We start from the raw sequence: 112013 nt of genomic DNA, 5'->3' as shown, positions 1-112013 counted from the left end.
ATCACTCTGCAAGTATCTGATCCACACTGTCCTCTGCTGTCTGAGCCTCCATCATCACCTCTTTCTCACTTGTGAGGTATAAGTCACCAGTTGAAAACCCAACTCTCTTTCTTAACAGACCCACCAGGAGTATCTGAGTCAGTGCATGGTCTACATGAGCATGCCCTCAGGCCGAGTGAGTTCCTTCTTTCAGGAGGATGATGTTACACGGCTGCCCCTCTGTGGTAAGATGAAAAGCAATCAATGATTTCCCCCTTGCAGCAGCTACCAATGGCTCGATGTATGTAACTAAAGGGGTAAAAGAAGCATCTTTCTCTGTTAGAGCTATTAGTTTTTCCCAGGAGTTACTGAAACTGTGTGAAACAGCAAGACGTCATTGTGAAAGGTAGCCCCAAGCATTAATCGGGTGCAGTTAAACGGACAGCTTTGCAAAACAATCAGGGTATGCTTCAGCCAAGCGAGACAATGGGGTGTGTTAATTTGCCCCATCAGACAAGATCCCTCACAAAACCTTTCTCGGCTACACACTCATGGAGCCACCAGCCCTCTAGAAGATCGGAATTTTTATCTGTTCATTAACAGTGGAATTTTTCTGTACTAATGACTGATGAGACTCTCAAAAGCAACAGGAAGGTTTAGCAAAGGTGTGGAATCCTTTGTTACACTAGGACCAAACTGGGCACAAAGCCCTCCTTGACTATAAATGTGTGCCCTGCTAGAGAGTCTTTCAGAGCTTCTCCACGGGTTGGTTCACAGCCAATGTCTGGTGACTGACAAGTCCCTTCACAAGGCCTGACTACCTGAAGGTGATGGGGATCTGGTTCGGAGGAGATGGGGCGTGCAACAAAAATTGGCGGGAGTGGATTGGGAAGGTGAAGCAGAGACTGGGACTGTGGGAACAGCGCTCCCTCTCAATAACCGGGAAGAACTTGGTCATCAGGTGTGAGGCGCACTCAGCGCTGCTATACTTGGTGCAGGTGTGGCCTGTTCCCCACTCTGGCTCAAAAATCACCCATGCCATTGTAGTATGAAAGGCCAGGGTTCAGATGACAGTGACAACACTACTGACCCCCATGTTCAGATGATAGCATTGCCTATCAGGTCGGAAGCTATACCGCTGTCAATCAGGGGTCTGGCTCCGCCCCATTAGGTAAACACCTTTGTCTTACTGGACCACTTGGATTGGCCTGTTTAAAACACCTTTGTCCTTGCTGGACTACCCAGCCCCCCAGCAGCATAAAAGTGCTGTATGTTTGGTTTTTCTCTCTCTTTTTCTGTGTCCGAGTATGTTGAGGTGAGCTGTGCACTACTTCAGGGCAGTTAGTTAAGGACTCCCCAGACCAAAGAGCCAATGTTTGTCCAGAATCAGGGTGTCCAAACATTGTATAGTTTATTCCTTGATCATTTGTACCCAGTTATTGTGTGTGTGTGTGTGTGTGTGTGTGTGTGTGTGTGTGTGTGTGTGTGTGTGTGTGTGTGTGAGAACCTCACCCTCTGTCGCGATTTCCCTTCACATTCATGATCTCATGCTTGAGAGTGTGTGAGTGTGCATCTGTTCCCATTCATTCTGTCCCGCGTTTGTCTTTGTTAATAAACCATTTTTAAATTACAAAGACTGTGTGTCCAGACCTTTATCTTTAAGATACCAAAAGAACCTTTCTCACAACAGCCACCTTCTGGTTCATCTGGGGATCCAAGATGGAGTGGGTCCGACGGGTCGCCATGCACAGGTCCCTGGGCAATGGGGGCAAAAGTGTCCCCAATGTCACCCTCATCCTGATGACGACCTTCATGTGTGGCTTCATCAGGCTGTGTGTGGAACCAAAGTACGTGAGCACCAAGTGTCACTACGCGCCGAGTTTCTACCTGTCCCCAGTGTTGCGAAGGATGGGCCCCGATGCCGCGCAACGCCCCAGTCAGCTGGACGTTGCTGCACTACCTGTCCTTCGTGGAAAAGTTCTTCCAGACCAACAACTTTGACCACAAGTCCATCAAGCAGTGGTCAGCACGGAACATCCTGCAGACACTGCAGGAGAAGGACTCGATGGGTACTGTGGCGTGGTTCCCGGAGCAGACTGTCCAGACCATCCGGCAGAATGCCTCATTGCCAGAACTCACCAACAAGCACCAAGACCTCACTTGGCTGGCGGTGAGAGGGGCTCCCCCAGTCAGATCCTTCCTGCGTGGTCGGAACCTCACTCCCAGCGCGTGCTGCCCCTGGGAGGACTGCACAGGGGACAAGACGGTTGCCCACCTCTTTGCAGGCTGTGGGTTTGCGAGGAGGGTGTGGCGAAAGATGCAAGGGTCCTTGTCACTATTCATCCCCAGCAGCTGCGTAACAGAGGATTCTCTGATCTACGGGCTGTTCCCGGGGACACACACAGAGACGGACATCAACTGCTGCTGGAAGGTCATCAACTCGGTGAAAGATGCCCTTTGGGCTGCCCGAAACTTGTTGGTCTCCCAGCACTGCGAGATGTCCGTAGGGGAAGTGCTGCCGACTGGCACATTCCAGGCTGCAGGAGTACGTGCTGAGGGACGCACTGAAGCTGGGTGCAGCCAATGCAAGGGCTCTGTGGGGAAGGACTACAGTTTAGGGTTCTTCTGCCACTGGAGAGGGAGGGGTGGGGTCAGGCGAGGAAGCCCCTTAAATATTGTAAACATGGGATTGGGGTAGCACCCCAGGGAGCCACACGAGTGGCATCGGTGCTGTGTTTTTTATATAAAAATGTAACACTAATGATGGATCCATACACGAATGTAAAGGTTTGCACTGTTTATTGTTGTATATAGTTTGTTTTTTATGATGAATAAAGTTTATTTTGGGATAATAAAAAAAGCCTTGCTGAAGTACCCTGGGGCTCCCTTTCGGCAATAGACTGAGTGGAAGAGAACACAACATTGCTAAGTACTGGATGCCAATAAGTATCACTGAGAACTGCATGCAAACATGAGCTTAATTTTACCAGGGAAGTGTTAAGTGAGAGAGTTTGGGTTTTGGTCTTGTTTCTTGTTTGGGTTAGATTAGATTTGTGGTTAGAGCTGAAGTTTCCTTTGCGTTTAGTTCTTTTTAGTTGTGTCAAATAAAGTTACTCAAACTTTTTGTGAAATTGTGGTGTCTTTCATTACCGATTCTGTCCTTCGAAAGGAACCCAAAAGAACCTGAGTCCTGTTTTAATACACCCTCCTTTTGGACAGACAAGAGGCCCTGTGGGGTATTAAAGGGTCAAAAGTTAAACTTGCAACATTTACTTAAATAGTAGAACTGAAATTTAGTCATGACCATAATTGCTCAGTCTAACTGTTCAGGAAACCTGAATTTATGTAAGTCTGTGTTAAAGTGGCTTTGAAATAAGTGGTACTAAAGGTGTTGTGTCTGCCCACTGCTGGCAGACTCTTGTTGCCAATAGAGAAGTTAAAATTCTGTCCCGTGTTTTTGATTCAAAAATCTCAGTCAATGATACATTTCCTCACTTTCTCTCACTTTGAATAGATGAATTTAACCACTACTCACTGATTTCTGTTTTGCAGCCAACTAGATATCCTTCAAACTCCAACCAATACAGCACAGTCCGAGCAAGTACTTGGCCTGCCACTCTCTCTTCCCTCTGTCCTGATGTGACCTGGTCAATGTTTCCTAACACTCCTTTGAAATGTCTTGGGACATTAGTAAGATGTATGAATGGGCTGTCCTTTAGTAGTGGATCATGAGGAACTGTCACATTGATGACAATTTGCATTAAACTTGATCCGACTGCAGAATTCACAACTTATTTTCTTGATAATAGCTTTGGACTTCCAAGAGTCTGAAATTTATATCCAATAGATGGTATTAGTATACTGGTTTAGTGTTGGGATGGTAGAATGGTTGGGTAGTGGTATGGCATTTTGCTGTGATCATGCTGTGATGATACATGGATATGATTATACAGTCATTGCTATACTGAGTGCTTTATATTTGGCATGTTAACCATCATCCTGCCAAGAAGTTTCTTGATCAGCCTAGAATGATAATGCTTGAAAAAACATTGTTTGAGAATGCAGGATAAAATTCTGGAACATAGCACATCCCATTCACATGATAACTATTGAGAAGAACATTTTAAGACATGAAATAGTGTTGCAGAACATGGTACAACATTCAAAAATATGATTCGATCATCCAAAGATGGATACAGCATTCAGAACCGCAGTACAACTTTCTGAAGGATAACACAACATTCTAGGGGATAACACAATATTATAGAGGATACCACAACATTTTACACTACAGTATTACATTTAAGAGCATGGCGCAACATTTTGGAGATTGGTGTGGTGTTCTAGTACCTGATGCAACGTTTTAGAAAATGTAACAAAATGTAACAATATTCTAGGGCAGAGTAGAGCATGGAAGATTATACTGCAATGTCCTAGAGTATGGTGTAATATTCGAGAGAATGGTGTGGCCTTCTAGAGTACAACGTGGTACATCATTCTGAGGATAGCAGGTCATCCTAGGTCATAATATGGCATTTAAGAACATGGTACAACATTCTAAAGGATGGGATAACATTCTAATAATGGCATGATATCCTAGAGTGGGATACAGATTTCTAGAGCAGAATACATCATTCTAGAGGATGCAATATTCCAGAGGTTTATGTAACATTCTAGACTGCAGTGCAGCACTCTAGAGAATAGTATGACATTTTAGAGTAAAGCATGGTATTGTCGAGCATTGGACAGTATTCTAGAGCTAGGTGCAACATTCTGGGGCATGGTGCAAGATTTAAGAGTAGTACGAAATTCTAGTGCAGGTACTGAATTCTGGAGCACACTCCAACATTCTAGAGTATGACACGACATTCTAACATATGGGAAATTGTAAGAGCAGTAAAACATCATTGGATCCGTCATGCCTGATGCTTTTCGGAGATTACTCTATCTACCCCCATTGTTACTGTATCCCTCATCTTCACCAATTTGTCTTGTTATCAGATCCATCAACCACATCTCTTCTACTATGTACTTAATTCATTTGTATATTCTCTCTTTAAGAAGCAGAACTGGATCATGCTTGTCCCATACTGTGCCTACTGATTACCTCCCCACTCCCATCATCATCCCTGTGGGTACACAGTCTTTTTGTGGCTCCATATAGTTGGATCAAGCTCCAAGCCTCCCTATCACAGCCATCCCATGAGCAGAGGCCTGAGGTCCCAGACCCAGATTGTGTTGCTGCCCGTCTGGCTCTGTTTCCTAATGTATTTGATAGTCAATTTAAAGACATATAATAATTCAAGACATTAAAAAGTATTCAAAACAGCTTTAAAACATTATTCAAATGAATTTAATGAAAATAAAATAATTAATAACATTATATAAGTTAAAACAAGATGCACAAAATAACTATCCTTTTCCAGATGATGACACCATTCAGAATGGGGTAATACTAGATATGCCAGATGGTGTAGCTTCCTACACAGCTCAGGGTCTTTGTGTTTATCCCTGGGTACAGGGATGAAGCCAGCAAAAGGGCAGGAGGTCAGATGTGTTAACAATGCAGTTGCATGGAAGTCAGGAATGACCTATGGGGAACACCTTGCTGGCAGTTCCCTTCCAAATGTTTCCGCCCACTCTCACATTTCAATACCCTTTCCTGGTACTACCCGTCCATAACTTATTTAACCTTTGGGAGATGATATTCACTCTCCTTCATTCTGACCACCATGTTTTTCATTCATTTCACTTGGGATTTGAACCCTTCACTGGAGGGAAACATTTGCTGGATTGGTCTTCATAATCTTGAAAAACTTAGTTTCAATTACTTAATGTTCCTTCATTCCTGACTTTCTTAATCTGAACTCATAATTCATTCTAAAACTATCATGTCTGCACCATTGTAAAACAAAGTTGCTTGGATGTGAAGTCCAGGTGAAGCATTTGATAATTGTCATAAGTTAAATGTTAAGAGAACTCAAGTGGGCTGTCTCACACTGTTCCTCTGACAAATCTGATGCCAATTTGATTTCAAATGCATCTGAGAGTGAACAACTTTACTGCCACTTGCACTATTTGGCAAATTGGCTTGCACAATAGTGCATGAATCACATACATGCACTGGAAATATACTACCAGCATGTCTCCTATACCATCAGGGCCCAAACACCCTTGACCATTGCTACATGACCATCAAAGATGCCTATCGAGCCCCCCGCCCACACTTAGGTAAATCAGACCACCAGGTTATTCTCCTTCTCCCTGCATACAATCAGAAGCTGAAATGTGAGGATCATTACAGAAAGTTGTACAGTGCTGGTCAGAAGAAATAGATGAGCTTCTACACAACTGCTTTGAGTCAGTAGACTGGTCCATGTTCAAAGTCAGCAGCCAGCTTAGATGAGTATGTCACGGACTTTATCAGCAGTGTGTTGAGGACTGTGCACTGAAGAGGACAATGTGGTTGTTCCCAACCGGAAACCATGGATGAACCAGGAGATCCACTCTCTACTTAAGTCAGGGACTGTGGCATTCAACTCAGGTGACCCTGACCTACATGAGAAATCAAGATACGACCTCCATTAAAGCTATCAGGGATGCCAAGAGACAATATCAGTCCAAAATCGAGTCCCAGACCAGCTGTTAGTTGTGGCAGGGCTTACATGCTATAATGGGCTACTAAACGAAGTCAGGCAGAATCACCGATAACAGCGCATCCCTTCCTACTGAGCTTAACAAATTCTATGCACATTTTGAACAGAAGGGGATTGGAATGTCACCACCCACCCCAACAGCCTCCGATGCACCTGAACTCACAGTCACTTTTGCAGACGTAAGATTAGTCTTCCGGAGAGTGAACCCGTAGAAAGCATCTGGCCTGGACGATGTCCGTAGCTGTGTTTGTAGATCCTGCACATATCAGCTGGTGAGAGCATTTGCAGATATTTTTAACCTGCTTCAATCTGAGGTTTCCACCTGCTATTATCCTGATACCTAAGAAAACCAAGGTAACGTGCCTTAATGACTACCATCCGGTGGCTCTGACATCATGAAGTGCTTTGAGAGGTTGGTCATGGCATGTATTAACTCCAGCCTCCCAGACAACCTTGACCCACTGCAATTCGAAACACATGTATGGCAGATGCCATCTCCCTGGCTCTTCACTCATCTCTGGACCATCTGAACAGTAAAGGCACCTACGTTAGACTATTGTTTATTGATTACAGCTCAGCCTTCAATACATTAATTCCAAGCAAACTCATTTACAAACTCTGAGACCTGGGACTCAACACCTCCCTTTGCATCTGGATCCTTGATTTCCTGACCAACAAACCACAATAATGATTGACAGCAACACCTCTGCTATGATTATCCTCAACACTGGTGCCCCACAAGGCTGCGTCCTCAGCCCCCTCCTCTATTCCCTATATACTCACGACTGCGTGGCCAGATTCTGCTCTAATTCCATCTATACGTTTGCAGATGATATCACCACAGTGGGCCATATCTCAAATAAGAGATACAGGAAGGAGATATTGAGCTTAGTGACATGGTGTCATGACAACAATTTTTCCCTCAATGTCAACAAAACAAAAGAGCTGGTCATTGACTTCAGGAAGGGAGGGGGGAGGGGGAGCAGTGCACATGCTTCTGTTTATATCAATGGTGCTGAGGTCGAGAGGATTGAGAGCTTCAAGTTCCTGGGAGTGAACATCACTTATAGCCTGTTCTGGTCCAACCACATTGACGCCATGGCCAAGAAAGCTCACCAGCGCCTCTACTTCCTCAAGAGACTAAAGAAATTTGGCATGTCCCCTTTGATCCTCACCAATTTTTATTGATGCACCATAGGAAGCATCCTATCCGGATGCATCATGGCTTGGTATGGCAACTGCTCTGCCTGTGACAGCAAGAAACTACAGAGAGTTTTGGACACAGCTCAGCACATCATGGAAACCAACCTCCCCTCCACGGACTCTGTCTACACTTCTCACTGCCTCAGTAAAGCAGCCAATATAATTAAAGACCCCACCCGCCCGAGATATTCTCTCTTCTCCCCCCTCCCATCAGGCAGAAGATACAAAAGCCTGAAACCACGTACCACTAGGTTCAAGGACAGCATCTATCTCACTGTTATAAGACCATTGAACTGTTCCTTGGTACGATAAGATGGACTCTTGACTTCACAATCTACCTTGTTATGGCCTTGCACCTTATTGTTTACCTGCACTGCACTTTCTCTGTACTGTAACACTATTATTGTTTTACCTTGTACCACCTTAATACACTGTTATAATGAATTGATCTGCATGAACGGTATGCAAGACAAGTTTTTCACTTTACCTCAGTACATATGACAATAATAAACCAACTTACCAAGCGTACAGACTTGGTTGTTCGTAACATAATTCTTTATGCAATAGTGATTGACACCAGCTCTGCTAAATAAGACCCTGTGTATTCCAGCTATCACTACTTGTCAATCGGTCATGTGAAAGGTGCTGTGGATGATGTTGATATGTAGCTTAGAGTATTGTTGTGAAAGTTAGGTGGGTATATGAATGTTAGGGATTGTTTTTAGGCCAGTAAACGGGCTGCATTCCATGGAGCAGTGTGGCAGGCTGGTAGTGCAGCTATTGAGAGCTGGGTTAATGGTGCCATTGACCTTGACTACACGTGTTAGGTCATTAAACTTCTTTTGTCTCACTGCATCCAGAACATTGATGCTGTAATTATGATGTTCACTTTAAATACAACTTCCTACCACTGCTACTTGATCATCTACTGTATATTGGAGGGCTTCATGGATCCCTGCAGATGATGGATGTTGCTCCTCACTTTCACCTTGTGCACTAAAATCCAGACCCATGTAAAAACATTACAGAGTGCCTGCTTCACCCATGCTCCCTCATGATGTTCAGCCATAAGAAATGCATACCTCTCCTATAAGAGCTATGATATAACCTCAAATGGCACTAGGTAGCATCAACTAATATTAGATATCATGAAATTGGTTCTTATGAATATGCAGTAAGGCAATAAATGACATCTTTGAGCTGGCTGGACAACATAATGGTGATAACGAGGTGGGAATATAAATTTTCTATGCATTGTACAGGTTAATCACATATCATAACCAAGCTTATGTTTTCGGACACTTTAGATCTCTAAACGTTTAAGATTTTTTCCACAACTATTTTCTTTATTGATATTAGGTAAGAAGTTGATACAAGTATAGAAAGATTATTCAATCCCATGCACAGTACTTATTTCCCCAGTTTATTAAGCAGTTTGGTTTAAAATAAAATGGATAGGTTTTTACAGAGTACCTTAAACAATCGACCTCAGCCTGGGATGGAAGACCACGAACGTTTGGAAGAAGAATCCTTTGGCAATACCTTTCCTTCTTCAGCTGTTTATGTTTGTCAGAGGGTGAGTCTTTATCTTGGATTATAGTGACTGAAACACTGATAGTAGTAGGTCAGCAATTGGACAAATTTGTATTTGCCAGGCATCAGAACCTGAGCGGATTACTGTTTGTGATAAGGAGACAATGTAAGACCAGCAAATCCTACCCAAGGTTACAACCCCATATTATAAAGCTTCTTTTAATAATCTTTTAAATGAACCATAGTCTGCAAAAATATTGCAGAGCTTTGATGATCCATCAACTAACTGGAGTAAGGGTAAATAGAGGCCCTTTCCCATTTACTTGTGATCTTCATTATTGACGTAATAATATCCAAATGCTGAGCTTTTGTGTGACAAATATCCCCATCTATGTTTTTTTTAAATTGAAGTTACTTTAATTGCATCTCAGCTGCCAGTAATACTGCTTTACTAGAGCAATTCTCCACATCCATTCCAGGTGTGCAATGCTAGGGGAGCTCGTTAAAAGTTTGTCAAAACCCCAATGCAACATTATTGATTAACATCAGAGGTTTATTGCTGGGGAGAAGTCAAAGCAATAGCTCAGACACATTAAAGTAGAAATTCCACATTAAACATCATAACTACTCCTGACACAATTCCAGTGGGTGAACATAAATGGGTTGAGTAAAGGTGTGACCAGCAATCTGCTAACAACTTGTTTTGTTCTGAATTTCAACCTTTCCCTATGCTGGATGGTGTGGCATATTTTTGCGGACCTTTCAGGCAACTGTCCAATCTTCACAGCCTTAGATGATTCCACTAGATCTTGTCAATGCATCAGAATTTTGTTCATCAGAATTTTATTCATCTTGCACTTACCCCTGACTGACTGTATGCACTTGATATTGGGACCCCTCTGTACCATTCTAGACGACCACTAACCAGTGTGACAATGGATAACCTTGGTCATTAAACATCTGGGTGTTCAGGTTCATAAGTAAGGTGGCTCCAGCAATCCCCCCATCTCTGTGATATGCTAGGATAGCAAGGCTTGAATGTTGATAGAATACAAGTCCTTTTTGTTCAAAAATGGAATGCTTTTTATATTGTTGCTTTTTCCAACAGGGAAAGTAGTACTGTCTCCTGCACGATCAAACAAGGCATTTGTTACCTCTATGGTTTACCAAAGAATTCATAGCTTCATGGATTTAGGAGAAAATTTTTTTTTAAAAAAAAGCTAATTCAATGATACTCCCAGCAATACACAGATCACTGCCACTGGAATTTAAGAGCAAGTGGGGTTGGATAGTGGTGGGAGAAGGAGTCAGACTTTGATTTCTGTTGATAGAATAAAACAGTCAGTATCAGATCAACTGCTATTGTATATCTCACCTAATTTTCCAATTTTGGCAAGAACGCTTGGCAAGGCATAATAGACAGCTAATCTGATATCATTTTAAAATACCATCAAAAGTTAAAGTGGTCTCCTGGAACTCTTGAATGGAATATCTTATCTTTTCTGGCTTCACCAAGCATAGTGATAAGGTAAAGAGAAGCATCTTATCAGTAAATCAGTTCAGCTAATGTTGAAAAGTCGAGTTCCTGAGTGTACATTCTGTAATTTCTAACACTAGAAATAGAAAAGCTTATAAATGTGGGAGAGCATTTTGGAGACAGTGACCATAATGCCTTTACCTTTACCATAGCCTTGGAGAGGGATAGGAGCAGACAATATGGGAAAGTATTTAATTGGGGGAGGGAGAATTATGATGCTATTAGGCAGGAGCTTGGGAGAGTAAATTGGGAACAGATGTTCTTGGGGAAGTGCACAGCACAAATGTGGAGATAGTTTAGGGAGTACTTGCTTGGGCTTCTGGATAGGTTGTCCCACTGAGGCAGGGTAAGGATGGTAGAGTGAAGGAACCATGGTTAACAAGAGACATAGAATATCTTGTCAAGAGGAAGAAAGAAGCTTACCTAAGGTTTAGATCAAACAGTGCTCTGGAGAGTTGCAAGATAGCCAGGAGGGAGCTTAAGACTGAACTTAGGAGAGCTAGAAGGGGGGCATGAAAAGGCCTTGAAAAGTAGGTGTAAGGAAAACCCCAAAACATGCTACATGTTATGTGAAGAATAGGATGATGACTACAGTGAGGGTAGGACAGATCAGGGATAGAAGAGGAAACATGTGCCTGGAGTTGGAAGAGGTAGGGGAGGTCCTTAATGAATACTTTGCTTCAGTATTCACCAGTGAGAGAGGCCTTGACGTTTGTGAGGATAGCGTACCAAAGGCTAATATGCTAGGGCATGTCGACGTGAGGAAAGAGGATGTACTGGAACTTCCGAAAAACATTAGAATAGATCGGTCACTGGGGCTGGACGGGATATATCCAAGGTTATTACGAGAAGTGAGGAAAGAGCAATTGATTGGAGTGTGGCAAATGTTGTTCCTTTGTTTAAGAAAGGGAGTAGGGATAACCCTGGGAATTACAGACCAGAGAGTCTACTTCAGTGGTGGACAAATTACTGGAGAAGATTCTTAGAGACAGGATTTATGTGCATTTGGAGAAGCATCGGCTGATTAGGGACAGTCAGCATGGCTTTGTGAGGGGCAGGTCGTGCCTCACGAGCCTGATTGAGTTCTTTGAGGATGTGACAGAAGCACATTGATGAAGGTAGAGCAGTGGATGTGGTTTACATGGATTTTAGTAAGTTGTTTGATAAGGTTCCTCATGGAAGGCTCATTCAGAAAGTCAGGAGGAATGGGATCCAGGGAAACTTGGCTGTATGGATTCAGAATTGGCTCACTCATAGAAGACAGAGGGTGGTGGTAGATGGAGCACATTCTGCCTGGAGGTTGGTGAGCAGTGGTGTTCTGCAGGGACCTGTTCTGGGACACCTGCTCTTTGTGATTTTTATAAATGATTTGGATGAGGATATGGAAGGGTGGGTTAGTAAGTTTGCTGATGACACAAAGGTTGGTGGTGTTGAGGATAGTGTAGAATGTTGCTGTCGATTACAACAGGATATTGATAGGCTGCAGAGCTGGGCTGAGAAGTGGCAGATGGTGTTCGACCTGAAAAAGTGTGGAAGAACGATTATGAAGACAATACAAGGTTAATGGCAGGACACTTAGCAGTGTGGAGGAACAGAGGGATCTTGGGGTCCACTTCCATAGATCCCTCAAGGTTGCCGTGCAGATCGATACACTAAGAAAGTGTATGGTATGTTGGTCTTCATTAGCCGGGGTATTGAGTTCAAGAGCTGTGAGGTAATGTCGCAGCTCTACAGACCTCTGGTTAGACCACACTTGGAGGATTGTGTTCAGTTCTGGTCGCCTCATTATAGGAAGGATGTGGAAGCTTTAGAGAGGGTACACAGGAGATTTACCAGGATGCTGCCTGGATTGGAGGGTATGTCTTATGAGGATAGATTGAGAGAGCTAGGGCTTTTCTCTCTGGAGAGAAGGAGGATGAGAGGTGACTTGATAGAGGTGTACAAGATGATAAGAGGCATAGATCGAGTGGACATTCTGAGACTTTTTCCCAAGGTGAAAATGGCTAATATGAGGGGGCATAATTTTAAGGTGATTGGAGGAAGGTATAAGGGGCATGTCAGAGATAAGTTGTTTATACTGAGAGTGGTGGGTGCGTGGAACACACTGCTGGCAGAAGTTATGGGGGCAGATACATTAGGGACATTTAGGAGACTCTTGGATAACCACATGAATGATGGAAAAAAGGGGGGCTATGTGGGAGGAAAGGGTTAAATAGATATTAGAGCAGGATAAAATGTCAGCATAACATCGTGGGCCAAAGGGCCTGTACTGTGCTGTAATGATCTATAAATTCTATAAATGTTTAATTCAAGAAAATAATTTTCAATATACTACAAATCAAAGACAGATTACCTGTTCTGGAGAATAGATTTGTTGTGCTGGAGACACTCCTAGCCTAGTTCCTCTCTAAATACAATGGCTATCTCAGTCATTTTATACTAAACTCTTGTAAGTGTGGTTAATGGTTATTTGCACTCAAGGATGCCCTGTGGCTATCCCTGTATTCTTCTATTTTGAATTAGCTGCAATATAAACAGTGCTTCATTCAATAAAGCATTCCTGTCTACATCCAAGTATTTGTTATAAACAAAAGCTTGGATTTATATTGTACCCTGCAGACACTGATACACTCTTGAAGTGTAAGAAATGCAGCAGACAACTTGTACAAATCAAGTTCCTCTAAACAGCAAGGAAATAATAACCTGTTAAAATGTTTTAGGAATAAATATTGGTCAGGACACCATGAAGAGTGCTGTTATTATTCAAGTGGTGCCTTGGGACATTTCATGTTCACCTTGGAGGGCATACAGGATCTCAGTTTAACTAACACCTCTTAAATGAAGCATTATAACTGTCCTGGCCAGCAGATACCTGATACTAAAATTATACCAAGGCAAAAAGAATTGAACTTGGAAAAGAGATTGGTATCCCCTGAATATAGATAACTTAGGAGTGATCTAATTATTCAAAATGATGAATGGCTTCTGAAATAAAAACCAAAAATGTTGGAAACCCTTAGCAGGTCAGGCAGCATCTGTGGAAAGATAAAAAGAGCTAATGTTTCAGGTCAAACGCCCTTCACAGAACTGGGAAAGAGAGAAAGTGAGTTAGTTTTAAAATGCAGAGGGGATGTGGAGGGATGAATAGGATGTGGGGAATATCTCTGATAGACTGGGATATGACTGTTATGTTGATGAAGCCACCTAGTTGATAGATTAGTGAGGGAGATTAGAGAGAGAGAAAACAAACAAAGGGACACTGAAAAACTCTGAAGTGCAGTTCAGAACCTTTGGTAATGTTCAGCAGTTAAGGCAGATTCAATAGAGAGAGAAAAACTAAACAAATATTACAGATGGATGACCTACAACTGACCTGATTGGTTCTAATACAAACAGAGAAAGCTAGTTACCTGAAATTGTTGAATTCATTATTAATCTGGAAGAATGCTACTTGTTCCAATGAACGATGAGATGACTAAAGTCCTGTTCCTCAAGCTTATGTTGTTCTTCTTTGGTACCATGCAGGAAACCACAGACAGATAGGTCTGCACAGGGTCCCCTTGCACAGATGCAGCCTGACCTGCTGAGTGTTTCCAGCATCTTCTGTTTTCAGTTCAAATTTCCAGGACCTGCAGTTTTTTTGATTTTCATTTACTGATGAAGGGTTTCAGCTACTATCAAGCAATGGACACCTCAACCTCAAAGGCCTCCAATGGCAGGCATCTTAAGTTTACATGAGAACATAAAAAGTAAGTGCAGGAGTAGACCACATTGCCCCTTAAGCTTGCCCCACTGCTCAATGAATTGAATCAAACTACCTGTGTCAATTCCAAAGGGAATTGCTGGCACTTAGCTACTCCCAGATAAGGATGTCCAAGTGGGGACCTGCCTGTAAGCGTGATGAGTTGAGAGGCAGATCTGTTCCTTTCCTCCATTGCTGGTCTTCATGAGGAGTCCACCTCTGCAAGCCAATTTGTGGTGTAGGATGTAGAGGGAGAATCCCCACTACACTGAGGAATCTACCTTTGCAACCCGATGCAACCTGATGCCAGCCAGAATGTGGTGTGGGAGTGGAGTCCCAAAGCTTCTGGACAAGGTTTCCAACCTTAAGATTAGAAGGAAGAAAATATTATTTTCTTATTATTTATTTATGTTTAATGAATTTTATTTTTTAGTAAATTTTATTTTTCAGTTGTGGATAGCAATCTTTTAAATGTTTTTAAATGTCTTTGGATATCAGAGATTTTTCAAAACTTTAATGTATGCCTCCCAGTTTTGACTGAAAGCGAGGGTCTGCCCCTGGCCTTGCCTGTTGCACACCTGCTAAAGACTAGTCTCATAACCCAACTCCTGGAGAGTCAGTTTGTTCAGCTCTGCACATGAGCAGAGGCAAGAGTAGGCCAGCAGAGACAGGCACAGTGATGCTGCAGGTAGTGCAATTGTCTCACACTTCCTGTGACCCCAGTATCATTTTAACCTTGCTCTGTGGAGTTCGCATGTTCTCCTATGAATTTCCCCCGAGTGCTCCGGTTTCTTCCCACATACCAATGACACAGGGGTTGGTACGTTAATTGGCAACTGCAAACTACAGCTAGTGTAGGTGTATTTTACAGAAGGTGGCCAGTGGGAGAATTGAGGGTGTGAGCGGCATGTGTGAGAGAGAGCATGGAAGGGCCTAGTTGAAGCGATGATCACTGTAGTTTCTAATAATCTCAGCAGGAGGAAGGGAAAGAACAAAAACACAAAATAAAAGAAAGGCTCAGAAGGTGCCACCAGTAAACTTCAGGCAATTTCAGCTCTCACTCTACCTATCCCTGATTTAGTGGGTGAGAAATGGACTTTGTATTGTTGAAATGGGAGTTTAGTTAAAAATGTGGCTATTTAATTGATGGAATAGGATTTATTGCAAGGCAAAATGAAACTCACAGCATCTCAGTCAAGTGAAATGCAAATTCTTTCTTCCTTAGTCACCTGAGCTTAGCATTTCTGATATTGTCTCTGCTGGTCCATTAAGAAGCTTACAACATTGTCTGCTGTGGACTGTGGCCTATGAAGAGAATACCAAGGTGGACAGAGGAAAGGATACAAGGAATTGCACAAAGCCTTCTTGAAGAAACATAATGTCCCCACTGACTCCTCTGAATCCTTGACCCACCGCTGCTCAAAATGTAAAAGGAGCATTCAGGATGGTATTGAGAACCTCAAGTCCACGCATGGGGAGCACACAGAAGCTTTGCTTAAGTGGTGGAAGAAGACACCACCACACGAACTACTCACCCACCAGCCCTGTCAGGTTCCTACTGTCTCTCCTGTGGAAGAGTTTGCAGTTTCAATATTAGCTTCATCAGTATTTCTCAAGAACCCACAGAATGGAGTGAAAGCAAATCATCCTCGATCCCAAGGGACTGTTTAGAAAGAAGAAATGTCTGTAATTTGTTCCTCAGGGAGATCATATCTAGTACATTGCCTCTTGAACTTGCAAATCACTGTCAATGAATGGGTGATTTCTGAGCATTCTAGCTCCAAAAAATTTGAAAACTAATGAACTGTCACCAGATGTGGAGTTTGAGGTGAAACAGACTTCACCAGACTTTAGCCAAGTAGTTGTCAAACTATCAGCAGAAGTTGCTGCCAAAGTAGCTTAGATGTTACCAGTATTGTGAACAGACACATGAGTGCAACAAAAGAAATGCCCTGCATATAATGTGGATGAAAAACAATTTTTATGAACAGAGCACAATGAGGACATTAAAAGTCCATGGAGTGGCTGAGATGGGACAGAGACAGAGTCTGATTCAGAGCACCATTTGATCACACTGGACAGGATGAGGTCAGTCTGTGATAGGAAGTTAATAGTCTTTTCACATCAAGAGGTCAGTGCAAGGGCAACCATTGGCATTTTAACATATTCAGGAGCAACATACAATGTCCGACTGAAGCAACCAGTCAATCTTGAAGTGGTGCAATTGAAACCAATGAGTCATGCGCTGTTGACGTACAGAAAGACTGTGAATGCTGCTGGGAAGTGGTCTCTGAAGGTGGTAAGTCCAAAGAAAAGTAAGATATAATGCGGATTTCATCATAGTACAGTAGAAAAATATACACCCATGCTTGTAAGTAGTATAGTCCTATTAATAAGACTGCACATAGCAGAATCATGAAGGTTGTTTCTAGAGATGCACAACTCATTGAGGTCTTTCACAGAAAAAAAGTACAAGGCAAATAACATCTAGCTTTAGTTGAGGGGAGGAACCTGGATCATCATTTCAGATTTTAGGGTCAGGACCCTAGAAATTCCTTCTCACAATGCTGAAACAGAAAAAGCGTCACTCACTTGAAAACAGACTAACTGGAGTAACATCTCTGGGCTTCTTGAAACCTGATAGGAAATTCGGTCTGACTTTCTGGCAGGATTTTCATTTGTGTTGCAAATGTTTCTCTGGGAATCTCACATTAGAAGACTGGGATCTTCACAGGGCTTTTAAAATAGTGTTCAAGTCTCTCTCTCTCTCTCTCTCTCTCTCTCTCTCACACACACACACACACACACACACACACACACACACACACACACACACACACACACACACACACACACACACAAACATACACAGTTTTAACTTGAAACAGAAAGGGAAATTCTAGGCTGGATGTTGGGTTTGCAGGAATTCATTGCCTAAACTACAAAGATAAATCTCATTAGTGTATTCATAGGTGAGGGTGTGATGGAGGGATTTGCATGTAATCCCTTTCGTACATCTTCAGGCTCAAAATGTTTTTTGCATTCCTCCAATAAGGAACCCTTTATAGTCCGGTGAGATGTTTCAGAATACAGTAATTTTCAGCACTGTAACTGAATAATAACTCTGGGCTTATTCCTGTTTAGGGGAGTTGGCTCTGAAGAGATTGCTTCTTATGTTTTCTAAATTACGACAGTATCCTGCTCAGGAACAATCTTGCAGATAAATATTAGCCCAAGTCTAATAAGAAATCCTAAAACCATCCGCTGTTTTTTAAACAGTAACCCTTGTTGCTGACCAGTTACTGGCCAGAAATTTGTGTCTACAAGCTGAATAATGCCTATAAGCATCTCAAAATATTCCTTTTCATTGATAACCAGTGGGTCAACTGCATTTGCAAACTGGAAACAACAAGGTTGCCTCTGCTCATGGGTACAGTGCAGGCCCATGCACTCCTCAGTCTCCCTTTCTCCTTCTTCCCTGTTCCCATTCTTTTCTGAATAAGGCTCCAATCCTCACATTCTATTTCTCCCTCTGATGGTTCCATAAGAAAGATCTGAATTTCTAAATCTTTCTTCATTGTATTAGTTATCCCAAACTATGAAGCACAATTATTGCCGTAATTTAGAAAATGTAAGAAGCAATTTCTTCATAGCGAGCTCCTGTAAACTGCATTGTGATAATGTTCATGTAATCTGGCATTGTGATGTTGATTTTAGGATAAATATCTGCAAAATAATTTCACTTGGGAGGCCAAGATTAAAGCAATAACCAAAATAGAGTGATACACGTGTCGCTCTATATTTTCACTTGGTGTCAAAACAGCATGTGGATACTCTAATGTTGTTTGTAAACGTCCATATAGAGAAAGAACTTTAATAACTTCTCAATTTTTGCCTGTGCAACAATATGGTGAAACTCATGTTGCTGGTATCAGTGCTGTGTTCCCCACTGATGTTGCGCAAATGCTCACAGTTCTCAACATTGAGTACAGCAGGTGCAATTTTTGAATCTTTTAAGCTAACATACCATAATGCAAATACCCCTCCTTCAGCCACTGTGGAATGTTACTATGGAATAAATGGATTCTGTATTGATGGAAATTGGGGAGTGTTGTGACTTTGAATGAGCCACACAGAGACCAGAGCTGTAGATGTAACACGTCTTTATTCAGCACAAGTAGACATGCAAGAGAAATGGTGAAGGAATCTCCTGGGAGAAACTATACTCTTCAAGAACAACAATAACAGTAGCTGATTGAATGCAGTTACAATTGCATCATTTAATTCAATATTTCGAGAGTAGGCAAATGGTTCCATAGAATTACATATTGAGAGCATATCTTAACTGACAAGACCATCAAGTACCTTTGTTGAGACAATCAATATTCACATCAATATTCTAAAAGGTTCTGAGGACAAAAACCCCAGACATCCCAAATTAGCGTTGAGAGGGCTGACTGGATACACAAACACCCTAAATATTGATTGACAGAATAAATCTGCCTATCAACATGTTTGATGGGGGAAGTAGTGAAATAACCAGTCTGGAACCTTCTGTGATATCAGTCACAATGGTTCAAAATATCTTAAGTGAGGATGTCTGATTTGATGTAGACTAATTAATCTAGCTCAACTGTCTGTTTGTATATGAGAAAATCTCATGGTCATGTTAGTTTCATATTATAACTCTTAGGTGGACTCCCACTGTGAGACAGTAGCCTGTTCTTTTCACAGATAGTGTTGTCCTCGCATAGAGTTATAGACTTATACAGCACGCAAACAGGCCCTTCAGCTCAACTCATCCATGCCAACCAAGGTGTCTTCCTGCACTAGTCCCATTTGCCTGTGTTTGGCCCATATCCCTCCAAACCTTTCCTATTCATGTAGTTGTCCAAATGTCTTTAAAGTGTTGTAATTGTACCCACCTCTACCACTTCCTCTGGCAGCTCATTCCATATACCCACCACCTTTTGAGTGAAAAACTTGCCTCTCAGGTCCCCTTTAAATCTTTCCCCTCTCACCTCAAGCCTCAAACCTGTGCCCTCTAGTTTTAGACTTCCCCACCCTGGGAAGAAGACTGTGATCATTCACCTTATCTATGCCCCGATGATTTTATAAACTTCTATAATGTTACCCCTCAGCCACCTTCACTCCTGGGAAAACAGTCCCAGCCTATCCAGTCTCTCATAACTTAAGCCCTCCAGTCCAGGCAACATTCTTGTGAATCTTTTCTGCATATTCTCCAGCTTAATTGCATCCTTCCTATCCATGGTCAGCCCTAGTTTGAAGACTATGTTTAACTTATGTTTTTCTGGGCAGGCATGGTAGTATAGCGGTTAGCGTAACGCTTTACAGTGCCAGCAACCCGGGTTCAATTCCCGCCGCTGTCTGTAAGGAGTTTGTACATTCTCCCTGTGGCTGTGTGAGTTTCCTCTGGGTGCTCCGGTTTCCTCCCACATTCCAAAGACGTTTGGGTTAGGAAGTTGTGGGCATGCTATGTTGGCGCTAGAAGAATGGTGACACTTGTGGGCTGCCCCCAGAACACTCTATGCAAAAGCTGCATTTCACTGTGTGCTTTGATGTACATGTGACTAATAAAGATATCTTGTGAATGCTGCATATGTGCCTGTGGTGCTGCTGTAAGTTTTTCATTGCACCTGTGCATAAATTAACTTGTGCATCTGACAATAAACTCGACTTTGAGATATGAGTTCTTGCTTGTATTACTGACTGCTACCCCTATAATTCCTGATTAAAGTTGTCTAACAATCCATAACAGGAAGGAGAATGTTCCCAAACAGTGCGAAAGACCTTGGTAAACAACAGAATCTGTAGGAGGCATGCTCTTTGTTCATGGGGACCACCCAGGACTACAGCCATGTGCTTTTGTTAGGAATTTGGTAGGGAGACCTCTGTTTTTGAGTCCCTGCAAATTTGGAGAAGCCGGCAATACAGAAAAAAGGGCATTCCTGGAAATATTCAGCAAGTCAGACCGCATCTATACGAAGAGAAACAGAGTCAACATTTCAGGTTTCTGAAACGTTCAGATCTCTGACCTGAAACATTGCCTCTGTTTCTCTTCCAACAGATGAAGCCTGTCTGCTGAGTATTTCCAGCATTTTCTTTTTTTTTTGTTTTGGGCTTCCAGCATGTGCAGGTTTTTTGATTTTCAGAAGGGCATTTCTACTCCAGTTGAGGCATGAAAGAAAGAAAAATAGATGAAGCCTTATCTCCTTGAATATGGAATTTGATTGCTCTCCCAAATGCATCAGTGAAATGAGGCAGAGATCAGCAGCAGACCAGAATCAGCCTGAGTCTGATAGTGCCCATGATCCTGATCTCCAAGGGGAAACCAGCCAAGGTGCACATGTGAGGTTGTAGGTCAGAGATCTCAGTGAAGACTAAGAGTGAACTTTGAGTGTTGGCCCTATAATTAGCATGGTTTCATGGGAAACAGGGTCACTAAACCCTGGTTGTTTAGTAAGATTGTCTGTCTTCAGATCAGAGAGGGTGGCAAATCTCATTACAGATGAAGTTTGTGGATGGCATTACTATTGATGTCACTATGGGGTGGGGAAGGGAAAAAGGTTTATGGTGGAGGAGAAAGAACTAAAATCTTATCTAAAAAGGGGATGAGTTACCCAGGCACCCAGAAATATATGTAAAATTCCTTTTCTCCAAGTTATCCCAATTTTCAACAATGTAACACATGTTTTTATTTTTGGACTTGTGAGAACAAATTTCTAGCCAAGTATCTCTGACATGGTGACATCCTAAATTTTGTCTTGTCAAATATTTATGCTCTCAGGTCTCTGGAATATGAGTTACTTCAATCTTCTGATAGAGATGTAACTGAATCAAGGAAATTATACTCCGGTCCTATTCCCCAACTCTCATCCACTATTGCACCCTCTCTCTCCTGACATGAGCCACAATCCTTAAAATCTCTTCCAACACATCACTTCCTGCTACATCTTTCTCCTCCCCTTCCTTCAGTCTTCCCTAATCCCTCCAATGAGATACAGTAGCATTGTGGATAATTTCCTGGACTAGTATTTAGAGAGCAGGATTATTGATCCTATGATATGTTTGAATCTACCATGGAAGCTGGGCAATTTGAATTTAATAATTAAATAAATCTGGAATAAAAGACCAATATCTGTAACAGTGATAATGAAAGAAACATTTTGTCAAAGAAAAAAAGATTCATTAATAACTTTCAAGAGAGGAAATCTGGCACCCTTACATGGTATGGACGCTATATGATAGCAGATCACCAAATGTGGGGTTGATTGCCTAGTAAGCCCATAGGTTTGGGAGGCAATTAGAAATGGACAATAAATGTGCCCCTTAACAGTGGCATTCACATTCGTTAATAACAAAAATAAAACTGTAGCTATGTATCCCTGGTACTACTTTAGTAAATCCATTCTACACCCAAATAACTCCTTTAAAGTGTGGTGTCCAGAATAGGCAGTTTCAAGGTAGAATGCTTTAAGGTAGATTTGGAGAGTTAGTTTGAGGAGGATGTACTAATAAAGCCATGGAGGTCTAGTGAGCAACAGCACTTGTTATATTCAGGAAACTACAAGCCATTCCTGGTAAGAAATGAGTTCTGTTTTCACAGATGCCCATAAGTCGATTTTGTCCATAAGTCAGAAAATACACAAAAATCACTCGATATGGTAACCATACCTCCACAGTATTATAATGAATAGCATCAAAAGCACATGACTGATAAGGAAGAACAATTACTAAAAGGGAAACAAGTTCGAACGTTTGTAGGAACAAATGTAGGTACAGATATCAGATTTTGAATTTAATATTATGGGAGCTCATTCATATGTAGGAGGTGAGCATAACGTCGGGCATTTCTAACCTAGGGGCGTCCTGTATTGGACAGAATAGCAGAAAAGTTCCTTTGGCTTTAGAGTCTTGGCTTCAGACCTTATACTGATGGCATTTAAAATAAGCAAGATTAAAAAATGCTGGAAAATATACACTAACCAATGACCTCTGATGAGGATGAACAGGCTCAATCTTCAAATGCTGATTTTTTTTAGGAACACTAACACTTTGTACAGTAGCTTATTGTTATGAGGCAACACTGAAGTCAGCTACTGAACAGCCTACTATTCAAACAACATTCAGACATTGGGAATCTCTCCAATGAGCACTCAAATTATTACTTCTAAGGCTTAGTACCAAGAGGCTCATTTCTCTGGCTTTAAATGTTTTTCCTCTGTAAATATATTTAAATATGCATATTTTCTGGCTCATTGCTAGATTATTTTTTATTGTTGGCTGCATGAAGGCTATGTAGTATTTGAATTATCTGGATGAAAATGTAGCTCACAGTGCCATAGAGTGTGATAGAGAGGGTATCAAGGGATATAGGGATAAGGCCGGAAATTGGGGTTAGAATAGTGTGTTTTTCTGTGCCCCCCCCCCAATTTCTCTTTTTTTTTCTTTTTTCCCTTTTCCTTGGAGCAGACTCGATGGGCCGAATGGCCTACTTCTGCTCCCTTGTCTTGTGATCTTGTGATAATCTCTGTGGTAACCTTGGCCTGTTTAGTAAGCTGCCATTAAATTTGATCCTGAACTTGAAATGCTGTAGCAGTCACTTTACAATGTTCCAAGTGCAGGTTTATATTCAGTCAGTTGATGATTGTGATGGTATCTTATTCTTCTAGGAGACAACTGTCCAGTGAGCTTTGTTCTTCCAATGATCTGGGCAAGGAGGATTAGGTCAATATCAAGGAGTCAAGACTACCACCTGGGAAGCAAGCACTTTTCTTGCAAGATCTAATGTTGCTTGTCAAGACCCATGGGGCGGAAAATCCCTGTCAAGATCTTTTGCAGATTTATAGATGCCACATTAAGGAACATAGATCATTATCCACTTCATAAATAACAACTTGGACTTTAAGAAATCTTACAAAGTGGAAAGACAGAGCAGGAACTAGAATTCTCTGGAAGAGAGAGTTGAAATAAGCAGGTACCAGCATTCTGTGGAAGAGGGAGTTAACTGGCAGAAACCAGTATTTAATTAGAAAGAAAGTGATAATCAGAAGGAACCATCACTCAGTGGGCGTGAGAATGAGCATCAGCAACAAACAACATCTGCTTGGGTTTGACAGGCTAGGTGAAAGGAGGATGTTTCCCTTGACTGGAAAGTGTAAGACCAGAGGGCACAGTTTGTAAATAACAGATAGGCTATTTAGGACTGGAAAGGGGAGGAATTTCTTTACTTAGAGGGTGGTGAACCTTTGGAATTCTCTTTCCAAGATTGCTGTGTAAGCTCGGTCAATTATGTTCATTCAAAACAGAATTTGATAGATTTCTGGGCATTAAGGAAATTGAGAAATATGGGAATAGTACTGGAAAATGGAAGAGAGGTAGAAGATCAACCACGATCCTGATGAATGGCAGCACAGGCTAGAAGAACCACATGACCTTTTCCTACTCTTGTTTCTCATGTCCTTATGTTCTGAAGCTGCACCGACAGAAATCACTGTCCTGCAGCGGAGGGAGCATGGGGAATATCATCAGGGACCATTACTCAAAGGGACAGTAGCAGCAGACCTGCATAAACCAGCATTTAATAGCAGAAAACAAGAGCAGCACAGTAGGAATTAGAACTAGAATGCCAACAGCACCAGCCAGGACCTAGCCTAAGCAGATTCACCATGCGCAACACCAGTATTCAGAGGGCCAAGCGTGAAAGCACTGGCAGGGACTAGCATTCAGCAGTGAACAACATGGGAACCATAAGCAGGAAAGATTGCATAGCAGAATAAAGAATGAGAAGCCCCAATTTTAAAATTCTCATACTTGTTTTTAAATCCTTCCATGGATTTGCTCCTTCCCTTCTGTCTAACCTGCCATATGACTCTCCAAAATATCCTGTAAATCCCCAAGTTTAATTGCCCCACCATTGGTGACCGTAGCTTCACCTGCTGAAGCCCTAGGCTTCAGAAATTCTCTTTTGATCTCCACTCCACTCTCATTCTCTTTCCTACTTAAATATTACTTTAACCAAGCTTTTGGTTGCCTCGCTAATAGCAGTGATGTGGCTCTGTATTAAACTGTGTTTGACAATGTTCTTGTGAACTGAGTTGGAGTGTTTTAGTATATTAGAGGTGCTATAATAAATGCAAGTTATCGTCATTGTGTTGTGTAACCTTAAGCATGTGCATGGTGTTTGCACTGTATCCATGTATAGGTCCTCCCTGGGTTACAAACACCCGGCTTATGGACGGCCTGTACACACGAACGAGCATGTGGGAGACCGTCGGGATGGATGGGGATGTACCTGCCAGTTGCTGCAGGGCTGTAGACATCTTCTGCCAGGTGAGAATGAGGCATTTGTGCATGTATTCTCTCCCCACTAACCCCCCCACCTTCCCCTCACCCCTTGGGCCGCAACAATTGGGGGCTGGATCAAGCCGAGTAGAGCTGGGAGCGCTGAGCAGACTCACTTGCTCATTCACTGAGTCAGTGAATATTTGGAATGACCTCTCAGAGGGATAATCAATAATGATAACATCAGTTATCTGTGAGTAAAGCAACTGTAGGATATTGATAGTAAACTGTAAGATCTGCTTTGAAATCTGAGTTTGTGCAACTAAAATCTGAATGTTCTTCCAGTCTATCATATTCCTGTGTTCCAACCCCTTGATTAGAATAGAAAACAGAGGAATCTGAATTGAACACAGTAACTTGAACTGGACAGTGGAATTTGATTTGATCATATCTGACGAGTGTCTGACGACATTGCAAGTTTCGAGTCAATATGATTAACAAATGAAAAATGGAGCTAGTTAGTCTGCAAGAAACAGAAAATGACACAAACATAATTTTCAGAATTTTATTCTAATTGGTACATTTTCTTAAAGAAACATGTCCCAGGTAGGCTGAGCAGTGTCTGAATCACACTTCCTACCCACATGACGCAGTTGGTACATTTTGATGGAGCATTTGGTCCAGAGCTTATGACTTTCACCCACTGACACCTTCAGTTAACAGCTAAACATGTATGGTTAGTGAAGAAAATGCCTGCTCCAAAAAGTAGTATGTGAGTGTAATCATAAAAGGGAACCAACCGTTAAGGCATCAGTCAACATACCTGAAATGTGACTTTCTTTAGATTTATAAATTTACGAATATGAAAGAGAAAATAAAGTTGCCAGACTTCAGAGGGAAAAGAAAGAATTACTGTTTTCATTCCTAGTTAGCAAATGGCAATAATGGTTTGTTTGCAATATAGCATAATGAAAAAACTACAAGCCTTGGCTCATGATTTTACAGCATATTTAAATCAATATTTTGGATGCTTCCTTTGTGAACTAGTTAGCCTAATTGGTGATTATAGCTGAAAATACGACTGCAAGTAGTCATTACAGGCTTGAAGTTGGTGGGCATGAGTTTTCACTTTGCATTCTGTGGGATTTAAAGTTTTTTTGCCTCTATGATGGGGCTTCACTGGCATTAGGAGGACTGGGCTCAAATGAATCAAGTGCTGAACTAGAACTGGAACCAGAATCATAGCTGTTCCTGGAGCCAGAACCAGAACCTGAGCCATCATCTGCAGGAGGTGTTGGGTTTTCATCATCGAAATAGGGATTGTAGTAATTAGAAGCATCTTCAAAAATGGCTGGGAATATACCCCTGGAAATTAGTGGGTAACAGGAATCAGGATAAAGGAGAAAGCCGCTGAACGTGCTGTCAGTATCCTGATCTGCGTACATGCCATTGAAACTAGAATCCTTCACTTGTAACCATATCTTGTCCCCTGCAACAAGATGTATTATCACAGTTTGGGAAGCCTGATCCTGGGTAGCTCTGTTAGCTGTTTTGATAATTAATTTACGATTTTTAAATAGTCCCAATTTAACAGGATTTGTCAGTATTGACAAATGATAACTAAATAGATATGTTCCATTAACTGGGGCTATGTAAACTCCAACTGCAGGATTGAAATGCCCCTGGTTGTTGTAGAAGATTATGGTAAATGGTATTGGGAAAAATGGATTTGGTAACCCATCTTCAGCACTTCGCCCAGCAGAGAAAGCTGATTGGATGGTAGGAACACATGGCCCAGGAGGTCCCTCTTCACCCTCTTTTCCCTGATCACCTTTGACTCCTTTTTCACCAGTCTTTCCCTGCTCACCCATTGGCCCTCGATCTCCTTTGGCTCCTCTAGGTCCAATTGGTCCAGTATTGCCACGTTCACCTTTTTCTCCATCCGCACAGTCACAAATACCTGGATCCCCTCGGCTACCTTTCACTCCTTCATCACCTTTGTCTCCTTTCAGTCCAGTGCTTCCTGGTTCACCTTTGAGGCCGGGTTCCCCAGCCATTCCAAGTTCACCCATATCTCCCTTTGGACCACGGAAACCTGTATCTCCTTTCTGTCCTTTTTCTCCTTTTGCGCTACGGCAGTCAGCTGGACACTGACCAGGCACACCTGCATTTCCCTTAAGACCTGGGAGTCCATTAGCACCGGGGTTACCCCTTAGACCTAAAATCAAAAATTGAAAAGATAAATAATAAAAGATATTCACAGATATTCAGAAAGTGACTTTGTTTAATTTTATAAATTCTCTAAAGACAAGTAAATTATCTTGTTAAAGGGTTGCTTAATTGTCAATAGGCTGTATTCAAAAAATTTCCAACCGACTATAACCCTCAAACTTAAATTCTAAGAGAACAGGAAAAAGATATTGGATGACTGGGGTCATGAACAAGTATAAGAAATTGACCACTAAATTGAAAAGCAAAAAATATGCAGATAGTGTAAATCTGAGATAAAAACAAAAGGTGCTAGAAATACTTAACAGACCAAGAAGCATCTGTGGAGAGAGAAACAGAGTTAACATTTAAGGTCAATGACTGTTCATCAGAAATTGAACCATCCACTGAGAAAGAAGGAACCATGGGATAGAGAAAAAATATTGCAGTACTATACTCATAAAACTCATGATATAAGTGCAGCTCTTCATTGCCAACTGGCATTTAGTCCTCTCTACCTTTGTGCCATGTACATGTATGAGTAATTTCTGAAAGGATCCACTTGATATCCTTTTGTGCAATATCAACAAAGCCCTGAAGGAACAGTGGAGTCATTTACACCGAGCTCCCAAAGTTTATACCCAAGTGACAGAAGGACTCCATTTTATCAAATATTTCTCTGTTAGTTATTCCATGTCAAGACTTACATTTCCATACACTGACCACTCATTTGCACAAATTACTGTCAATAACAGATTTAACCTGCTCCAGACATCCTTCTCACTCGATATGTTTGCACTTTCCCCTAGCCCAGATAAAACGTAGAGCTAATGTGCTCTTTTACTAGTGGGTCAATATTTTATTTGAGGACAGGTTGGTTAAACAGTCACGTTTAACTTCCTCTTGAAGGTGCTGACATCTCCTGAGTTCCACTTGGGTTGACATCCATATGTAAGATTAGACATTTCAGTGACATACCTCTGCGGCCTTGAAAGCCCCGACGTCCTCGAATCCCCTTGAGTCCCATCATGCCCCTTGGTCCTCGAGCTCCTTTCTGCCCTGCAATTAAAAACAAGCAAATCAACATAAAATAGCACATACCAAAATTTCAGAGGCTCAAATTCAGTTTCTGATGGCTTTTGCCCGAAAAATGTTGAAATGCAAAGGAATATGTGAGCTTTGTGAACAGAATTATGGGTAAGTGGATCAAATCTGGAAGACCGTGTACAGTTCCAATCTCCCTACCTAAGGAAGAATATACTTGCAATAGAAGGAATGCAGCAAAGGTTCACCGGATTGATTCCTGAGATGACAGGTTTGTTGTATGAGAAGAGATTAAGCAAACTGAACCTATATTCAATTGAGTTTCTAAGAATGAGAAGTAATTTAATTGAAGATGCAAACTGTCTGTGTTGTTTGACAGGAAAGATGCAGTGTGGATGTTCCCTTTGGCTGGGGTGTCTTGAAACAGAGATCAGAGCCTCAAAGTCATGGACTGGTCACTCATGGAAAGGTGAGAAGAGGAACGCGAAGGAGGCTCAGTCATTATATTCAAGGCAGAGATTGATACTTATATATTAAGGGGATCATGGAACATTGGTTAGTGTAAAGATAAAAGATCAGCTATGATCTTATTGAATGGTGGAGCCAGTATGAGTAACCAGAAGTCCTCTGTCCTGCTTCTATTTTTTTATGTTCTTATGCCTCAATGTGGCTTTCCCAAGGTCAATACAAGTTATTAAAGGGAACTACTCATCCTAGTAACATTAATGAATTCAAATGATCAATTTGTAAGGAATCATAAATTCTCCTTTTTGTTAATATGGATTGGAAATTTATGGTATTTATGCCAGTTACATTTGGAATTAATGAGGAAACCAGTTACATTTGGAATTAATGAGGAAACAGAAAGGTGAAATACGTGACTTTCATACAATGTATTATAGATGGAATGTTTACTTCTTACTCAGGTTTGTAAATGAAAAACATAGAGCTGAAGTTATTCTTTGGTGTAAAATAAATGGGAGATAATAAATTAGCAGATTTTTTTCATACACTTTTTGATTTTTCCTTGAATCGCAATTTGTTAAAAGAGCTGTAATCTTCTATTAGCCAATTTGGACAACAGCTGATGAACCAATTTCACCCTCGGGGAGGATATCTTGGTAGACACCACCAATGAGGCTGTATGAGTAGAACTTAGAAATAAGAAAGGGGTGATCATTTCACTGGGTTATAATACAGGACACCACCCCCCCCCCTCCACCCCCCAACAGTCAGCTGAAGATAGAGAAGCAGATATGCAGACAAATCACAGAGAGTTGTAAGAGCAATAGGGTTATAGTTGTGACAGATTTTAACTTCCCCAGTTTTGACTTAGAATCCTTTAGAGTATGAGGTGCTTAGATAGGGAAGGATTTGTAAAATGCATCCAGGAGAGTTATTTCAAGCCAATATGTAGATAGTCATATGAGAGAATGTGCTCTACTGGAGTTAATCTTGGGATATGAAGCTAGGCAAGTGGTGGAAGGATCAGTGGGTGAGCATTTTGGGAACAGCGATCATACTTCTGTAAGGGATGAGTATGGTCAACAAGTTGGGGCCCTAAATTGGGGGAAGGCTGATTTCAATAATATAAGGCAGGACCTGGTGAAAGTAGATTGGGAACAGCTGCTTTCAGGTACATAGAACATAGCACAATGCAGAACAGGAAAAGGCCCTCGTACCCATGATGTTTATGCCGAACATAATGCCAATTTAAACTAATTCCATCTGCCTGCACATGGTCTATATCCCCTGCCTGTTCATGTGCCTGTCTAAATGCCTCTTAAACATTGCTGTCATAATAAATCAATACAAAATATGTGAGAGTCTTTTATAAGCGAAACAGTGAAAGTTCAGGGCCAGCGTGTTCCCATGACGGTGAAAAGTTAGGATAGCAAGATTAGAGAACTCTGGATGACAAGGGATACTGAGGAGTTGATGACAAAAAAAGGAAGCACATGACCAGTAGAGGCAACTGAAAATGGCAGAGTTCTATGAGGAATATAAGAAGTGTAGAAATGTACTTAAAAGGGAAATTAGGAGGGCAAAGAAGAGCCATGGAATATCATTGGCAGACAAGATTAAGTTGAATTCCAAGGTATTCTTTGGTTTATTAAGGGGAAGAGAGTAACCAGGGGAAGAGAGTAACCAGGGAAAGAGTAGGCCCCCTTACAGACCACAGGGGCAACCTGTGTGTGGAACCAGGGAATGCGGGTAATGTTCTAAATGAATACTTCTCATCTCTATTCACCAAAGAGAAGGACATGGTAGAAGGAGGGCTCAGAGTGAGGGACAGTGATGTTCTAGATCATGTCAACAATAGGAATGAGGAGGTACTAGATGTCTTGGGATGCATAAAGGTGGACAAATCCCCAGGGCCCAATGAGATGTATCCCAGTCTTCTATGGGAGGCAAGGGAGGAGATTACTGGGGCATAAACTGATGTTTTTGCATCTTCATTAGCCAAGGGCAAAGTCCTGAATCATTGAAGAATAGCAAATATTGTTCCTTTATTGAAAAAGTACAGCAGGGATAAGCCAGATAACTACAGGCTGGTGAGTTTTACATGTGTGGTAGGGATACCATTGGAAAAAAATTCTAAGGGACTGGATTTATCTTCATTTGAAAAGGCAGGGATTGATTAGGGATAGTCAGCATAGCTTTGTTCGTGGGAAATCCTATCCCACAAATTTGATTCAATGTCTTGAGGAGGTAAATAAGCACTTTCATGAGGAGAGTGTGGTAGGTGTTGTTTACATGGACTTTAGTAACATCTTTGACTAGATTCCACATGGCAGGCTGGTTCAGAAAGGTAAAGTCCTTGGGATCCAGGGCAGACTAACAAATTGGATCCAAAATTGGCTTGGTAATAGGAGGCAGAGGATGGTAATGGTTGCTTTTCTGATTGTAAGTATATGACCAGTGGTGTACCACAGGGATCAGTGCTGGGACCCTTGATGTTTGTGATATACGTACATCAATGACTTGAATATGAATGTATGAAGTATATTAAATAAGTTTACAGATGATACAAAAATTGGTGGTGTTGTAGATAGTGGGGAAGGTTGTTTAAGGCCACAGCATGATATAGATCTGCTGGAAGGTTGAGCAGAGCAAACGGCAAATAGAATTTAACCCTGACAAATATGAGGCAATGCATTTCAGGAAGGCAGGCAAAGGTAGAACATTCACAGTAAATAGTAGGGCCATAGGGAGTGTTTATGAACAGAGGGAACTTGGGTACAAGTCCATAGATCTCTAAAAGGGCAGCACAGGTTAAGGAGTTGAAGAAGGTGGCTGGTGAGATGCTTGCCTCCATTGGCTGTGACATAGAATATAAGAGCTGGGATATCATGTAACAACTTTACTTAAAATTAGTTGGACCACACTGCAGTACTGCGTGCAGTTCTGATTGCCACGTTGTAGGAAGGATGTTGTTGTGCTAGAGAGGAGATTCACCAGGATGTTGCCTAGGTGGGAGCATTAAGGTTATAAGGAGAGGCTCGATTTGATTTCCCTGGAGCAGAGGAGACTGAGGGGTCACCTGGTAGAGACAGATAAGATTATGAGGGGGATAGATAGGGTAGATAGTAAAAAATCATTTTCCCATGGTGGGGGAGTCAAAGACAAGAAGGCATAGGTTTAAGGTGAGAGGTAGGAGACTTAGAGGCTTAGAAAATTTTTTCACACAGAGGGTGGTAGAGTGTGGAATGCACTGCCTGAAGGGATGGTCAAGAAATGGTCGAGTTTAATTCTGTCCTATGGAAACAAAAAGCTGGAAGTGGAAATGCACTAATTGCAGAACTCTAATTGAAATCAATTAATCCAAGGTATCTCCTATAGACCAGGAGAACATTTATCTCCAAGGTCATTGTGGGACATATTGACTATTGGTTGGACGTTGTTCATTTCAGTCAGTAAGGCCGATTCTTTAGACATATATTTCAAGAAGGTGAGGCAATACTGTATCAGATAGAATATAGTTCTAATGGCAAAATTGAAATAAAAGTGACAAGGTTAAAAATAATAAATGATGAATATTAATTACTGCTATGTTTATTAACTAACTAGTTCTTTAAAATTATATCTTAAGTAACTTAAAATACACATGTGGGAGAAATTTGCCTCTGGTCATTAGCCATATATGAATGTGAAAATAATGGAACTGAATGTGCAGAAATAACTATATCCAGTACATTTGTGCATGTTGAGTACTGCTGACCAAAGTGAATTCCATCCAACACAATTTAGCAATTTTGTTATAACAATTGCTCATCATGCATATGCTTACTTCAAAGCAAAAATAATAAACACAAACCTTTTATCCCTCTAAAGCCCCTTGGACCTAAGGGTCCTCGTAATCCTTTGATTCCTTTCATGCCAGTTGAGCCTGGTTTTCCTGCCACAAAAATATCAGTATACTTAGTATAATAAAATATAACACTGTAAAAACTCAAAACATGAAACCATACAAATGTAAGCGCTCAGGTTTCTAATATTACATTCTATTCCAAACCGCTAAAGCCTAGCATGTTAATTATGAAAAAATTTGAAAAAAAACTATTTTCTATGTGAAATAGCACATTAATGCTGAGCAAGTTATGAAGTATTTGCACCCATTTCCTGCTGATGCTCCACCCATCAGGAAATTGGACCAGATGATGAATCACTTTAACATTGACACATTTTCACCCATCATATTTCCTACTTTGTCATTAACCAACAGAAATTGGATCAAAAATTTGCTCCTTAAAACCCTCATAATTCTCAACATCATGCATAAAGTAGTGAATCCTGTGAATTAAGGGACCTGGTTGGGCCTTTATATTGATATATTTTTAAATTTTTATATTTTATAAATCTCCACTGAGACATTCTACTGAATAAAAGATTTCACTTTCAGCAGCCCTAAATAAAGAACAAAATATCTGTGCATTGATATGCTCAGTGCACAGCTGCCTCAATGTTGTGAAGGCTTGGAGACAATTAAGGTACAGGGTGCCATCAGGCTCAGTGCTGCAAAGGAGCTCAATTGTGGAACTCAGCCCAAACAGAAGGCTCCATAATTTGGGTGTCTACCATCACTGTGCTATTAAATCTCCCCTCTTCTGCATCCCAATACTATCTCCACTCCACTATGTTTCTGCCTTCCTCTTTTATCCCCCCATTCCCTTGGCAGCCTGTGTGTCTGCCACAACGAGGTTACTTTAACATCGCTGATGTACTTCCCAGCAGCTCCCACAGCAGCTTCCATTTTCAGATCTGTAAATCAGCTTCTAACAATTCTTAAAGGACTGGCCCACAATAAATATTTATTAAAGCCAGGAAGCCTCAATTTCACAATTTTTGGTGATTCCCTAATGTGGCGTTAGGTCAAAATATAGTACCTATTTAAATCATGGAAAATGGGTGCAACCTAATCCCCAGGAATAAATCCTACCCTACCAGCATCAGCACAATGTCACCATTTTTCACCCCTGCCCAAATGTCCAAATAAAATCAAAACAGTCTAGGGCTGTAAAATCTGTCACTATACCTCCTGTTGTTTAGGTGCTTAAGATACCAAATTGGTTCCAATTATGGTGACTGATTTGTGTGTATATTTGTGGCACTACTGGCACCTGCCATCATCTTGAGTATAAATGTATATACTAATGACTGCTGAAACCATAGAAAGTAGGCAGTTCATGCACTGCTGATTTGATGCCAATGTGGTCAACTGGAGTTCAACATTCCACCTAATGACCCATCCTAATTTCACACCACTCAACACAACAGCAGAGTACTCTTAACCAGCGATAATTAAAGGGGTAATAACTTGCATATGAAATCATGGAATCATACCACACAGAAACAGGCCTTTTGGTTCACCATGTCTGTGCCAACCATCAAGCACCCATTTTCAGCTATCAACAGGTATAGTGCTTTGGATACTGTTGGGAGATGGCCTCTCAGGGCGAAGCAACAGCAGCAGCTAGATCAATGATACCACGACTGGCTCTGTGGTACAGCAGGACAGGTCAAATTCTAGGCAAGCGGTAGCGATAGGGGGCTCTATAGTCGGGGGCACTGACAGGCATTTCTGTGACCATGATCGAGACTATAGGATGGTGTGTTGCCTCTCCGGTACCAGGGTGAAGGACATCTCTGAGTGGGTACAGGACATTCTGACAAAAAACAAGCAGACAGTGGTCGTGGTCCATATTGGTACTAAGGACATAGGCAGGAAGGGAGATGAGGTCCTGCATTGAGAATTTAGGGAGTTAGGTAGAAAGTCAAAAGCAGAACCTCCAGCAACATAATCTCAGCATTACTCCTTGTGCCATGTGCTAGTGAGTCCAGAAGTAGGAAGATAGTACAGTTGAATGCTTAGCTAAAGAGCTGGTGTTGGAGGGAGAGCTTCAGATACCTGGATCATTGGGTTCTTTTCCAGGGCAGGTGGGACCTATAAAAGGACTGGTTGCACCTAAATTGGAGGGACACTAATACACTACTCAGGAGGGTTTACACTAGTGTGGCAGGGCATGGGAACCAGAGCAGTAAGTCAGCAGTGGAGTGATTAAGGAGAAGGTGGAGATTAAGTCAATTAAGTCTAATAGAAAAAACAGGCAGGGCCAGGGTAATGAACACAGCAGGAATGATGATCAGAACTATTTATTTTAATGCAAGGAGTATAACGGGCAAGGCAAATTAGCTTAGAGCCTGGATTAGTACATGAAACTACAAGATTGTAGTCATTACAGAAACTTGAGAGAAGGGCAGGACAGGCAGCACAGCATTGCAGGGTATAGATGTTTCAGATATAACATGATAGAGATACAAAAGGGATGGGGGAGTTGCATTATCGATTAGGGAGAATGTCACAGCTATACTAAGGGAGAGCATTTTGGGAACAGTAATCATAATTCTATGAGTTTTAAGATAGTTATGGATAAGGATAAGACTGGTCCTCAGGTGAAAGTACTAAACTGAGGGAAGGCTAATTACAACAGTATTAAGCAGGAACTGGGCAAAGCAGATGGGAGCAGCTGTTTGAAGGGAAATCCACATGTGACATGTGGGAGTCTTTTAAAGGCCAGTTGATTAGAGTTCAGGATCAACATGATCCTGTGAGGATGAAAGGTAAAGATGGCAAAGGAGGAATGGAAGAAGGCTACTGTGAACAATCCATCCAACTACTATACCAATAAACACAAACCCAATGACCTATTCATCAGTAATACCATGATGCTTTTCTCTTTGTTGCTGATCAGCACTGTGTCTATTTGGTTTTAATGCAAAAATAAAAGCCAAATAAAAATTTCACATCCAATTTATAAACCTAAACATGCAAAGTAGCATAACTAATCATCCTTGAACATTCCTTGTTCTCCATATGACTTTGCCCTGTCCTACGGTACCTTCTTTGCTATCTAAGTGACAATAGCAAGGCTTGTGGAATTGTCTTTAAGCAACTTAAGAGCCAAGAAAGCACAGATTCAGACTGCACCTTCTCAATGGCAGAAGTTTGGCTGGCTTGTTGACTGGTAACAGCAAAGGGTGTAGAATGAATGATAGCAGTACAATTAGGAAAGGTGTCATCCTGAGACCGGGCAGCAGGTTCATGTTCCACTAAACCACAGGTACACTTCCCACGTACTGCCACACCAATCCTACTTATCAGAGGACAGATGTTGTCCTGCAAGCCTCTTTGAAGACTGCTACATATAGTCATGATGGTGGCAAACTGAACTTGCACATAAACTTCCTAAGTTTTCACAAAATCAGCCTAAACTTATATGACAATTAGATGAGTTTTCACCACAGTATCCAGACATTGATACAGAGGAAGCTGAGACATCAGCCATCACATGCTATGCTGTGGTTGGTTCCACAAGCGTGATGCTGGAATTAACCATTCTTACCATGCTAGAAAGTTGGGTTCCAGGCAATACCCTGCTCTCCTCAATATTCCAAAGAGCTTATGAGATAAGAGTTAAATTGGATGGTGGGTGGAGTGGCAGGTAGGAGGAACCAGGTAAAAGGATATCACCATCTACTATCACTAGCCACAGATTCAGTAATGGCTCCAAAATAATGGCAAACACTTTCTCCTCCATGGTCTAAGATGATGAATCCATGTCTTTTCCCGCCAGTTAGTAGATCCTGCCGGCAATTATATCCCTCTTCATTATTGAAGAAGTTGCTTAGGGATAGAATTTATTCACATCTGGAAAAGCATGGACTTATTAGGGACAGTCAGCAGGGTTTTTTGTGGGGAAGGTCATGTCTTACAAATTTGATTGGGTTTTTTGAGGAGGTGATGGGGATGATTGGTGAGAGTGGGCCAGAAGTGGCCATGCCACAAATCTAACATCCACATCTCAAAAGCTGTGCACACTGCCAAGCTATTCAGCCATGATGGACACATCATTCAAACTTGCAGTGCATTTAGAAATCCACTTCCTGGAAAAGGTAGGGCCATAGATGTTCTCTGCATGGACTTCAATGGGGTTCTTTGTGGTTGGCTGATCCAGAAGATTGAAGCATATGGGATCCATGGAGACTTGGTAGATTGGATTCAAAACTGCTCAGCAATAGAAGACAGAGGGTAGTAGTGGAGGGTTGTTATTCTCAGTGGAGATCTGTGACCAGTGATATTCCACAGGGACCAGTGTAGTAAGTTTGAAAACTACATGAAAATTGGCAGGGTTGTGGATAGTGAGGAAGGTTGTCAAAGGATGCGGCAGGATATAGAGCAGTTGTAAATTTAGGTGGAGAAATGGCAGGTGAAATTTAATCTGGACAAGTGTGAGGTTTTGCACTTTGGGAGCATGTATGTAAGAGGAAAGTATACAGAGCCCTTAGGAGTATTGATGTACAAGGAGATTTTTGGGTGTGAGTCCATGGCTCCCTGAAAGTAGCAATGTAAGTAGACAGGGCAGTAAAGAAGACACATGGCATAAAGAAGACGTTGGACAAACTAGGATTCAGAGCATCAGAGCATCTGGAGTATCAGAGACTGAAGGATGACCTCATAAAAGTATATAATATTATGAGAGGCATAGATAGGATAAATAGGCAGTCTTTTTCCCAGGGTGAAAATGTCAGTACTAGAGGGTATAAATTTAAGTGAGAGGGGGAAAGTTTAAAGGAGATATGTGAGGCATTTTATGTAATAGAGTGGTAGTGCCTGGAAGTGGTGGAAGCAGATACAAAATCAATGTTTAAGAGGCATTTAGACAAACACATGAAAAGGCAGGGAATAGAGGGATATGGACCACGTGCAAGCAGATGGGATTAGTTTAAACGGGTATCATAGTTGGCATAGTTATTGTGAGACAAAGGGCCCTGCTCCTGTGCTTTACTGTTCTTTGCTGTATGTTCCCTCGCAGCATGACATGTTGACAGCTCCAAACAGGGAGGCAGGGAAACTTTACCTCCACTAACTATGTCTCTTCAGAGACAAAAATCCTCACCTCTACTAAACAAATCTTTTTGTGGATAGAAATCCTCCTAGCCTACTCCTTCCAATACTAACTAAATCTGGTTGCTCTGTGTTTTCTTTTTTTTATATGAAATGGTTTATTTTGCTAAACGCTTGAGTTGTATTTCCTCACAGAAACAAACAGCTTTTACTCCTTGTTTACGATTAGCATGAAGAATGGGTAAGAGGGGGCCCAGAAGGAACAAACCTTTCAGAAATGGTGGGGTCAGCAAAACTGTTTGGGAGCCACTCTTGCAGATTATGAGTGTAGAAACATAGCCGGTATATCAGTGCGACTCTTCAGAAAGAATTAAGGAAAGGTGGAAAATTCTGTAAATTGGCATGGGTTGTAACTTCAACATATTCCTAATTGTGGATATACAATTTGACATGGATCTAACTTTATCCCATTGACAGAAGTACAAAATCAATTTCTGGAGGGAGGTAACAGACTTTTCTTATGCCTAGCCCCATTATGTCAAATAAGTACCAAGAGGTAACACCTGTTGGTAGATCATCCCTAATTTATCCAGTAAGATTTAAACCATCTGATGGTAGGCATAGATCTTGCAATAGGATGAAAGTGGGTCTTGAAATGTACATGGCAACTGGCAGTTGATCCCAGAACCAATTGCCTGTTCTGATTTGCCATTTCAGCCCCACAATATTTTCTAAAATATTTCTGATGTATTTACTGCATGTTAGCTTCCCGCCTATTCTGATTTATAACTGATCATCACCTCTGTTCAATTGCTATATGTGTGGGTGCCCATCCGCACCACAAAAATTCTAATAAATGTCCTGGAATATGTGGCAGTCAACAGTTCACAAAATGCATTCCATTGAGTTTCACAAGATAATTTCCGCAATTAATCCATTGAATTTCTACCTCGGGATGCATACATAAAGAGGATACAATACCATGTACATGTATATGTTTTTAATCATAATCTGTCCCTAATGCTTCTCCAAAGTTTCCTTTCTTGACCCTCATTGTACCTAAACTGTGTTTATATACCTTACACATTTTGCCTTTTTGTTTTATTGCTGTATTTACCCCAAAACCCATTGCTGAATTTCATTGCAACCTCTTCCAGCCCCACAACCCTAAGAAATCTGGATTTCTCATCCAATTCTGGCTTCCTTCACATCCCTGATGTTTTTATTGACAGTACTGGTGGGCTGCCTTCATCTAACTAGGCCCTAAGTTCCCAAACTTCTCTATTGCTCCCTTATCCTTTAACACACAAAGCATAATCTACTGCTCAGGATAAGCTTGTCCTAACACTGTATTCAACCTATGTTAGACCACACTTGGAGTACTATGTAATGTTCTGGTTGTCACATTATGTAAAGGATATAGAGGCAACAGAGAAGGTGCAAGAAAGATCTGCAAGATTAAATCTATCATGGATGTCTTTCTCTTGAAATGTGAACATCAAAAGGTGATCAAACAGAGGTTTTTAAAATAACAAAATAAATGATTTATGATCTCAAAATAATTCTGGGGGTGAATTTCAGTAGTGGTCTCCCATTCATCTATTTGTAATTTTAAGAAAAGTTTCATGGAAGCTGAAAAATTACTTAAATAAAAAGTTCATCCCTTCATTACCATGTTTTATATCTCCATTTTTTCTTAAATTTATACTGTTGACATGACAAGTTCAGTTTTACAGAAACATAATCATTTATTTGGGACTGGCTTAGGTTTACATTTACTTTCTTCTTTACAGGGTTTTATGGCTGGTTCCATCTCATCTGAACAGTGTAATTTTAAAGGGACTAGTTCAGTTTTATATGCTCATAAAGTGGCTGTTTGAATGATGTCTTTGATATAACAGAACAAATAAGTTGCAGATTTATTAAGAATTTTCAAATTCTACCTGGTGGTCCGAAGTTTCCTCTATCTCCCTTAGGACCTTGATCCCCTTTTGGTCCTTGACAGTGCATGCAGACACAGTAAGATGGGACCATATCTGTGTTGAAAGGATAGTCTTGGTTTGGAAGGGGACACATGTTGTACTCAACAAGTGGATCAGGAAGTCCACGGCTTGACGGTTGCCCAGTTTCATTTTGAGAGGTGCCTTCCGTGATTGTGAGCAGAGCCAAAACCGCAATTACATTCAGCATTCTTACTCTGACTCCAAAACCTGTGGATGGGGAATATTCAGAATGAAAATTACTTATACGCCAAGTGAAGTAGCCCCAAGAAAAAATTACAATGCAAATAGAACAGGTTAAATTTCTATTAAAGTATGACTACAAGTTTAGCCAGGATCATTGTAGTGCTTCTCAAGTGATATATTTTCTCCAATTGCAATTGGGGAAATCCAAAATGTCTCTGCTATTTCCTATACATCAGCCTCCATACATCCTTTCATAAATTATCTACATGCTGTTTAATGGCAAAATGTAAATTCATTCTCAAACATGCCACTAAACCAATGCATGATTTTGCTTTGCTGTCTGAAGAAAGTATGCAACTAATTTTTTTGGAGGAAACTACAACTGAAGACCAGCTCCTACTAACAGCAACTGACAATAAATGACTGACAATAAAAGGTGTTCTCTGACTGAGGAAAGTGGACCAGATCATCCAGAAAAATCTCTATTTTCCATAAAGAATCATGAGATAATTCATATCTTTTTAGGCAAGAGTATACCTCTCCATCTGATTTACTGCACCCCTGATGATGCAGCACTTCTCAATGTCATATTTAAGAGTCTATCCAGATTATGTTCTAGAGTAGGATGTGAATACATAAGCTTTTGATCCAGAAATAAGAAAACTACCTATAGAGACAAAGCGGGGTCATAAAATTAAGTTGGTAAAAGTCTACCCAGTTACATTCCATCTCTGCAAATTGCAAAGGCAACAAAATGAGATTTAATTTAATTACTAATTTTTGTTTAGTTTATCCCATAGTAATAGCTCTTCATTGTTCACAACTATCAGAGGATGGATCACCATTTTGATAATATGTTAGCGAATACATTTTCCATGCTGCTAAAAGAAGTGAGGTATTAAGTGAATCTTCTAATAAGTGAATTTTTGAACTTCTTTCAGGTTTCTTGAATTCCTTCGCTTTGATTTTGTTATATGCCAGCAGCAAGAGAGTAGAATAGCTGCTCAGGTTCTGGTCGTACTAGTTAATTTTATATTTTTTTAAATCCTCTCCTCCCCAAGGCACTATTGACACTTCCACAGACATCAATCAGCTGCTGGTGCCTCATCTGAGTGTTCAGTGTTGATGTGAAAATCTAAATAGTGAAGATCAACAACCTATTCAGTAATAAGAATCACAGCCAATGCCATCTCAGTCCAGTTCGTCATCGAAGCACAGTTGGTCACATTTCATTCAACCTAGTAAATTTCTGTTCATCAGGAGCGACTACAGTTGTTTTTATCAAGCAAATGATCTTTATTCTTCATTTGAAAGGATAATTAGTTTCTAAAACTAACAGATGTTAAAGTTACTCTTAGTGTTTTCAGTCCCAATGGTGATGTGACTTCTTTAAATAGTCCTATTTTATAATTAGCTCTTTACAAGAAATAAGGTTTGTCAAAGTTTACTAAATATTGGCCTTCAGTAATATTCACTAAAATTCAATTTTTTTGGTAACTTCATATTTGTGGCTGAGAATAATAATGTGGCACAATACTATACTTCTACATTTTCCCTGTTGATTTCCAGGACTATCCAATTAAAAAACACCAATCTATGATCATTCTGAGGAATTCATATCAGCAATTCATATGACCTTTAACAATAGTGCATCAGAAATTCATAAGATATTGTCAAAATATCATGAAGGATGGATTTGAAAATCAAATTAGTATTAAACGTAACAAAAAAACAGAAGAAGATCATTCTGTCCCTTGAGCCAGCTCCACCATTCAATAATCTCTTGCATTCACCCAAGATCTCTTGATTCACTTAAACACTATAAACCAATTGACCTCTGCCTTGAACATACTCAGTGACTCCACCTCCATGGTCCTATTAAGCAAAAAATTCCAAAGACTCACTATCTCTGGTTGAAGAAATCTCATCTGAACCATTCCATGGCCTGTCTATATCACACTGAAAGCTCTCTGCATCCTTTTCACTCCAGCACAAACCTTCAGTTTATCAGCAAACTTGGATATATTACACTTGGTCCCCTCATCCAATTTACTTTGAGGATGCTTGTGATACCTCACATCACAGGGAATCATTCTCAAAACTTGATTCATGCAGGAGAATGTCTCAAAGATTAAGCTTTTGAAACAAGGAAGAATGGTTATTGATTTCAAATAACGTATAGATCATGGAGTTGAAATTATATAAAGCAAAATTTCAATATGAATTCTTTACATTTCACATCAATTATAACTTCATTGTCTTACATTGACATCCATAACACAACAACAACAGCACAAAGAAAGCAACACAACATTTAAACTCAGCTTTCCCCAGTGAGTAAAACAGGTTCTTAATCTGAGGTTTTCTCACCTGTTGAGGTGCAGATCCCCTGAATTCAAACTTTCTGTTGGATCTGAGATAACGGTTTGTTTGGTGCTTGGTTTTATAGACCCTTTTTCCCAGGTGAACATCACAAGTTAGCCATTGTTCCCAGGTGCATTATTCAGCATGGCCTAGATATAACAATGAGGTAGAATTAGGGTACTTTTTAGATCTTTACTTGAGGAAGTAAGATGATGCTTTATAATCATATCCATTGGGTTCATATTTCCTCCATTACTCCAAATTCTTTTGCCTGAGCTAGAGAATAGATTGCTACAAATATCTGATATGATCATTTGTTCTGCTAGGTTAATACATTTGGAGTTAGATTACAGGTTATTAAGCTTTGCATAGACCATTTTCTGGCTATAGCCTTGGAAAATACAATTTCCCACAGGGGACGCGGTCACCCATTTTCACTGATTGAGGCAAAAAGAAACATAGTACAGGAACTGTAGTAATATTTATAGGTAAGTAAACATAAAATGTGGTTACATTTAATTTCCTCCATTGCACTGAAGTGTGGATATGCTTTAATATGAACAGAATGAAAGGATGGTGACTTCAGCAATTAGAGGAATTTATCATGTGCTCTGCGTGTGTGTGTGCGTGTGTGTGTGTGTACACGTATGTGTGTGCGTATGTGCGTGTGAGAAAGACAGAGAGAGTTGGTTGGTGGGTGGTGTTTGTGGGAAAGTCAATTGACGTTGGAGGCAACTTCACGAAAACGGTGGTACATACCATGGTAAAACAGGCAGTATTATTAATCATTTATCATGGGTGACATATTAAAAGTAAAAGTAAAACCCCAAGTATTAAGGCAATTGGCCTTTATTTGATCTCACTCCATATCTATTACACTTGTTAAATATGCTTTGCATATATATCATACAATTGAACAGTCAGGAGTGTCTGTTAGTTTAGTGAGCTACATGAGGTTAAAATAGTCTGCTTGGGTTGTTAGCTTTTCTCATCTAAGCCTAGAATAGTTTACCTTGCTGTTGGTTTGACTTGCATGGGTTAAAATTGTTTGATCCAAGAATGAATATGTAAGTTATTTATTGACTAACATTATCAACCACATGATTGTTCTTCTGCACTTACCTTAAACTATCACAGCTCCTTCTTCATTAAAGTTGATTCCAATAAGCTCTACTTCCTCTTCCAAGTAAGATACCTTTTTTCTCCTAACAACTTCTTATAAAGTCTGTGAAAGACTTAAAGTTCTGCATCCATATCTGGTAAGGCTCTACCTACCACAACCTTACACCCTCAAACAGGATATGAGGAAAAGCTTCACCTTGTTCAGCGCCCTCTCTCACCTCTGAGAAACTGTATGATCTATCAATTCCCAGTTCACATTCCCTCAATATGGGTTTGGACAGCCTTTGTCTGCTTCTACCTCTGGCAGAGGACAAACATAAAAGAATCCCACATAGAAGAGACTGAGCACACACAATGCAGCAGGGTGACCTAATAGGATAAACACATCAAGTACAGCACAGTTAAAGAAAGAAACAACTTTCATTCATGTAGCCATTTCAAAGCATTTCACAGTCAATTCATTACTTTTGAGGTGCAGTCACTGTTGCAATGTAGAAAACAAAGAAATCAATTTGCTGAAACAGCAACAAAATGATAATCAGTCTTTTTGGTGGTGATGGTTAAAGGATGAATATGGTTCAGGCCACCAGGAAAGTTTTCCTGCTCTTCTTCTGATACCATTAAGAGAAACCTGAACATCCAAACAAAATTGCAGATAGGGACTCACTTTAACTTCTTATATAACGATGCAACTTCTGATGAGGTTCCACTGAAGTCTCGGGCTTAATTGTGTGCTCATTAGTCTGGAATAACACAACCTCACAACACCGAAGCAGTTTTCATTGCTCTCAGTGTCGTCAGACATTTCTTAATGCCATGTGGAGTGAGCCAATCATCAACCTTGCAAATAAACTACTGAGGAGTTAAGAATAACATACATAATGGCACTGTGTATAGTTCTATTATATTAATCAGAACCAATTTATATCAAGTTTAATGTAAACAAATTTTAATGCATGGCATCTACAGCAATTGTTTGACAGATATTCCTCAAGTTATTTTGTCATTATTACTTGTTGTAAATAGCGTGAATAGCACAAGTAGGGTTAAAATATGTTTCTGAAGTAAGAGAGAATTAAGGTGAGACTGGACTGCAAAATACCTCTAAGAATCAAAATGAAAGAAGTTAAGTCTTCTAATCATGAAACAAAACAAGATAGCTTACAAATTAAATTTTACAAGTGCTATTCTGCAGCTTGCTACCTCTGGGCCAATACAATACTAAGCCTCCTAAAACATGACCCAACTTCATATTTATGAAGCTCCAGAGTGGGCAAAATCATGATTGCCACCGGACCCAAGAAAAATAAATTGTACCTTACCATTTCTGGTCCTCTTCAGACGTACTGCTGGGTAAGACTCAGTGAAACCTGCAGGGACATGAGGTTTATTTTGCTATTTTGCATTCTCCATTCAGGAAGTCATTGATTCTTGCTTGGCAAGAGGATCCATATCAAACAGATAGCTCAAGTAAATAGCCATTTCAATTACCATTTGAGGTTCATCCAATTAATCGTTTCAGATACCTTTTGATAACTTAACCAAGTGAGCTAAACACTGACAACTCAAATACTGAGCTGTTGGATAATAGTTGGATGCAGTAAATCTGATGCGGTGAGGCAGGGTGTTGGAGATGGTGGGGCTGGGGGGGGGTGGTGGTGGGGTGTAAGGGTGTGAGGGCTACTGAGGCCAACTGAAGTGATCTCAAAGAAAGAAGATTCTCCATTTATATTGCACGTCTTATGTTCTCAGGATATTTCAAACAAGGAAAGTAAAATCATGGAAATAGTGTAATTTCTATGATGGGAAACTATGTTTTCACGAAACTTAACAACTTTTCCTAAGTCTTCAGGATATTCCCCAAGTGCCAATGCATTACTTTTGAAGAGTAGTTACTAACCACCCATTAATTGTGATTCGAACCTCTACCATCTCTTTCCTGACTACCTTGATGTCTTGAAACTATTCCATCTGGTGCCAGACTCATTTTATTTGTGTACTTCTAATGTTTTTTCTGAATTCATCCCATTTACACAACCATCTCATCATGAATCTCTGTTGATTCATTTGTAAAAATGATACAATATACTAATTTCTTTCTCATAATTAGATCTACCTTTGAATTTCCCTCTTCATCAACTGATTATTTCAGGCAGTCTGTAATGTTGGAGTCTATGAGCCCAAATTACATTAATCAATTAAACAAGAATACTTGTCATTTTAACTAGGTCATTAATGTTTCAAATATTGCAGGAGATTCTCTTAATCTCAGGAAGATTTTACGTATTGATGTCCCATAGTCTCTAGAGAGAACAAGCCAACTTTAACATCCTTAATATATGCTTCACTCAAACTCTACTAGAAGTATGTATAATGTACTGGACTGAAACATATTCAACATCCCTGACCTTAAACTGGTTAAATGTTCAATTAGAGACCCACATCTTATTCAAATCCTAAAAAAGACATCATGCTTTGTATTCCTAAAAGGGCCTGTGATTAGAAACAGTGTCTTTGAAACATGGCCCAAAATTTGCAGTCAGCAGCCCCCCTTGTTGACCCAGGAGAAAAAAATCCCACTCACCTTGCATTTCTTTAGTGAGAATCTACTGAGAAAAGCCAGCTCCAGTAGCTGTAGCGAGGCACTGCATCATGACAGGACCTCCTGTGACAGATGCTGTCACAAATGGGGAGGATGGGGGTCTAGTATATACCTCAACACAAACAGACTTTGAAACCTATACTTTAACTGCCAACGCTGTCAGAAATATTCAAAAACTTAAAGTTATTTGTAAAAACTATTAAACATAAAAAAAAACACTCACATTTTTAAAACAAATACAACAGATGAAAAAAATCTTAGTAGCCATTCGCTTCCAGTGAAATGGACAAAAAGAGTCTCAACCTGGCATAGGTTGTCTGAGTGGGTTCCCAAACTTGTGGCAGAAACTCATTGCAGCTTCACACTCCTAATCTGGGCTTCATGAATTGTACTTGTGAAAAATATCACAAACAGTCAATGCAATTCTTAGACCTTAGCATTCTCATGGAAATTCCGAATTTGCTGTCAATTTCCATTAAATGCTCAGTATTTGCTTTGAGTATAGAACTATGAACTGCTCTGTCACCTGGAGGAGAAAGAGGATGTGTTTTACAAATATACAAGTAAAAAAATGTCTGCCAACTATATCTTCTTTAAAGGTCCTGATTGTATATTGTAAATTGAATACTTTGGCAGAGAGCCTGTAAACAGTGAGCTCAATTGTACTGTCATTAATAAACCCTCATGGTGTGAATCAAAGCATTAGAACATGTAAGAATACAAAAATAAATCTAGTAATATATTTTCAGTCCATAAATGGTGACTTAAGTTTCTGAAGAGATTGATGAACCCATTTCAGATTTTTTTTAATGTTCATCTCCACATTTGGATAAGTACATGGATTGGAGTGGCTTAGAGGGATATGGGCCACATACAGACAAATGGGACTAGCTAGGTGGGCACCATGGTTGGCATGGACGAGTTGGGCCAAAGGGCCTGTTTCTATGCTGTGTTACTCTATGTCTCTATCACCTGGAGACATTGCTTAACACTGAGATTTTAAACAGTATTTACTATTTTACCCTCAACAACTTCTCTTTCAATACCTCCCACTTTCTGCAGATCAAATGGGTAGCCATGGGCATCTGCTATCTCTTCTGTCTTCTTGCTGAATCAACTAAACTTTACTATCACAGCACTGGACTAAGATGTCTGAGCATTTAAGTTAATTGTTTACTGTCATTCTTTGGTCACCCCTCATTTTTCTCTGTCCAAACCCCACCACCACTAGCCACTGATCACCAGGCCAGTCCCCAATCACCTGTTCACCTGAATTTTAGCTCCCGGAATGCTGCCTCCAGTTTATTCTGCCATAAGAATACTGCAGGTCCTGATATGTTTCCCTGCCTTCCCCCAGTAGAAACTGCCAATTCCTATCCTGATCTCTCCCCAAACCATACAACACAATGTCACAGCTACTATCCCTGACAGTGTATTCCAGACCCTAAACATACGTAAAAGATCCTCCTCATGTCATTTTTGCTTCTTTTGCTAATTACCTATGTCCTGTGGTTCTTGACCTACAAAAAATGGGAACAGTTTCTTGTTTTCTATTCCCTTCCTTCAACCTCCTCTATTCCAAAGAGAACAACCCCAGTTTCTGCATATTATCCTAGAGTGTGGCACCCAGAACTGGACACAATATGCCAGTCAGATAAGAACAAGAAATAGGAATAGCAGTAAGGTATCGAGCCTGCTCCATCATTCATCAAGATCATGGCTAATCTTCTACCTCAGCACCACTTTTCAGCACTATCTCCATATCCTTTTAATATCAAAACATGTATTCATCTCAGTTGTGTTCACTCAGACATACAAATATGACATTTGGTCCTCTCAGCCAAATTGTTGATGCAGATTGTGAATAGCTGGGGCCCAAGCACTGATCCCTGCAGTATCCCACTAATCACAGCTGGACAACCTGAGAATGATCTATTTATTCATACTCTTTACTTTCTTTCTGATAACCAGTTCCATGTACATTAATCTTGTTGACCAACCTCCTGTGTGGGACCTTGTCAAAAGACTTCCAAAAATCCAAATACACCACACCCGTAGCTTCTCCCTTATCAATTCTACTAATCACATCCTCAAGGAACTCTGGCAGATTAGTCAAACATGATTTTCCTTTCATAAATTCTTGTGGTTCTCCTCAATCCTATTATTCTTCTCAAAGTGTTTTTTAAAATTAATTTTATCTTCATTATAGGTTCCAGAATTTTCACTACCACTAGCATCAAGCAATAGTTCCATATTTCCTTTCTCCCTTCTTACCTAAATAGTGAAGTTGCATTAGCTACTGTCCAATTCACAGGAACAATTCCTGAATTTATAGAACTTTGGAAGATGACAACCAGAATATTCACTATTTCCAAAAGCACCTCTTTCAAAGCTTTTGATGTAGATCATCGTGTCCTTTGGATTCATCAGTTTTCAAGCTCACCAACTTCTCTGCACTATCTTTTGACTAATACTTTGTTTCACCATTCTTGCTGAACCCTTGGTTCACTAATATATTTGGCATATTTTGTGTATCTTCTTCTGTGAAGAGAGTTGCACACTAAGTGTTTAGTTCCTCAACCACTTCCTTATTCTTCATTACAAATTATCCTTCTCTTGAATTTCGGGGGCTAGATTTGCTCTTTCTAGTCTTTTCCTTTCTTGGGCACTCATATTTGCCCTCACTCGTCTTTTCCAGTTCTGACCAAATCTGTGTCTTATGAAAGTTCAATGTAATTTCCTTTCTCTTAGAGTACTAGAATAATGAAGCCTGGAATTCTTTTTTTAATGACTTTCTCGATTAGCCTTGCCACTTTTGACAAAGTATGCACATATACCACAGATCACTCTGTTCTTGTACCTCTTCTAGAACTGTGCCCTCTAGTTTATATTGGCTCTTCTCATTCTTAGTACCAAAATGTAGCACTTGTCATTTCTTAGCAATGAATTTATTGTTTGTTTTACAAAGAATGACATTTGATCTAGAAAATTAGACTGTTATGTCCTAGATTTCTTAAAAGAAACCAATAGACCTTACTGCTTCTTTGTCTCCAGTTTTTGTATATTTCTCTAATAATGTAATATGAATGATAGAAGTGGGATGGCAACATGCTTAAAAACAGCTTCTGGGACCTAGGAGTGATGGGAGTAATTATAAACATTTTTTTCTGATTTTTCATGTTACTTTTCATACACATGGAAAAAGTCAAAACGACTACTGTCTCATGGTAGTGCCCAATGTATATTTGTCCCAAATGTAGATCTCGACCTCGAACACAAATTAGTTTTATTTACAGTATTGATATTCTTAAATATCAAATAATAAAGGGAGCAATATTAAGACATGTAGATAAATCGCAGAAAGGCATAAGAGTAATATGGTCACAGTTGTGGTGTCCAATAAGGATTGGTGCTGAGACCCTTGATGTTTGTGATACACATTAACAATATGGATATCAATGGATGAGGTATGATAAGTAAGTTTGCAGATGATATGAAAGTTGGTGATGTTGTCGATGTCAGGGAAGGTCATTTAGACCAGCTGAAAAGTTGGGGAAAGCAGGTGCAAATAGAATTTAATCCAGACAAATGAAAGGTGATGCATTTTGGGAAGGCAAACATGAGTTGGATGTACACATGATAGGGCTCTAGAGGGTGTTGATGAACAGAAGGACCTTGGAGTACAAGTCCATAGATCTTTGAAAGTGGCAGCACCAAATGGACAAGGTGATAAAGAAGGCATATGGGATGCTTGCCTTCATTGGCCATGGCATAGAATATAAGAGTTGGGACATCATATTACAGCTTTATAAAACATTGGTTAGGCTACACATGGAGTATTGTGTGCAGTTCTGTTTACCATACTACAGGAAAGATGTGATTGCTCTGGAGAGAGTGCAGAGAAAATTCACCAGGATGTTGCCTGGATTGGTGCATTACAATTATAAGGAGGGACTGGAGCAAAGGAGGCTGACAGGTGACTTGAGAGAGGTATAAAAAATTATGAAATGGATAAATGGGGCAAATAGTAAAAATCTTTCTCCCATGGTGGGAGTGTCTAAGAAGAGAGGGCATAGGTTGAAGTTGAGAGGAGGAGGTTTAGAGGTGATCTGAAAGGGAGTTTGTTCACACAGAGAGTGGTTGGAATCTGCAATGTGCTGCCTTAAAGAGGGTGGAGGCAGATACTCACTACACTTACAAAGCACCTCGACAAGCATTTGAATCACCAAAGCACAGAAGCTTACTATGGGTAAAAGGGATTAGCATAGATAGGTACAATAGGCAGCATGGACATGGTGGGCTGAATGGCCTGTTTCTGTGTTGTATGACTCTAAGCTCAGTTTTACCGACTGTCTGAGTTTCACAAACATTTCTTCAATCATTAAAATGACTCCTACAACGTACACACATACTCTTGATAGAAAGCGTGTGATGTGCCATAATTGTAAATGGGTTAGAGTGCATGGATGGAATGATCACTTACAGGGAAATCATGACAGCATCCTGCTTGCAATACTGATTTGATGCCAGCATTACCATTCTGGACCTAGTCATATTCTTATTTCTGGTACTTTCTGTGTGGAGTTTGCATGTTCTCCCTGAGACCGCATGGGTTTCTTCCAGGTGCTCTGGTTTCCTCCTACATCCTAAAAATGTTCAGATTGGTGGTTAATTATCCACTGTAAATTGTTTCTCGTGTATAGATAAATGGCAGAATCTGTGTTGGGTGAGGGAGGGGCAACTGATGGGAATGTGGGGAGATAAAATGGGTGAGGGTGGGATTAGTATAAAAATGAGTGCTTTATGGTTGAAATGGCCTGTGTGGGAGTAAAGTGAATGGAGAGTGCAAAAGAAATTACAAGGATGGTGCCAGAAATTTAAAGTTATACCTATCAGAAAAAAGTAATTAAGTCTTCCTTCTCTTGAACTCAAGGAACAATTTTGAAAAATTAGAGAACAAACGTTTCCACGTTTATGTAGAGCAAAACTATAAATTGTGAGTATAAGACACTCAGTAGGAAATCAAACAAGGAACGCAGAAAATAGCTTTACCCAGAACAGTGAGAATGTGAAATTTGCTACTACAGGGAATGGATAAGACAAGCAAAGTAGATGCATTTAAGCGGAGGCTTTATAAGCATTGGAGGGGAGGCTTCATAACAATGTGCTGAAAGAGTTAGATAAAGAAAAGTCAGTGGTTTGAATGAACCATAAATGTCATCAGATGGCCAATTTGTGTATTATATATTTGATGTATTTCTATCAATTGAACAGTGTATAGCAAAACATGGCAGCCTGGAAATTAGATAATGTACCACCTTAAAATACAGGTACTCCATTTTTGACTTTCACAGGAATAGATCACATTACAATCATTTACAAGTGAAAATGAACCAGACACAAAATTAGACCTGGCATTGCTGTGTACTATTCACTTTAGCACACCCAGTGCTCTCCCTGCCTGCATTAAATAATGACATTATTCAGGTATGCATGTTTCTGCTCCTACCAATATAAGTAGGATCGGAAAGCTCCACATTACAACCATCAAGGAACATTCGTGGTAGAATTAGGGATGCATTGGTTTAGGTTTTCACCTTTTTTGCCATTTAAAGGGGCACACTGATGACACTGGGATTCTTTATTAGACACCCTTCAGAGAGGACTGCAGGGTGTTCAAATTTCTTTCAAAGTGCAAAAGACGAGCTATAACTAACATGGTTTTACTTTTCAGCATTTGGCTGCTGAAGCACACATTTATTGGGTGCCTCAGTGATATCACACTGGAGGCATTCCATTACTGGAAACATTGCTATGGCATGGTTGGGCAATTAGGGTGGGCCAGGGAACATTGAAGCAGGAATTATGTCCACCAGCAAAGGGGCTACTTTTCAGAGACACCATATCCTACCTAGAATTCTCTGATGAACAATATATTTGCAGATTTTCTAAGGCTGCCTTCACTAAAGAATGTAAGATTCTGTGGAAATTGATAAGACTGCACTCTCCGATTGACCTACCCTCTCTGTCCAGGTTGAAGTCATGATGACTCTCAACCTCACGTCCACAGGTTTTGTCCAAGCAGCTGCAGAAGATCTCTGCCATGTCTCCCAATTTGTTGTTCATCATCACATCAGAGAGGTCACCCAGACCACTGTAATTGTGAAGAAATTATTTTGCCCATATTCATCTATTTTACAAAATGCAAATTGGAAGAACAACATCTCATATTCTACTTGGGTAGTTTCCAACCCAAAGGTGTAAACATTGAATTTTCCACTTTCAGGTAACCCACACACCCAATGTTCTCCTCCCACACACATTCATCTGTCCACCTAGATTTCTTCTCCTTTTGTTTGCCTTTCCCATCCCTTCAACCCTTCCCCTCCCTCTCCCCCACCTGATTCTATCTGCCCATCAACCCCCTCACCTGGTTCCATCTATCACCTACCAGCCTCTGTCCTACCCCTCCCTTGTACTGCTATATACTGACAATTTTTCCTCTTCCCTCTCAGTTCTGCTGCAGGGTTGTGACCCAAAAGGTCAGCTTACAGCTTTTGCCTCCACTGATTCTGCTTGACCTGCTGAGTTCTTCCAGCATTCCAGTTTATGATCCAGATTCCAGCCTCTGTAGTCTCTTTTGTCTTCATCTACTTTGATTACAATGAGGACAAGTGAGATTGCTGGCTTCCCATAAGGCCATGAGCTTAGAGCTTTCTATTAACAGGAAAGGTTTACAAATCCTGAAAATGCTGGTCACTGTGGATCATATAAAATATATACCTCATAATGAATACCATGTTTCTGGGAAGCACTTGTTCCTCCCTAGGAATGAATCTTGGGGGCAAAGACTACTTGCCACTTCCCTAGCAAGAAACAGCATGGTGACTCTGAACCTTAGCAGTTAAACACAAATGAAAGCTACACAAGTAACACAATTGTCATGGAAATTAGCATAAGTCTCCTGAAGATGAGATTTTATTGCCTCCATCAGTCCAGGGTGATGTGCAGTATATGCCAAGCAGATAAGAAGAGTTTTTTGTCATCTGCTGCAAGCTGCACATCCTTGCAACAGCAGCTAAATGAAGAATTACAAAGAACTCCAGAGCCTGAGGGCCATGAAGCAGAGTCTAGAGAGCAAAAGGAAAAGAAGCAGAACAAAGCTACCAAAATATCCATAGTGAATATCTATAGCTCAGCAAAAGAAGCAGGCATAGGCCATGTGCAATACAAGCAATTTTCACAAGTAGCCAATAAAATAAAACTACCCAATTAAGTAACCTTCTCCACACCAAAACTGTACACCAATAATCACCGGGAAGAGACCAGATGTCATACAAAATTCTCTCATATCCTGCTCTACAGGTCCACCTGCTTTGAAAGTAAGACATGAATGAGTGAATCTCAGCTCCAGTTACAACATCTCTATCACACTCCACCATCGCAAAAAATACATCTTCTGTGAAGCTATCTTATCTGTACATGTAAACATTGGTACAGATCACCTTGATATATGTCGACAGATTATAAAACTTCTTGCACTATTGAGTGGGATTGTGGACTGGATGAAGGGTCTTGACTCGAAATGTTGACTGTCCATTTCCCTCCACAGATGCTGCCTGACCAGCTGAGTTCCTCCAGCATCTTATTTGCTGCAAGAGTTTTAATTAACTCACATGGAAAGTTGAATGTTGAAGATTTATCTTCATCTCCCTTCCTCCAAAAGCATCAACAGCCTTCTATGTTGTTTAGTGCAATATGCATTTGTCACCTAAGAATACTTTTTATACATTAGGAACCCTGGCTAACATCCACTGATCCAAACTTCATACCCAAATCTATCTGCTATCTCTTCAATCATGGCAACTGTTTCAACAAATGAGATTACACAACTACTGACACATCTTTCCCTATAGCAGGACAAGGTGGCATACAATCACAAATGCAGCAGACTGCAAGTGTTAACTGTACCTCCAGCAGCTCACTATAATGCAGGAGAGTAACTGCTATATTTGTTGATACATTGGTACCAATGACATAGGTAGGAAAAGAGATGCGGTCCTGAAGAGGGAATATAGGGAGCTAGGTAGGAAGCTGAAAAGCAGGACCTCAAGGGTAGTAATCTACAGGATTGCTGCCTGTGCTACATGGCAGTGAGGGTAAGAATAGGTTGATCTGGCAGACGAACGCGTGGCTGAGGAGTTGGTGCAGGGGGCAAGGTTTCACATTTGTTGATCACTGGGATCTCTTCTGGGGAAGATACAACCTGTACAAAAGGGACAGGTTACACCTGAACTTGAGGGGGACCAATATTCTTGTGGGCAGGTTTGCTAGAATTGTTAGGGAGGGTTTAAACTAGTTTGGCAGGGGAATGGGAACCAGAGTGATAGGTCAGAGGTTGGTGCATTTAGTGTACAAGTAGATGCAGAGGAAGGCTGTGAGGAAGGATAGGCATTTGAAAGGGCGAAATTGCAGTCAGTTGGATGGGCTGAAGTGTGTCTACTTTAAGAGAAGTATCAGGAACAAGGGTGATGAGCTTAAAGCATGGGTAAGTACATGGAACTATGACGTGGTGGCCATTACAGAGACTAGGCTGTCACAAGGGCAGGAATGGCTGCTGGATATTCCAGGGTTTAGATGTTTCAAAAGAGACAGGGACGGGGGTAAAAGAGGTGGAAGAGTGACTTTGCTGATCGGGGGCTGTGTCACAGCTGTAGAAAGGGAGGATGTCCTGGAGTGATCGTCTACTGAGTCAGTGTGGGTGGAAGTCAGAAACAGGAAAGGAGCGATCACTCTATTGGGAGTATTCTACAGACCCCCCCCCCCAAGTAGCAGTAGAGACATTGAGGAGCAGATCGGGAGGCAGATTTTGGAGAGGTGCAAAAATAACAGGGTTGCTGTCATGGGTGATTTCAACTTCCTTAATATTGATTGGCACCTCCTTTGTGTAAGGGGGATAGATGGGTCAGAGTTTGTTGGGTGTGTCCAGGAAGGATTCCTGACACAGTATGTGGACAGGCCAACTGGACGAGAAGCCATTCTGGACCTGGTACTAGGCAATGAGCCTGATCAGGTTTCAGATCTCTCGGTGGGAGAGCATTTTGGAGATAGTGACCATAACTCCTTGACCTTTACCATAGCCTTGGAGAGCGATAGGAGCAGACAATATTGGGAAAGTATTTAATCGGGAGAGGGGAAATTATGATGCTATTAGGCAGGAACTTGGGAGCGTAAATTGGGAATAGACGTTCTTGGGAAAGTGCACAGTGGAAATGTGGAGGTTGTTTATGGAGTACTTGCATGGGCTTCTGGATAGGTTTGTCCCACTGAGGCAGGGTAAGGATGGCAGAGTGAAAGAACTGTGGTTGCTAAGAGACATAGAATAGCTTGTCAAGAGGAAGAAAGAAGCTTACCTAAGGTTTAGAAAGCATGGATCAGACAGGGCTCTGGAGAGTTACAAGGTAGCCGAGAGGGAGCTTAAGAATGGACTTAGGAGAGCTAGAAGGGGGCTGAGAAGGCCTTGGCGAGTAGGATTGAGGAAAACCCTAAGGCATTCTACACGCATGTGAAGAATAGGAGGATGGCTAGAGTGAGGGTAGGACCGATCAGGGATAAAAGAGGAAACATGTGCCTGGAGCCAGAAGAAGTAGGGGAAGTCCTTAATGAATACTTTGCTTAAGTATTCACCAGTGAGAAAGACCTTGACGTTTGTGAGGATGGCATACGACAGGCTGATATGCTTGGACATATCGATGTGAGAAAAGAGGATGTGCTAGAACTTTTGAAAAACATCAGGATAGATAAGTCACCAGGGCCGGATGGGATATATCCAAGGTTGTTACGGGAAGCGAGGGAAGAGATTGCTGCACCTTTGGCGATGATCTTTGCATCCTCACTGGCCACAGGAGTAGTGCTAGATAATTGGAGGGTGGCGAATGTTGTTCCTTTGTTTAAGAAAGAGAGTAGGGATAACCCTGGGAATTACAGACCAGTGAGTCTTACTTCAGTGGTGGGCAAGTTACTGGAGAAAATTCTTAGATACAGGATTTTTGGGCATTTGGAGAAGCACAGGCTGATTAGGGATAGTCAGCATGGCTTTGTGAGGGGTAAGTCATGCCTCGAGCCTGAGTGAATTCTTTGGGGATGTGACAAAGCACATTGATGAAGCTAGAGCAGTGGATGTGGGTTACATGGATTTTAGTAAGGCATTTGATAAGGTTCCTCATGGAAGGCTCATTCAGAAAGTCAGGAGGCATGGGATCCAAGGAAATTTGGCTGTGTGGATTCAGAACTGGCTCACTCATAGAAGACAGACGGTGGTGGTAGATGGAGCATATTCTGCCTGGAGGTCGGTGACCAGTGGTGTTCTGCAGGGGTCTGTTTTGGGACCCCTGCTCTTTGTGATTTTTATAAATGACTTGCATGAGGATGTGGAAGGGTGGGTTAGTTAGTCTGCAGATGACACGAAGGTTGGTAGTGTTGTGGATAGTGTAGAAAGTTGCTGTAGATTACAACAGGGCTGAGAAGTGGCAGATGGATTTCAACCTAGGAAAGTGTGAAGTGTTACACTTTGAAAGATTGAATTTAAAGGCACAATACAAGGTTAATGTCAGGACTCTTAGCAGTATGGAGAAACAGAGGGCTCTTGGGGTCCACGTCCATAGATCCCTCAAGGTTGCCACGCAGGTCGATAGAGTTGTTAAGAAGGCATATGGTGTGTTGGCCTTCATTATTCGGGGTATTGAGTTCAAGAGCCATGAGGTAATGTTGCAGCTCCATAGAACTCTGGTTAGACCACACTTGGAGTATTGTGTTCAGTTCTAGTCACCTCATTATAGGAAGGATGTGGAAGCTTTAGAGGGGGTGCAGAGTAGACTTACCAGAATGCTGTCTGGATTGGAGAGCATGTCTTATGAGGATAGATTGAGTGAGCTAGGGCTTTTCTTTTTGGAGAGGAGGAGGATGAGGGATGACTTAATAGAGGTGTATAAGAGGCTAAGAGGCATAGATCGCGTGGACAGTCAGAGACTTTTTCCCAGGGCAAAAATGGCTAACATGAGGGAGCATAATTTTAAGGTGATTGGAGGAAGGTATAAGGGGGATGTCAGAGGTAAGTTTTTTACACAGAGTGGTGGGTGCGTGGAACGCACTGTTGGCAGAGGTGTGGGGACAGATACATTAGGGACATTTAAGAGACTCTTAGATAGCCACATGAATGATAGAAAAATGGAGGGCTATGTGGGAGGGAAGGGTTAGATAGATATTAGAGCAGGATAAAATGTCGGCACAACATTGTGGGCTGAAGGCCCTGTACTGTGCTGTAATGTTCTATGTTCTATTGCAGAGCTAAAGAAAACAACATCCTTTTGTCTAATTCTCTTCATATTCAACTTCCCCATAACCACCATCTCCTTCCACCATTATTTTTAGATGCCTGCACACCTGCTCCTGCAGGTAATATCAGCTCAACCTTGCAGGAGCTTAGCAGATGATTGGCAGCAAATGCCTTTACTTTTCATTACAAGGGACACTTCAATGCACTGAAGCTATTATTTGAGATCACCAGCAATTATCTTAGAAACTTCAGACACTGAACTTCATCGGATTCCATACACTCTGTCATGCCCAGGTACTTGTGATAAAACTATGACTGAGGATAGATTTTGATACAAGGCGGGCATCTTCTACGCTTTCTGATATATCCAGTCTGCCCATTATAACCAATGAACTGACCCCACTTCACAACCATTAATTCTGGTAAACCAGACTGCTTCCCACCATTTCCAATTTAAATTTCTTGGCCTACTGCCAGCAAGTTTGCTCTATATCAACATTACACAGTACAGCAAGAACTGTTTCAGCTGTAAGCCTGCTCACCATTGTCAGGGAAGTGTGGTAAATATGCACCAATCCTCCTTGAGGGGCCTGCAGTGGAAAAGATAAGCAGCTTCAAGTTCCCAGATGTCAACCTTCTTCATGGTTGCATCTATGTCCTGGGCCCAGCACATAGATGCAACCATGAAGAAGGTGTGCCAGCACCTCTACTACCTTAGAAGTTTAAGGAGGTTCAGCATGTCATCAAAGACTTTGACAAACTTCCACAGATTTACAGAGGAAAGCATCCTGACTGGTTGCATCGTGGCCTGGTTTGGAAGCTCCAATATACAGGAATTCAAGAGGCTACAGAGAGTGGTAGACTCAGCCAGTTCCATCATGGTACAGCTCTCACCACCATCAAGGACATCTACAGGAAGCGATGTCTCAGTAAGATGGTATCCATCATCAGGGACACCCACCATCCAGGCTATGCCCTCTTCCCGATGCTGCCATCAGGCAGATTGTACAGGGATTCTGAAGAACCACACCTCAAGGTTCAACAACAGCTTCTTCCCCACCACCATCAGGTTCTTGAACCGACCTGGAAATCCTTAACACTACCTCAGACTATTATTTTTTCTCTCTCAATCTTGTACTAGTGTTATGTTTATTTTGTCGTTTATTTTGCACATGTGTAAGAATAATTTATGTTAATGTGTTTACATTAACTTACGTCTGTCCTCATCTTGTAATGTATTGTGCTGCTGCTGCAAAAAAGCTAATTTTCATGGCATTTATACCCTGTGTAGATATGCCTATGACAACAATAAACTTGAACTTGAACAATAATGTCCATGCCGAACTGATATTTCATCAGCTGCGATCAAGTCTAGAAGGGTGGATGCTGCTGATGATGTGAGTTGGTGGTCAATAAGAGACCAGTGGTCAGAAGCCCCATTGGACCGGGGTAGGAGGGGATGCAGTGGTGGGTCAAGAAACAATTTAGATCAAGCAACATCAAAAGGATATAAGGAGGGCTAATCATGACATTAGAGAGACAGGCAACTGAGGGTTGAAATCTCAGTTTGGATTGAGTGTTCAAGGATTCTGAAGACTGAATCTTTTGCTAATCTAGATATGGGACTGGTGGATGTAGATGGAAGGTGTCAATACCATGGGTGAGGAAGAGTGGCTGGAAAAAGATAGAGCTGGTTACGATCTTCCAAAGCTCCCTAGATTGCAGTAAGATTCCAGTAGATTGGAAAACCCCAAATTAACACCTCTATTCAAGAACTGAGGGAGACAGGAAACAGGAAGCTCTAGATCAGGTAGCTTGACACCTATCATGGGAAGAAAGCTGGAATCCATTCTTCATGACATTGAGAAAATTATAGTATAATCAAGTAGAGGCATTGAAGTTATATGAAAGCAAAACAGTATTGTGTAAGTTTATTAAAATTTGTTGAAGACGTAATGGGCAACCTGGATAGAGGGAAACCAGATTTCCAGAAGGCATTTGATAAGGTGCCACATAAAAGGTTACTGCACAAAGTAAGAGATCATTGTAGGAGCCAATAGTTGCATGGATTCTTTAATTAACTGAAAAGAGAGTCAGGATAAATGGAACATTTTCAGGTTGGTAAACTGTAACTACCTGGGTGGTACAGGGTCAGTGCTGAGCTTCAACCATCTGCAATCTTTATCAATATCTTAGATAAAGGAACTGAGTTTATCACAGCCAAATTTGCTGATGATATGGAGAGGGATGGGAAGACAATTTGAAAGAACACAGAGCCTCCACTGGAATATGGATAGAATAAGAGAGTGGGCAAAAATTGGGCAGATAGAGTATAATGTGGGGAAATGTGAAGTTATCCACATTGGAGGAAGAACAGCAGAATATTGTTAAATGGAGACATTACAGAATGGTAAAGAAGTATCTGGGTATTTGTACATGAAATACAGAAAGTTAGCCTGCGGATACAGCAAGTATTAAGGCGGGCAAATGGAACGTTGGCCTTTATTGGAAAGAGGCTAGAGTATAAAAATGGGGAGCTCTTGCTATAATTCTAATGGCTTTAGCAAGACCAGGCCTGGAATATTGAATGTAGTTTTGGATTTAAGTGGCATATATTTGCACTGAAGCCAGTTCAGAAGAGATTCACTAAATTGATTCCTAGAATGAAAGATTATTTTATGAGCAAAGTCTACACAGGTTGAGCCTGTATTCATCAAAATTTAGAAAATTGACTAGTGCCCTTATTGAAATTATACAAGACACTGAAAGTCAAAAAAACTGCAAATAATGGAAATCTGAAATAAAAAGAGAAAATGCTGGAAACACTCAGCATTAGGCAGCACCTGTGGAAAGAGAAGCAGATTTTACATTTCAGGTCAAAGACCCCATCAAGACCCTGAGGGAATGCTGAAAGGCTGTTTCCCTTCATGGAGAAATCTAGAATTAGGAGCATACTTTCAGAATAAGGAGTCACCCATTTATGATGACAGTGAGAAGCAATTTCTTCTCTTCAAGGGATTGTGAATTTGGAATTCTCTGCCCCAGAGGGCTGCGGAGGTTGAATCATTGAGTACATTCAAAATAGATTTTTGGTCCACAGAGGAAATGTGGGTTATGGGGAACAAGTAGGAAAATCAAACTGATTGCAAGATTAGATCAGTCACAAAACAGTGGCACAGGCTTGAGGGACAATATGGCCTAATCATCCTCCTATTTTTTAAATTATTTGAATTTAACAATGGAATTTAAATTTAGAAAGATCCAAGCCTGACACGGTATGATGGAAACACAGTTGTCCTGACAGTGGCCAATGCTGGTCGCTCCCATGAGAACATGCACTTAATTCTCCAGGGACACTAAAAGACATGTGTTCCACAGGGAATGTCATCACTTGATACACACCTGGTGCTGAAATTGTATCAGATATGCAAGTACACCTCATATCAGAAAGCAACTGATTAACTTTTACTGATGCACCACAGAAAGCATCCTATCTGGATGTATCACGGCTTGGTATGGCAACTGCTCTGCCCAAGACCTCAAGAAGCGGCAGAGAGTTGTGGACACAGCCCAGCAAATCGTGAACACCAGTCTCCCCTCCTTGGACTCTGTCTTTACCTCTCGTTGTCTTGGTGAAGCAGCCAGCATAATCAAAGACCCCACCCACCCGGGACATTCTCTCTTCTCTATTCTTCCATCGGGTAGAAGATACAGGTACCTGAGGGCACATACCACCAGACTTAAGAACAGCTTCTACCCCACTGTGATAAGACTATTGAACAGGTCCCTTATACAATGAGATGGACTATGACCTATGACCTCACAATCTACCTTGTTGTGACCTTGTACCTTATTGCACTGCACTTTCTCTGTAGCTGTGACACTTTACTCTGTACTGTTCTTTGTTACCTGTACTACATCAATGAACTCTGTACTAACTTGATGTAACTGCAGTGTAATGAATTGACCTGTAAGATCGGTTTGTAAGACAAGTTTTTCACTGTACCTCGGTACAAGTGACAATAATAAACCAATACCAATACCAATACCTAGAACATCCCATTTCATCCAGTGCTAAAGTGTTATGTGAATGAATTTCTAAACCCTTATGTTATATTCTCTAGTCTTCAGAATCAAACTTCCAGTGCATACTTAATGTCTTTGTTCAACATCCTTCAGCCACTTTCCACCTATATTCCCTCCATAAAACCAATTTTTCATTCCTCTAAATAAGTGCTTGATTATATCTCGTTAGTGCTAATGGAAGTTGATCTCGTTCATCTTCAAGCTTTGTGAATCCATTTTGAAAAAACAGGAATCTGAAATAATTACCATCTATGGATAGATTGCCCATTACTTCCGCAAAAGATTTTACTATGTTTATTCTTTTTTAAATTCAGGCAAGTCAGGAATTTTGTCATTGTTCTTCTAAAAATAGTCTGCTATCCACTTAGGTGCACATCAGCATCTTTAGATCAGACTAAAATGCCATTTGCTCACATCAATAAAAGGACCTACTTTCAGGCATGTGCATGGGAGCCTAGAAAGTGTGTCCTACTTTCAATTAATTCTATCTGCTAGTACTAAAGATGATTCAGATATAGCCTCTCCCTTCACTTCTTGCTCAATAAAACTGATCACAATAACATTTTGCAGGTTAAACTAATCTGATATTACATTTTCAGATAATGTATTGTTCATCTCTATAATGCCATTCCATTTGCACTGTTCTGTTCTTTGTTAATGAGCCTTTGTATTTGTAATCATTCTTCCTTTCTGCACAAATTGAATAAAGGTGTGAAAGTGATATGCTTCTTATTTTGAAACTCTAATGGTGGGTTGTGTAATGTCAGATGGATGACTAATCCTGTTTACGCCAGTTGAAACCATCCATCCTAAACCTCTTCTTATGATTGAAGTGTTTTGTTTTATTTCAACTTGCTATCTACCTAATCTCACTTGAAACACGCAAAACTCTAGCTGCACTGAAGAGATTATGGCAACCACACCCAGCTCCATGGGCTCAGGTTCCACTGTTAATGGATGCCACTTAAGTGCTGTCACAGTCTTTCAGAAAATATCTCATGGATAATCCATTTCATAGTCCATTTTATTTACTTTCCTACTGAGTTTACAAATTACAAAGGTGGACAAGGAGAAGATCACCTCTTTGATCATGTACTTTTTTTGTGGCTCTGTTCCATCAACTAATGGGCTAAACTTTCAAAAGAAAATCTTCCACAAATCAGATACGCTTTGAGAATCCTATAATGAAAATCTACCCATCTCAATGCTCCTGAAAGTCAAGAACATGAGTTTCCAATCTAACCATTGATAGGTCAACGCATGAGACTGGGATCTATTCCCCCCCCTCATCCAGCCCCCCAATCTGATAATCAAATAAGTTTATGCTTCAGTTGTACAGAGCCAAAGTCAGACCCTATCTGGAACAAATATTCAGTGTTGGGAATCACAACAAAAGAATTACATATTGGTCTTCACCAGAACTATACAAGGTCAAAGTTGAGTTTATTGTCATATGCACAAGTACATGTATGCATAGGTGCAATGAAAAACTTACTTGGAGCAACATCACAGGCACATAGCATCACATAAGCAGCATTCACAAGAAAAACATAAACAGAAATTATACACAATTTTACAAGAAAAAGGATGCAATTAGAACAAAAAAAAGTCCATTTTAGTGCAAAGTGATCAGAGTGACCATAGTGTTGCTAAACTGTAGTGGTGACTTAGGTTTTTCCCAGTTAGTTCAAGAACCGAATAGTTGAAGAGAAGTAGCTGTTCTTGAACCTGGTGGTGTGGGACTTCAGGCTTCTGTACCTCCTTCCTGAGGGTTTAAACAGTTGAGGATAGATTCATAAATTTGGCATTTTTCCTCAACTCATCTCCCTTTAATAGGAGCAAATCCTTATGGAGAAATTATTGTGGTTGCATTTGGGACCTGTATTCAGTGTGAGGTATACTTTAGGAATGGTTCTCTTTTACGGCACAAAAACAGAGGGAAAAGGTGGGATGGGATGATGTGAGAAGCAGAAGGAATGGTGGCAGTGGGAATGAAAATCAGGGCCTTGTTTTCTAAAGGAGTATACTAATAAGTGAGTCTAATTTAACTAATGAAGCAAGGCAGTAGATTTTCTGATCAGCTACTCCTCATTGTCAGGTGTTATTTGTAACTCATTAGTAAAAGGGGTTGGTCTCTCAAGAAATTTCTTCTCCACAAAAATGTTCAGTTGTTGATGTAACAGAACTGAAAGAGGCATAGTTTTTAGTATTCCTATATTGACCAAGTCCTTGTACTGTATCATCACTCGGATGTCTATTTAATTTCCTAGAACATCCAGCTGAATATCAAATTCCTTTGTCTTTCTGTAGAAAGTAACAAGGAATATGAGTATATGGAACTGGATTTCCTCTACTGGCACAGGAAATGCCAGCCAGCTCTAAATTTTTTATCTATGTCTAAGACACTGGTGGCAATCCTTTAAGCTGTTGGTCTGAGGTAGACATTCCAGGATAAAGATGCTGTTCACAGAAAGAAAGGATATACCTGAGTCAGGATGATGCAATAATATTCCCATCCTTTGTGACAACTGAGGCTAATACGTGCATCTGTTGAATTAATCTTGAAACGTTATTGCATCAGATTCTGTAGATCATGCACAAAACTAACTGCAACATCCTGACAATAGATGACCAGATTTGTTATCTTTGGATGTGTCACCAATAAGTGAATTGCTTTGTCCTGATTACTATCAAACATTTTGAGTTGCAGTGGCACCCACTTGGGAATCATATTCATAGCCTTCATGATAATATCATGATACCCATCCATTCATATCCATCTATGAGGGAATCATAGTCATATCCATCATATTCCTGTCTTAAGCTTAGTAAACAAAGGAAGCCTTAAGGGATCGATCAGTTATTAGCCTCTGCCCTACTGTTGTAGCCACACTGCAGTCATGGCTGGTCCCATTGGGTAGGTAAATCCATGCATTCAACATCATAACCTACCATTATCCCTCTCACCAGCCCAATTCTCCAATACCAAGGTAGTTCTAGTAGAAGATTCTGCAATGGTTGTTTACATGTCCAATTGAAAAACTTGTAAATTCTCTGGAAAAATATACAGCTCTTTTGCTCTGTATGGATCAGCATTACCTGAAAATACCACAGCTTCTGTATGTGCAAGAAACACTAGTATCAAATGGAACAGCCCTGTTCAATAAGCAGCATTTTGTTTCAGTCTCTCCTTCAGATTCCTCATCGAGATGGTGCACTGCTGCCTCCAGTGGTCACAGATAAAAATATTTAGCACTTAGATTACTGACTCAAATGATGGAAACAAGTTTTTTAAAAAAGTGACAAGGTAGGAATTCATCTTTGGTTACTAAGCAGATGTTATGGTGTTAGCCATCCATTGTATTCTACTCCCAAAATTAATGTTGCCAAATTATTGGCCACAGACTGTATTCCCCTGGCAAAGTTCTTTTCTAATAACTACAATGAATAGCTGACATCATAGGTGTTTTTGCCTCTGTTGACCAAAAATGATTTTCTACCCCAGTTTCTGTAATTTTAGAGTTAAGAGATGAACTAAACATGTTTTTCACATAGTTAAGTCAGTTTGATGTGAACTGTGGCAACAAGGTAGCTGAAGAAATATGCACCACTGAACCCTTGTAAAATTGCATTTCCATCAGGTGACTGCAACTCCAGTTACTAGTTACATACTTCCAAACCAAAAAAGAGTCATTTACTCCGACTCTCTGTCTTCTATGTGTTAACAAGTCTTCAATCCATGTTTGATACATACTTGCCCCAATACTGTAGTCTTATCTTATGAATTAGTCTTTTATGTGACAATACCTTCTAGAAATCCAAAAGTACTACATCTACGGTTCCCCCTCTATCAACTTTGCTTGATATATACACCCATTTGTCAAACATGATTTCCTTTTCATAAAACCACGTTGACCAATAAAATTGAACTTAGATGCTGATACTCAGCAGCACTGAAACACATTAGGACTCCAGTCATAATAAGCAGAGACATAACACTGATGTTGCAGAAAGTTTTAAATTGTAGTGTTTTATCTGTATTGGCAAGGCATTTTTCAAAAGTGGTTGAGCATTTTCAAGGAGCTTTGATGTCCACTAAGTTTGGTTTGTTCACATTTTGCTTATCAGCCTTAAAAGTAACATCATTAATGAAAATGCCACTAATATTTTTGGTCAGCACTAAGTCCCTCAGCTCAGCCATCAGATGATTCCACACACCCACCACTCTGTCTATAAAAAACTTACCTCTGACATCCCCCCTATGCTTTCCTCCAATCACCTTAAAATTATGCCCCCTTATGTTAGCCATTTTCGCTCTGGGAAAGAGTCTCTGACTGTCCACGCGATCTATGCCTCTTATTATCTTGTACATTTCTATCAAGTCACCTCTCATCCTCCTTTGCTCCAAAGAGAAAAGCCCTAGCTCACTTAACCTTTCCTCATAAGACATGCTCTCCAATCCAGGCAGCATCCTGGTAAATCTCCTCTGCATCCTCTCTAACGCTTCCACATCCTTCCTATAATGAGGCGACCAGAACTGAACACAATACTCCAAGTGTAGTCTAACCAGAGTTTTATAGAGCTGTAACATAACCTCACGGCTCTTGAACTCAATACCCCGACTAATGAAGGCCAACACTCCATACGTCTTCTTAACAACCCTATCAACCTGCATGGCAACCTTGAGGGATCTATGGATGTGGACTCTAAGATCCCTCTGTTCCTCCACACTGCTAAGACTCCTGCTATTAACCTTGTATTCGGCCTTCAAATTCAATTTTTTAAAGTGTATCACTTTACACTTTTCTGGATTGAACTCTCATCTGCCACTTCTCAGCCCAGATCTGCATCTTATGAATGTCCTCTTGTAACCTACAGCAACCTTCTACACTATCCACACCACCACCAACCTTCGTGTCATCTGCAAACTTACTAAGCCACCCTTCCGCATCCTCATCCAAGTCATTTATAAAAATCACAAACAGCAGGGGTCCCAGAACAGATCCTTGCGGAACACCACTGCTCACCAACCTCCAGGCAGAATACTCTCCATCTACAACCACCAGCAGTCTTCTATGGGTGAGCCAATTCTAAATTCACACAGACAAGCTTCCCTGGATCCCATGCCTCCTGACTTTCTGAATGAGCCTTCCATGAGGAACCTTATCAAATGCCTTACTAAAATCCATGTACACCACATCCACTGCTCTACCTTCATCAATGTGATTTGTCATATCCTCAATGTTATTTAAAATATATCCTCAGGTAATGTTATTTTTATTTGTGCAATCAGTGTGATGTATCTTCAGAGTCAAGTTTCCTGAAGCACTTAAAATTTTGGAAAGAAAAAATCTGTATGCATCACCATATTTTGTGTTTATATTATGTGGAGACTCTAATGTTGCATTCATTTGTGGAATTTCCCTATTGGTATGACCAACCTTGTACAATCTTACCGGACACTTCTCTACAGATATGATTGAAATCTTTCAATAACAGCTGTATATGAGGTCTACTGGAGTTGCAGGGAAGAGTGACTATGATGCACTGAGCTCTAACCATGTTCCCTTGTGAAATGAATATTAATGGCTGCTCTATGCATGGTCTTTGGGTTCTACACTGGTCAATCTCCAAGACAAGGCATGGAACCCATGGAGTGGCACCTTCAGGAGAACCTACAGGCGATTAGATTACTCCTATAGCAAGTCCAGAGACCCTCTCTTCTACGTTGCCTGCCATGATCATTATCCTTTCACAGCTGCTCTATATCTGCCTCTTTCTGTTAGAGGATGTCAGACAAGGACTGAGTCCTCCTGTTAGCTAGCTTTTGCAGGAGGCTAACTGGACTGTCTGAGTCATGCAAGTTCTTCTCATGGTCAACCATGTTTTGCACATTCAGAGTGGTAGCCTTTCGAAGAAAAGGGGTACGGTATCTGAAACTGTCTAAGGTGTAATGAGTACAGGCCATCACTCTGCATACTCTGGGGCTGGGGGTGGTGGATAGGATTTCAAATACAAGCTGTTCCATCCCTCCTGTCCCTGGCTCTCCGGTGACACTGGTCAATCCCCATGACAAGGCATGGAACTTGTGGAGTGGGTTCCTTAGGAGAACCTATAGGTAATTATTTTAGTCCATACCTTGTACATTCAGACCAGCTTGGTTATGCAGCACATCCAGTGGGACCATCACAGAAGAACCCATGGTATGTGTGGAAATAACAGTGAACCACAGCCAAAGTCTCTGTGAAGCAAATCGCCAAAAAGGTTGAGAGCAATAATGTTATAATAGTGGGGGATTCTACCTTTCCCAATATTGACTGGAATTGCCTTAGTGCAAGGGGCTTAGATGGGGTGGAATTTGTTAAGTGCATCCAAGAGAGATTCTTGAGGCAAAATATAGATAGTCCCACTAGAGAAAGGGCAGTACTCTATCTTATGAAACTGGACAGGTGCTGGAAGTGTCAGTGGGGGAAATACTGGGGAACAGTGAACGTAATTCTGTAAGTTTCAAGGTGGTTATTTAAAGTGATAAGGTTGGTCCTCAAGTTAAGGTTATAAAGTAGGGGAAGAAAGTAGACTGGGAGCAGATGCTTGAGGATAAAATGACATCTGACTTGTTGGTTTCTTTTAAAAGAGAATTAGTAAGAGTTCAGGAATAGCATGTTCCAGTAAGGGTGAAAGGCCAAGATGGCAAGATTAGGAAACCTTAGATGACAAAGCATACTTAAGATTTGGTCAGGAAAAAAAGGAAGCATATGTCAGGTATAGGCAACTGGAATCAAGTGAGTCTCTTGAGGAATATAGAGCATGTATAAGAGAACAAGAACAAAATAGAGGGCAAAAAGAGATCATGAAATATGCTTGACAAGTAAGATTAAGGAGAACCCAAGACATTCTATATCAGGAGCAAAAGGATAGTCAGGGAAAGAGTGGGTCCCCTATGTGCGGAGCCAGGGGATGTGGTCAAGGTCATAAATAGAATTGAAACAGAGATATCTAAATGTGATATTAGAGCATTGCAGTCTGAATTGCTGTACCCCATAAGCTACATAGCATGCCTCCAGAATTTTATGCAATACATTGCAGAAATTTGAGCACAGTGTGTGGGTTGCCCTTTAAAGCATGCCATTTCAATGAATGTAGCACCTTGAGGGTTTGCTTTTGTTGTGACTATTGACTGATTCAAGTTAGAGCAATGTGGCCTAATTTTTCCAGGTATATGTCTCATCAAGTAGTGTACAAAGACTGATGACATAGTGCTTATGTACCATATGGAAAATGAGTCATTTGCACATGTGCAAATTACGAGAAACACTCTATCTAACTTCCAGAGCAGAGCAGTTCAGACTGCAAAACTCTATTATCAGACTTAGATGTCTCTGTTTCAACTTCTTCCATGAAAAAAAAACTTAAACTGAAAAGAAAGCTACAAATTATTCACTCTTCCATCTTGTATCATTTTTTCATAATGAAACCCAGATTCAAAGGCCAGTATAGTAGGAGATTCAGAAACTTCAGGTAACCTCCCACTTTGGTGTTAAGTCAAATCATAGTTCATTTTATCCATGGAAAAATAAAGTGAGCGAAGAGATTCCTGTTCTAAATGTTTGCAATGCAGGGAAAACCACTCTAAAAATAATGCGAAGGATGGCCTTTAAAGACTCTTCACTGCTATCAACTGCACATCTTCAGTCTCTGCAGCACCATCACAGTTTTAATTTGCTGCAAACATTTGGCTTTCTGGGCCAAGGTCCCCATTATTGATAGGTCCAATAATCAAAATCTTACATCTTCTTGGCCTCCAATCAAGAACTCAGGCATTGATATCAATAAGTCCTCTCTAATTTTTTATCCAACTCCTTGTGAATAGAACCTATAACTAGAATACTAACAGAATGAGTATCTCAGCCAAAATCATACCTATTACTCTAAAAGGCCATTACAAGGATGCAGTGGTGTAGGGAGGTCATTTTACTGGCATCAGAAAAAATGAGCACGAAAAATACCTGATTGCTGTAAAATTTATAACTGTTTCAACAAAATTCTTTATTAGGGAATCGATTCCCCGCATAGTCTGGTCTACATGTGAAATTAGCCTCACATTGTCAAACTAATTTATTCTCAGCATTACTTGAAGGCTTTGAATTGTAAAACCAATTTATATCAAGAAGGTTCAACACCACTTTCTTCCAACAGCTGGAGGTGTGTACTTAATGTGATGCTTCCCTGAGCAAGTAAAATAAAAAGCAAATCAGAACATTTGATCATGTTCAATGTGCTATCTAAATATAAGTCTTAATGATTCTGCTGATATCTGGAAATATTTATGCAATGCTAACAAATGAAATAATTCAGCAATTATTAACACTGTAAATAATACTGCAGGCACTAACATGTTTACAAACCTGACAAACTTCAAAGTCAAAGTTGAGTTTATTGTCATATGCACAAGTACATGTATGCGTAGGTGCAATGAAAAACTTGCAGCAGCATCACAGGCACATTGCATCATATAAGCAGCATTCATAAGAAAAACATAAATTAAACAAACGTAAGATGTATAGAGCATACTTAGAATATTTTTTCATTTTCTTCTTTGCTGTTGAGAGCAGTTTGTAAACCAGCACATAACCCAGAAGACCTTATATTTAATAAGCTCTGCATTTGCTCTGAAATCAACAACGGACATTTGAGACAATCTCAGAATAACAGGAGACTGAATTAGAAGCCACCTTCTCTAAAGTACCATTTATCTAAATCCAGCTTGTGAGTGTGAAGTGCAGTAATGACTAGGGACTGAAGCTGGGGGAAAAAATGTTCTTTTGTGTTTTAAGGTGCTAGCTGTGGCACTCTTATTTCTCAGTTAGAATGGAATGGTTTAAAGTCCCATTTCAGGATTAAGTTACTTCATCTGGATCAACTTTTAAGTGCATTACTATGGAAAGCTGCACTCTCATGAATACCCTATTTTTGACTGAGATGTAAAACCAGGCCTGATAAGGCGAATTTATGAAGTAATAAGTTTAGTTTTTCCTTCAACCAGCAGCTAACAATAATTTTATGTCATTGCTTGTGATGGAACCTTGTGATGTGAACATTAACTGTCCTGTTTGCCCATAACAACAGTGACACTTCTTCAAAAGTAATTCATTGGCTGTGAAGCAGGTTGAGATGATAAAGGAGCGAGTTGTTTCTTTCAATTCCACTGTAGACACTGTATTTATCCACTCAGGGTAACATTTCTAAGAATGCATTTTTATAGATTCACCACTGTTCATTAGTATTAATCAAACCAGTTATTTTGAAAATACAGAAGAAAGAATAAATTTGAGAAAAATAGGTTACTATATTTGTTAGGCTAGTTAATGAAAAATAAGGATACTTGGTCAGTATGATTAACCTGACCAACCCACGAGTAGGAAAATTGAGTAGCTAAGAATTTATTGTTTGTTTAAGATTGAGTAGCATTTGGTATTCTGAGGGCCAGGCAAACCTGCATTTGTGAGGCTAACATTTGCACAAAAACAGGCAAAAAATTAACTAATTATACAAATTAACTATGGAAGCCTGTTGGCAATGATTAATGTCAATGATGTAGAAATGAGGTGGAGGGGTGTTCTCCCCATACACATTCGCTATTGATAGTAAGCTTTAGGTAACCTGACCAATTGTCATTAAGGAGACTAAGGAGTCTGCTCACAAAACAGCTTTTTTTTGCTCAGTGCTCCCCCCTCCCACCCCACTTTTGCAGTACATTTTATTTCTAATTCAGTTTCATTGTGGAGTAGCTGGGTAGCATCCAGTCTTTAATGCTAGCCAGAGCTGCCTATTCAGTCTCCCTGACTCTAAACCTAAATACATTTAGCATTGTCATGGAAACGGACAAAGGTAAAATTAGTGTAGCGGTTAGCGCGACGCTATTACAGCGCCAGCGATCGGGGTTTGATTCCCGTCGCTGTCTGTAAGGAGTTTGTACATTCTCCCGTGTCTGCGTGGGTTTCCTCCGGGTGCTCCGGTTTCCTCCCACATTCCAAAGACATATGGGTAGGTTAATTTGGGTTTAAAATGGGCGGCGCCGACTCATTGGGCCGGAAGGGCCTGTTACCACACTGTAAATTAAAATGTAAAAAAATGTAATTTAAAAAAGTTTTTAAACTGAGGGATGGCAAATTTTAACAGACGGAGAAGTGATTTAGCAAAAGTGGATTGGAAGTAACCACTGGATGGTAAATCAATGTCAGACGAATGAGAGGTATGTAAGAAAGAGATTTAAAAGTTTCAGGATAAATACATCTCCAGAAACTGCCAAATTTAGAACCCCCGGGAAGACAAGGTACATAAAGGATGAAATAAGGCAAAAAAAAGAAACTTATGCCAGACACCAAGAGCTTAATACTGTAGAAAGTTGAAGAAGAAAAAATTCAAAAGTATAGGGATGAAACTAAAAGGGGAATGAGGAACAAGAGAAGCATGATAAAATTCTGCCAAGTAAAATCAAAGAAAACCCAAGTGTGTTTTAAATACATAAAGATCAGGAGGGTAATTAAGATTAGGACTCGTTAGGGTGGAGGCAGAGAATGTGGGCAAGTACATGATAACATAATTAATGAGGAGTCTGTGAACTGTGGGCTGGGATAACGAGAGTATGATTTTAAGGAATTTGGGCCTTCAAAAGTGAGCAGGCCAGAATAAAAGTATTTTGCTCTGAATAAAATATATCCTGGAATGTTAAAAGAAGTAAGGAAGTAATCTTCAAAGAATCTGATAGTAATGATGCCAGAAATCTGCTATATAATTTTGTACTGTTTGGAAAGGAGATACCAACACCTATTATTTTAATTTTGATAGTCAAATTATTGGAATCAATTCTGGAAAACAATATAAACCCTAATTTGGAGAAGAACTGATTAACATAGGCAATCAGAAAGGATTTGTTAAGGAAAGGCGTGTGTCTGACTAACAATTGAATTTTCTCAGGAGAAAACAAAGAGGGTGGATGAGGGCAGTGTGTTTTATGCACTCTATGTGGATTTTAGCAAGGCTCTTGACAAGATTACACATAGCTGGCTGGTTAGGCCCATGAGATCTAAGAGAGAGTGGCAGATTGGATCTAAAATTGGCTCAGCGGTTGGCAGTGATTTTTCAGCCGGAAGACTTGTTTCCACCGAGGTTGCACGTAGCTCAGTGAAAACTCTGATAATCCAGTGCCCTTGGGAATTTGGTGTTGCTAAACTGGCAGATTCTTGAGACTATTGGATGTTACTCCTATTAGTACCCAGCACGATATATTACACTTACTTTATACTTTTTCTTATACAAATTGCACAGTAGTAAATTTTCCAGTGAACATGGTGAGTAGAAAGGGAGTGGGAATTAGAACCTGATGAGCTTCAGCTTGTAGGTTTTGGTTTATATGCTTCAGTTTGAAGAAGAGTTCTAAAGACCAAAGACCCTCTGGGAGAGAAAAAAAATCACCCATCTGTCTTATAAGGATGACCATTTATTTTTACCATTTGTTCTCACAAGAGAAAACATCCTCTGCTTATATACCCTGACATTTCCCCTCAGGACCTTACATTTCACTCAAGTCTTTTTACACTCTTCTAAACTCCAGCATATACAAGGCTGGCCTACCCAACCTTTCCTCATAACACACCCCAAGTACTGGTCTAGGAACCTCCTCTGAAACAAGGGGACTATCATCATACACAATACTCTAGATGTGGTCTCACCAATGCCCTTTGTAACAAAAGAATAATGTCCCTAATACTGTATTAATTTCCCACCAAAAAATGCTAACATTCTGTTAGCCCTCGTAATTACTTGGAGTGCCTGCTAACTAACTTTTGTGAATCATACATTATGACAGCCAGATGCCTTTGCATCTCAGAGCCCTACAATCTCTCTACCATTTAGATAATATGATTCCTTTATACTTTCTTGCCAAAATGTACAAATTCACATTCTCCCAAATTATATTCTATTTGCCAGATCTTTGCCCACTCACTTTATACAATAAATGGGAAGATACTGAGAGGTGTGAAGAAACAAAGCAATGTATGTCCACAGATATTTAAAAGGGCACAAGACAGATTGATAATGTGGTACAAAAGGCAATAAAGGATCTTTTTCTCATCAAGTGAGGCACAGAACATTAGATCCATGGAGGTTATGCTAAGAACTGTTAACAATTCTACTTAGGACGCAACTTCACTTCCACGTATAAGGATGTTGTAAGTACTGGAAAATGTTAGTTATGAGGAAGAATTCAATAGTTTGAGGTTTTATTTTGGAACAGAGACACTAATGGGAGACTTAACGGAGGTGTATAGAATTATGAGGTGCCTGAAGAGATTAAATAGGGAAGACTTAACTCCCTGAGCAGATGCTGGACCTCCAATTTCTGGATTACTTCCAGTACAATGTGCTTCTGTGTATAGGAATAAGAAGTAGGTCAGATGAATGCATGGCTAAGGAGATAGTGCAGGAGTGAGGGGTTTTGATTTTTGGATCATTGATAATGTTTCTGAGGTAGGTGGAACCTGTGCAAGCAAGACAGGATGCACCTGAACCAGATCAGGTCTAATATCTTTCCTGGGTGGTTTGCTCATGCTGTTAAGAAGGTCTTAACTTAGCAAGGGGATGGGACATAAAACAGATCTACAACTAGGGGTGAGGTTCAGTCTAGTATACAAGAAAAACTAGGTCAGTCCAGTGGGCAGAGCAGATATGGGCATGATAAAAGACATGGAAGGCTAAATAGCATCTGTTTTAATGCAAGGAGCCCGAGTGGTAAGGCAAATGAACTTACAGTGCTATTCAGCACATGTGAATAAAATATTATTGCAATCACCAAGATATGGTTGAGAGAAGGGCAGGACTGGTCATTCAAAGTTCCAGGGAAACAAAGTTTCAGGCGTGACAGGAGGGATGCAAAGAAGGGGGCATTACATTATTGATCAAGCAGAGCATCATGGCTGTAATGAAGGAAGCAGGCTCTTTAAATTAAGGCATATGGGCAGAGCTCAGAAATAAAAAAAGGGCAATCATTTTGCTGGGATTATACTACAGGTCTCCAAACAGTCAGAAGGAAATAGAAAGGCAGATATGCAGGCAAATCACAGAGAGGTGCAAGAAGAATCGGATTGTAGTAATGGGGGACTTCAACTTCTCCAATATTAACTGGATCACCTTAATGTAAAAGGATTAGATGGGGAGCAAATTTAAATGTGCATCCAGGAGAGCTTCATGTGCCAGTACTGAGATAGTCCTACCAGTGATGGGGCCGTGCTAGACCAAATCCTAGGAAATGAAGCCAGGCAAATGGATGAAGAGTCAGTGGCAAGCACTTTGGGGACAGTGACTATAATTTAGTAGGGTTTAAAGTAGTTATGGAAAGGGATAAGGATGGTATAGAAATTAAGTGTCTGAATGGGGGAAGGTTAACTACAATATCATTACAGTAAAAATCTGAAAATCCAATATCTGACCATTCAGAAACCCCTATGGTTTAGCATCTGGCTCACCAAGTGATGTTTGCACTTTCCATTCATCCAGACCTTGGTTCCTGAACTCCCTTTCACTCACCAGGTCCCCAGTTCCTGTGCTCCCAGATCCCTCACTGGTCCCCACGCTCCTTGACCACTCACTGGGACCCTGGTTCCTCTACTCCCCAACCACTCACTGGAACCCCACTTCCAGCACTAGCTCTAAACTCACCTGTTTCTGTTGACTGCCCTCCCTTGAAACTTACTGGGCTTCACTGCAATGTTACTGTGTAACATCTTTTAAAAAAGTGAACTAGATGTGTATTGGAATATTAGTAAAATAACATCCAATAGTTCAGAAAATCTGCTGGTCCAGCAACACCAAAGTCCTGAGTGTGCTTAATTAATGGAGTTTCACTCTAGACATGACCTGGCAAATGTAGAATGGGAGCAGCTACGTACAGGTGTATGTATATTTAGGAAGTGGGAATCTTTTAAAAGTGAAATAGTGAGAGTTTGGGGCCAACGTGTTCCCACAAGAGTAAAGGGAAAGATGGCAAGTCCAGGGAACCCAGGATGCCAAGGGATATCAAAGGTTTGATAAAGAAAAATTAGGAAGCATATGGCAGGCATAAAGCACTGCAAATGGAGAAGGCTCTCAGGATATAGAGTGTAGGAGGGCAAAGGGAGGTCATGAAATATTACAGGCAGATAAGATTAAGGAAAATGCCAAGGTATTTTATATATTAAGAGCAAGAGAGTAACCTGGGAAAGAGTGGGGCCCCTTAGAGATCAAAAGGGCAATCTGTACGTGGAGCCAGACATCTTAAATTAATATTTTTCATCTGTAATCACCAAGGAGAGCAACGTTGTACATGGAGATTTCACTTGGGATGGTGTATTTCTACAGCACACTAAGATTAAAAAGGATGTATTTCATGCCTTAGCAGGCATAAATGTAGTTACATTTACAGGGCCTGATGAGATGTATCCCAGGTTGCTATGGGAAGCTGGGGCCCTGATGGAGATATTTAAATCTTTGTCAAGGTGCCAGATAACTGGAAGACTGCAAACGTGGTCCTTTTATTTAAGAAGGGCAGCAGGGAAAACCCAAGTAATTACAGGCTAGTTGGTCTAACATCAGTTGTTGGGAAATTGGGGTTCTGAAGGTTAGGATTAATCTGCACAGGGAAAGGCAGGGACTGATCAGGGATAATCAATATGGATTTGTTGGTGGGTGATACTGTCTGTCTAATTTATTTGAGTTTTTTGATAACTAAATACATGGATGAGAATAGTGGGGTTGATGTGATTTACATGGACTTCAATAAGGCCTTTGACAAGGTCCTCCATGGAATGCTGGAATCCAAGACAAGTTGGCAAATTAGAACCAAAATTGGCTTGGTAATAGGAAACAGAGGACGATACTGGATGGTTGCTTTTGTGATTGGAAACCGGTGACCAGCAGTGTATAAGAGTGATTGATGCTAGGACATTTGATGTTTGTTATATACATAATGACCTGGAAGTGAATGTAGGAAGTATAAGTAAGTTTGCTGATGACAGAAAAATTGGTGGTGTTGTTGATAGTGGAGAAGGTACTATTAGGCTACAGAATGATATTGATCAGCTGGTAAGCTGGGCAAGGCAATGGTAGATGGAATTTAATCCTGATAAGTGTGAGGTGATGCACTATGGTACATCAATTAAAGGTATGACAGATACCATGAATGGTAGGGCCCTGGCAGGTACTGAGGAACAAGGGGACCTTCATGTACAAGTCCAAATATCCCTGAAGCTGGCAGCACAGGTAGATACATTGGTGAAGAAGACATATGGGATGCTTGCCTTCATTAGCTGAAGCATAGAGTACAAGAGCAGGTAGGTCTTAGTACAACATTGTAAAACATCAGTTAGGCTGCATCTAGAATAATGTGTGCATTTCTAGTCACCACGCTGTAGGAAGGACTCTCCAGTGTGCAGAAGAGATTCACCACAATGTGATCCGGGATGGAATGTGTCAATTATGAGGAGAGACTGGATAAATTGGGTTTGTTTCCTTTGGAGAAGAGGAAGCTGAGGGAGCCCCTGATAGAAGGATACAAAATTATAAGAGGCATAGATAGGGCAGATTGGAAGCTACTTCCCCATGGCAGAGACGTTGGGCATAGGTTTAAGATGAGGAGTAAGAGGTTTAGGTGGGGATCTGAGGAAAAGTATTTTCACCCAGAGGGTGGTTGTAATCTGAAATGCACTGCCTAAGAAGGTGGTTGAACCAGGTTCTTCTCATAACATTCAAGAAGCATCTGGACAAGCACTTTAACAGGCAGGGCATTGTAAGCTACAGACCAAGTACTGAGAAATGGCATTTGTATAGATAGGGACTGAATGGTCAGCATGGACATGGTGGGGTAAAGGGTCTGTTTCTGTGCTGTATAACTATCATAGGGGAATCAAAACCAAAGGTTCTTCCATTTTAAAGAAATTGGTAGGATTAGAGGGGAGTTGAGAAAAAATATTTTCACCTAGTGATACAGGTCTGGAACTCGCTCTCTGACAGGGTGGTAGACGCAAAATCCACATCATGTATAAAAAGTACTTGGATGTGTAAGTGAAGCACCAGCACCTACAGGCACAATGCTAGAAGACAGGATGAAGTTGGATAATGCTTATTTAGCTGCCACCGTCGCTAGGGGCCACATAGAGACTTACACTACTGAAAGAGGGCCACAGTTTTCGGCAGCTGACATCCCCTGTACAAGTGAGCCGGAGATTGACGGCGGTTCAGGCTTCACACCCTCATTACTGAGGTGGGCACCGCTCGCCCAACGTGGGCTGAAAGTTGATCGCGGTCCCTTTTCATTGCAGCGGCACGTGACTCGCCTCCCTCCATCAGGGTCAAAGGTCACGCCCTGCCGTGACCTCAGCCACCCTCCCCAGTTGGCTTTCTTTCCTTCAAGAGCCCACGTTTACCACACACATCCCCCCTCCCCCGCTAAACGAGCTGCCCTTCCTTACCGAGAGGGCTGTACGCAAACTCCTCGGTGGGCGCACGAAATCGACGGCGCGCATGTGCATACATAGTGCGAGGTCTGTGACCTCGGCCAGAGGTAAACGCCAGCTGTTCGGCGGGCGGTTGGTTGGCTCCCGACGGCGGCCCTCCGCCGGCCGACGCGAGCGCTCATCTGAGACCCTTCCCCCCCCCCCCCCCCCGCAGCCGGCGCGCCTAATTCTCGCCGACCGTTAGTTTAAACGGCGCGCGCGGGGTGGGTCTACCGCGCGCACGAGCGCGCCGCTTCAGTTTAGTCGGCGGGCGGGCGGGACTGGCCAGTCGGTCGGCATCTTGCCAGCGGGGATCCCCACACAGTTGGGCAGCTGATGTTGCTGCCTCGCCAACCGTAATTTACCGCACATAAACCATAAAAAGGGGGAATAAAACCCTGCAGGCGCGGACGGACTGAGGATCTTTCGATAATATTCACCCATGTAATGTCTGCTGTGCACTGAGCTTGATCCGTGCGTATTCTTCACTGAAACTGATGGTGCATTTTATCACATAACTGCTTAGGAAAGCTTCCACTTAAATACGGGAAGGAGGCTGAGGAACCACAAGAAATGGTGAATACAAGTATCCCACACTCTACAAAAACAAAGATTAGAATGGCTATAATAATACAAAGGTGTCTGGCTATTCAGTAGAACAGGAATAGATTTTGCAACATCTTGCATGCCCACAGCAGCTGAGAAGTCATATCTCCTCGAAAGCCCACTGTCCTGGAAAAACATCCCAGACAAAATACATGCGTCAATTTCAAGTACAGATAACCGAGTCGACCACTCTGCATCAGAATTGTGAACTTACTCAAAGTATTCCACGCCATCAGCAGAATTGACATTTGCAGTCCTCTAAAAGACAGGAACCCCACCAATGTTATTTCCACTAATAACATGAAAGTTTGTGATAGGTCAACTTTAGATATGTTTGAGGTGAAAATTGATCTGAAGCAATTTTGCCCAAAAAACAAACAGCTGGAGGAACTCAGCTGGTCGAGCAGCATCTGTGGAGGCAAAAAGATGGTCAACATTTTGGGTCTAGACCCTGCATCCTATGTCCAAGTTATCTTGCTGCAATGGATCAGATTTGAAATTCTTCAGTACTGCCACATCTGGTCATGAATGGCAGTGGATAGTTAAATGGAAGGAGGAGACACCATGGACATTCCTATTCTGAACAGTGGCAAGGAATGTGAAGGTAAAGGCTGAAGCTTTCACAACCATGTTCAGCCAGAAGTGTCAAAGAGATTATCTTCGGAAAATTCCAAAAAATATTTCTCTCCATCAAACCATCTTTGTGCTAAATAGCTGTACTCCAATCAAAGGGAAATACTGAGTTAACCAAATTGTCATGAGTGTGATTTTTGGATTATAAGTAAAGAATGCTGAGAGAAAGAGAGAGAGAGAGAGAGAGAGAGAAGCAGCTGAAGTTAAGGGTTAAAGTCTTGTAAGGGACACCTTGCAAGAGTCAGAGGCAAATATAACCTGAGCGGTCAGCATTGGTGATTTCTCTCTAAAGTCATCTAAAGTTAGAGAATAAGTCATGTGCAGCATTAAAAAGGTAGCTTGCAAGGCAACTGCAAACAGGATTAACTACCTGTAGGGAGACAGAGACCAGCAGCTTTATTTAAGGGTTAAAGTGTGTAAGGTACAGCATACAGAGGTCCTATCAGAGGGCAATAGTTTGAAACATTTTATTATATCTTTGGGAATTTTGTGTAACATCACATGTATACTCATTTGTAGTTCTTGTTCTTATATTTTATTGTGGCATTTGGTCGGGTTTCAATAAACTGTTCAAAAGAGTTTCAAGCTGTGCTGCTCTGTGTGCCTTATCTTATTTTCCCTGTCTGGACAGGTTTAGACCACTCAGAAATAAAGTAGCTGTGGGAGAAACTATCTGCACTCACCAACTTGCTCAGTGACATCAACTTTGAGTTTCACCAGACCACTTGGATCCAGATCTCATCAGAGAGCCTCGTGCAAACATGGATTGAAGAGCTGAATTCAAAGGGGTGAGGTGAGAGTCGTTGCCCTTGACATCAAGAGAGCATTTAACTGAGGTTGGCATCAAAGAGCCCTGGTTAAGCTGAAGCTCACAACCATTTCTCATGGGCAATAAGGGAAGGGCAATAAATTCTGGCTTTGCCAGTAATTTCCAGATCCCAAAAAATGAATTTTAAAAATCTTGATAACTAAAGTTAAACAAGTTACTGATGTCCCTGCTTCTCTGGCAAATGTACTAGGTTCTAGTGCAAGGGTTTCAGTAGGCACCTGAACAGTCCTAACAAATGTTCCCATTAGTAAAATTCATTTACTACTGTGAATCAGGCTCATATCAACTCCTGCATCTTTAAGAAATGTACACATGTGAAAAACATAAACAATATCAGTAAAATATATATGCTATATGTATGTTATTTCAGTATTTTCTCTATTATTGTTGTCAGGTCTGGCCTAGACAATAATTCTGTATTTCCTCTCTCCTTAAATATTGGATTTACAGTTGCTATCTTACAGTCTTTGGGAACCATTATAGAATCTATGGAAGTTTGGAAAATTACAATCAGTGCATTCATCTCCATAGACACCTGATTCAAAAAATCATCAGGTACCTGAAGATTGCTTTGCAATCCCATTAATTTTTCCAATGCTAATTTTTTACTAATGCTAATTTCTTTGTGTTTCTCGTTATACTCGTGGTTCTTTATTTCTGGGGAGTTTTCTCTATTTTTTTCTGTCAGGAAAGACACAAAATATTTGTTTAATCTCTCCGCTACTTTCTTACTCCCCAGTATATACTCAGTCCGATCTACATTAGCTTTAGCTAATGTTTTCCTTTTTACAAGATTTTACAGCCTGCTTTTACATTTTTGCCAATCTACTTTTGTATTCTACATCCTCTTTCTTTATCATTGCCTTGGTCTCCTTTGTTGAGTTCATATTTTTCATTTTAATTGCAGGATAAAACCTGTGGTACTGGGTATCTGAATATATTCAGATGACTGTCATGTTAGGAATACATTATATAGGATATGAGTATTATCGGTATAAAACCATGGCCACTTCTGATTGCTTAAGTTAAAAGTGAAAAACACAGGAAGTCTATATTAAGGTTTGTCACAGTGTTTACAGGAACTATGAGAACGGAACCATGGCTGAAACTTGAACTCAGTCTTTCCATTGCAGATTCTGATGCCTGCTAGATCAAATAATTTATCTCCACCTTGGGCATATCTGAAGTGTTCACTATGTGTAGCCAAAGTAAGTGCAATCTTTCATATCAATTTGTTTTACTATTCCTTATGGCTGAATTTTTAAAAGTAATTTGTGACTTTTTGTGTCATAGTATTTTTCTCTGAATCATTCTCTGAATCACGATGTGCGCATATACTTTATCAAGCATGCTCCTTGACAAGGCATTCCATTCTCTGACAACAACGTGTTGAAAAAAATTCCTCCTAACTTCTCTTTGTTGTTCTTCTTGATCAATTTACATGTATGATTTCCCCAAACTAAAGGAAATATTGTCCCTATTTCCTCCATCAAAGCCTATCGTAATACTAAAAATCTTTCAGCTTCTTGTTATTCTTATTGGTTCTAGTGAACATTATCCCAGTATCTTGTCACTTCTCATAATTAGAATTTTCTAATCCAGACATTATAATAAATCTACAATGTATGCTCTCAATGTTTTTATTATCTTTTTGGTACTTGAGCACAAGAGGACAGTGCTCATCTGCGACAGTATAGCTTGTGATATTTATGAAACAATTAAGTCCTATTATAAGCTTCTCAATACTACAGTTGGCAACTGCTGTATCCGCAAGGGGCCATTCACCTTTCATTTGATTTGTAATTGTTCTGCAACCTGTTTTTAATTTCCCATTAATGTTTTCTTTTTTATCATCCATATTTTAATAAAATGTATTTGTAAAAATACAAGGGTAAGAAATTAAATATTCAGAAAATGTCAGGAAATAATTTGTACTGTAATTCACAGAAAATGAAATTCATTTTGTGGGTGAAAATTAAAAAAAACTGCAGATGTTGGAAATCTGAAGTAAAAATACAAAATGCTGGAAGTACTCTGTTTCTTTTCACACAGATGCAGCCTGATCTGTTGAGTATTTCCAGCATTTTCTGTGTTAATTTTATTCTGTTGGTATTCACCAGAGAAACTGAAAACAGGATTTGCCATTTTTATATTTACTCACACTTTCATTGAATTTCTGATTTTTCATTCACTAGAAATATTGTGCACCTTTTTATTACACCTACATTTTTTGAAGGTTAATTGGCCGCTCTAAGTTGCCCTGAGAATGCAGGTGAATGGTAGCATTTGGGAGAGAGGACTTGATGGGAATGTGGAGAGAATAAAATGGGTTAGCATAAGATTAGTGTAAAAATAGGTGATTGATGGTCAGTTTGGATTTGGTGGCCAAAGTGCCGGTTTCACTGCTGTATCCCTTTATAAGTTTAATATTTTATGATGAGGAGCTGGTGGAAGGACAGTCTGAGTGAAATCAATTAGACTTCCTCGCAACAACTGACTGAAAAGACACATGCATCCAAAGGCCATAGAAACTGAATGATTAAAGGGAAAGCTAAAATCAGAAACCACAGTATTTATGGTGAAGTTGGGGAGGGTAATCTGGAAATCCCAGCCATACAGAGGTTTTGCAAACATGATGACAATATTTTTCAAAATTGTTGTTTCTTACTTTGTATCATACCCAGCACCCTCCTGAATTGAGAAAGTTGACTAGTAAATGAATGAGAACATGGAAAGCCATCATTTGAAGACTTTGGCAACAAACAATCTGCTGGAGGAACTGAGCAGGTCAAGCAGCATCTGTGGGAGGAAAGGAATTGTCGACATTTCTGGTCGAAACCCTAGATCAGGGCCATCAGGACCAAAAGTCCTGATGCAGAGTTTTAATCTGAAACATTGACAGTTCCTTTCCTCCCACAGATGCTGCTAGATCTGCTGAGTTTCTCCAACAGATTGTTGCTCCAGATTCCAGCAGTCTCTTGTGTCTCAGTTGAAGGCTTCAATTGGGACAATTTAACATACTCCTTAGCACTCTAAAAAGATTAGGATTTTGATGGTAGGAATTAGAGCACATCTGTCAGGAGGGAGAGGGGGAGATAGAGAAAGACCAAGGATAGTTGAGAGTGGGATCAGCCGTAGACAACAATAAGGTCACAATCAGCAATGGTTTGAATAAGAGTGATGACAGAGAGGGACTTCAACTGTCTGAATATGGTCTGGGACAAACAATAACATGAGGGGAAAGAGAGTAAGGAGTTTCTTTTGTGTATTCAGAAGAACTGTATTAATCAGTATATTTCAAGCTCACCAAGGTAGACTCTACTTTGTATTAGGAAATGTCATAAAACTGAAATAGCTGGAGGAAAGAATATAGACATTTTCACGGTAAAAATAATCAATTATGAAGAACAGATTTAGCTCAGGTAATTGGAATCAAAACTCAGCAAATAAATCTGTAATTGAACAGTGGAACATCTTTAAAGTGGAGGTGTGTCAACTGCTCCCTAGGTACATTCCCATAATGAAGAAAGATAGGGAACTTAAAACCAGAGCTCCCTAGATGATCAAAAGAATAGTGAGTAAAATTGAGCAGAAAACAAAAGGGAACATGACAGATCAACAATTGAGAACCAAGCTGTATACAGGAAGTTTATGGCAGGAAGTAATAAAGGAAATAAGAAAGCAAAGCGAGAGCATGAGAAAAGACTGCCAGAGACCATGAAGGGGAATTCAAAAATTTTCTATTGGCATGTGAACAAGAAAATATTTGTAAAAGGAGAGGTGGGACTGTTGAAAAACCAAAAAAAAAATCTGCTCATGGAGGCAGAGGGCATGTTACAGCTACTAAATTAATATCTTATGTCACTCTCAACCACCCTAGAAAGATTGCTGTGCTTGATGTGGATAGATATGGATAAATCACCTCATCCAAGTAGGATGAAACATCAGAGGCCAGGCAACATCCATGGAGAAAAGCAGGCGGTCAACATTTCGAGTCAGAACCCATGTTCAGGACTGACGACAGGGAAAGGGGAAGCCCACTATATAGGAGGGAAAAGCAGAGCAGTGATAGGTGGACAAAAGAGGGGAGGTAGGGTGGGCACGAGATGGTGATAGGTAGATGCAGGTAAGAGATAGCGATAGGCAGGTGCAGGGGAGGAGGGGAGAGAAGATCCACCAGGGGATGGATCAAAGGTAAGGAGAGAAAAAAAGGGGGGCTAGAAAAAAGAGAGGCTTGGAAAGGGAAGAAAAGAAGAAGCATGGTTGGAGAAGGGGTGTGGGGATTACTTAAAGTGGGAGAATTCAGTGTTCATGCTGTTAGGCTACAAGGTTCCAAGACAGAAAATGAGGTGCTGTTCCTCCAGTTTGCACTTGGAATTCTCCTGGCAGTGAAGGAGGCCAAGGACTGACATATCTGTGATAATGTGGGAGGGGGAATTGAAGTGACTGGCAAAGGGGAGATGCAGGTCACATTTATGGACAGAGCGCAGGTATTCTGCGAAACAGTCACCTAGTCTGTGTTTGGTCTCACCAATGTAGAGGAGGCCACACTTGGAGCACCAAATGCAGTAGATGATATTAAGGGAGGTGCAGGTGAATCTCTGTCTCACCTGAAAGGACTGTTTGGGTCCCTGGATGGAGGTGGTGTAGGGGCAGGTGTTGAACCTATGGCAGGGGCAGTGGAAAGTTCCCAGGGTGTGAGAGGGATGGGTGGGGGGAGGAGTGAACTAGGGAGTCGCAGAGAGAGCAACATCTTCTGGCAGAACGTAATAGAGGTATTTGAGGGTGTCAGTGGGTTTGTAGAAGATGTCGGCAACCCATTCCCAAACTCTTTCTCCGCTATATTGACGACTGCATTGGTGCCACATCTTGTACCCATGCGGAACTCAACAGTTCCATAAATTTCATCACAAATTTTCACTCTGCTCTCCAATTCACTTGGACTATCTCTGACACCTCTCTCTCCTTCCTCGATCTTTTTATCTCCATCTCAGGAGATTCCTTATCCACTGACATCTTCTACAAACCTACTGATGCCCACAACTGCCTCGATTTCAGCTCCTCCTACCCTGACTCTTGCAAGGACGCTATCCCTTTTTCTCAACTTCTCCGCCTCTGCCGCATCTGCTCGCATGATGAGGCTTTCCATTCCAGGACATCCGAGATGTCCAACTTCTTTACTAACTATGGTTTCCCCCTGACTGTGGTTGAGAGAGGTTGCACCTGTATTTCTGCCATTTCCCGCACCTCTGCTCTCACCCCCATCTCTCCCAGACCCAACAGGGATAGGGTTCTCCTTGTCCTCACATTTCATCCCACCAGCCTACATATCCAACACATCATTCTGTGCCACTTCCGCTATCTCCAATGGGACCCCACCACCTAGTGTGTATTCCTCTCCCCATCCCTTTCTGCCTTTCGCAGGGACCGCTCTCTCCGCGACTCCCTAGATCACTCCCACCTCCAACCCATCCCGCTCCCACCCCAGGAAGTGCCCCCGCCATAGGTACAACACCTGCCCCTACACCACCTCCATCCAGGGACCCAAACAGTCCTTTCAGGTGAGACAGAGATTCACCTGCACCTCCCTTAATATCATCTACTGCATTCGGTGCTCCAAGTGTGGCCTCCTTTACACTGGTGAGACCAAACACAGACTAGGTGACCATTTCACAGAACACCTGCACTCTGTCCATAACCGCTATCTGCTTCTCCCCATTGCCAGTCACTTCAACTCCCCCTCCCACACTATCACTGATATGTCTGTCCTCGGCCTCCTCCACTGCCAGGAGAATTCCAAGTGCAAACTGGAGGAACAGTACCTCATTTTCCGTCATGGAACCTTGCAGCCAAATGGCATGAATATTGAATTCTCCCAAATGTAATTAATCCCCACACCCCTTCCCCAACCACGCTTCTTCTTTTCTTCCCTTTCCTAGCCTATCTCTCTTTTTTCTAGCCCCCCTTTTTTTCTTCTCTCCTTAACTTTGACCTATCTCCCAGTGGATCTGCTCTCCCCTCCTCCCCCGCACCAGCCTATCACTATCTCTTACCTGCATCTACCTATCACCACCTTGTGCCCACCCTGCCTCCCCTCTTTTGTCTGCCTATCACTGCTCTATATAGTGGGCTTCCCCTTTTCCTATCTTCAGTCTTGAAGAAGGGTCCTGATCTGAAACGTTGACTGCCTGCTTTTCTCCACGGATGCTGCCTGGCCTGCTGAGTTCCTCCAGCATCATAGTGTTTTTCATCTAGATTCCAGCATCTGCAATCCTTTGTTTCTCTAGGATGCATCATAGGTTACAAAGGAAGGTAAAGGAGGAAATTGCAGAGGCCTTGGCATAATCTTCCAAATACCTATAGCTTTTGGGATGGTGCCTCAGAATAGGCAGTTTGCAAATGTTTCACCCTTGTACAAAAAATTATGTCAGGCAATCCATTAACTACAGATCAGACAGTTTAACCTTGGTCGTGGAGTAAGATCTAAAAATAAAAATTCAAGTCAGAATTAGCAGTTACTTGGACAGGTGTAGTTTTGATTAGAGAAAGTCAACATGGTTCTATTAAAGGCAAATCATGTCTAATTTACTTGACGGAAATGCAGTTGATGTGACATGTACAGATATGCAAAAAGTTTTGCTAAGGTGCCACGTAACAGGCTTGTCATCAATATTGAAGGCCAGGAACAGCATGGATAGAGAAATAGCTAAGTAACAAAGAAGAGAATAGAAATGAAAGTAGGTGCATGGACTGGAGGGAATTGTACAACAGATTTCTTCAGGGTCTGTGCTATGAGCATTGCTTTTCTTAAAGTACTGTATATTAATGACTTGGACTTAGGTGTTCAGGGCACAATTTCCAAATTTTCAGAGGACAGAAAATTTGGAGACATCGTGAACTGCAAGCAGCAGAGTAATAGACATTGAGGAGATGTACAGATTGCTGGAATGGGAGGATAAGCAGTGGATGTAAATTAATGCTGAGAAATGTGATGCATTATAAACTGGAGGTTACAGTTCTAAAAGGAGTACAAGAACAGAGTGATCTGGGGTATATGTGCATAGTTCATTGGAAGTGGTGGGCAGATTAAGAAAGTAGTTAATAAAGTATGAGGGGATCTTGGGCTTTGTAAATAGAGACATAGAAACAAGACTAAGGAAGTCACCATGAACATCTATAAAACATTCATTCAATCACAATTGAGTATTGAGTCCAGTTTTGGGAGCCACACATTAGGAAGGTTGGCATTAGGGAACCTTCAGAGTGAGTGCAGAAGGGATTTACCAAAAATATCTCCTGGGAAGAGGGACTTTAATTATGTGGATAGACTGGAGAACTTGGCAGTGCCCTCTTTGGAACAGAAGTGGTTGCAAGGGGATATGATAAAGATCAAGTCGAGTTTATTGTCATATGCACAGGTACGTGTATGCACTGGTGCAATGAAAAATTTACTTGCAGCAGCATCACAGGCACATTGCATCATATAAGTAGCAGTCACAAGAAAAACATAAACATAAATTATACCAATCTTTACAGGAAAGAACACAATTCCATTTTAGTGCAAAGTGATCATAGTGTTGCTAAGTGATTAGGGTTTTGCCAGTTGGTTCAAGAACTGAGTGGTTGAAGGGAAGTAGCTGCTTTTGAACCTGGTGGTGTGAGACTTCTGGCTTCTGTATTTTCTGCCTGATGGTAGCTGCGTTAAGATGGCATGGCCCGGATAGTGGAGATCTTTGATGATAGATGTTGTCTTCTTGAGGCAGCACCTCCTGTAGATACTACCAATAGTGGGGAAGAATATGCCCGCGATGTATTGGGCAGAGTCCACTACTCTCTGCAGCTTCTTATATTCCTGTGTATGCAGCATGGTAGCATAGCGTTTAGCATAATGCTATTACAGTGCCAGCGACCTGGGTTCAATTCCCGCTACTGCCTGTAAGGAGTTTGTATGTTCTCCCCATGTCTGCGTGGGTTTCCTCCAGGTGCTCCGGTTTCCTCCCACATTCCAAAGATGTACAGGTTAGGAGCTATGGGCATGCTATGTTGGCGCCGGTAGGGTGGCGACACTTGCAGGCTGCCCCCAGCACATTCTTAGCAACGCAAAAAGATGTATTTCACTGTGGGTTTCGATGTACATGTGACCAATAAATAAATATCTTATCTTGTCTTATCTATTAGAATTGTTGTACCTGACCATGATGCAACCATTCAGGATACTTTCAACAGTTCATCTGTAGAAGTTTGTTAGAGTGTTCAATGACAAGCCAAGCCTCTTTAATCTCCTGAGAAAGTAAAGACGCTGGCGCACTTTCCTTATGATTGCATCTATGTGCTGAGCCCAGGACAGGTCATCCGATATGTTAAAGCCCAGGAATTTACGCTCTTCCCCTTCCTGAAGTCAACAATCAGCTCTTTAGTTTTGCTGATGTTGAGCAAGAGGTTGTTGCGGCATCACTCAACCAGATGTCCTATGTTGCTCCAGTAGGCTGACTCACTGTCACCTCTGATTCATCCAACAACAGTAGTGTCGTCGGTGAATTTGAAGATGGCATTGGAGCTGTGATATTTAAAATCATGCAGACTTTAATAGAGTAGGTAGAGAGAAATCGTACCATTGACAGAAGGGTCGAGAATTAAGGGAATTAGAATGAAGGTTATTGGCAAAAGAACCAAAAAAAAGCATAAGGAAATTTTACTAACAGGATTAATAGAAGAAGCACATTCAATTGTAATGTGCAAAAGGTAGTTGTATAAGTATTTGAGAGAGAAAAAAATGTAGCCATTGGGAGAGTGGGACTAGCTGGATTGTTCATAAGTGAACAATCTTCTGTGATTCTGAGAAGTGAGGAAATATTTCTGGATCTTTTGGCTAGTAGGCCATACTCTTGATGAATTTAGATGTTCTCATCCCCTTATTTCTCAAGCTGATTGTATGTTGTCTAACCTAGGTTATATAAATCCCAAACACTCAGCTCATTGTGACAGCACATTGTGCACGTGAGCACCCTTATACAGTCCTGAGTTGGAACTGAAAGATGAAGGCATAATGGTGCTTTATGGAGCAAGTAAAAGATATTTCTGTTCAATGTAATTAATCCACAACCCCAACTTTTCTTTTCCTTTTGATATCCTTAAATGTTAGTCTTCTAATCATCTACCAATCAAAATTCTCTTGACCAAGTTTCAAATTAATGCTTGTTAAATCTTCACAGGAAAGTTACTCATTTATATCCTTGGATATCTTCCAGAGTTCAAAGGTGTCAAATCAACATAACTCTCAAGTAGTTTTCGGAAGATAAACAGCAAAACCTGTAACCATGGCAACAGGGACACATACTATATAGGAACAAAACAGAGATTTGAAAGGAAACTGAGTGTGACACTCCTTTCACATTCTGGAACAGTGTATTCATTGGAAGATATTGAGCTTTTAAAGTCTGGAACAGATGTGATCCTTCTTTACTTTGGTGCTAGATGGGTCATGCATTGTGATTGAAATAAATCCCAGGTCAGGTTTGTTAAACACCCAAAGTAGTAGCATATGTGTTTCATTGACTGCTGCTGAAATTCCTACTCTACTGCATTGTGTGCTTAAAGCATGTGACAAAAGCCAAATTTCTAACCCACTGTATTTTCACACACAAAGAGAGTGCTGTACATTGGGTCAAAAACCAGCAGAAACCAGATCATTATGGGTATCAGCTGAATATACGGTGATGCTCTACTCTTGAATAGTTGGATTGCTCTTGCTTAAACATACTCAAGCAGTTGAGATATCACTCAATGGAAGTCACTTAAGAAGCATACCCATTTAGATTCAATAATTATAAATTTTATATTTATTGACTTCTAACTCAATAAGCCTCTAGAGTTTAAGACGAGCAAGTTTTCCCAGCCCTCTCTGTTTTTAGCAAGTCTTTCAAGGAGTTCCCAACTGTTCCCCAGGTTTTGCAGTTCAGCTTCCACAGCTATTGGCCATGTTGTTTTTGGGCAACGTAGCATCTTCTTTGCTGTGGCCGAGGTGGCTTTCCTGTTTCATTCATTGTCCCTCTGAACCAAAAATAACTTTTGGCTTTTGATTTATTTTTTTGACTATCTCAGTCATCATTGCCATTGTCTTCCTTTTGGCCTTCATCATTGGCAGTCATGAATTATTGATTCCTGAAGTCCATCACACAAAAAAGTGGTCAATTTCTCTACAGTTTTTATAACATGTTTTGCACAGGACAGGATTGTTTGCCGAATAACTAACACATAACCTGGACCACTAGGTAAGGAGGGTAGATTTAGATGCTGCAATGTGAATTCACATGTTCATACATTGAGTCTAACTCCTTCCATTGTTCCAGAGGAGAATGGACTGATCAATACGAAGCTGAATGCAGAAACAGGGAGCAGCATCATCTCACCAATTATCGTGAACTCCAATGTCAACTCCATGCCAATCATAATTGATATGAAAAGTTCATGCAAGAGTGATCAGAAAGGTAATACCGCACTAACAATGCAAACTTCCATTGGCAGAGTTCAAGACCATCAACAACAGGGGAAGAAAATACTTATTGGGTATCATTACATCATTGTGAAATCATAATACCTTCCAAATTATTGATTTATTTATAGATTTTAGCCAACTTTTCTTAGTTTTCGTAGAGGTAAGTTCTATGCAAATGCAAAATATCACGCATACTGCTTCAATAGATGCTAAAAATCTGAACGGAAAATCCTGGAAATATCCAGCAGGCCAAGTGACTTCTGTGAGGAGGCCAATAGAGATAACATGTTAGGATGATAATAGAAGTAGGTAAGAACTAGAAGCAGGAGTAGGCCATTTGGCTCCTCATTCCTGTACCACCATTATATAAGATCATGGTTGATTACTTACCTCAGTAGTACTTTACTGTCATAAACCCATATTCCTTGATTTGCTTAATAAATAAAAACCTATCAGTTGTTGTGAATATGCTCAGTGACTGAGCCTCCATCACTCTCTAGGTGGAGAATCCCAAAGATTCACCACCCTCTGGGTGAAACAATTCTTTCTCATTTCTTTCCTGAATGGCCAACTTGTGTTAAGACTGAGCTTTAGCTTTAGACAGCCCAGCCAGGGGTAACATCATCCCTGTATTCCTTCAAGTCTGATATGAATTCAATTAGATTGTCTCTCATGCTTGTAAAAACTAGACCATATGGTACAAATCTATCCCTGTAATCAATTTGGTGAGCCTTCACTGCAATCTCTCTATTTCAAGTATACCCATGGAGACCAGACTTTGCACAATATTCCAGATGCAGTCTCACCAAGGCTCTATGTAATTGAAACAGGACGGCTATACTCTTGTACTCAAATACTCTTGCATTAAAAACCAAAATACTGTTTACTATTCTAACTGTCTGCTGGGTCTGCATGTTAACAGTCAGAGATTTGTGTACAAGGGTACTTAAGATCCCTCTGTACACCAATCCCTTTCAATCTATCACCAATAAAAGATGCTCCTGAAAAAAATTGAGTCCTGATGCAGGGTTTCGACCCGAAACATTGAATGTTCCTTTCCTCTCACAGATGCTGTTGGATCCTCCAGCGGATTGTTTGTTGCTCCAGATTCCAGCGTCTATAGTCTCTTGTGTCTCCAATAAAAAAATGTTCTTCTATTTGTTCTACCACAGTAGATGACCTCACAATTTTCCACATTATATTCTATTTGTCATTTTCTCTCCCATTAACTTTACCTGTGACCCTGAAGCCTGTCTGCATCCTCCTCACAAGTGGCATTGTCATCAGCAAATTTGAATATATTGCACTTAATTCCATCATCCAAGTCTTTGATATTGATTGTGAGCAGCTGGAACCCCAATACTGCAGCCCACTAATCACTGCCTCCCAATCTGAAATATGATCTCTCATCCTCAACCCCTCCTCCAACTGGAACAGACTCCCTCTATACATTCTGTCCAGATTGGTCATCATTTTATGTACATTTATAAAATCTCACCTCATCTTTCTTTTCTCAATCTTTGCAACTGTAGTTTGCATCCAAGAACCATCCTTGTAAATCTTTTCTGGAATCTCTTTAGTGCTTTCATATTCTTTCTATGATGAGACGATCATAATTGAGCACAATCCTCCAGTTGAGGCCAGTCAATATTTTATAAAGGTTCAGCTGACTTCCCTGTTTTAATCTGTTTTGCCTCTATTAATAAAGCTCAGAATTGTGTATGCTTTATTAATCACTTTCTCAACCTGTCCTGCTATTTTCAATGACCTGTGCACTCATTCTCCCAGTTTTCCCTGCTTTTGTACCCCTTTTACAATAGTATTCCTTACAATAGTATTGGTTTTCCTCATTGTTCCTATCAAAATGTATCACCTCACATTTTTCTACATTGAACTTCATCTGCCATGCGACTACCCATTCCTCCACCCTATTTATGCCCTGTTGCAATTCATTACTTTTCTCTTCACATTTCTCAATGTTACCAAGTTTTATGTTAACTGCAAATGTAGAAATTGTGGCCTGCACTAAATCACTAATGTGGATCAAAAAAAGTCCAGGTACATCACAATGACTGCATTACCCTCATCAACTCTATCTGTTGCCTCATCAAAAAATTCCATAAAATTGGTTAAACTTGATATGCCCTTTGCAACTCCATGCTGGTTTGCCTTAATTAATCTGTTTTCCTCCAGGTGACATTAATCCTGCCCCAGATCAATGTTTCTAAAAGCTTTCTCATCATGAATTCATCCACATTATTACTGCCAATTTGGTTTCCCCAATCTATGTATAGATCAAATTACTCCGTGATTATTGTATTACCCTTGCTACATGCACCTCTAATTTCCCAGTTTATACCATGCCCTGTATTACCACTACTGTTTGTGGTCCTATTTTCAATTCCCAACTCTTGCTGCCACATACTATTTCTTAGCTCCACCTACAATGATTCCACTTCCTGAACTAAAATCTTTAGTCTCTATTGCCTTCATCCCATTCTTTAATTTCAGAATTTTTTCTTATTCACCCTATGTCTTCCTGGAATATTTTCTTTCCAACCATGATCATTTGCAATCATTGTATCTATTTACTTCTATTTACAAAACATAGAACATAGAACAGAACAACACAGTACTGGCCTTTCGGCCCAAAATGTTGTGCCGACCTTTTATAAACACCTGCTCCCTAATCAATCTAACCCTTCCCTCCTACACAGCCCATAACCCTCCATTTTACTTACTTCCATGTGCCTATCTATGAATCTTTTAATAGGCTGTCCCTATTGTGTCAGCCTCTACCACCATCCCCAGCAGTGCGTTCCAGGCACCCACCACTCGCTATGTAAAAAAAACTACTTCTGACATCTCCCCTAAACTTTCCTCCTCTGACCTTAAACTGATGTCCTCTGGTATCGGCCATTGCCACCCTGGGGAAAAGGTGCTGGCTGTCGACTCTATCCATGCCCCTCATAATCTTACACACCTCTATCAAGTCGCCTCTCATCCTGTGTCACTCCAAAGAGAAAAGCCTTAGCTTGCTCAACCTTTCCTCATAAGGCATGTTCTCTAATCCAGGCAGCATCCTGGTACATCTCCTCTGCATCCTCTCTAAAGCTTCCACATTCTTCTTATAATGAGGTGACCAGAACTGAACACAATATTCTAAATGTGGTCTAACCAGAGTTCTATAGAGCTGCAGCATTACCTCGAGGCTTTTGAACTTAATCCCCCAACTAATGAAGGCCAGCACACCATACACCTTCTTAACCATCCTATCAATTTGCACGGCAACTTTGAGTGATTTATGGACTTGGACCCCAAGGTCCCACTGTTCCTCCACACTAAGAATCCTGCCATTAACCTTGCCTTCAAGTTCATTCTTCCAAAGTGTATCGCTTCACATTTTTCTGGATTGAACTCCATCTGTCACTTCTCTGCCCAACTCTGCATCCTGTCTATATCCTGTTGTAACCTACGGCAACCTTCTATAGTATCCACAACACCTCCAACCTTCGTGTCATCTGCAAACTTAATAACCCATCCTCCCACTTCCTCATCCAAGTTATTTATAAAAATGACAAAGAGCAGGGGTCCCAGAACAGATCCCTGCAGAACACCACAAGTCACCGACCTCCAGGCAAAATACGCTCCATCTACTACCACCCTCTGCCTTCTGTGGGCAAGCCAATTCCAAATCCACACAGCCAAGTCTCCATGGATCCCATGCCTCAAGACTTTCTGGATGAGCCTACTATGGGGAACCTTGTCAAATGCCTTACTAAAGTCCATATACAGCATATCCACCGCTCTACCTTCATCAATTTGTTTTGTCATCTCCTCGAAAAACTTGATTAGGCTTGTGAGGCACGACCTGCCCCTCACAAAGCCATGCAGACTATGCTTCTCAAAATGCTCGTAAATCCTGTCCTTAAGAATCCTCTCCAATAGCTTGCCCACCACTGACATAAGATTCACTGGTCTATAATTCCCAGGAATATCCCTATTACCTTTCTTGAACAAGGGAACAACATTTGCCATCCTCCAATCCTCTGGTACCACTCCTGTGGTCAGGGAGGATGCAAATATCATTGTCAATGCCCCAGCAATCTCTTCCCTCACCTCCTGTAGTAATCTGGGATATATCCCATCCAGCTCCACGGACTTATCTATCCTAATGTTTTTCAGAACCTCCAACACTACCTCTTTCAACATGCTCCAACACATCAGCCTGTTCTACACTGACCTCACATTCGTCAAAGTCCCTCTCCGAAATGAACACTGAAGCAAAGTATTCATTAAGGACCTCCCCTACTTCCTCCACCTCCAGGCACATGTTTCCCCCTTTATCCCTGAGCAGTCCTACCCTCACTCTAGTAATCCTCCTGTTCTTTATATATGTGTATAACACCTTGGGGTTTTCCTTAATTCTACTCGCCAAGGCCTTCTCATGTCCCATTAATTTGCATATCTTGTTAAAAATGCTGCATGTGCTCTTATAAAAAGCCATCTTTGTATTTTTCCCACTTTTCCTTGATGCAATTCTAATTGGAGGGGATCTTATGTTTGAATGTGCTGTCCCTTCCTGACACACTCTAGTTATTGTACCCTGCACAGTTGCTTTTCCTTTTCTCTTGTACTAAATTTTCTCTCACCAGAACACACCTCCCCTATCTATTTAGTTTAAATCCTTATCTGCAGGCCTTATTTGATGTGCTTGGACATTGTTCCAGCCTGATTCAAATGAAGCCCATGCCAACACAACAGCCCTTTCTTTACCCATTTCTGGTGTCAGTGTCCCATGAATGAAATCCTATTTCTCTCACAAGAGTGAAATGCATTCACTCCTCATTTACCTGAAACATTACTCAGGTAGTGATCTAGATATTATTATTTTCTTGTTCTGCTCTTTAGTTTAGACCCTGAAATAAAAAGGAAAAATGCAGAAAACACTCAATAGATCAAGCAGCATCTGTAGAAAGAGAAAAAATGTTAATGTCCTAGGTCAAAGACCCTTCATCAAAACTTTGAAGAGTGAAAACAAGTTGGATGTAAACTGCAGAGACAATGGAGAGGGAATTTATAGGTCATAGTGAATATCTATAATTGGTTAATAGGAACAGTCGGAGAGAGAGAGAATCTGAAAAAGGGATGTAAAAGCTATAACATGAGGACTGTTAGAGAGTGAGAGCACAAACAAAGGACTGTAAAAATTGCAAAATGCAGAGCTCTAGGACATGCCTGACAGGTCAGACTGTGCTAATGGAGTGGGGAAAAACAGAGCCAATATCATAGATATAGACTGACCAGTTCTGATACAGACAGAGAAAGTGAGTTTCTTGAAGTTATGGCATTCAGTATTGAATCTGGAAGGATGCCCAAATCGAAGATGAGGTGCTGTTCTTGAAGCATACCTTGGGCTTCATTTAACAAAGCGGGAGACCACAGATAGGCCAGAGTTGAAGTGGATGGAAAATTAAAGGGGTAAGTTACAGGAAGCTCTGTGTCCCCTTTGCAGACTGGATGCTTGATCTATTGAGTGTTTTCTGCATTTTCTCTTTTTATTTCAGGGTGTAAATTAAAGAGCAGAACAAGAAAATAATAATATCAGAGATCACTACCTGAGTAATGTTTCACAAAGCAATCACCCAATCTGCATTTGTTTTTTCCAATGTGAAGGAGACCACATTGTGAGTACTGAATGCAATACAGTAGAATTGAAAAAGTTAACCTTTTTTTCTCTCTCCGTATATGCTGACTGGCCTGCTGAGTATTTCTAGCATTTTTTTGTTTTATTTCTATCACCTGCAGCATTTTTGCTTTATAGGAGATCATATGAAAGTTGTAAGACAGTATTTAGTACTTTAGGGCTATGATCTCTTTATGTATAATATCAAGTGGCTGCCTGCTCTCTCAGTTGCAACATTCCAAAAGCTTCCAGAATCAGTGTGTAGGAACCATTTGAATAAGCAGTCATGTTTGATGAAGCTCCTGAATCTTGGTGAGTTTGTCAGTTCTTTTCACACTGTAGCAAAATACAAAGGTAAGCCTCTGCATTCCTAAGACAAACATAAAATGGCTGATCTAGAGATTTACTAATATGATGCTCATTCACATTTTGGGTCTGTATGGCATATTCGGCTGGACACCACTCTTTTTCATTGGGAAGAGAATGAGTGGGACATTGTACTTTAAGTTCTAGATACTGGGAATGATTCTTTTCTTAGCAACCTAACACTAAGTTCTCAATCTAATCACATTGGCTGTTAACGTATGATACAAAGTTGTCGACACTTCAGTGCTTTTAGCATGAAAATTTTAAATATTATATGACACAGTCTGGGTACAAAACAAATGGAAATGTCACTGATTTCTAATTTATGTTTGGGAAGCTGAAGAATGTTATGCTTTGGAGGGAATTTATTGTGTTGTGGGTAGCATTGCAGGTATTTTAAACCATGCATAACCTGTCCTGTGTCAAGGCAATTTAATTGTGTAGAGTTCTATTTTTAAGATTAGAACAAGTATTGTCTGCCAGGAATATAATCAGAATGTAAAATCTTCATTCTTTTATTTATAGAAGAACAATATGAAGAACTAAAAATCCATCATAAAGACTTCTTGAAAAAAAAACTTGAATGCATCACAGATTACACATCCATTGCAGGAGAGCGTGTTTACCTCCTTCAGAGATTTACGGAGCTTTGGATCACTGATTGTGAATATAACAAGCTTTATAAAGAGCATGAAGTAACAGAAATAGAATCACCTTCATCGACGTATAACAAGACAAATTTTAACTCTATTAAATGCAAAGACATATTCAGACCCATCGGAGGCCAACGGCAACCAAGAGTGGTCATTACCAAAGGGATTGCGGGTATTGGGAAGACAATTTATGTAAAGAAATTCCTCCTTGATTGGGCAATGACGAAAGCACACCAGGAGTATGATTTTGTATTTTCCTTTCAATTTTGTGAACTCAATCTGATATCTGAGGAAAGATTGAGCCTTTTGCAGCTGGTGCAACAACATTACCCATACATGAAGGATCTGAGTGAGACCTACCTTGAGGTTTCTGCCCGCAGTCTGTTTATTTTTGATGGGCTGGATGAAAGTAATTTTCCTTTGGAGTTTGAAAAAACCCCAGTGTGTTCTGATATCGTAAAGCTTCTGCCTCTTCAGTCACTTTTGACAAATCTCATTAAAGGCAACCTCCTTCCCTCAGCATCCATTTGGATAACAACACGCCCGTCGACAATGAACCAAATCCCATCCTCTTACATTGACAGAGTGACAGAAATACAGGGATTCCAAGATGAAGAAAAAAAAAAGTATTTCATGAAGAAATGCCAGGACGAGCAACTGGCAAAGAAAATTATAGCACTGGTGAGGAAGAAAAGCAGTCTTTGGATGATGTGCTATGTGCCTGCTTTCTGCTGGATCTTGGCCACTGTTCTGGAACATGTCTTCAAGTCATTCTGTGTTAAAGAATTTAGAGGCGACACGGTAACTGAGGTTTATACCAACTTTTTGGTTGTCATGGTGACATACCACCACCAGCATCGTGGTCACGGAAAGGAAAAGATCGAGAAAATCTTTCAGTTGTTGCAGTCTGATCAGATAGCACTAATGAACCTGGGCAAACTCGCATTTCAATATCTAAAGTCTCAAACATTTGTCTTTTATGAGGAAGATTTAAAATCCTTCAATGTTGATATTTCATCCATCTTTGGTGGATTCTGTAGAGAATATTATATTGAGTATACAGCTCTCTCCCACAGGCGTGTCTATTCTTTTGTTCACACTACAGTCCAAGAATACTTTGCTGCTCTCTATATTTTTGTATCCTATCACAATGAGAAGCGCAACTTGATGTCATCCAGCATACTAGGCTATTTTTGGGAAATCTTTTCAAAGCCCACCTTCTTTCAGGTTTGTAAAAGTGCCTGCAATGAGATGGTTCAAAGTCAGACTGGCCACTTGGATCTCTTTCTACAATTTCTTTGTGGGTTAGGAAAGAAAAGGATTCAGAAGTGCCTACAAGGTCTCCTCACACACATGCAGGAACGGGACGATGATTTACAGAACACCAGTAACTACATAAAAGAACTGCTGCAACGGGACATCCATCCAGAAAGGTGCATCAACTTATTTCACTGTCTGAATGAGTTGAATGACAAATCAGTCATGAGGGAGATCATTAGGTCCATCCAGCATGGAGTGCTGAGCTCCCAAAAACTGTCACGTGCTGATTATTCAGCATTGGCCTTCGTTCTGAAAACATCTGATATGGACAGGAAAGAATTCGATTTATCTAAATACAGAACATCACCAGATGGCTTGAAAAGACTTTCACCAGTCATTAAATATTTTGAAAAAATAACGTAAGTATGTTTATTCCAAAAGAATAAGGAGAGTTATTTTATTATTTTTTGTAACACAGGGATTATAAATGTAAGTTTAAGTTCAAGCTTAGAAAAGGGAACATGCACAAACATTTTACTTTTAGCTACCTACAGCTAGGATGCTGAGCATGTAAACTTATTATCCAATGAAATGTATATGCAAGAATTGCATAGTGAGCATGGCATTGATCAAGTGAGCAGTTTAAAAGGTACTTCAACTTGCCAGTTGGATTTTAGAGTATTTTATGGTCTTATGCTTTCCTTTGGCATCTGCTTCATTCTAAAAATGTACACCAAACCTGTTCAGTTGCTCAGTGTATCAGGTGGTGCTGCAACACAACCTCCTTAGTCAATCAGATGTCCTTTCATTCATGGCATTTGTTAGTACAGTAGATCAGACACTGTTCCCTCACATTCTGGGGCTAGAGATTACAGTGAATTAAGATTCTCTCAAATTATGGTACTCATTGGCACATTGAGTCAGATATTGTCCTTTCATATTTTGGATCACGATGGTGCAGTGAGTCAGATGCTGTCGTGTATACTCTGATGCTGAGTAGAACACTGGGGACGGGCATTGTCCTTTCACACTCTAAGATGGATGACACATTGAATCACACACTGAGCTAAGGATATGACTACTTACACCATTTTCGCACAGCAAATACTTGAGAAATGGGACAGAGCAAGTTAAATGTAACTCTGTTTGAATATCAGACCATTGGTCTAGAACTCAAACTATTCATGAGCAATGTCATATGAAAAAGGGAAAAATTAGGAGCCAGTGCACTTTTCTTTGCTGCTCGTTTCTAAAGGTTATTTCTTCTATTTGATTTGTCCTTTGAACTCCAGGTTAACAGGCAGTATCATGGATGAGGAAATGATTACTTCCATCAGTGCTCTCCTGCTCTCTACTGAAAATCAAATCAAGGAGTTATGGTGAGCTGTAATTTGACATTAAAGCCTTATATGAATTACTCTTAACAGCACTCATGAACCAGGTGTCAGTTATGACTTAATCGCAAGTCTCTCACCTCAGTTGCAGTTGTTTATAAATTCAAAGTTCCAGTCCAGACTTTGAGTGTGTAATCCAGGCTCAAATTTAGTACACTACCAAGGGAATACTAATAAGAACATGTTCAGCTTCTCAGGAGGATGTAATTGATCCCATGCTGCTGTTTAAAGAAAAGCATGGATTTTACCTGATGTTAATGGGCAATATTTACTTTTCAACCCACATCACCAGAATAGATTTCACAAATTGCCAGCTATGCACAATAGATACTATGGAACATTCTACGTACATGCAAGTTCTTTCTTTCTCATGAAAAGAATAATATCATTCAAAAATGAACCCACAGAAAGCAATAAGCAGTTCTGTATCTCTCAATGTGCTACTTCACAGTCATGGCACAGTACTGAGCCATGAGGAGTAGTTCCATCCCCAGGGCATGGCAATTTTTTTGACCTCAGCTGGTGCAGTTATACAGTGTTAAAATTAGCCTCAGTGGACAGCATTCATGTTCCAGTTCATTATGTTGGAAACTGTATGTGAGTAGAAATCAGGTGAAGTACGAGCTGGGTCAGCTATGACTCCCCAACCCCCACCCCCGACCAATGTAGGGCATTGCAATGCTAGACATTGACTATGTTAATGCCTGTAGAATGGCCATTTAGCTGACCTACTGCAGGATGCCAACTATGCATAGAAACTATACCTCAGTGAGGTCCACATTTTCAGGAGGGAAAGGAAATTGGAGAGAAGGAATTTGCTGAGCAATTGCTTAGCAAATTCAAATGGTTTCAGAGTTAAAGTCCATTAACACACAGATTGGCTGCTTTGAGAACACTCATTAGCCTCAATCACAATAACTTCCAGGTGAATAGATGCTATCAGGCTTTATAACTTTGGAGAAACCACAACTAAACCCAATATTTTCCACGCCTGACATCCACACATAATTTCCTTGTTACTCGATGGTGATCACAAATGGGAACTGAGGCTGATTTTCCTTATTTCCTGACCATAGAATGCTAAGCTTGGTTGTAGTCCTTAGCTCTTGCCCCGTGTGAAATCAATTTATTCAACAAGGATCAGGCCTAATCCTGCCATGTCTGACTAAGTCACCCCTTCCAACCAAGAGCTAGTTGGTTCATTTTTTAATGAAAGTTCTATATTAACACAATACCCCTTCACTTGATTTTGCTAGATTGAATATCATACTGTTTTTCCTTGAAAACTTTGAACTGAATGCATTCTGATCATAGCTATAACTGACTATTGAAAATCTTCTGAGGATCATCCAGTGGAAAATAAGATTTCTTTATTAAGGTTTTTTTATTAGTCACATGTACATCGAAACACACAGTGAAGTACATCTTTGCGTAGAGTGTTCTGGGGGCAGCCCGCAAGTGTCGCCATGCTTCCGGCGCCAACATAGCACGCCTACAACTTCCTAACCCGTACGTCTTTGGAATGTGGGAGGAAACTGGAGCACCTGGAGGAAGCCCACGCAGTCACAAGGAGAACGTACAAACTCCTTACAGACAGCGGCCGGAATTGAACCCAGGTCACTGGCTCTGTAATAGCATTACGCTAACCGCTACACTACCACAAATAAACTGTAACTGGGTGCTTGATACATAACCATTCCTTATTGATCTCAAGCTGATTTTTATGATAAACAATGCTAAAATCACAGCTCAAGGACATTGGGGTGGAAGTTCTTCTGTGTGTAAAAACACATTCTATGTGCTATTATAAGGAGGGAATTGAGTCATAATTTCAGGTTGACATTACTGAACTAAGCACAAAGGCCCTCATATGTAAATATGTCATATGCTTGCACGAATGGGATAGTATTTCTTATCCATTAATGTTACATTAATGTTTAATCAAGTACAGAGACCATTTCCAAGTAAATTGTGGCAGGAAGCACATAAAAGGATTGAATTACCCAGTAGAACTTTTAGTTCATTACATCTGTATTAGGGATGTACATGACATTTATTTATGGGCCACATCAGTATACTGAGGAACATATGCAGTATAGACTTAAACCTCTGTTCCTGTTATCTCATTGCTGGTAGGATTTGGGTCTTCTTATTTGCAATTTATCCATAAAAGAGGCAACAGCAGTAATGGCTCTTTTCAAGCCTCCAGGTCCATAATATTCAAAGAGGTAAACTAAACAATGAAGCAAAAATGGAGATTCCTATACATCGAGAATAATGAGGAAACAAAGTAGAGCAGCTAGCAGAACTGCTGCCTCAAAGCTCCAGTAATCATGGTTTAGTCCTGATCTCTAGTGGTGTCTATGTGGAGTGTATACATTCTCCCTGTGATCACATGTGTTTCTTTTGGGTGTTCTTGTTTCCTCCCACATCCCAAAGACTTGCAGGTTGGTAGGCTACTTGGCCACTGTAAATTGTCCCTGGTATGTAGGTGAATGGTAGGATCTGGGAGGAGTTGAGGGGAATATGGAGTGAATATAGTGAGATATGTGTAGGATTAGTGTAGATTAGCTTGATGATCATTCTAGAAACGGTGGGCCAAAGAGCTGTTTTTGTGATGCAAGACAGTTTGCCAGTGATTATGGGTCATGTGTAAATCAAGGACTGCATGCTCTTATTCTATGGCTCTATTTTAAATGTGTTTTTATTTGCATTCCAGCTTGACAAATAACACATTGGGAGATTTGGGCTTGAAAAAGTTGGCTGCTGCACTGATGAACTCAAACTGCAGGCTAGAGACACTAGTGTAAGGAAACCAAGGCTGCTTCTCAAAACCTTTTAATTCCTTCGGGATATTATAGCAAGTTTTCCTTCTTATTTACCCATTCAGCTGTCAAGAATATGTTTTATTGATGGGAAAATAATTGTCTCTTATGCTTCATACCCAACAACCTATGCTCATTCTAATGCTTGTTTTCAAATGCCTCCTCTTCCTGCCTTTTTGTTTCTAAAATCTTCTCCATCCCTATAACCTTCTGAACTCCTCTCCTTCTGGTTCTCGATCACTTCCAATCACTCTACTACTGTCACCCCTGTCCATCAGCCAAGACCAATCAGCTCCAGGATTCTCTCCCTGAACCTCCAGCCCCTTAACTGCCTCTCTTAAAATGCTATCTCTTTCGCCAGGCCTTTGGTGATCTGTCCTATTATCTCCTTATATAGTTAATGTTTTGTTTTTATGTTGCTTCTGTAAAGTACTTCAGGAAAGGTTAGAGCATGATGGGGCATGTTTAACATATCTTTGCTCTGTGCCTGTTCCATGTAGTACCTGACTTGGGATTTCTTGATGAGATACTTTAGATAAGTTTTTGCTCTGGACCAGACCTATACTACTCCTCATTTGGGAGTAGAGGAACTTGACTGCATTTCCTATGACAATCATAATGTCTCCAAAATGCAAAATCTCTCATCAAAACTGGCTGTAAATGTTAATGCAGATTTGGTGGGCTGAGTGACCTGCTTCTAGGCTATATTATTCAATAATTCTATGTGTAATTAGATGCAGTGTTAATAATTCATGAGATATTTTAATGGTTTTGTTAATTTTATATGTGTAACTATTCTGAAAAATTGAATTCTGAATTTGGATCAAGAATGATTACCTCAATAAATTCTGTTTTATCCACAGTCTAAGTAGAAATGACCTCACAGAACAGTGCAGTGAAGACTTGATTTTGATTTTAAGGACAAATCGAATTTTGAAAAAGTTAGACCTGAAATACAACCAATTGAAAGATACAGGAGTGAAGGAACTTTCTGTTGCATTGAGGGACTCTGATTGTGAGGTTGAGACCTTGGGGTAGGTGGTTGTTGTTTAATAATACTAATCTAACTCTACCCTTTATTGGTATTTTTGCCAGCATTTAATAGTGTCTTTGTGATTTGTGCAGGTTGTGGGGCAATGATTTTACGTACTGCTGTTGTGAGGAACTGGCTCTTGCCCTTAAAACTAACCAGTCATTGAGAAACCTGGATCTTGGGTGCAATAAAATTGGTGACCTTGGAATGAAACTACTGTGCACTGCGATTAAGGATGATGGCTGTAAATTAGAGAAATTAGAGTAGGTAACCTGATCTTGTGTTTGTTATATCTGCCTCAAAATAAATTACTCCATAGTAAGCAGATGGTCCACTCATCCCAGGCAGACAGGTGGAGTGCAATATCGGCGGCCAACAATTTCCTATCTTCGTGTTCAGTAGTTGGTATAAGAATTTATAGAAGCTGGGAAATGGAAAGAGAAAGAAACCTGTTCTTGAACGTACTTGATAGAATTTTTACTATGGCACTAAAAGAATTATTATAATCAAAGAAGCAACAGGCTATCTGATCATGTAAATATCTGAAAGTGGTGGAATTTCTGAGGTTGAACTGAATTACATAATTGGAAATATAGGGGGAGTTTTAGTCTGCATTTAACCTAAGCTCTACTTGACAATTTTGATGGCATGTGTAAAAGATGGTTCACTCTGTATCTTAGCTATATTGCATCTGACCAAATAGTTGGTGAGACAACATAGTAAAAGTTATACTCTATATTTAGTGCGCAAATTATACCATTTAGGCATAGACACATGAAATGAATTCTATTCCTAAAAAGCCTTCAAATACCTTAAAAACTATTCAACAAATTATAGGAAAATGAGTTGAAGACAGCAGTTAAGAGATGGTTTATTGAATTCATCCTATACACATTATGAATTCACATCAACAAACAAGTACACCGGTATCAACTATCAGGAAGAAAATCTCTTTTTCATCACTTTACAAACAATATTGTAAGGCACATCTTATGCTTACCCTGCTGCTTCTTTGAATTTATTGAAAAAATATCTTAATGTTACCAACGTCTGGTGCTAATCTTTGAGCATAAATACTGTCCTTATTCTCCCCCTGTGATCCCTGTCTTTTAAGTCTGTTGCAGTCCTCTGTCCTTGCATCCAATCACTGACCTCTGCGTTTGACCTTTTTAGATTACATAAAACTGGTCTAACAGAGGACTGCTGTGAAGATCTCGCTTCCACTCTCAGAACAAGTCAGAGACTGATAACCTTGGAGCTAGGTTACAACAACCTTGGAGATGTAGGTGTACAGCGACTATCTGAAGCATTGAAATATCCCAACTGTAAATTACAAACACTGGGGTAAGTCCATTTGTCATGCTTATCCTTTGATTTAGTTGATAGATTCAGACAGGAAGGTAAACTATAAAGATTTATGACCAATATCAGATTTCTGGGTTTCAATTACTTCCTCTTGTGTCTCTGAAAAATGCTGACAGAGGTTTTTGGATTCTTTTTTTACAGACCACAATAATTAAGTACTTTAAGTGGATTTTTCAAACTGGATAGAAATACATCTATCAATTATTCACAGCTTGGCACATAGCACTGTCCTATTCTTGATGTTCATGGTTTCATTTTTCCTGGACAGACGCTTAGCCAATAATTAATTCATAAAATTTGTCACTGACCAGTGAATATTGTGTCTGAGGTGAAAGTCAAGTCTGTGAGAAAAAGTACTGATAACTTTCCGGGGTTTTATTGTGACCAGGGCTTTCCAGTTATGGGGTTTTATTTCACATCCTATGCTCAGCACATCAGCCATCCTAAAGTTGGTAGACACTGGTGAGATCTCACAACATGGCAACATTTCAGGGTACAGAGTCTTGTTTAATGAAGGATTGTATGTTGAGGAGTAGGAAACTTAGTTGTTATTACTTTAAAGGGGAAAGAAAACTGTTAGTCACAATATATGAGACCTCTACTGAATTTTGTTCTTTTATCAATTTAACATTAAATATATGTCTGCTGATTTATAGCCCGAGCTTGGTAATGTTAAAATGTGTACAGTATACAGATTCCCAGAGAAATCATGGAAATAATAAGGAGGCATTTTAAATATTCCAACAATTCAGAATAATTAAAAATTTGCCAGCCCGAGTCATCTCTCAGGCAGGTCCATAAATGTTTGCTCAGCACTTTTACCTTGTAAGGTATGTTTGGTTACACAGATCTGGGTTCATGAACCTGTCACGGGACAAGAAGACATTCCATTTCCATTTTTTGAGCTTGAGAGGTTTCTCTATGAAAGATTAAATTTGTGTGTACATGCTTTAAGATCTTTGTGGAGCAAGTACTCCTTATGTTAAATTTATTCAGAGAAGATTAGTTACTCATACCTGTGAATGTTCTAGATAAGTGTTCCAGCCAAATCTGAAGGGATTCTAAATAACAGCACAATGAATACCATCAGAAAACATGATAATTCATTACATAAGCTTATGTCAGCTTTGCAATGTTGAGCACATTCTTGCCTTTGTCTCAGAAGCTTTTGGACTAAGCAGATGCTCTAGATGGATTTTTCAATGTAGCACTGCTCTGATGGGTTGCTGCCTTTCAAAGGACTCTAGTGGATTCAAGTTTCTTTGTTTGCTCTGGTGGATATAAGAGATTTCATGTTATTATTTAAAAAATGATAAGTTTTCCAGTCACTTAGCTAACATATGCGCCTTAACCAGCACCACACAACATTAACTTTAAGGGGTCTACTAAATGCAATTTTGTTTTGGCGTTTGTTTTCCTATGGTTAGAAACTTCCAGGAAACTGTTTCCACTCCAACACTTTACTTCATTGGAAATGCAGTGGAAGCCCTAATGATAACAGTTAATGAAATTTCTTTGACAAAATTTTGGCAGCAGAGCAGAAGCAACTCCAAGGAAATTTCTGACCTACAAAACTACAATCATGGCACTTCCAAAAACTATATTGGATATAAAGTTTGTGAGGATTACCTTTGAACATATTTTTTATATTTTATGTAAATATTTTCATTCTGTTTGGCTGTTTTCTAGGTGAGCCTACACTATTATTAAAGTAAGGATTTTTTCAGTTGTGCAGAATTAGCGTAATTGGTGAGATTGTTTCTTTATTTCTTGCAGTCTGTATCGCAACAACCTGACAAATGCTTGCTGCCCAGATCTTGCAAGTGGCCTCATAGCTAGCTCTACACTGACTGAGCTCAACTTGACTAGCAACAACCTGCGAGATTCAGGAGTAAAGTTACTTTTTGCAGCCCTGAAGGATATACATTATGCTTTACAGGACATAAGGTAAGACTGATCTCAGTTTTAATTATCCTTGTGTTAAACTTTTTCAAGTTGAAGATCCATAGTGATACAAATTGACAAACTACTATTTTCAGGAATTTGAGCGTGATATTTGTTTTTCATGCGTCTGGGGGTTATTCAGCTCTGAGACACAAAGAGGAGGGGGCAGCTAAACAAACTTTACCAAAAAGGGATAGACATTTGGGGGAAAGGGAAGATGGTGCAGAATCAGTGTTAATGTGCAGTGAATCCCACCTCATTTGGTTCTGCTTCTGTTTGAGGGGATGCCCAAAGAGTCCTGCAGAATTACTTGTGTCAGATATCCTTGCAGATTGCAGGAAATGGAGGGGTCTTTTTTCCATTAAGTAATAATTAAGTATTTGAAGTTTCTGTATCACTGAGTCTGTCTGAATTGAGATGGGGTTGAGTGTTTCCTATTGACACGGCTATCACTGTTTTCTCTGCTCATTTCTTGCAGCTTAAAGGATAATGGTCTGACTGCTGCTTGTTGTGAGGATATTCTCTCTGCCTTGAGAGTGACACATACGCTAAGAGAACTGAATCTCCAACTTAACAACCTAGGAATATCAGCAATTAACTTACAGTGCATTGCACAACAATCCAATTGCAAGCTTTACTTATAGAGTGCAAAACAGGTAAATTTTGCTATTTTTTGATTTTTTTTCCATATCATTTTCTTGTCTGCTTGGGCTCCTATGTCTTGCTCTAGCTCATATTATTGCTCTAGATATCAGAGTGTTACACACTCACTCTGCTCTGTGAACAAGGATCTGAGACACATAGCCTTTGTCCTTTCTGGCAACCAAGATTTTAAACTCACTACCTATCACTTGCTGTGACTAGCAAGATCTAAGAAGTTCACTATCCCAAATCTTGCTCTAGGTACCAGTGTCTGAAATGCTGACTGTCCCATGTGTCAGGTTCCACCTTACCTACCCATGTTGTGATCTGGATACCAGGATCTTAGGCATTCACTGCACCATATCCTGCTCTGGATGCCGTGGTCTGAGACACTCACTACACTATGTCTTTGTAACTCCCTCACAGCACTCTGGTGTGTAGATTATATCATGTACACCTTCTAGAGGAACTGTGATGTATAACAGTGCTGAGGCTGCACAGTGGTGGGAGTAATGTGTTAAAAAGACACAAAAGGTGCAAGGTAGATTTAGTGTTCTTTAACTATCATGCATGCCAGAGAATGAGTTAGTTGTTTCAGTTTGTGCTGTTGTTTACTTCTGGAACCATGCAATGAATTTTTTTATTAACTGTCTCAAAATTCTATGCAATTCTGGTCTCCCCATTACAGGAAAGAGGTGGAGGCTTTGGAAAGGGTGCAGGAAAGGGTTACCGGGATGCTGCCTGGATTAGAGGATATGGGCTATAAGGAGAGGTTAGGCAAACTTGGGTTTCTCTGGGGCGTCAGAAGCTAAGGGGAGACCTGATAGAAGTTTATAAGATTATGATAGGCATAGATAGGGTAGACTGTCAGAATCTTTTTCCCAGGGTAGAAATGTCAAGTACTAGAGGACATGCATTTAAGGTGAGAGCGGGAAAGTTTAAAGGAGATGTGTGGGGCAAGTTTTTTTTTACACACAGGAAGTGGTAAGTGTCGGGAATGGGCTGCAGAGGCGAGTAGTGGAAGCAGATACAATAGTGGTGCTCGAGAGGCTGTTAGACACATGAATATGCAGGGAATGGAGGGAAATGGACCATATACAGGCAGAAGAAAATTAGCTTAATTCGGCATAATTTTCACTGCAGACATTGTGGGCCAAAGGCCTATATCTGTGCTGTGCTGTTCTGTGTTCTAAAACATACTTTCATTCATGCGGTACAATGAGCATTATACTGTCTATCGGCAGTATTTTCCATCCAGCACAAAAGGTTGGCTGAAATCATCATAAAACTTAAAAACTATGATTTAAAAACTCACATTTCTCATTCTTGGCATAAAGCTCCTTGCAACAGTTAAATTCACAAAGGCTCATTTGCTCAAGGAAGATTGCTGTGGACTCCTGTGTAATGAATGTACCTATGACTCCTCTCATTGTGAGATTGTGGATTCCAAAATGAAATTGCTAGAACTGCTAAGTGCCCCTTTCCTTTGTTTTCTGTTGGTGAATAACCATACCTCCAAATACTCTTCTCTTCCATGCTGTGCATGGAATAGAATTGAGAAGTACTGTATCTCACCTTGAGCATTTTCTCAGATCTGGCAGACTGGGTCCAAGTTCAGATACACCAATAATGGCCAGTGATAAGTGGTAGTTATAACTTTCAGTTAGGATAGTGGTATGTTATACAACAATAGTAACTTGAGGTGGCAAAACGCACTTTGTAAATACAAATACTTTTTTTCATTCCTAGCTTCATTCTGACTGATTTATATGTACATCAACACTATATCCACTAGAGGGCAGTGAATATACTCCTGTTATCCTCCGCAGCAGGAGAACATGCACATTTAAAATGATGAATACCGCTGCAAGAAAATGCAAAATGTAGATAAGAATAAATGCAGTGCAAGAAAATGGAAAATCTATATAGCACTGAATATTAAAGAAATGAATGTTGCAGATAATTATATATAATGTGTAACTATAGAGCAAAGTGCACTCCAAGAAGCACACTATATTTGAATGGATATTCTGTACAGGAGTTTATATTATAAATGGAAAGTTACACTGTGGAATTAGTATTGCAAGTCAAATTTGTCCATAGAAGAATGTGTTATGACATTAACTTATAAATGTATTCCATGCATACAAATTTATTATATTAATAAAGTTATAGTGTACACTGGTATTGATATTTGTACAATAATTGTCCAATATATGTAAATGTACAGCGTTAATTATATTAGGCCAGTTCTTCCAACGTGATGCTGGCACTGATGTCAAGAATTAGCTATGGTTCTCAGTTCCAGTGTCCTGCGCTGGTGAGGCTTCAGCTCGTGGCCACAACTTCTGCTCTGCTGCCTGTGCTATTGGCTGCCTCCATGCCGCACTGAAGGATTCCATGCAGAGTCTAAAGGAATAGCTTGAAAATCCACAGGCTTCCCAGCTCTCAAGCTGCGAGTCTGACTACTAGTACTGCATCCAATTTAAATAAATAGGAGAAATCAGAGTTGTACACCACAGAAACAGGCCTTTTGGCCCATCATGCCTACCTACACTAATCCCATTTACCCATACTAGGGCTATAGTCTTCTATGCTTTGGTGACTCAGGTACTTGTCTAGATTCTTTTTAAATATTGAGAGAGTACCTGCCTCCACCACTTCTTCAGGCAGCACATTCCAGACTGCAACCATCCTCTATGAAAAAAATAACCCTCAGATCCCTTCTAAATCTCCGAACTCTCACCTTAAACCTAAGCCCGCTTGTCTTAGACATCCTCACCAGAAGAGAAAGATTTTTACTATCAACTTCATTTATCTCCCTTATAATTTTATATACCTTTGTCAGGTCACCCCTCAGCCTCCCCTACTCCAGGAAAAACAAGCCCAGTCTATCCAGTCTCTCCTTATAACTGAAATGCTCCAATCCAGGCAACATCCTGAAGAATCTCCTCTGCGCCTTCTATAGAAAGATTACATCCTTCCCAGTGTGGCGACCAGAACTGCACACAGTATTTCAGGTGTGGCCTAGCCAGTGTTTTATCAAGCTGTAAAATAATTTTCCAGTTCTTATATTCAATACCATGGGCAACAAGGGCAAGCATCCCATATTTATGACCACCTTATCCACCTGTGTTGCCACTTTCAGGGATCAATGGAGGTTTACCCCAAGGTCCCTCTGTTCCTCAACACTCCCTAGGGCTCTACCATTTACCTTCCAAAATACATCACCTCACATTTATCAAGATTAAATTCCATTTTCCATTGTTCTGCCCAACTTTACAGCTGATCCATATCATGCTGTTGCCTTAAACAACCTTCCTTGCTATCTACAATACCATCATTTTTCATATCTTCTGCAGCCTTACCTCATTCATTCACATTTGCTGCTGAGAGAAAGGTGAGTGGAACCCTTTTTAGTTCAAAAGTTTCTATTTGATTCTGTATGTGTTTTTACTCCTTTACTTAAATAAAAAATAATTAAATCTATCATTTTTTAAAAAAACTTTGTGTTTGTCAAGGACATTCACAAACATTCAGTAACAGAAACATGTGCCCATCTTTATGTGAGAGTAATAATACCCATTTGGTAAAGCCTGGTCAGTTTGACTCACCCTTGCCCCTTGATCAAGACTTTGCTCTGTGAAGCCCTTGTGGTGGCTGGTGTGCAACGGTTATCTCATTAAAAGACATTGCCCATTCAACAGTATGAAGTTCAGAATCTGGAACGTCAGGACCTGAACACTGCTCAGCTATCGTAGCTTAGGAACTGAGATGCTATGGCATCAACATTGTAGCACTGAGTGAGACACTTGGGCAGGAGCTGACCAGTTCAAAGAATAGGGTGTCGTTGTTCCTCTTTCATTTTGCCCTGCAAGGAAGAGGTGTGTCATCTTCATAGAGTAAACTTTGCCACCAAGAATGAGCTAATCTGGGGTCTCAGTGACTTTCCCTGTGGAGTAAGGAGGACCACCTGATCCATTCTGTTATCCTCATCAGATGGCACTAAATCATTAATATCAATGGAAGTGTTGCCACAAGAAGATTATCATCAAAGCTCTCAAAGACCCCACAAAAGCAGCTTTTCTTGGACATTATCTAACAGCCTAACTGATTCTACGGAAGCCACAAGTATCCAGAGCTTATGGGCTGCCAGAAGTCTATAATAATTGGCACCTATTAAAAGACTGTTGGCTTCTATGTCAGGACAAACCAGGACTGTTTTATGAGAATGACAAGACAAATCAAGGAGCTAATCAACCATAAATGTAAGGTGTTCCAAGATGAGAATTCCACCTTTTTATCACCCCCCCCCCCCCAGCCCGAGGGAAAAGAAACAGTCGATACCTTAAGGCAGAGGATCAGCAGAAAACCCATGACATAAAGAGGTAGAAGGAGTGAGCACAAGCTGCTTAGCAATCCCTTGACAGTCATAACATGCATAG

The 112013-nt window shown here is 40.5% G+C and overlaps 2 protein-coding genes across 4 annotated transcripts; one reads left to right on the top strand and one right to left on the bottom strand.

Moving 5' to 3' along the window:
• Window positions 1–25613: 25613 nt before the first annotated feature.
• On the bottom strand, window positions 25614–78020 carry LOC127571751 (inner ear-specific collagen-like). The gene is made up of 7 exons (XM_052018424.1): window positions 77814–78020; window positions 44608–44655; window positions 42170–42312; window positions 39557–39823; window positions 32526–32606; window positions 28142–28222; window positions 25614–27173 (listed from the first exon to the last, which is right to left on the bottom strand). Exons 4-7 carry the CDS (start codon window positions 39801–39803, stop codon window positions 26119–26121), a joined length of 1464 nt encoding a protein of 487 aa, XP_051874384.1. The 5' UTR covers window positions 39804–39823; window positions 42170–42312; window positions 44608–44655; window positions 77814–78020; the 3' UTR covers window positions 25614–26118.
• A 1735-nt stretch (window positions 78021–79755) lies between these two features.
• Window positions 79756–109698, top strand: LOC127571562 (NACHT, LRR and PYD domains-containing protein 3-like). Of its 3 annotated transcripts, XM_052018051.1 has the most exons (12): window positions 79756–79869; window positions 81039–81113; window positions 90255–90392; window positions 96978–98784; window positions 99658–99744; window positions 102479–102565; window positions 103448–103618; window positions 103710–103880; window positions 104791–104961; window positions 106759–106929; window positions 107405–107582; window positions 109318–109698. In XM_052018051.1, the coding sequence occupies exons 2-11, from the start codon at window positions 81101–81103 to the stop codon at window positions 107568–107570; spliced, it is 2982 nt and encodes a 993-aa protein (XP_051874011.1). In that variant the 5' UTR covers window positions 79756–79869; window positions 81039–81100; the 3' UTR covers window positions 107571–107582; window positions 109318–109698. The 3 variants fall into 3 exon arrangements, with proteins under 3 accessions (XP_051874011.1, XP_051874010.1, XP_051874012.1); XM_052018050.1 differs by lacking the exon at window positions 79756–79869 and having other exon boundaries at window positions 81009–81113; XM_052018052.1 differs by lacking the exons at window positions 79756–79869; window positions 103448–103618; window positions 103710–103880 and having other exon boundaries at window positions 81009–81113.
• The last annotated feature ends 2315 nt before the right edge of the window (window positions 109699–112013 follow it).

The sequence above is a fragment of the Pristis pectinata genome, chromosome 6 (genome assembly GCF_009764475.1).
Source record: "Pristis pectinata isolate sPriPec2 chromosome 6, sPriPec2.1.pri, whole genome shotgun sequence".
Lineage (NCBI taxonomy): Eukaryota > Metazoa > Chordata > Chondrichthyes > Rhinopristiformes > Pristidae > Pristis > Pristis pectinata.
The sequence above is the reverse complement of the archived record's forward strand: the minus strand, read 5'-3'. Positions and strand labels throughout refer to the sequence as shown.

What these genes read in the sequence shown, in the direction of transcription:
- LOC127571751 (XM_052018424.1), bottom strand. Translation starts at nt 39,803, where the DNA reads ATGCTGAATGTAATTGCGGTTTTGGCTCTGCTCACAATCACGGAAGGC. An exon ending in AGGAAACTTCGGACCACCAG is followed by an intron (nt 32,607 to 39,556) that starts GTAGAATTTGAA and finishes TTTTTGTGGCAG; the next exon opens with GAAAACCAGGCTCAACTGGC. An exon ending in GGGCTTTCAAGGCCGCAGAG is followed by an intron (nt 27,174 to 28,141) that starts GTATGTCACTGA and finishes TTTTGATTTTAG; the next exon opens with GTCTAAGGGGTAACCCCGGT.
- LOC127571562 (XM_052018051.1), top strand. An exon ending in AAATATTTTGAAAAAATAAC is followed by an intron (nt 98,785 to 99,657) that starts GTAAGTATGTTT and finishes TTTGAACTCCAG; the next exon opens with GTTAACAGGCAGTATCATGG. An exon ending in TGTAAATTACAAACACTGGG is followed by an intron (nt 104,962 to 106,758) that starts GTAAGTCCATTT and finishes TATTTCTTGCAG; the next exon opens with TCTGTATCGCAACAACCTGA.